Consider the following 144,179-nt stretch of genomic DNA (forward strand, 5'->3'; position numbering starts at 1 on the left):
CTTTCTTTCTAGTATCTAGGTGAGTTTCTACACTGATTACTGTTGCGTATATCGCTTTTGTTTCAATGCATTTGCCATGTGATGGTAAATGTCCGGTCTTGACTACAAAAGCATGTTATGCTACTACTACTAACTACAGTTATCCAGATGTGACTGCAGCAGTGGTAGCAGAAGTAGTAGAAGTAGCAGCTGTTGCTGCTGCTAATTTTTGAGGTACCGGGCGTCAGCCGAATCGTTGATCGAAGAGATTGTACAATTATACGAGAACGGAAGGGAGTACTAAGTAACACTTTTCATGTGGTACGCAACGGAGGCGCAGTAACTCGCGTGCCTTGTTACACATCACTTATGGTTTTTCAGAACATGTGCTCACTTTGCAGCAGAAATCATTGTGACACTGCAACTCAACCCTTTTTTTATTTTCTCAAATCTTCTTTTGCCTCTTTATTAAGACTCGGTAGTCAAAATACATTAGTGTCTGCATACATGTTTATGCGTTCACATAAGCACATACGTACATCTTATTCTCTCTCTCTCTCAGTCGCTCTCTGAACATATAGCGTATGTGTATGTATATATTTCAACAGTGGAGATCCACAATTCTGAAAAAGAATTATTTCACGGTCTTTCAAAAATTTATATCTGTCTATAGGTATGTGTGTGGATATATATATATATATATATATATATATATAATATATATATATATCGTCAGCAGCTCATGCGTCTGAAAAATAAGCACACTCTAAAATATTGGTGCCGTAATATATCTTATAGAAGGTTGATTGTTATGCCCGGTCCTTTATAAGGACCATCGCACCTATAAAGCGCTGGTGGTTATCCACTATTGAGAAAAAGAATTATTATTTTTCTGATGAGTTGTAGTACTCCTGAGCACTGTATACAACAATTTTTATTATTTTCATTATTACTCCTTCACGTTCTCTCGAAAATTTATGCAATTCTTATGACGTCAATACTCTCCGTATATCTTATGTAAAGGAAACACGTGTCGGACAGCGATTTAAAGTGAATGTATAGTACTGTAATAAACAAGTTTCGAGGATGTATAATTCTCCATCCTTACTTTTAATGTCTTGAATATACGCTCTGTGTGTATGTGTGTATATATATATATATATATATATATAAGAAATCAGAAATTACTCATTTTACCACGGTTAATTTTGCTCCACTCCATATATATATATATATGAAGGGGAGCAAAATTAGTAACCGGGGTAAAATGAATAATTTCTGATTTCTTGTTATTTTTCCCCGTCTTTGAAATTATTACATTTTTAGTATTGCATCATCACTTTGTATTGTTGCATCATCTTTAGGGGTAAAAATTGGTCAGCAAAGTTGTTGAAGTTGAGAGAGTTTGGAACATTATCAGGGGACAGGTACTTTTTTTTTTCAAGAAAATTTTCCTCAATTGTGACCCGATTGTAATTGAGGCTGCTAATAAATAAATTATCGAGATAATTGTTGGTGTTTAACAATCAATATTCCTTTCTCCGTTGGATTCCAAGTCAATTTTCCCCACGCTAATGTCTAATTTGATCATCTTCAATTTTCAAATAATGATGTCTGAGATGAGGTAAAATGAGTCATGACTAATTTCAATAATTTCTTCTCTTTTACTGCATGGTGTGTAAATATATCGGGAAGGCCACTCCAGCAGATCCTGAAGAAGCTATAGAGAATATTCTATGTTGAGTTTTTATTTTTTTTGTTCTTCTTAGTCGAATTTCATTAATTTCATATCATATGCCATTTTTCCACAAGCCTCTTTCATTTGACCTACATAATTTAAATTTTTGTTGTCTGTTTTCAAATTTAATTCTGGAGAATTAAAGAAGCAAATTTACCTTATCTTGGCTTACACATTTTACCGTCTTTTATATGCTCTAAGAAACCGGTGATAATTTTCTGAAATAGGGTTCAGATTATGTTATCAAGTTTTTACTGCATTTAGAGAAGGTTATTTGCTTATCTGATATAAATTTTGTCAGGCTGTGAACAATTGTAAAAAATATTTCTTCTCAAAGTCAAATCTATCTGTATCTATGTAGCAGTAAAAACTCCTCGTTGTGACCCACCTTCACCCCTATATATTAGTTAATGCATAGATGACTCCAGCAGAAAAAGCACTGGTGCATTCCTGGATAATGCAACACTACCAGTCCTCCAGGGGTCATGAAATAAATGAATATACCTTCGAATTAATTATGTTGTTACTGAAGAGTATCCCATTTTATGATTCCCACTGTTTCTGATGCTATCTTATTACAATCACATGTGTGCGTTTATGTCAAGCTACTGATGAAACTTAGAAATAAGGGGGGGGGGCAAAAGGAAACTTATCTTTGTGTGTGTGTGTGTGTGTGTGTGTGCGGGCGTGCGTGTGCGCGTATTTCTTGTTGATTCTAAAGTGTATAATCTTATGTGAACCTGCTCAGTGACATTTCATTTTTTTGTCTGCATCGGCCTCAAAACATTTGATATATAAACACTTACATTCGTTTTACACACACACGCGCGCATATATATATATATAATATATATATATATATATATATATGTATGTATATGTATATTAAGGTGATGCAAAATAATTTATCATTTCAAAAACTTGAAGACACCCTCTAATTTTATTTTAGTGCAAACACTCAACATGCAAAATTTCAGGACAATTGAAAACTTTTTAGAGGTTGCTACCATCCACTGAACATTTTGTATATTGTTATTTTTCAGTTTGTATTTATTGTACATTTTCTTCCTCCTTGCAATGTCCCGCTGGCCCTGACATACAACTGTTTAAGAGATTTAAAGCAAAATGGGTGGAAATTGACAAGAACAATTACCAAACAGTAACAGATGACCCCCTAACATTGCAGAGAAAATCTCAGATGCTGAAGAAATCATTCCATTTTCTCAAACTCTGTTTGATGAACAGCAACCTCGCGATGACTACAAGGAATTGCTCGACCTAACGCTCATTTTCTTCGGTAGTACTCCCAAGTCAAGAAACAGCTTCAAAGCATCCGGAGCTTATCACAGAGCACGATGGATGGCCAAGCTAATTTACTGCGTTAAAATTTGGATGTTTAAATCTCAGTTTTAACTAACTGAAAGAGAGGAAAAAGGACTGAGAGATGTTTGCTGCTTTTCAGCTGCGATATACATCAAATTGCGGTACCTGGCATCTGTAGAACGACCGTTCGAAAGGAGATGGTGACGAATGAATGACTCCTTTAAACACCGCACGGTCGCCTTACAATAAAAGCCAAAATATGGATAAATTAGTATGAGTGCTAGAATGAATAAGAAGACGAGGATCTTTTCGGTTTGAACGGCAGTTTTTTCTAGCGGTGTCATATGAAATTGTCACCCATAATTATAACCCTAGTATCAATCTATTTTAGCATTAGGGGTGGGGGGAGGGTATATTTTTTTCTTCAAAAATGTAAATAAACCCAATCTGTTTCTTAAACGAGGGACATTTTCATACGGCACAGAATGTTTTCAACTCAATAGACGTCATTGATTGGTTGAAATTGCAGAAAAAAAACAACAAATATCTTACAAACCATAGAATTTTCTCAATAAAGCCAAGAGAAAAAGATGTTTTATAAACACATTCTACCAGTATACGAAGTTTAAAAGTGTTTAGTTACGTGGAAAATATTTTTAAAAACTGCCGTTCAAACCGAAAAGATCCGAAGACGACACAACCGTAGAATGTTTAGAGAAAGGTTTATTTAGATGTTAGCAGAGTGTATGTCCGTGAGTGCGATATAAGTACATAAGAACAATAATAGACAGGCCGTCAAGAGTACTTAAAGTATATATATGTTATCAGAGTGTATGTCTGTGAGAGCAACATAAGTATATACATAATAATAGACAGGCCGTCATGCATACAATAACGTATATGTGTGCTAGCAGAGTGTGTCTGTGTGTGCGCGTCATAAGTATATATATATAAGAACAATAAGACAGCCGTCAAGCATACAATAATGTGTATGTGTGTACAAACAAGGGTGTATGCGTGGGAGATAAAGTACAGAGCATAGAAAGTCTATAATAGGACACTAGAAGTTCAGACACAATGAAGATAAATACCAGTTCGTAGTAATGAACGCAATAGTAGTAGTTCTGTAACAATGAGGAGGCGCCAGTTGCAGAGCCGGTTGAACACATGTCGTGTAGCGGTTGTGGCTGCTATGCTGTGCCGGATTACTTGGTACAGAAGGTTCTTGCAGGTTGAGCTTACTGTTAACCATGGTGGAGTATTCACAAACAGTGAGAAGTTAAACCTGGGCGATTGTTGATGTCGATAAGATGAAGGCGAAGGAGATGGAGACGACGTTAAGATTGGAGGTGACGGTGGTGGAGGTCCTGAATACTGCTGGTGTTGTCTGTCGCTGGAACTGGCTGTGCTCTGTGGTCAGTGGTGAGAACTAAAGACGAGATAGGGCGAATCGCTGAAGCTTTTATAGCAAATTATAGGCTCCAGCAGAAAATTTAGAAGACTGTGTCACGGGACCTCATCAGAAGGCTGTCATTGGTTGGGTCGCATATTGGCGCGTAATAGAGCAAGAAACAAACTGCACCAATACCAACCAATCAGAGTAGTGGACACAACAGGGGCCAAGTGGCCAAAGGTTAGCTGTTATCTGCTACGTCCGTATTTGTGTTATATATGTCAGAGAGAGAAGATTTCAATAAGGGTACGCTACACATCCATACTCTCTTGCGCCCCCGCCCCTGTTCAGATTTGCGTTTTGCGCAAAGTCTGCAGCTCTACAAGCAAAAGGATGACAAAATTGCAAGTGCTACACTCAGTAAGTTTTTGAGGCATTTGTGGTACCTCTCTGAGGAGCTTGTAGTGCTTGCATTTTTTGATTCAGCTGTTTCGCATAAGACAAAAACAAAATGAAGCACGTTCTGCAGAAACCGGTTGACTGAAAACCGAGCAAACGAGCATCAATAAATCCTGAATCAGCTGGACAGAAACAACTGCAGGATTTCGTTACTGCCAACACAAAAAGATTCTTTGAAATCCTAGAGGTGACTTGCACTTTTCTTGAAAAACAAAATGCTAAAGAATTGAATGATGATGAAAGTTATGCGAATGCAAGAGATATCGCATATGGACTCAAAGTGGTAAACGACATTGTGGAAAGAGGTGTACGAATGATGGAGGAATACAACAAAGTGATAACCAATGATGAAGAGCAGAAACAATACCTATTTCTTTATTACCCACAAGGGGCTAAATACAGAGGGGACAAACAAGGACAGACATAGGTATTAAGTCGATTACATCAACCCCAGTGCGTAACTGGTACTTAATTTATCGACCCCGAAAGGATGAAAGGCAAAGTCGACCTCGGCGGAATTTGAACTCACAACGTAACGGCAGACGAAATACCGCTAAGCATTTAGCCCGCCGTGCCAGCAGAAACAATACCTTCTTAAAATTGTTTAAAGTTACAGGTCATCACTCACATACAAAAACAAGAAAACATTACTCTTGCTTCACAAAAAACAAAAATAACTTACATAAGTGGTTATGATGTGTCTACTGGGAAAACTTCCACATGAAAAAGTTAACTCACAATACGCTATACCTCAATACGTACTATTGTCTAAAATGTGATTTTTTTCTTTAAAAACTAGTTTAACTAGATATATATCAAACCGGTTCCGGTGAAAATATCCACAAAACAATATTTTTGAGCACAAACTGATATACATTTATTTTCAAAGCTTGGTAGCAACTTCTAATTTTCTCTTTTTCAACCCCAAATTTCGTATACAATGCTTTCTTAGGAATATGAATAAATTAGGCTCCTTTTTTTGCATCACCCTAATATATACATTATCTTTTGTTTGTTTAAGTTGTAACGTGAAAGGATCTATCATCGAAGCACTGGCAGGGTGTCGAGATCCTTTCTAGTCACATACAAAAATTCTTGTAGAAAACAAACAGACGAAACTCAGGTTAAGGTGAACAGACAACTTGGTTTATTGATTCATGGTTGTACGTTGTCTGATGGGGGAATAGAGAGCCTCTGAGATACTGCTGGTGTTGGTCGTTGAGGTTGGTTGAAGTTGGTTGAAGCTGGTGTGTGGCTGTCAGAGCCAGGAAAACCGTGACCGATCGCAGTGCTGTCTTGAGCCGAAGAGAGAGATTTGAGGTTCGCGGGCTCGAGAGATGTTTTCCCGCACATGCGCATGGGGAAGACTTCCGGTGGCCACCCGGAAGACTTCCGGTGGCCACCCGGAAGTAGTCCCATTCTGCGCATGCGCGCCGAACCCTACACAGTAGCATCACTACAGGGCTCCCCTCCGAGTGCGAAGTACGGCAACCAGAATTTGTGGTGGTGCTGCAGAAAACAGAAGGCTTGCCGATCCCCCAGAAGACTTGGTACATACTATTATACAATAAGAAACATTTTAAAGAAAGTTAAATGTAAATGGTTTTTGAAAGTTTCTTGGGCCAATGCACTGTTCTGCCCGATTTTGTAACATACGGTGTGCTCGGGGCACCCGTTGACGGCGAGGGTGGTGTTGTAGGAGCCGGTGAAGGTGATTGTGCAGGTGAAGGCGTTTGTGCAGGTGAAAATGTTGTTAAAGGTGCATAGGTGGGTGTGTCAAGGTTGTCATCAAAAGATGAAGACGTCTCAAAATGTGCTTTTTTTAAACGGTCCACGGAAACGGTCTCCGAACGACCATTTATCTCAATCGTGAAAACCTTTGGTGTGCGAGAAAGCACACGAAAAGGTCCTTTATAGGGAGAAACAAGTGGGCCCTTCACAGAATCGTCCCGAACAAAAACATGCGACCAGGTGTTCATATCCGGTGGAAGATGGGACGGTGGAGATTGCTTTCTGGGAAGCATGGGCGGAAGGTTTGAAAAATATTCCCGCAGTCTGGTGACATAGGTCGCCGGATCATGGGGCGGGGAAGTGTCTGGCACCAACATCGTACCGGGCAATGCCAGTGTGGTACCATACAGCAGCTCTGCAGCAGAAAACCCCAGGTCTGCCTTGACAGCAGTCCGACAGCCGAGAAGCACAATGGGCAGAAATTCGATCCAGGACTGTGGGTCCGAAGAGGCACGAAGAGCGGCCTTGAGCTGTCTATGGAACCGCTCAACCAATCCATTAGACGCTGGATGGTAGCTTGTGGTGTGGATATGGTGCATACCCAAAATTCGCGACAATTCGCGAAATAGCGAGGCCTCAAACTGTCGTCCACGATCAGTTGTCAATCGGGACGGGACTCCGAAGCGAGAAATCCAGTTTGAAACGAAAGCTCGCGCAACAGTCTCAGCAGAAATGTCTGCTATCGGAATGGCTTCTGGCCAGCGGGAGAAACGATCGACACAAGTTAATAGATAAGAGAACCCGCGACTCACAGGCCATGGTCCAACCAGATCGATGTGGACATGGCGAAAACGGGCCTCCGTGGGGGGAAATTGTCCAAGCGGGGCACGAACGTGCCGTTGAATCTTGGATCGTTGACACTTGGAGCAGGTGCGTGTCCAACAAGTAATTGTGCGACGCATATTCGGCCAGAAAAACCGAGCAGTGATTAGTTTGAGGGTGGCAGCGATGCCAGGATGTGATAAGGAGTGCAGTGCTTCAAACACTGAGCGTTGATGGGTCTCAGGCACCAGTGGCCTGGGAGATCCAGTTGAAGTGTCACAAAGAATGGTGCCTTCGGCTGACGGAAGCGGAAGGTAGGAAAACTGGCAACAGGAGAACTTGGAGAAGTTAAATCTAACGACGCCAAAGGTGGCTGCTCCTGCGATATGGCAGCTAAGTCGATAGCAGCAGGAGACGAAAGGGCGCAAACTGGAAGGCGAGAGAGAGCGTCAGCAGGAACGTTCTCTTTTCCAGGTATGTGTCGAATGTTGCTAGTAAATTGAGAGATAAAATCCAGGTGCCGAAAAGCACGGGGTGAGAGTTTGTCCGTTTTTGAAAACAGGGCAAACGTAAGGGGCTTGTGATCCGTATAGATCACAAAATCTCGCCCTTCAAGTTGATGCTGGAAATGACGAACCGATAGGTAGATCGCTAGGAGCTCACGATCAAAGGTGCTGTATCGTCGTTCAGCTGGTTGCAGTTGACGGGAAAAGAAGGCTAGAGGTCGAACATGGTCATCCACTGTGTGTTGTAACACAGCGCCAATCGCAGTGTCCGATGCGTCCACAGTCAAAGAGAGAGAAGCACCAGGAACTGGATGTGCAAGCAAAGAAACAGAAGCCAGCTCCTTCTTAATGGACTCAAAGGCTGTCACTGCCTCAACAGAGAGGGTGACTTGACTGTCCTTTCTAGGAGAGTCCTTTAACAGCCTGGTGAGAGGTAGCAGCTTATCTGCACAACCGGGAATGAAGCGTCGGTAGAAATTGACCATCCCTAGATAATGCCTGAGCTGGCGCAAGGAAGTGGGGGGTGCGATGCGTTGAATGGCATCGACTTTTGACGAGAGGGGGCTGATTCCAGTCGAATCAATATGATGCCCTAGAAAATCTAGGGAAGAGCGTCCGAAAACACACTTGTCGAGGTTTATGCGTATGCTATACGCGCGAAGACGCTGGAAGAGTTGAGAAAGGTGCCGGAGATGATTTTCTCGTGTGTCGCTCGCAATGAGTATGTCATCGACATAGGCAAACACAAAATCAAGACCGCGGACAACCTCATCAATGAAACGCTGGAAGGTGCTAGTAGCATTCCGCAAACCGAAACTCATGTACAAAAACTCAAAACACCCAAACGGGGTAGTGATTGCAGTTTTTGGAACGTCGGCTGGGTTGACCGGTATTTGGTGGTAAGCGCGTATCAGATCGACCTTCGAAAAAATGGTACAACCATGGAGATTTGCTGTAAAGTCCCGGAGATTTCTAATCGGATAGCGATCGGCTATTGTGACGGCATTGAGGCGTCGATAGTCTCCAACCGGGCGAAAATCAGACTCGCCCTTTCGCGCCAAATGAAGGGGAGATGCCCATGGGCTGGTGGAGGGGCGTATAATGCCAAGTTGAAGCATGTGCTCAAACTCGGCTCTGGCCGTTTTAAGTCGGTCTGGCGCTAGGCGCCGGGGGCGTGAGAATACAGGTGGCCCATTGGTGGTGATGAAATGGAGGGTCGAGTGGGTAGGATTTTCCGGTTTAAAGGCAATGTCCACTAGCTCCGGAAATGAAACCAAAAGAGAGTGAAAAGGGTCTCCAGAGGTGGCAACAAAGAATGTCGGGCTAAGGACCGCAGTGGTGGAACTCCCAGTCGGTGTAGAGAGCGACGTCGTGCTATCAAGAAGCCTCCGACGCCTGACATCCACCAATAGGTTAAACCTATCCAGGAAATCAGCGCCGAGAATAGGATGCGGGATGTCAGCGATGACGAAAACCCATCGAAAGTCTCGACGAAGGTTGAGGTTGAGGCGCAGCGAAATCTGACCGTAAGTGGTTATGGGAGACGAGTCAATAGCATGCAAGACAATCGAAGAGCGCTTGGGCTTGTCTGCAGCCAGACGAAGGGGCCAGATGCTGCAACAGGAGCCGGTGTCTACCATGAAGAATTTCTCCGACACCAGATCTTTTACAAAAACTGCACGATTTTTGGGAATGGCGATGGAAGAAGGTGACGTGCTCACCTCCTCCGGACTTAGTTTTCCGAGGGCTTGAAAATGCACGGTTGGGTACACCGATCTGCCCTTTTGGTAGAGCGACTACGACTGCGTTGTCGGCGCTCGATCGCACGGGATAGATCGTCGATTCGCCGCGTGAGCGCATCAATCCGCTCGGTTAGTGAAATTTGCGCAGGGCCCCCTATACATGCACAGAGGCCTCGCGATGGAGATGGATTCGGAAATTCCAGTATTCCATCGGCCATCGTGGCAATCTGAATATTGCTCTCCCCCGAACGTGTGTTGCGGCGGAGGATTTCTGCTTTCACAGACGCGTATGTGGCATCCGGGTGGGGACTTATTATTAGATCCCTGATCGATGCGGCGAGTCGGGGATGTAAGCCGGAATATAGCAGGTGCAACTGCTGCTGTGGAGAAATGGCATGTGCATCAAAATACCACTCCACTTGGGCAACCACAGGCCCATATCCCCCGTAAATGAAGGCAAACCTGAAGCCATGCCTTTGTCGGAAGGAATCTGTGAGAAGGGGGCAGAAGGTATGGTCTAGAAGTGGAGAGAGAACACGTGGAACCGAGAAGGCAATTCAAAATTGTGTTTGTGTGTGCACCTCGTGGGTAGCAAAAAAAAGGAATAGGTGTGTACAAGGAAAACAAAATACAGAAAAGGAAAAAAAAATGAATGTGTGTGTGTTTTCTTTTTTCTTTGTTTTTTTTTTTTTTTTTTGTACTGTGTGCGATGAATAAGGTTATTTGACCCACCTCGCCGTGCTGAAAAGGAGAAAATAGGAAAATAAATGTGAATTTCCGCGCTCTTCGGCCCCAAAAAAAAACCTGTTCGCTGTGTCTTTTTCTATCCTGTTCTTTTTCTCAACTAGGGGTCACCAATTGTAACGTGAAAGGATCTATCATCGAAGCACTGGCAGGGTGTCGAGATCCTTTCTAGTCACATACAAAAATTCTTGTAGAAAACAAACAGACGAAACTCAGGTTAAGGTGAACAGACAACTTGGTTTATTGATTCATGGTTGTACGTTGTCTGATGGGGGAATAGAGAGCCTCTGAGATACTGCTGGTGTTGGTCGTTGAGGTTGGTTGAAGTTGGTTGAAGCTGGTGTGTGGCTGTCAGAGCCAGGAAAACCGTGACCGATCGCAGTGCTGTCTTGAGCCGAAGAGAGAGATTTGAGGTTCGCGGGCTCGAGAGATGTTTTCCCGCACATGCGCATGGGGAAGACTTCCGGTGGCCACCCGGAAGTAGTCCCATTCTGCGCATGCGCGCCGAACCCTACACAGTAGCATCACTACAAAGTTATTGAACTGCACCCATACAGAAGCACCACATTGAAGGGTTTAGTCGAATAAAACAACCCCAGAACACTTTTTAAGCCTGGTACTTATTCTATCAGTTTCTTTTGCTGAACCGCTAAGTTACACGGATGTAAACAAGCCAGCACCGGTTGTCAAGCGGTGGTGGAGGACAAACATAAACATACGTATCTATCTTTCTCTCTCTGTATATATATATATATATATATATATATATATAATATATATATTATATATACACATACATACATACATATATACACACACACACACATATATATACTTGTCGGTTAATAAAGCTACCATTGGTTTCATGCCGAGAGAATTCTCAGCAATTATCGAATCTGTCACTTGGTACTCGTCTCGCTTCTTTCAGTTTCTTTCTACCAAATCCACTCACAATGCTTTGGTCGGCTCGGGACTGTAGTTAAGAAGCGACTGTCTTAACGTACTCCCATGCCTGCACGTAAAAGAACAGTTAAGGTTCCATACATATAGACATATATACGCACACACATGTATAGTTGTGCGCGCGCGTGTGTGTGCAGATGTATATATGTGTGTGTGTGTGTGTGTGTGTGAGTAAACAAGTGGTATGCTTATGTGTTCAGTTATGTGTGAGAAAACGCAATGTGACCGTGGTATACTGGGATATAAAATCAATTTGTCGAACTTCTCTGAGAAGCCATCAGCTTTTGTGTTCAACGCACGTACGAGTGGTCTTTGGTTCATATACATAGCGAAAACAGAACGTACAAACATATATATCGAAAATATTTGACAAGCAATCAAGGTATATGGCCAATAATTTCTGCCCGAAAACGCTGTATTTAGATTCTGCAGGTTTCAGTCACCTGAAGAAGAAGGATAACGGTTGTCAAACGCCATTAACGAACTTCTGGTTCACGTTATTTCGACATCATATGCATAATCCAATTAACAAAGAGGACTACTAGGTTTTGGATGAATTAGCATCATAATAGCAGTTAATAAATATTTGAGTTTAGAAAAACAGGCAAACTAGTTTTCACTTCGTGTCATTAACTGATTTTTCTTAGTTCAGTATCAAAGTGTTTCAATGTTTGGTTGAGCCGCTTCTGTACAATAAGGAATGAATTTCAAATAATAATAATAATAATAATAATAATAAAACTTATGCAGTTTCCACAGTGATGTAGATGCCGGGAAATCTACAATAGACTTTACTCTCTCGGAGAGTGGGCGGACTTCATCCTTGTCGGTGATTTGCCCGAGGAGCAATAGAAACTGTAGCAGGAATGTTTAGAAATCAAACCCGGATCACAATATCCGATGCCCCCCCCCCCCACAAAAAAAAGAAAAGAAAAAACAGCAGTAATTTAATCTCTGGCACACTTTTTTCTGAGCAAGACCATTCCTATATATTCAATGCATTTTAGCCACTGCCGACAGACGAGATGCGGCGGATGGCGAAATAGAGAGCGTAGTAACCGAAGTAGCGACTGACCAGAGCGCTGTGACAACACAAAAACAACAAACGGACGGTGACAGCAACACACAATGACCATCTAAGATCTTGACAGCTACAAATATCACACCTAGTCCAAGAACAATATGCTTTTGTAACGTGAAAGGATCTATCATCGAAGCACTGGCAGGGTGTCGAGATCCTTTCTAGTCACATACAAAAATTCTTGTAGAAAACAAACAGACGAAACTCAGGTTAAAGGTGAACAGACAACTTGGTTTATTGATTCATGGTTGTACGTTGTCTGATGGGGGAATAGACAGCCTCTGATATACTGCTGGTGTTGGTCGTTGAGGTTGGTTGAAGTTGGTTGAAGTTGGTGTGTGGCTGTCAGAGCCAGGAAAACCGTGACCGATCGCAGTGCTGTCTTGAGCCGAAGAGAGCGATTTGAGGTTCGCGGGCTCGAGAGATGTTTTCCCGCACATGCGCATGGGGAAGACTTCCGGTGGCCACCCGGAAGTAGTCCCATTCTGCGCATGCGCGCCGAACCCTACACTGTAGCATCACTACAGGGCTCCCCTCCGAGTGCGAAGTACGGCAACCAGAATATTGTGGTGGTGCTGCAGAAAACAGAAGGCTTGCCGATCCCCCAGAAGACTTGGTACATACTATTATACAATAAGAAACATTTTAAAGTTAAATGTAAATTGTTTTTGAAAGTTTCTTGGGCCAATGCACTGTTCTGCTGCCGATTTTTGTAACATACGTGTGTGCTCGGGGCACCCGTTGACGGCGAGGGTGGTGTTGTAGGAGCCGGTGAAGGTGTTTGTGCAGGTGAAGGCGTTTGTGCAGGTGAAGGCGTTTGTGCAGGTGAAAGTGTTGTTAAAGGTGCATAGGTGGGTGTGTCAAGGTTGTCATCAAAAGATGAAGACGTCTCAAAATGTGCCTTTTTTAAACGGTCCACGGAAACGGTCTCCGAACGACCATTTATCTCAATCGTGAAAACCTTTGGTGTGCGAGAAAGCACACGAAAAGGTCCTTTATAGGGAGAAACAAGTGGGCCCTTCACAGAATCGTCCCGAACAAAAACATGCGACCAGGTGTTCATATCCGGTGGAAGATGGGACGGTGGAGATTGCTTTCTGGGAAGCATGGGCGGAAGGTTTGAAAAATATTCCCGCAGTCTGGTGACATAGGTCGCCGGATCATGGGGCGGGGAAGTGTCTGGCACCAACATCGTACCGGGCAATGCCAGTGTGGTACCATACAGCAGCTCTGCAGCAGAAAACCCCAGGTCTGCCTTGACAGCAGTCCGACAGCCGAGAAGCACAATGGGCAGAAATTCGATCCAGGACTGTGGGTCCGAAGAGGCACGAAGCGGCCTTGAGCTGTCTATGGAACCGCTCAACCCATCCATTAGACGCTGGATGGTAGCTTGTGGTGTGGATATGGTGCATACCCAAAATTCGCGACAATTCGCGAAATAGCGAGGCCTCAAACTGTCGTCCACGATCAGTTGTCAATCGGGACGGGACTCCGAAGCGAGAAATCCAGTTTGAAACGAAAGCTCGCGCAACAGTCTCAGCAGAAATGTCTGCTATCGGAATGGCTTCTGGCCAGCGGGAGAAACGATCGACACAAGTTAATAGATAAGAGAACCCGCGACTCACAGGCCATGGTCCAACCAGATCGATGTGGACATGGCGAAAACGGGCCTCCGTGGGGGGAAATTGTCCAAGCGGGGCACGAACGTGCCGTTGAATCTTGGATCGTTGACACTTGGAGCAGGTGCGTGTCCAGAAGTAATTGTGCGACGCATATTCGGCCAGAAAAACCGAGCAGTGATTAGTTTGAGGGTGGCAGCGATGCCAGGATGTGATAAGGAGTGCAGTGCTTCAAACACTGAGCGTTGATGGGTCTCAGGCACCAGTGGCCTGGGAGATCCAGTTGAAGTGTCACAAAGAATGGTGCCTTCGGCTGACGGAAGCGGAAGGTAGGAAAACTGGCAACAGGAGAACTTGGGAGAAGTTAAATCTAACGACGCCAAAGGTGGCTGCTCCTGCGATATGGCAGCTAAGTCGATAGCAGCAGGAGACGAAAGGGCGCAAACTGGAAGGCGAGAGAGAGCGTCAGCAGGAACGTTCTCTTTTCCAGGTATGTGTCGAATGTTGCTAGTAAATTGAGAGATAAAATCCAGGTGCCGAAAAGCACGGGGTGAGAGTTTGTCCGTTTTTGAAAACAGGGCAAACGTAAGGGGCTTGTGATCCGTATAGATCACAAAATCTCGCCCTTCAAGTTGATGCTGGAAATGACGAACCGATAGATAGATCGCTAGGAGCTCACGATCAAAGGTGCTGTATCGTCGTTCAGCTGGTTGCAGTTGACGGGAAAAGAAGGCTAGAGGTCGAACATGGTCATCCACTGTGTGTTGTAACACAGCGCCAATCGCAGTGTCCGATGCGTCCACAGTCAAAGAGAGAGAAGCACCAGGAACTGGATGTGCAAGCAAAGAAACAGAAGCCAGCTCCTTCTTAATGGACTCAAAGGCTGTCACTGCCTCAACAGAGAGGGTGACTTGACTGTCCTTTCTAGGAGAGTCCTTTAACAGCCTGGTGAGAGGTAGCAGCTTATCTGCACAACCGGGAATGAAGCGTCGGTAGAAATTGACCATCCCTAGATAATGCCTGAGCTGGCGCAAGGAAGTGGGGGGTGCGATGCGTTGAATGGCATCGACTTTTGACGAGAGGGGGCTGATTCCAGTCGAATCAATATGATGCCCTAGAAAATCTAGGGAAGAGCGTCCGAAAACACACTTGTCGGGGTTTATGCGTATGCTATACGCGCGAAGACGCTGGAAGAGTTGAGAAAGGTGCCGGAGATGATTTTCTCGTGTGTCGCTCGCAATGAGTATGTCATCGACATAGGCAAACACAAAATCAAGACCGCGGACAACCTCATCAATGAAACGCTGGAAGGTGCTAGTAGCATTCCGCAAACCGAAACTCATGTACAAAAACTCAAAACACCCAAACGGGGTAGTGATTGCAGTTTTTGGAACGTCGGCTGGGTTGACCGGTATTTGGTGGTAAGCGCGTATCAGATCGACCTTCGAAAAAATGGTACAACCATGGAGATTTGCTGTAAAGTCCCGGAGATTTCTAATCGGATAGCGATCGGCTATTGTGACGGCATTGAGGCGTCGATAGTCTCCAACCGGGCGAAAATCAGACTCGCCCTTTCGCGCCAAATGAAGGGGAGATGCCCATGGGCTGGTGGAGGGGCGTATAATGCCAAGTTGAAGCATGTGCTCAAACTCGGCTCTGGCCGTTTTAAGTCGGTCTGGCGCTAGGCGCCGGGGGCGTGAGAATACAGGTGGCCCATTGGTGGTGATGAAATGGAGGGTCGAGTGGGTAGGATTTTCCGGTTTAAAGGCAATGTCCACTAGCTCCGGAAATGAAACCAAAAGAGAGTGAAAAGGGTCTCCAGAGGTGGCAACAAAGAATGTCGGGCTAAGGACCGCAGTGGTGGAACTCCCAGTCGGTGTAGAGAGCGACGTCGTGCTATCAAGAAGCCTCCGACGCCTGACATCCACCAATAGGTTAAACCTATCAGGAAATCAGCGCCGAGAATAGGATGTGGGATGTCAGCGATGACGACGAAACCCATCGAAAGTCTCGGCGAAGGTTGAGGTTGAGGCGCAGCGAAATCTGACCGTAAGTGGTTATGGGAGACGAGTCAATAGCATGCAAGACAATCGAAGAGCGCTTGGGCTTGTCTGCAGCCAGACGAAGGGGCCAGATGCTGCAACAGGAGCCGGTGTCTACCATGAAGAATGTCTTCGACACCAGATCTTTTACATAGAATGCACGATGTTTGGGAAACGAGATGGAAGAAGGTGACGTGCTCACCTCCTCCGGATTTAGTTTTCCGAGGGCTTGAAAGTGCACGGCTGGGTACACCGATCTGCCCTTTTGGTAGAGCGACTACGACTGCGTTGTCGGCGCTCGATCGCACGGGATAGATCGTCGATTCGCCGCGTGAGCGCATCAATCCGCTCGGTTAGTGAAATTGCGCAGGGCCCCCTATACATGCACAGAGGCCTCGCGATGGAGATGGATTCGGAAATTCCAGTATTCCATCGGCCATCGTGGCAATCTGAATATTGCTCTCCCCCGAACGGTGTTGCGGCGGAGGATTTCTGCTTTCACAGACGCGTATGTGGCATCCGGGTGGGGACTTATTATTAGATCCCTGATCGATGCGGCGAGTCGGGGATGTAAGCCGCGGAATATAGCAGGTGCAACTGCTGCTGTGGAGAAATGGCATGTGCAACAAAATACCACTCCACTTGGGCAAACCACAGGCCCATATCCCCCGTAAATGAAGGCAAACCTGAAGCCATGCCTTTGTCGGAAGGAATCTGTGAGAAGGGGGCAGAAGGTATGGTCTAGAAGTGAGAGAGAGAACACGTGGAACCGAGAAGGCAATTCAAAATTGTGTTTGTGTGTGCACCTCGTGGGTAGCAAAAAAAGGAATAGGTGTGTACAAGGAAAACAAAATACAGAAAGGAAAAAAAATGAATGTGTGTGTGTTTTCTTTTTTCTTTGTTTTTTTTTTTTTTTTTTTTTGTACTGTGTGCGATGAATAAGGCTATTTTACCCACCTCGCCGTGCTGAAAAGGAGAAAATAGGAAAATAAATGTGAATTTCCGCGCTCTTCGGCCCCAAAAAAAAAAACCTGTTCGCTGTGTCTTCTTCTATCCTGTTCTTTTTCATCACGTCGGGGTCACCAATTGTAACGTGAAAGGATCTATCATCGAAGCACTGGCAGGGTGTCGAGATCCTTTCTAGTCACATACAAAAATTCTTGTAGAAAACAAACAGACGAAACTCAGGTTAAAGGTGAACAGACAACTTGGTTTATTGATTCATGGTTGTACGTTGTCTGATGGGGGAATAGACAGCCTCTGATATACTGCTGGTGTTGGTCGTTGAGGTTGGTTGAAGTTGGTTGAAGTTGGTGTGTGGCTGTCAGAGCCAGGAAAACGTGACCGATCGCAGTGCTGTCTTGAGCCGAAGAGAGCGATTTGAGGTTCGCGGGCTCGAGAGATGTTTTCCCGCACATGCGCATGGGGAAGACTTCCGGTGGCCACCCGGAAGTAGTCCCATTCTGCGCATGCGCGCCGAACCCTACACTGTAGCATCACTACACTTTGAACAATCTCGGTTTTTGTTGTTTGAAGTAACGACATTTATTTTTGTTTGTTTACGATAAAAATTAATATATTTCTTAACAAAAATTTAAAACAGATTTCAGTGTTCTTTATCGTAACACCGAATATATATTTGGTGGGGTTAATAACCATGCGATATCCCGTTAAAATGTTCGGAAAGCAAATGCTGATACTTTTTGGATTCTTTAGAACAACTTGCTACCAGTAAAACATTAATGTGTCCATAGACAAAAAGGTAAACCAGTGCCACTATTGGTAAAACGTTTGAATGCCTTTACTGTGTTACATAAGCCAAAAAGGATCTGCAGGAATTCGAGCTATTCGAAAGGTGTTGTGATTGCAGTTTTTGGAATATCTACAGGCTCGGTGGGGATTTGGTTATATACCCTTACAAGATCGATGTTCGAAAATATACAAGCTCTATGGAGCAAGTGAGGGATTGGGTATGTATAGGGCACAGTGTGATTGTTGAGTACACGATAGTCCTAGCAAGGGAACCAATTGTCCACTGTTTTCTTCAAGATTAAATATAGTGACGATAATGACCTGTTGTTGCTGGATAGGCGAATAATTCCAAGGGTCAGTATATGTTGAAATTCCTGTTTTGCGGCTTTCAGACGACCCGGAAGAAGTCTTCGCAGTCTAGCAGTAATTAGGGTTTCAATGTGATGAATTGCATTGTATCTGATTACTTTGCCTCAAAACAGTGGACGGGCGATGTATGGATACTTGCAGAGAATAGAGTTTTACTGTGTCATCATTGACTGCAAAGTAAAACGGGTCGCCAGATGACTGACCGTGGGATTACACCTAGAAAGTTACCCTCCCAGGCACAAATCCGGGCAAGGCTGTTTATGGAAGACCAGCAGTCGTCCAGGCATACCAGCCTCCCCTCTCCACGCCACCAGTGTTATCCAAGGGAAAGACAAAGGTCGATACAGCTTGGCACCTGTGACGTCGCAACTCATTTCTACAGCTGAGTGAACTGGAGCAACGTGAAATAAAGTGTCTTGCACAAGAACACAACACGCTGCCCGGTCCGGGATTCGAACTCACAACATTACAATCGTAAGCTCGACGCTCTAACCACTGAGCCATGCGCCTTCACAACAAATGAAGTATAACAATCGGATAATTTCTACATATACTGGAATGAACTGGTGAGAGATAATCTATACTTATTAATGGTTTTATTCAGTTGTTACCTAATTACTCAACTGCAACAAGTTGGAAAAGAACGAAAAACTTTGTATTGGGGATGTTTATTCACATCGAAAATCTCTTGTCCAGTCCTTATAGTATACACTAAGTTTGTGAAAGGAAGATAGTGAAGAGACCGATGCTCGTACAAAAAATGTTGGAGAGAGAGTTTGGGGCAAGGAGGAATACTAGATCACAGCAAAACTGTGTTCTAACTGGCAGAAGCAAACTGTGAAAGTTACAGAAGAAACTGAATGTTTTTATAGGTATCGCAAATATATACCCGTGTTGAAGCTGAACTAAGTCATTAGAATTAGAATTGAATGAGCTTATCAGCATTCATCTCACCAGCAAGTTTAACAGGCTAAAACAAACGGATTTTAAAAGCACAAACCGAAGACAAAGGAAACGAGCGTGAAGATTCAGGTTCGATCCTTGGTCATAAACTTCCTGGCATATCTCGTATACAAGCACACATATTCCTATGTTCTACATAGAGAGTACTCGGTACGTTTAGAGTACATAATTTATTTGAAAAGAAATTCTTTTCCACGCATTTTCATGTCATCTCTTGAATGGAGTAAAAATCGAGCCACAATAAAATCAGTCTGGGAATTGTCATTGGTTTCGCACCTATAATGCTTTTTGCTGTGTAAGTGACTCGACAATCCTACTGGCCGGAGGCTCATAAACTCTCTACTACTGGATATAGCAATACGGTCTTGTTTAGTCAGGGTTATGAAAAAAAAACAAAAAAAACAAACAAAATGCCATTGAGCGAATCCCTACTGGACAATATGGAGTTATCTCCCTTTGATGGATTCCATTTGCACCCGTAAAAGGTCTGTATATGGACAAATTCCGTTCGCAAGTCAGCGACCAGGAATTCTATGTTTGCAACATGAATTTCCTCTGATAAAGGTACCGACTAAACATCTCAGTCTTGGAGTTTAAGAAGGTCCATGGTCAAGCGAGTTCTTCAAGATCCTTTCTCTCTCGGCCAAGCAAAGTTTACATCGTCTGTTCCCGTTCAGAGATGGTCCAGGTTGTTCTAGGAGCTTCCATTTAATACTGTATGGCGTCTTCTTTTCTTTTAAGTGCCATACATCGCTAACTAAGGACGTAACGTTGCGCTTCTCTAGGACCCTGAAAGAGGACTAGCGCTTATTTAGATGCCACTTGAAGGGGCTCTCTGTTGTCCCAACACATCCTCGTGTGTGTCCTTGCGCTATTGGTGGTTGCTGTTGCTATCGTTGCCATAGCTATTGCTACTGCCGGACGCGATGTTGGTGCTGTTGCCGCCGCTATCACTACCGTTGTTGCTGTTACAGTCGGAGGCTTGTAGCAGCTGCTGCTGTTGCCGTTACCGCTGAGCACGTTGTTGGTGTTGCTGCTATCGCTGCTGTTACTATCGGACATCACCTTAGCTATGTAGACCACAGCCTCGGAGTTGCATCGACCTCCCAGTGGGCACTCAGCATTAATCCTACACGAACATCCTACCTCTGTACAGGGTTTAGGGTTGTTCACTGAAATCTTTTAAACAGGTAATCAAGTCTAAAGTAACATCTAAAAAGTTAACTACAATAAGACTGGTCTCAGTTGTAATCTTAAGGCACACAGATTTAAGCGTGCGAATTAGGTTCTTCCTATGCCTATCAAGGGTGTGTACGTTTGCGCCTCTAGAGATTATAGACCAAAAGGGACTGCTGGGACATAACGCCCGCAATAGAAACCGTCACCTTGTTTCTTTCAACAGCAAAACACAAACGTTACTCTTATCCAGAAAACACCAGCATCTTTCTTTCATTTATAATACGCCCTTAACAGTTTCCCCACTTTGATGCTAGATATCTTTTGAAAGCTTTAGTCTACTGTGGTAAATTCATCTTTGATACTATTACCACTCTTACGACTGTTTTTTTTTTTTTTTGGCAGCATTAGTTAGACGGATACGCTTGAACACGGCATCTATCCACTTGCTGTGGTTCATTTTTACCTCCAGTTAGACACAGCACCCTGAGATGAGACTTCACATTTCTACCTTCAACTTCTTCGGAATCTTGTTAAATTTCTTCCAACCCGTTGAAAATTTTCAACTTTTCCTCAAATTATTATTATTTTTTAATGTATTAATTAAAAAAAAGAAGCAATTTTCATCAGCATGCTAAACTACATTTTGAAAAAAAAAAAAAAAAAAAAAAAATCTGGTGAAAATTTGAATAACTTCAAGTGTTTAGAAGAAATTTAACTTGATCCCTTCTTCGGTCTCTCTCTTCCACAGTTTCCCTCCATTTGTTTCGTTTTATCCGACTATCATTCTTCATATGCATTACAAGCACATATCAACGCAGTTTTTCTCTCCAGTTCATTGCAGCTGATTGATACTTCTAATGCTCCAGCTTTTATCCCAGCTCACATGCGATCCGCTGTTCATGACTCCTGAAATCACACATCCAGCAGATTATGCTCGCATAATTTCTTTGCCGCCTTCACATCTCCTCCATATTTTACTCTCAAGCATTTGCATTCGTAGAAAAAACTTTATCAACAGAAGTAATAACTTCCTGCATCTTATCTACCCCACTCTCACTACAATGCTTTTGCAAACACCCACATCTACTAGGGATTAAATTGCCAAATAATTCTAACGAGTTTTCTGAGCAATTAAAACTTCATTTCTTGGGTAGTCTTACTGCTAGCAACCCTTGTGCATATGTCATATGAAGTCCTTCACCGAGTTCCTAATGCACGGTTCGAACTGTTTGTATTTAGTATACCATATATGATCTCTCCTTATTTCCTTTCTCTATGTCGAACAAGTTCACCTCTTTGTTTATCAATGTTTCAAACCTTTCTCTTTCTCGTTTCCAAATCTCAAAAACCAAAATGTTGAAATTGTGGAGAGTTATTTCCCTTACATTCAGAAATTCGGTTCGCAAACATGAAGCCCCCTAGTTTGATCCCATTGGTTTACATCTTAGACAAATGTTTTTTTACTCTGTGGAATGTGGCTTACATGATCATCTGCATAAGGTGTCTGGTTATCATATCTCTGATTTCACACACAACACATACGGTGGAAATTGCCTCAGGCATGAGCATGATCACTGCTTTATCAATGAGTTTCAAAATGCAGACGACTTTTTAGCCCAGCTAATGATTTGTAGCATTTACAGAAAATATATAAATATCTCTTCTTGTGGCTGTGTGGTAAGAAGCTTGTTTCTCATCCACATGGTTTCAGGCTCAGTTCCACTGTATGGTAGCTTGGGCAAGTGTCTTATACTATAACCTCAGGCCAACCAAAGCCTTGTTAGTGGATTTGGTTGTCAGAAACTGAAAGAAGCCTGTTGTGTGTGTGTATATATATATAGTCTGTAAAAAACATAAATCTGAAAGAAGCAGCACACTCTAAGATATAGCTTAACACACACACACACACATATATATATTTATATCTGTGTGCGTGTATTTGGCTGTTTGTTCCTCACAACTGCTTGACAACCGGTGTTGGTGTTTACGTTCCCATAGCTTGGCAGTTCGGCAAAAGAATGCAATATAATAAGTACTAGGCTTAAAAAAAGTCCTGGGGCTGATTTGTTCAACTAAAAACCTTTCAAGGTAGTGCCCCAGCATGACCACAGTCAAATGAATGAAACATGTAAAAGACAAAAGAATTGAACAGACATGTCTCTTCAGATCATCACTCGAAAGACATTTGTTATATGATTAGTAGACATGCTTTTTTTTTTTTTAGGTGATATCTGTCAGTGCTTACTTTACTACATCTAGTCTTGACCATTAAACAAGACCAGCCTTAAACATCTGAAGAGTTTATTAATATCTGGGAGGAGTTCCTTTCCATGTATATTGTTTCAACTTTCTTTTTTGCTTCATGTGATTCTCTTCAAAATATTTCTGTGATGTCCTAAAAATTGCATTCCCCCCATATTACATCAGATTTAAGACTGTTTTTGTCTTAAATTTGGCTTGTGAGGGAATTTTCCTAGTTATCACTGGAATTCTTTTATCATCCATATGAACAGCAAGGCTGGCCCACCCCAGGCTTACCATGTTGCAGGACAACTTCTAAGCTAATAACTTCCTAACACTGGATAATTTTTAAACCTTACCACCACTCTCATAATTTCTCCAAGATAAAAGCAAAATTTGTCAAAGGCACTTTGGCTGTAAGTGTTCCAACTGTTTATCATGTGCTGAAAATAGATATTTTAGGCTGATCCAATGCCTTAGCCGTGGTAATGCTACAAGTCTCTTCACTAGCTTCAATAGGATCCATTGAGCTTTGTGGTGTACTTACGGTTGAATTGATACTAATTTTTTATTTCTGCTCGTGATTGTTTTCTTTGGTTTGGGATTTGTATTTTAATGTGGAATAAAGAACATCTTCAGTCATAAATGACCATGGGATCGCACCTTGAAAGTTTCCCACTGAGGCACAAGTCCAGGCAAAGTTGTTCATGCATACCAGTCTCCTCTCTCCATACAACAATTGATGTTATCCAAGGGAAAGACAAAGACCGATACAACTTGGCACCAGTGATGTCACAACTCATTTCTACAGCTGAGTGTGAACTGGAGCAAGGTGAAATAAAGTGTATTGCTCAAGAATACAACAAGCAGTCTGGTTCAGGATTTGAACTCACTACTTCATGATTGTGAGCCTGATGCTCTCACCACTGAGCCATGCACCTTTATGTAATTATATATACATTGTAACAATTGTGTAAAATAAAATAACTAAATTTAGGTGAAATAACTATTATGAAATATCATTTTGTTTCTTCAATGTATGGATCATTGTAAACATGGTTGTGTGATTAAGATGCTTGCCTCCCAATGACATGGTTCCAGGTTCAACCTCACAGTATGGTACCTTAGCTGTCTTCTACTGTAACCTTAGGGCTGAACAAAGTATTGTGAGTGGATCTGATAGCTGAAAACTGAAAGGTGTCCATCATGTATATGTGTGTGTGTGTGTGTCCTTGTCTTGACATCACGTGATAGTCGTAAACAAGCCTCACTGTCATGCAAATAGCATCGTTTGATTCCAATCTTCCATGAAAACATACCTGGTCAGAGAGAAATCTTTATCTTGCTTGGAAACAGACAAGGATTGAAAGGAAGGTCACGCAGCGCTAAGAAAACCTGCTTCTATGAAGCTTCCTCTGACCCATAATAAGCATGGAAAAGTGGACGTTGAAACAATGATGTTGATATCAATGACTTCTGAATATTATTTGCACTTTTATCATCGAAAAGATTTGTAACCCTGTTCAACATGATGCGCATACATAATCTTGGATAAAGCTACTTATACATTTCTTAGAGGAAAACATAACCAGACCTGAACATTTATTTGTTAGTATATCAAATACATACTTATTATAGCATAGGTGCATGCATGGGTGTGTGGCAAGAAGCTCGCCTCCCAACCACATGATTCTGGGTTCAGTCCCATTGTGTGGTACCTTGGAAAAGTGTCTTCTACTATAGCCTCGGGCCTTGTGAGCGGATTTGGTAGATGGAAACTGAAAAAAGCCCATCGTGTGTATGTGTGTTTGTCCTCCCCATCATCGCTTGACAACTGATGCTAATGTGTTTATGCCCCCATTACATATTCGTTTGGTAAATGAGACTGATAGAATAAATACTAGGCTTATAAAGAATAAGTCATGGGGTTGATTTTCTTCGACTAAAACACTTTAATGCAGTGCTCCAGCATGGCCACCACAGCCAAATGACTGAAACAAATAAAAGAATACTAAGATTGCTTGTATTACTACACCCCTCCCCCTGTGAGACCATAGAATCTCTTTATACCAATAATTACAAATACCTTCACTCTTACAGACATTCATCAGCATATATATATATATATATTCCTTGTATACCAATATTAATACAACCATGTACATGTACACACCCACTCATATTTATATTCTTCAGGACTTATTCTTTGTAAGCCTAGTACTTATTCTATCAGTCTCTTTGGCCGAACTGCTAAGTTACAGGGACATAAACACACCAGCATGGCGACAAACACAGAAGAGGCAATGACGAAAGACTGAGACCTCTGGAGATATGCTTTGACCACTAAGACCCGACAAATAACGTGAGTTCATGGCTGTTTCCTGCACCAGCTTCACATAGCAGCCCCACCCCATCCAAAGTACCTTGGACCGCAGGACGACCTTCTGTGCTTACCTTGGATCATAGGACGACCTGCTGAGCTTGAGGAGACCTACTGAGTCAAGTACATCAATATCAAAATAAAAATCAAATGGAAATTGTAGTTGTGATACTCGTGCTGGTGGCACGTAAAAAGTACCAACCGATCGTGCCCGATGCCAGCACCGCCTTGACTGGCTTCCGTGCCAGTGACACATAAAAAGCACCAACCAATCGTGGCTGTTGCCAGCCTCACCTGGCACCTGTGCCGGTAGCATGCAAAAAGCCTCCACTACACTCACGGAGTAGTTGGCGTTAGGAAGGGCATCCAGCTGTAGGAACACTGCCAGATCAGACTGGAGCCTGGTGCAGCCTCCTGGCTTCCCAGACCCTGGTCAAACTGTCCAACCCATGCTAGCATGGAAAATGGACGTTAAACGATGATGATGATACACAAACACACGTGTGTGTGTGTGTGTGCATGATTATAAATTTCAAATTTTGGTACAAGGTCAGCAGTTTTGAGGGAGGGATTAAGTCGATTACATCAACCTCAGTTGATAACTGGTACTTATTTTACTGACCCCCTAAAAGATGGATGGCAAAGTTAACCTTGGCAGAAATTGAACTCAAAACGTGAGAAGGATGAAATGTTGCTATATTTGCTTATAAGATTATACATTAGGTTTTTAATGTTATAAGCATTAACTATGCCTTTCACTCACTGAATTATTTTGAATATTAACTGGACTTTAAGGCAGTGAGCTGGCAGAAATGCTTATCAGTATTTCGTCAGTCTTTATGGTATGAGTTCAAATTCCACTGAGGTTGACTTTGCCTTTCAGTGTTGATAAATTAAATAGCAGTTGCATACTGAGGTTAATCTAATCAAATGACCCCCTTCTCCAAAATTTCAGGCCTTGTGCCTAGAATAGAAAAAAATATTAACTGGACTTTATCCAAATGGTCAAAACCCACTTCTTTCTATGATATACACAAATTTATCATTATAAGTTTTACGGAGATGTACTTGCATAGCGAGAGACTTGATCTGAGATCGTGTGCTGGAATGAAAACAATTGCATCTATGATATACACAAATTTATCATTATAAGTTTTACGGAGATGTACTTGCATAGCGAGAGACTTGATCTGAGATCGTGTGCTGGAATGAAAACAATTGCAGCGTGGAAGGTGTTTATAAGCCATTTAAGAAACACACAAAAACCGTTAGATTCACTTCAACATTTAAATTTTATTTGTCAAAATATTTTCGTCGCTTTGAGACCGCAACCTGTTCAGTGACAAAACTTCATTTTGTCGTTTTGGAGCATGAAGTCAGTGAACAGGTCGCGGTCTCAAAGCGATGAAAATATTTTGACAAATTAAATTTAAATGTTGAAGTGAATCTAACGGCTTTTGTGTGTTTCTTAAATGGCTTATAAACACCTTCCATACTGCAATTGTTATCATTATAAGGAAAACATACAAAGAGAGCATCTATGATTTTGACTACACAGTAGCTGAAGGAGACATAATATCAAAACTACAATCCTTCAGCTGTTTGCTCTTCAATCTATCACCTTGGAAGTGTTTTACTGCAAGCATAGAAAAGTGGATGTTAAAATTATGATGATGATGATGATGATGAAGATAATGTAAATTACAATTTCCACTCCCTTCTGGAAAATTATAGTGTAGAAAAACTCACAAGTCTCAGAAATTTGCATAGGGGTGGCTGTGTTGTAAGAAGCTTGCTTGTAATAAGAAGTAAGGCGGCAAGCTGGCAGAAATGCTAGCACACCGGGCTAAATGCTTAGCAATATTTCGTCTGCCACTACGTTCTGAGTTCAAATTCCGCCGAGGTTGACTTTGCCTTTCATCCTTTCGGGGTCGATTAAATAAGTGTCAGTTACGCACTGGGGGCGATGTAATCGACTTAATCCGTTTGTCCATTCTATGTTTAGCCCTTTGAGAGTAGTAAAGAAATAGGTATTTTGTCTGCCGCTACGTTCTGAGTTCAAATTCTGTCGAGATCGACTTTGCCTTTCATTCTTTCGGGGTCGATAAATAACTACCATTTACGCACTGGGGTCAATGTAATCGACTTAATCCCTTTGTCTGTCCCCTCTATGTTTGTGAGCAATAAAGAAATATAAGAAGCTTGCTTCCCAACCACATGGTTCCAGGTTCAGTCCCACAGCAAGGCACCTTGGTAAAGTGCCTTCTACTATATCCTCAAGCCAGCCAAAAGCCTTGTGAATGGATTTGGTAGATAGAAACTGAAAGAAGTTAAACATGTGTACCATCACCATCATTATTTGATGTCCGTTTTCCATGCTGCTATGGGTTGGAATTGACAGGAGGTGGCCAGCTGAAAAGCTGCCTAGGTTCCTTATTTGTTTTTGGCATGGTTTCTACACCTGGAAGCCCTTTCTAGTGCCAACTACTTTACAGACTGTATTAGGTGCTTTTAAGCAGCACTGGCACAGGTGTGTTTATGTGGTGCTGGTATGGCTGCATTTTATGTGGCACCAATACCCATGAGCCTGCAAGATTAGGAATGCAGGGCAGAAGCCTGTACGCAAGGACAACGCTTTCACTTAGCTTGGCATGCTTTCTCAAGCACAGCAAACCACCAAGAGTCTAGGTCCCCTGTCATCTCCAAATATATGTGTGAGGATGTTTGAACCCCACCACCACTTGACAACCGGTGTTGGTGTGTTTATGTCCCAATAACTTTAGCAATTCAGCAAAAGAAGCCAATAGAGTAAGTAAGTACAAGGCTTTAAAAACAAAAGTCCTAGAGTTGATTTGTTTGACTAAAACCTTTCAAGATGTTGCCCCAGCATGATAAAAGATAGCGTAAATACTTCTCATTTAGTTAAGTATTTTACTTCCTTTGTGAGGATGAAATGCAGTGAGCTAGCCACTTCCAGTAATCCTTTTGATACCAACCCACTTGAGACTACCTAAGGTTCTATGATATAAATTTACAGTTTTAAAGTGGTCAAAAATTGAAACCTTCTCCTCAAAAATCCATGTCAATCTGTTTCAAACACCAGCTAAATAATACTCTCATCTTACTCTTTTACTCGTTTCAGTCATTTGACTGCGGCCATGCTGGAGCACCGCCTTTAATCGAGCATATCGACCCCAGGACTACTGCTAAATTACGGGGATGTAAACACACCAGAATCGGGTTTCTTCAGTTTCCGTCTACCAAATCCACTCACAAGGCTTTGGTCAGCCCGAGGCTATAGTAGAAGACACTTGCTCAAGGTGCCATGCAGTGGGACTGAACCCGGAACCATTTGGTTGGTAAGCAAGCTACTTACCTCTCAGCCACTCCTGCCACTAAATTACTCATTATTTGAATCAAGCGAATTAAGAAATATGGTTGCAAAAATGCTAAATAATGAACCTATTTTGGACTGTATTGAAGCTGTTTATTTTCCAAACTTAGAGAAATTTAACCCTTTAGCATTCAGATTTATTCTGTCAACCCATGCCAGCATGGAAAACAGAAATTAAATGATAATGATTGTTTTGTATTAACCATACATTATCTTGTATTTTCAAGATTTCAGTGATGTGGATATTTTTACAATGACATTGTAGGGTAGGTGTAAGAGGCCAGATCTGGCTGGTTTAAATGCTAAAGAGTTAAGATTGAAATTTATTATTTTTTTTTATTGCAGCCTTTGCTTCTTCTGCTAACCTTTTTTTGAAAACAAAGTTAGAGATGACAGTTCAGTATAACAGATAAACTTATCACACAGAAAGTTCATAAAGCCATTGTTGCATACAAATAACACTGTTTGTCCAACAAGTAAGAAATGCATAATATAATTCACAAATCTCTTGTTTATATATATATCTCCATGGTTCCGGGTTCAGTCCCACTGCATGGCACCTTGAGCAAGTGTCTTCTACTATAGCCTTGGGCTGACCAAAGCCTTGTGAGTGGATTTGGTAGACGGAAATTGAAGTAACTGGATGCTGGGGTGTTTACGTCCCTGTAATTTAGCAGTTTGGTGAAAAAGACCTATAGAATAAGTACTAGGCTTCCAAAGAATAAGTCCTGGGGTCGATTTGCTCGATTAAAGGCGGATGGCTGCAGTCAAATTTGTTACATCATCATCATCGTTTAACGTCCGCTTTCCATGCTAGCCTGATGGCTGCACCAGGCTCCAATCTTGATCTGGCAGAGTTTCTACAGCTGGATGCCCTTCTTAATGCCAACCACTCTGAGAGTGTAGTGGGTGCTCTTTACGTGCCACCGGCCTCACTCGAATCTTTTTACACATGCCAGTGAAGCGATGTTGGTAATGATCATGCTCGAATGGTGCCCTTTTACGTGCCACGGGTATGGAAGCCAGTTGGCTGCTTTGGCAACGATCACGCTCGGACGGTGCTCTTGGCACTCAACTACACAGGCATAAGTGCCAGTAAGGCAACGCTTGTAACGATCATACTCGAATAGCCTTAAAATAATTTTGGCGTTCTAACTCTCTGTAGGCAACATGTGAGGTTAACATGTTAACTCAAGAGGACTGTGAACTTGATTTAACTCTCAGCTAGCTGGGTCTCATTAGTTTTAGTGCATTATCTAAAACCATGTATTATTTAAAAAAAATAAAAATCAATAAAAATCCAGAATAAACCATATAAACTTCTAAATTTTCTATCTCATAATTTCACCAACATGCTCTCACCATATTCCTCTATCCCAACATTTTCTTTTCCCTTTTCTTCAATGTTAAAAGACTACTTTGATAAAAAGTCCAGCCTGAAACAATATAATCAACTTCCTTGAGCAAAGGAGCATATTTCATTTTGTAAACTTTCTTCAAGTGAAGTTTGCAGGCACAAACCAGTGCCTCTGAATTCTCTTGATATACCCAGGGTTGGCCATAAGTAAATCAAAATTCCATAAATACTATCTGTAATACTGTACTGACTTGAATGTAGCAAAATGTTTTGTTCAAGAAGGACTTCAGTTTGAACAATTTTCATGTTTCATATTTAGATGCTTTTATTAAATTCATTCAGTTGTTAAACAAATAAATCTTGGAATTAAATGGTTTTGATTTACTATCAGGTGACTTTTGGCCAACCACTAACCTATATACATACATATATATATATATATAATTTGAACTTTTGGTACAAGCCTATTAGTATGCCAATTAAAGCACATTCACCATTTGGGCTGCCTGATGTCATCCACAGTTATGGTATAATTTTCACAGGATCTATGTCAGGAATTCCACAGTGCTTATTTGGTTTATAATTGATAAAAGAAATGGAAGATGGATTTGGTATGAATCTTCATTCAACGCAATGATCATTTCAACCCATCCTGCAGATGTTCCTTTCAGGTAAGATATTGAGCATCTAGTTGTACAACACAATATTCCACCTGTGAAGGACAGCAGCAGGATGGGTCGACATGACTGTTGAGTTGAATAAAGATTCATACCAAACCCATCTTCTATCAATTTTATATATCTTCAACGAAAAATAAGTTAATTACCAACCTGGTTTACTTATTGAACATCACCAACAACACTTTCAAAAAGAATAGTTCTCATCTTAAATTGGTAACCATGTCAAACACATACAATTCTCTGCAAGAATTAAAAATACTTTCTCCCATATTTGTGTGAAAACCACTCAAAAGAAAAATACAATAGGAATTAGAGTATTATGACAAAAAAAAAAAATTAAAATAAACCATATTCAAAATACATGTACTTTTTATTTACTTATAAATTTATTTTAATTGCATGTCCTAATTTGAAATATAATTACTCAGCTAAATTAAACATGAAAAGGTTATAGCCATGAAAAAAAAAAAAATGTATCGTAGGAAAAAAAAAGTAAAAAATATAAATTAATTATGAATACCACTCCAATTAATACAAATTAATTTTCAAGTTTTCTTATCATAACCCCCCTCCCCAAACACTGCAATTTAAAATGCATTATTTTGATAGGCAACTGCATCGTGTTCAAGTTGCTAAGTTCAGAGTTCAGGCATTAAGAAGGCTTTAAATGTATTTTCAAGCCAATATCAACACATTAGATCAGCAGTAGAACAGAGCAAATGCTGTAGTGTATACATGTAACAGCATGTATGTAAGCATATGTGTATATATGCATTTTAACACACATTCAGAAATAACTATGAATAAATAAATAAATCTCAAGTAACAATGGTGTGAATCAAGGACTTTTTTTTTTCTTCTTTTTCCCTTTTTAATCTTTTTTTGAAAATTCTGCAGATGTGTTTGCATGAAGCGGAGAATGAACAGGAGTAAATATGAGTTTTATGGCACGAATTTTCAGATCCTATCTACTACAAACATACAAACTTAGCACACATACACACATATATCTACATGCATGCAAATGTACATACACATTATATATATATATATAATATATATATATATATATATATATATATATATATATATATATATATATATATATTTTCTTTATTGCCCACGAGGGGCTAAACACAGAGGGGACAAACAAGGACAGACAAAGGGATTAAGTCGATTACGTCGACCCAGTGCGTAACTGGTACTTTATTTATCGACCCCGAAAGGATGAAAGGCAAAGTCGACCTCGGCGGAATTTGAACTCAGAACGTAATGACAGACGAAATACTGCTAAGCATTTCGCCCTGCGCGCTACACACACACACACACACACACACATATATATATATATATATATATATACATATATACACACATAAGAACATACACATAAACACACACACTATCGTTGTTATTTAAATTCCAGTTTGTTCCTTTGTAAGAAACCATATCCTTCCTTGCAGGAAAAATTCTAATAAGAACAATGAATAGACATGCATATGCACATACATCCATGTACGCAGACACACACAGAGACCTTTTCTGTGATTTCAACTCTTGAATTAGCATGTGAGATGGTTGAGTACTCCACAGATACATGTACCCTTAAGGTTATTCTCAGTTTGAGTCAGTGTAACACAGTGTGATAAGACTTGACCTTCGAATTACAAGTATGATAAATCCAACTGGCTTCTCTGAGCCCAGCTTCACTCAGGGCTTGTGTTAACATGAGATGAAGGTAAAGATACCTGCCCAAGATATCACACAGTGGGATCAAACCAGTAACCTCACTGTTGTGAAACAAACTTCTTAATCACTTATACCTATATGGTTTTTACACACACACACACCAATCTTACTTCAAAACAGGTGAGCACTAGCAACAGGTACAGCATTGGGCCAAAGAAAAATTTACCTCAACAAGTTTTGTTTGGCCCATACAAGCATGGATAAGAGGACATTCAAATGATGGTACACATATACACACACACATGCATACATATATGTACACATACACACACAAACTCAGATTTAATTCCATGTAACTATACACATGGAAGTAAATATTTTGAGCAAATGGTTTTTTTTTTTATGATTACAGAAATTGTGATAGGGGAAAGTATAGTCAAAGCAAGTCATGTTGAGAACTAAATTCCTCGTATCTCTTTTTACAATAGCAGTCTTTAGCCAAACTTGTGGAATCTTCACTTCAAGTGGCAGTTTTTGCATTTGTATAAGGATTATCTATAAGTCAAAAAGCATCTCACCCATTCATCCAAATGCAGAATGAAATCTGAAGATTTACTATAAGGAAAAAAAAAAGAACAACATTTTTAACTGTAAGACTAAAAAGAAAAAAAAACAAATTGAAGCCAAATAAAAAGAAAAGACTATTTTTATTTTATTTTAAACCAGTCCATATTGTCTTGCGTCATCATCGTCAATTCTGTTTGCTTTTAAATGCTTTTTTTTTCATACATTTTTCATATTCTGGGAATTTTAATAGCATGATAAGCAGTTTTGTCTGAATTGTGTAACTTGATTTTTATTCTCAGTATTGCTTATTATAATAATCAATCATAAGAATCTGTTTTGGACAGAGCATGTGTTGTGCACAGGTAAATGTAAAACAAGATCGTTTGTTTTGGTTTGGCTTGGTACTTATTTTATGAAGCATCAATCAATCCCTTTTCTTCAGTTTTATATGACTGTCAAAGAAATTTCATTTTATATGCAACCTAATGAAATAGGAGATGAATTTTGAATGGCAATCTTTAAATAAAAAAAGCAAAACAAAAAGTCTTAAAATGATAGTTTTTATCATGAAGGTTAAAAAAAAAAATGTAAAAAATATTTCAAGGAAAATTATCTGTTATTCATTTTAAAAATAAAATTTAAATAATAAGAAATATTTTAAATACATTAGAAATCTTCCCCAGAGAGATAAAAAAAATCAATTCATCTGAATAATTTTGTGGGATTGTGTAGCCGCCCATAGAATAAACACCAAACCTCTGAAGTCTCGTCTTTCTTAGTCACATAATTCATATTTCATTGGGGTGATTAGAATTGGTTGTGCAGGTAACTTGGTAGTAACCTACTGAGTGGTAGACCACTTGTTTGTTATCTCACTAAAACCTGAGTGAGTGACAAGTAAGTCTTTGTAGATGTCAGGGCCTTGTGTATCAGGACATTGGACAAATTTACTGCTTATGCTGTGCCTGCTAGACAGCAGTAGTTATTGTTGTCTGATGTCTCGGTGTCATCACAGTCAATTTGCATTGTATGTTGTGTTTGAAGTGGTGGAAAGCGGTCCACAGTCATCAGTTAAGAATAGCTGATATTTTACGATGTCATTTTAATTGCTCACTGTTATCTTGGAGGGGAACAGTAGTAGTCAAGTACTAGAGTCAATGTCATCAGTACAGTTATGTCTTTAATAGTCCTATTAAATTGGCAGTAAAGAGAATTTGCAGACCATGACAAGTCTGCCTCTAGCACAATAAAACAGCCCAAATAGAAAATATAGACCGTTATACTTATGAGCACTGCTTAAACTGGCATTTGATACCAGTGTAGAAAACTGGTTCAGAATTGAAATCCATCCATTGGTACATCCTGACCAGCAATAAATTGGAATTGCTGAGCATTTTCATCAGTTGCAGGAACAATACCTTTATCCTCTTCTTCAGTGCCAAAGTAGCGTTCAATTATACCAAAAGCTTTTTGATAAATCTCTCGGTTTTCATGACTTTGCAGAAATTCGATCTTGTCCAGACCTAGAGAAAATGAAAAAGTCAAATTGAAAACAAATTATGAATTATGAAGTTACATCTAACATATTCGGACAAGGTTGTAAACCAATGATACATGTATTTACACATATTGATTCTCAAGGCACATAAATTAACAAATGGCTACAATGTTTGCGCAATTTCTATCCAGATTCGTCATATTATCTTGCTCAGATTGTTTAATAAGTTTATATGCTTTTGAAGAGTATTACTGATGCACTTCAATTTTCTTTAGCATCTTTATAGGTTTTTTTCTCTCACTTTGTTTTTTTTCTTTCATTACAAAAGTTTTCATTCAACAACTCAATAACACTGAATAACACATTTTTTTCCTGTCTTTAGTCAGTGAGTGTTAGTTCCTGTTTGCTTCTATCTAGAAATCAAAGGAAATGATTACTATTCCCTTCAAACTTTGCTTTTGTGACCTGGACATCGATGTTTTCAAACTGACCTAATTTTCCATTACATTTCAGACAGATTCAGTGTTGAGTTGCTGAAGCAGAAATATCATCATAACAAATGTTCTGCTCAATACCACAGATTTACTTGTCAGTTGCTTGACCATAACCACTTGAGTATGTCTCACAGTGGCTAACAATATGTGCATCTCTGATCATGAGCAGTGGAGAAACATGGGGTTTGAATAAATGTAACAAAAGCAAAGTTTAAAGAAAATATTAGTCATTTTTCATACTTTCTAGGGGTAAGCAAATAGGAAACTGTTGCTACCCAAGGAAAAAAATCCTGTTACACAGTGTAATCACACTAAATAAATTTTCTTCTTCATTTCTCATTCTTAATAATTTCCTCTAACTTACTAGCTCTTAATTAATCTCTACATTTAAATTACACTTATGCTAATTCAACATGCTGAGTTTGTTAAGTCTGAATGATTCAAGTTATTTGATAAAGCCATTTGTCTTATATAATTTCATCATCATAATCAATAGAACTAGAGTAAACACAACAGAAAACTAAATAAATTGATGGAAAACAATCTACTAACCATAACATTCTTCAATCATTATAGCGTAAGGATTTGTGTTGCCATGTAATTTAGCATCTTGTTCTCCAAGGCGTAAAATATTCTCTAGACCATTGAGAGCAACATGAACAATTTTGCTATCCATAACAGTCAACAAGTTACATAAAGGAAGAATGCATCCCTGTTCCACAAGAAATCTATGAATAAAAAAAACAAAAGTGAAAAGTTTAAAATTTAAAAAAAGATTTATCACGACATTCAACAGCTGAAAAAAAAATTTAAATGTAAAAATTATTTTTCTATTCTAAACATCATGTAAGAAATGTGTTTTACCTAGAGTAAGAGTTTTGCTCTTATATTAACTGAAGACATTGGAACTTGGTAATCATATCTGAACTATGTGTAGGAAATATAGGCCTTGTACGAAGACTTTTGGATATTATTAAGTCACATAAGAAGGTATAATGATAGAAACTATAGAATGTATAAGGCAGCGAGCTAGCAGAAACGTTAGCACATCGGGCAAAATGCTTAGCGGTATTTCGTCTGCCATTACATTCTGAGTTCAAATTCAGCCGAGGTCGACTTTGCTTTCCATCCTTTCGGAGTCGATAAATTAAGTACTAGTTACGCACTGAAGTTGATGTAATCGACTTAATCCCTTTGTCTGTCTTTGTTTGTCCCCTCTATGTTTAGCCCCTTGTGGGCAATAAAGAAATAAGGAACTATAGAATGCCATGCTACATGTCTTACAGGTTTTCATTTTGTTCTGTGAGCAAAATTACTGAGTTATGTTATATTTATTTTGTTTTAAATTCCACTAAACTCAACTCCTCTTTGTCGTTCCACTTTTTGGGGCGTCAAACAAAGGGCTAAAATCCATATAGGCTGGCTGTGTTTCAGCAAAGAGTAATTAAATAACTTTTTCTCAATGGGAGGACGAACTGTTAAAAGACTTTTGTCAAGTTCACTCAGTGCTCCCTACCTGTCATGCATGCCACAGTTAGCACCTGATGAGCAGTGACTCTGACAAAATGCACAATGGAGACGAAAGACTAAGTTATGGTCTAATAACAATTTATATAATGCAAGATAAGGATTTCTGTATAAGGTCTGGGTTTTTTTGTGTGCTATATTCTTTTGGCTGAAAGTGTATTTTGGCTCACAATTGTAAGGTCATGAATTCGATCCCCAATGGTGCATTGTGTTCTTGAGCAAGACCCTTTATTTCCAGTTGTTCCAGTGCACTCAGTTGGCAAAACTGAGCTGTACCTGTAGTTCAATATGCCAACCATGTCACATTTGGTGTGTCATGTTGAGTCTCCCTGAGTACTACATTAAGGGTATGTGTGTATATGGAGTGCTCAGCTACTCTTGCATATGGATTTCATGAGCAGGCTGTTCTGATGATTGTATCAACTGGGATGCTCATCAGCGTAACTGATAGAGTGCCCAGCCATATTTGTTTGGAATGAACTTTTCTGAGACCACCACATTTAGCTTGTTGATAATCTCTCACCACTGTTGTTTCTTTCGAACTGATTGTGGGTGCTATTATCATCTGGACCTTGATTTTTAAGTGATTCAACCTGAAACCATGCAGTCAAGAGGCAAAACTATCACCCAACCACACCTATGCCTATTTAAGTTTTTTTTATAAACTAAAAAGTGAAATGAAAAAAATGGTATTCTACAAAATATATTTAATTATACCAAGCTGAGTAAAAAGTATGCAACGTTTTGAAACACGAAATTCATCACAATCTATTTTAACAATGCAGAAATTTTATACAAAGTAAGTACCATTGCAATCAACACATTTTTGCCAATGAGTTACAAGTTTATTCCGGTAACATAAAAATGGGAGTTCTGGAGCTGAATGCCCTTTCAGCATCGGCTTTTTTTTGAACTCTTCTTCTCAAAGGAAACCATCAAGGTGCTTGAAAAAGTGGTAGTTAGTAGGAGAAAGGTCTGTGGAATAAGCTGGGTGGAGAAGAAGTTTGTAGCCAAGTGCCCTCAACTTCTGGAGCATCATTAGTGAAATGTGTGATCAAGCAGTCATATGAAGAAGGATTGGCCCTCTTCTGTTGGCCAGTCTGGGATGGAGGAGTAGCAGTTTTTCATTCATTTTGGCAATTTCATGGCAATATATTTCTGCAGTAATGGTTTTTCTGGGTTTTAAGATGCTATAGTGGACGAGTTCTAGCAGGACACCACCAAACTGTCACCATAACCTTCTTTTTGAAGAGCTTGGGTTTAGGGAAGGTTTTCAGTGCTTCATTTTGATCCAACCACTGTGAAGAACGTTTTACATTACTGTACAGAATCCACTTTTCATCGCAAGTTACAATACAGTCGAGAAATGGATCAGTCTAGTTATGGAGAAGAAGCGACAAGCAAATTTCATACCTGTGCATTTTCTGATTGCACTTAAAAGGTTGCAGGTAGTTTTCTGGGTAACTTGAAGTTCTTTTGACAGTTCTCAAGTGGTTTTTACGTGGATCTTTCTCAATGATGGTCTTTAATTGACCGTCATCGATGACAGATGGACGTCCACTACACTCATGATCTTCAAGGCTCAGGTCTCCACTGTGAAATCATTTAAAGCGTTTTCGAGCTGACCACTCACTGGTCATTTCTTCACCAAATGTTTTCATTGATATTGCTGGCAGTTTCAGCTGCTTTACATCCTTTTTTGAAGTTGAATAACAAAATTGCTCAAATATCACGCTGATAGTTCCATTTCCGATGATTGTAACAATGGTGAAAAAATATCAATATTAATTTATCGATGCATTTAGGCAAGTGCATGTCAGTATTATAAGACAATTGCAAAGAAAATGTTTAAAAAAAATTCGAAACCCTGCAAAAATCTGATACAAATTCTTCAATGGTTCAAAATGTTGCTTACTTTTTACTCAACCTGATGCAATGTAATTTAAAACAAATTTTTTTTAGAAAGAATGATAGAAGAAACAGACAATTTAAAGTAATTCAACCATTCTTATTGAAGTGATGTTTGATATTATATAAGATCATACCGAATTTGTTCTGGAGAGCCTCCAGACGTAGCATTTGTTATGGCCCAAGCAGCCTCTTTTCTTGTTTTAAACTCTGCTTTACCAAGAATTTCAATTAAAACTGGAAATATGTTGGCATCAATCACAGCCTAGAAATAAAACAAATGAATTAGCTTTAGATTTTTTTCTATCAAAACTTCAGTTAAATTTTCTCAGAACTTGTAAAATTGTTAACTTATTAAAAGACAACAGTAGAAAATAACACTAAAGATAGTTATTAATTATTATTTCATCCTTTCGGGGTTGATGAAATAAGTACTAGTTGAAAACAGGAGTCGAAGTAATCCCCACCACTAAAATTTCAGGCCTTGTGCCCATAGCAGAAAGATTTATTATTATTATTAAAGTGGCAAATTGGCAGAATTGCCTTAATAATCCTTTCTACTGGAAGCACAAGACCTCAGATTTGGGGGTAAGAGATTAAGTTGATTACATTGACCCTAATGTGTAACTGGTACTTATTCAATCAACCCCAAAAGGATGAAAGGCAAAGTCAACTCCGGTGGAATTTGAACTCAGAACGTAGCGGCAGATGAAATACCGCTAATCATTTCACCAGCACATTAGACAAAATGTTTAGTAGTATTTCTTCAGGTTCATTACATTCTGAGTTGAAATGCCATGGAGATTGATTTTGCTTTCCATCTTTTCAGGGTTGATAAAATAATACCAGTTGAGCACAAGCGTCAATGTAATTGACTTGCCCCTCCCTTTAAAATTGCCAGTCTTATGTAAAAGTTAGAAAGAATTATTATTTAGGCAACGAACTGGCAGAATTGTTAATATTTGGTCAAAATGCTTAATGGCATTTTGTCTGACATGTTTTTGAGTTTAAATTTTGCTAAGGTCAGCTTAAATTTGTATCCTTTCAGGATTGATAAAATAAGTATCAGTTGAATACTGGGATTGATGTATTCAACTAACCCACTTCCCTGAAATTGCTGGCCTTGTGCCAAAATTAGCAAGAATTATTATTACCTGTATCTGCATTCGATTTCCTGCAGTAATATTAGATATTGTCCAACATGCTTCTTTCCGAACAGCTTCTTTAGAACTGCCCAACAGAAGTAACAATGATGGTAATGCAGAGCAGTTCAAAATAACCTGGGAAAAGAATGGATGGTAGATTAGAATTGTAAAATGTTTAATATTTTGAAAGTTTGTATACTGGAGAAAACACTCAACAAGTGATCATCAAAAACTGCTGCTTCACATCACTGGAAAAATAAAATCCACCAGGTATGCCTGTATGGTTAAACAACCGGCATTGAAACCACAGTATATTGTATCTTTTGAGCAATGCTCTTGTAAGTGAATTTGTAAATGGAAACTGTGAAGAAATTTTTTCTCATGTGTGTGTGTGGTGTTTGTCTTTCTCTCTGAAATCTGTCTTTATGTTACTACTACATGCCAAGTGGTGTTGATCTGTTTATGCCTTCATTAATGGTTTTGCAAAAATAAGAATGATAAATATGTACTGGGGCTGACTTGTTTGACCATAAACCTTTCAAAGCAGAGCCCTGGTATGGTCATAGTCCAATGACTGAAACAGTGAGGGGGAAAAAAAAATCAATCACTTTAACAAGGTAAGCAACCTGATCATTAATCACAATTTATTATACAAAATTTAGCAAACTTAGACATCCGATACAAACAGAAACTTTCCAAGACTTAACCATTTCCTTTTAGCTAATAAAAACAGTTCTCCCATAGTTCAATGTTTGACTTTAGGTATCTGATCCAGTCTGAGCACTATATTTAAAGTTTTTTTTTGTCTTGCAAGTACTAGGTGACCCTGTCAGTGTAGTGTCACTTAAAAGCACCCAGTCCACACTGTAAAGTGATTGGTGTTCGGAAGGGTATCCAGCTGTAAAAACCTTGCCAAAACTGACTTCGCCTGTGCTTGTGCCAGGGAAAAAGCACTAAGTCCACTCTGCTGAGTGGTTGGTGTTAGGAAGGGCATCCAGCTGTAAAAGTCCAGCCAAAACAGTCACAGAAGTCTGGTGCAGGCTTCTATCTAGCTGGCTCTTGTGAAACCATCCTACCCATGCTAGCATGGAAAGTGCATATTAAATGAAATGATGATACTATCTTGTCATTATAAGAATTTAGAACCTTTGAAAGATATGAAGCAAATTGTTTTTAACTGTAGATAAATAGTAGGATGTAGAATATTGGGTTAAAAAATAAAAAACCCTTGGACCGAAAAAAAAAAAGTCAAAGGAAATTTAGTCACTTTGTTATAATTTCATATTCAAAGACTTTAGAAGGTGCTGTGATAAAAACAACACACTAAATACAAGTAGCACCCAGTTTCAGATTTTTATGTTAAATAATTTCACTCCTCTAAGGTTAGCTTTCTCTTTTCGTCTTTAAGACCAACAAAATGAGTACAGGAATTGATTCAGTAAAACTAAATATATCTCTTATTACTTAGTGGCCTTATACCCATTTGAGGTCTAATAACAACTATTAATTTTTTATGTTTAAATATTATTAGGAATTGTATTACAGAAATTTTGAAATATTTTGTGTATTATAGAAGCATAAGCAATTTATTGCACATAAACTTTAACAAAATCTTATATAGGCCCCCAAGGGCCTTATGGACTCCAGTTAAGAACCACAACAACATAAGAATTTTATTATTTTGTAACTTGATTAATCTACTAAATATTTGTTGGCCATAGAGTAAATCTAAATCACGATTACTCACTAATTCTTTTATCCTTTAACTGTTTGTCATTTGACTGCAGCCATGCTGGAGCACCATGTTGAAGGGTTTTAGTTGGAGAAATTGATCCGCAAGGACTTTTTATTAAAAGCCTAGTACTTATTCTATTGGTCCCTTTTGTCGAACTGCTAAGTTACAGGGACTAAACACACCATCATTAGTTGTCAAGTAGTGATGGGGTGGGGTGGGAGGAGGAGGACTAACACAGATGCTAACACACACACACACATGTACGATGGGCTTCTTTCAGTTTCTGTCTATCAAATCTATTCATAAAGCTTTGGTTGGCCTGGCATATATTAGAAAACACTTGCCACGCAGTGGGACTGAACCCATGTGATAGAGAAGCAAGCTTCTTACCACACAGCCATGCCTGCACCACTAATTTCACTTTTATTGTTCCATTTCCACTAGTAATTTACCCCGGTTTGCCAACCCCTGCTTTGAGGCTTAAAAAGATGCTCGAAGATACTAAAATATAAGACAGTAAAGAAAATGGAAAGTAAAATTATTTGATTAAATAATCACCTGTGTTTGATAGTCATCACCAGTAACAATGTTACCAACAACACGTAGAGCTGCCGAAACAACACACAAGTTGGAATTTCTAGAAAATTGAAGAAAAACTTGATCAATCAATCAATTCAACTTGGATAATTTTAATTAAACAGATTTAAAGTTTAATAGCTTTGTATTTTATGTTCGATTACTAATTAAATAATTTAAATGAATATTTTAAATTCCATGTCTTGTTTGTTAATATTTTAGAATTTTTATTACCGTAAAAACCCATGTAAAACAAAAATAAACTTTAGGAGGTGCATAAATTATATGAGTAGATCGTTTCCAGAATTTCTTTTTGTTGAAAAAAGATGTACAAATGTAAACATTCGTACCAGAAGCTGATTCATTTAATGTCAGAATAGGTTTTTACAGAAAAAATATAATGAAGTTGACTTTTATTTGTTTGACGGTATAATGCTTACTTTTTCTGTATAAATTTACTAAAACCATTAAATGGTTAACTACATTTTGAAGTTTGACGTTCATGCTGGTAATTATGGTCTGGGCCATATTTTACATTGCTTGGAATCCAGCCATTTCCTTAAATAGATCAGTTATTCTCTGCTTAAGAAGTCTAGCTTGGGTTTACCCCCGGAAGCTTTTGCTCACTTTCTCTGCGTTAGGACAATGAAATTCATCACCACCGACATCACCACTACCAGCTCTTACTGCATCTAAGGCCAATGACAACATCATAGTTCATCCTTGCGCATGTAAACTCACTAAGTGAATATGACTTAGCTTTCCTACAGAAACCTTAATTTACCTTATATAATGCTTAATGTCGTTTCACATTCATGTTGAATTATGCAGCAGTCTTATGTTTTCTTCATATAACCCTTATATGTATTACCAGTTCTTTTGATATAGTAGATTTTTGCTATTCTTGTTTATGTCTCCTCACAAGTCGCTTCTTAAATTTCGCACCTCTCTCGTTCAATAAGTACTAATTAAACTTGCAATGTTGTTTATTTTATCCTTTTGATTTTTAATGTTTATTTTAGCGGGTTACCAAACTATCAGTTTGGTCTCCTGGGTAAAACAGTAATGACAAATTTTAAAGTTTGCTCGACATTTTATAAGTGTGAGCTTTTGATACTCAGTATCAAAGGTTCTAACAAGAATAGGCAGAAAGTCAGAACTTGAGACAAGAAGACACTTTCAACCAATCAGAATTCTGTTTACATAATCAGTTTGATTGGTCAGTTGATGTTTATTGGTAATTAAACTTATTTTGCAACATTTGTGCATATTTATCAGCTTTTTGTTTTGTTGATAAGAATTATCAACAACTTTTCCTGTGATTGTGATTTGAGAAGACATACAGCTTTCAATGTGATACCTGTTAAACAAAAATTATGCTAAATACAACTAAATTAAAAACCTTTTCCTCTGGCCATATCGGCAATTCTGAAAACTTTTAGATGCGAATTTTACATGAGTAGAAGCTTTTTTTAAAAAATAATCTTTATCCTGAAAATCATCTGTGTAAATTACACAGGTGCACAAATTACATGGGTTTTTATAGTATAAGATGCAAAACAGAAGAGACCATTTAAAAATTTACCCACTGCATGATAATAAAGAAACTAAACTGAGCACTTACACTAAAAGTTCAACCAGACGACGGCAAACACCAGCATCTATTACTGCATGTATCTTTTCATTTGGCCCATCAGACAAATAAGATAAGGCCCAACAAGCATCTGCAAGGACATCTTTATCAGCATGGTATAATAAACGAGCCAACACAGGAAGAGCAGGAGAAACCTGAAAGAAATATTAAGAATAAGAAGATATTTTTGAAAGGCAAATTTATAAAAATGAAGCTTAACCCATTAGTATTCAGATCACTCTATTAAACATAATAATTATTTATTCATGTTGTTTTGAATTAATCATGCATTATCTTGTGGCTTCAAGATTTCAGTTATGTAATTGTTTATTTTTGGAATTACTTTGTAGGGTAGATGTGAGGTGTTGGATCTGGCTGGTTTAAATGCTAAAGGTTTAGAATTTAAATGAAATATAGATTGCAATAAAATATTTTTCCTATGCAAATACAAGCTAATGTTATGGATGAATAAATTCAAATTTTAAATGGTGAATCAAAAGTCCCTTTAGCATCATTAAAAGCCAACTTAGGTCAGTTGAGGTTCTTAATTTTAAGCTTGCCTCTTCCATCTCTCTATCCTTCTCTCACATTTCCCACCTAGCCACAAGCTTCACTCGCTCTTCCTTCATCAACTATTATAGAACAGTGACAACTTCTCTGCCATTTACACTGTCAGCAGCTTAGAGCTCTCTGGGTAGTTGAACTAACTATGCCCAAATACACTGCCATCTTTAAGACATTGAATATTCTTTTATATTTTGTTTACATTTTGCTAATGTGTGTGTGCATGTGAATAAATATATATATAGTAGGTGCAGGAGTGACTGTGTGGTAAGAAGTTTGCTTCCCAACCATATGTTTCTGGGTTCAAGTCCACTGTGTGGAACCTTGGACAAGTGTCCTCTACAATAGCTTTGGACTGACCACATATAGATATAAATGGGCTTCTTTGAATTACTGTCTACCAAATCCACTCACAAGGCTTTTATAGGTATGCTCAAATAACTTATTTAAAGCTTACATAGAACTGTTTTAACCTTAATCTAATGAATACTTTCTTTCTATCTTGACAGTTGCATGATTGTTTTAGGAATTGGTCTACTATGGTGTAGGTAATTTCAGACAGGATTATAGAGTAGCATTAAATTATAAAAAAACTTGCTATTCTATTATTTAATTATTATTTTTTTTGCAAAAATACATTTATATCTTTTACTTGTTTCAGTCATTAGACAGCAGCTATGTTGGGGCACTGCCTTGATGAATTTTTGGTTGAATGAAATGACCCCAGTACTCATATTTTTAAGCTTGGTACTAAGACATTTGCCCGAAGTAGTGGGACCAAACCCAGAACCATGTGGTTGGGAAGCAAGTTTCTTTCCACACAGCTATGCCTGCATCTGATACAGCAGGTAATGTTACAGCTTGGTATAAACACGTTATTCATATTAGTTTTATTCTGAATTAAATTCAGTAATTCTCTCAATAAATTACCAAACCAAATGTTGCAAACTGGAGTCCTTGTAAATATCAGGTTGTTGTAATCATCAAAATCAGATGGAGACTATAGCCAGTTCTCTCATTGAAGATGCAAGAGATACAACACAAGAAAAAGTGTAATGTCTAACAGTACAGGAACAAGTGTGTGCGCATGCAAGTTAGCATTATTTACCAACTACAGAAAGTAATAGCTAATGAAATTAAGTTTCCATTTAAAAGTTACAAATAATTGTTTACCTTTGCAAAGTCAGGTGGAGGATTTTTCCCCCTGCACAAATTGGATAAGCACCATACTGCATTTCTAGTCATAGATAAACTTGGAAGTTGGCTAAGCAACCTAAAGGGGGTGAAAAAATAATTAAGGCTATCAGTAAATCAAACAAATGCATGTAAATACAAAGTTTATTTTGATTAAATCAGAACTTCCTAAGTAAAGTATTTAACATTATTTAAATCAATTATCAATACATTAATGATATTAGTATCATAGAGCTTAATGAAACAACTTGAAGCTTTCTTAGTTAACCAATAGTGTTGCTACTTTCTTACTGCAACAGCGTCTCTATTTAGTTGTTCTGTTTGTCTTTTGCATTTGAATTTCATTTTCCTTTCTTAATGTTTAAATAACGTCTTAATATTCATAAATTTTGATGATTTGCCATGCACACAACATTTATATGAGATTTCTTTATCATCATAAAGGTACATTGCTGTCATACTATAGAACAATGACACTTAAGTTTGATTAAGGAATCACGAAGACAAATAAAAATCTTTCTAAGATCTCCTTTTGCAGGAATTCTGTTTATTTTTTGCATTCAGAAGTTCATTCTGTTATATTTATTGTCTCAATATTTTAATGTTCATAAATTCAGATAATTCACCCAGCATTGCAACAGCCATAAGAAATTTCAATGCTATTTTAGTGTGCTGTCTACTGTAGTATCTATATAGTCTACAGTGTGAAATGACCTGATCTGGGTTAGGGTAAGGAACACTTTGAAATTACAGACTGAAAATTCAAAAGGCCAAGGTGTGTTAGTGCCTCCTTATGTCTACAAAGAAATGTTGTTCATAAACTTCTGCTGTGAATCATACCTGTATAGCATTTTGGGAATGATAAATATAGTTTTCTTATTTCCCTGTTATTTTGGCATTTTTAAAATTTACTTCCTATTCTTCTCATTATCAACTTTTATTAGGTAACTTTTTCGACAATAACTCCAACATTACCAACAGCTTGGGTCCTCTAGTACATATACAAAGTGAACTTGTATAAAAAGGGGTCAGCATTATTTTCAGATGAATTTTAGTTAATGTTTAAGAGAAAACTACAAGGTAATCCTGAATTTTGCAGCATTTTAGTTCAATTCGAAATTTTTACCTAATTCCTGCAACATGGTCATGTTATTTGGAAGAAAAAATTGTTATATCATGTTTTATTTTCTACTTTCAGACATTATATTGAAAATAAAATCAATAAGCTCACTGTAAAAGTGGTACCAATATGCCTTCATTCAAAACATAGTTTCGACATTCTGGACTATCTCCTGCAATGTTTCCTAAAGCCCACACAGCCTGAGAATGGAAGTTTAAAATAATATTTTAGAAAGTTAAAATATGAAATTAAAAGAGAAATCAATCAGAATATAAAAAAATTTAAAACTATTTGGATTAATATTTTAAGAAATAAGTTCCAGTCTTTAAAAAGCATTAAACGTTTCAAATGGATTCAGAAGTTCTATTCTTTTGAGTGAATAAATAAATTTCTTTAACCCTTTCATTACTGTATTTATCTTGAGATGCTCTGTGTTTCTTTCAATTATTTTAAATATAACAAAAAATTTAGTAAAATAACTCAATTATCATTAAGCTAGTGTTAGGAACATAAATTGTGAATAAAATTTGGTGGAAGATTTTAATTCAAAACTTATGAAAACAAGATAATTAGTACTCAGAGCCAGAGCCGGTTCCAGCTGGGTTGGTAATGAAAAGGTTAAAGTGACAAATGAAGTAAATTTGGCAAGACTGTGAAAATAACATACATATTAATTACATACAAACATAAACACATATGACATAAACATGACAAAAAAAAAAAAGAGAGAAAAGACAAACAACTCACATGGCATTTATTTTTTTCTATTCAAATTTTAATATATGTACATTATTTTAAAACTTATTTTTTTCTAATGGAGTTGTAGCCCAATATTGCATAATATATTTTTTAATGGGTTTTGTGTTCAACAAAAAAATGCTTTAATTGAATTAATATAATGAAATAATAAATGACCTGTTCCTGCACATCTTCTATTTCAGATTCCAAAAGTTTGATGAATATAGGAACTGCTCCAGCCTCAATTACTACTCTTGTTTGAATAGATGTACCAGAAGCAATATTAGTTAAAGCCCATGCAGCTTCAAACTGAAAGAAAACAACTTATGAAAATCAAGATAATGCAAATAAAAGATTTTAACAAATACTATTATTTATTTACAGAGTCAATGACTATTGAAGAGGTTGCAAAGTGCAACAAACATTTTAGGAAAAATAAATGAGTGGAAATCGAACCGGGGAGTATGTTAAATAATAAGGCACTAAAAGAAGATGACTCTCCCCCAGACACAATAAAATATGCTTCAACACACGAATTCACATAAAGAATCTTGCAAACTGAATACAAAAATGAAATTAATTAACTGCTTTATCAAAAACACACACAAAATACTGGTTGTGCTTCTCTTAGCTCCAGAATACTTTTTATAATTGGCACAAGAGGGTGCTGGCTTAGAATATAAACACACACACACACACACATAATTGACTGGAGTAAGTTCAGAGAACTTTGACCTATTTTGGTAACAAAAGGCCTCTCTCACAGAATGAAAGGCAATTTGCCTGTGTACAAATAGCAATGCAACATGGCTGTGAAACTTGGGCTGTGAATGCATAGAACTTGTGAAGACTTGAATGAATGAAATGAAACAAGTACGCTCTGATGGATGAGCAGTGCTTAAAAAACATTGGAGATAAAAGGCATCAAATGTAGTGCAATGGTGTGGTTATGTGATGTGGATGGATGAGGACAGCTGTATAAAGAAGTGCTAATCACTAAATGTGGAAGGAACATGTGGAAGAGGTAGATGTAAGAAAACATGGGACAAAGTGGTGAAGACATTGAGCCTCTCAAGAGGAGATGACAGAGGACCCAGATGAATGGTGTTATTCTGTACTCGAGAAGACCTATCCATCTCAGCAGAATCAAGGCTCTGTCAAGCCTTCCTCCACAACTCATTTTCTATTTTCTTCACTTTCTACTACACTGAACTGATATTCTCATGTTGTGTCCAAACTCATTCCCTAACTACTTATCTGTCATGGTATTTTCACATAGTGCACTTCCTGTTCAGTCTCATATTCACATTTTACCTGAACCTCACATCAGGTGGGCAAGTCAGGTATTTATCTCTTCAGCAAGACAGTCGATCCTCTCCCTCAATCACAGTCTCTTTCTCCAGTCTATATCATGCTCAGTTGAGAGGTCTTATCTTGTGGGTACTTGGTGACCACACCGATGCTGGTGCCAGGTAAAAAACACTCTTAAGTGGTTGGCATTAGGAAGGGCAACCATGCCAAAACAGACATAGAACCTAGTAGAGCCTTCTGACTTGCTATTCTTGTCAAACCATCCAACCCATGCCAGTATGGAAAAAGATATATTAAAAGATGATGACGATAACACACACATATACTTTCAACTAGACATAGATACAAACACACAAATAATTGCTAAGTGGTGCAAAGTCCCCTCTCGACCTAGAATAACGTGGTGGTGGAACAATATTGTAGACAGGGCTATTAGAGAAAAGAGACAGGCTTGGAAGGTCTGGAAAAATGGGGGTAGCAGGGAATTGTATCAGACTGCCAAAAGAGAAGCTAGGAGACAGGTTTATTTAGCCAGAGGGGAAGCAGATAAGAAAAAATTTGCCAATGTTCTGCGCCGTGAGGACCAAAGACTGGAGGTGTTTCGTGTTGCAAGACAGTGTGTGAGAGAGAATCGTGATGTGGTAGGAGAGAAGTGTGTTCGCATGGAAGATGGTTCACTTGCGCTAAATGAGGATGCAAAGAGAGAGGTTTGGAGATGCCACTATGAAAGGTTGCTGAATGAAGAAAATGAATGGGATAAAGAGAGTCTGCCGAATGTTGACCCAACAGAGGGACCAGCTATCCGAGTTGATAGTTCTGTGGTAGCTAAGGCAATTAGAAGCATGAAGACAGGGAAAGCCCCAGGCCCATCAGGAATCACTGCAGAGATGCTCAAAATGTCTGGTAGTGTCGGCTATAGCCTAGTCACCCATATAGTTAATCAGGTGATACACAAAGGGGTCATACCCAATGACTGGTGTAGCAGTATAATAGTCAACTGCTACAAAGGTAAAGGTGATGCCCTAGATACAAATAACTACAGAGGTATCAAGCTGTTGGACCAGGTGATGAAGGTTACGGAGAGGGTCATAGCCCAACTAATTAGAGAGAGAGTTAGTTTAGATGAGATGCAGTTTGGGTTTGTGCCAGGGAAAAGTACTACTGATGCTATATTCCTGGTAAGGCAGCTGCAGGAGAAATACCTAGCCAAAGATAAGCCCCTGTACCTGGCTTTTGTTGACATGGAGAAAGCCTTCGACAGGGTCCCCCGATCCCTTATCTGGTGGGCAATGAGAAAACTAGGGATAGATGAATGGTTAGTGAGAGCTGTGCGGGCCATGTATAGGGACACCGCTAGTAGGGTGAGGGTTGGAAATGAGTACAGTGAAGAATTCCGGGTAGAGGTAGGGGTCCACCAAGGCTCAGTACTCAGCCCCCTCCTATTTATCTTAGTCCTCCAGGCAATAACGGAGGAATTCAAGACAGGATGCCCTTGGGAGCTCCTCTATGCTGATGACCTTGCTCTAATTGCTGAGTCGCTATCAGAACTGGAGGAGAAGTTTCAGGTGTGGAAACAAGGATTAGAATCGAAGGGCCTCAGAGTCAATCTAGCTAAAACCAAAGTCGTAATCAGTAGGAAGGTAGACAAATCACAAACACCTTCAGGTAGATGGCCCTGCTCGATCTGTAGAAAAGGTGTAGGTAGAAACTCTATAAGATGCACCAAGTGTAAGCTATGGACACATAAGAGATGCAGCAATGTCAAAGGAAGGCTAACTAGGAAGATGGTTTTTGTATGTGGCAGATGCTCAGGAACAATAAACACTGAAAATGCTCTGAGACCAACTTCCGTCACTTTCCAGGGAGAAAAACTAGAAATAGTTGATAGTTTCCGTTACCTAGGTGACCAAGTCAGCAGCGGGGGCGGGTGTGCTGAAAGTGTAACTGCTAGAGTAAGAATAGCTTGGGCAAAGTTCAGAGAGCTCTTACCTCTGCTGGTGACAAAAGGCCTCTCGCACAGAGTGAAAGGCAGACTGTATGATGCGTGTGTACGAACAGCCATGCTACATGGCAGTGAAACATGGGCCGTGACTGCTGAGGATATGCGTAAGCTCGCTAGAAATGAAGCCAGTATGCTCCGATGGATGTGTAATGCCGGTACTCACACTCGGCAGAGTGTAAGTACCTTGAGAGAAAAGCTGGACCTAAGAAGCATCAGTTGTGGTGTGCAAGAGAGACGTTTGCGCTGGTATGGTCATGTGGCGAGAATGGATGAAGATAGTTGTGTGAAAAAGTGCCACACCCTAGCGGTTGAGGGAACCTGTGGAAGAGGCAGACCCAGGAAAACCTGGGACGAGGTGGTGAAGCACGACCTTCGAACTTTAGGTCTCACTGAGGAAATGACTAGAGACCGAGACCTCTGGAAGTGTGCTGTGCGCGAGAAGACCCGGCAGGACAAGTGAGTCCACAACCCGTGGCCTTCTACATGGGATGGAGCCAGCCTACGTATGTATACCTTCCCTTCTTGGGACACAAAACTCTACTTGTGAAGACGTGTTGAGGCAAGTGAGGATCAGAATCGAAATCAATCAATGGAAATTGCGGATGTGCTACCAGTGCCGGTGGCATGTCGAAACTCTGCTTGTGAAGACCCATTGAGGCAAGTGAGGATCAGAATCGAAATCGATCAATGGAAATCGATCAATGGAAATTGCAGATGTGTTACCAGTGCCGGTGGCATGTAAGAGAACTTTCCGTTTCGCGACCGTTGCCAGCACCGCCCCGTTTCGTGTCCGTTGCCAGCCTCGCCTGGCCCTCGTGCCGGTGGCACATAAAAAGCACCATCCGTTCGTGGCCGTTTGCCAGCTCTGTCTGGCACCAGTGCGGGTGGCACGTAAAAAGCACCCACTACACTCACGGAGTGGTTGGCGTTAGGAAGGGCATCCAGCCGTAGAAACACTGCCAGATTTGACTGGGCCTGATGAAGCCTTCTGGCTTCACAGACCCCAGTAGAACCGTCCAACCCATGCTAGCATGGAAACCGGACGCTAAATGATGATGATGATGATGATGATAGCGAAGAATGATGAAGACAAACAAGGGAATTCAGGGAAAGGTGTGTATGAAATTAGACATATGTACTTACATTGCAAGTAAATAAAATTAAGAATGAAATAGTTGATGAAAATTTCTATCAGTTAAAACTTTTCTTGAGGTTACAATCATACAACAAAGGTTCTAAAACTGACAAGGATTTCATTAAATAAAATTATCATAAATCAACATTTCTAATCATCCTGAAAGTTGGTTCCTTTAGTTTGGTACCCAATGTTGTGAAGAGGTAATATAACTTGCACAAAGTATATGGCTGCCTATAAATTGATTTACATGCTTCTTTAATACATTTAAAATTAAATCTTTTGGTTAGTATAGTTTAATATTGCTTTCGGAATATAATTTTGCAGTAGTATATGTATGTTTAGAATAATCTGTGATGTAACTTTTGTATCATTGAAACAGTGACCAAAATTTTCAATAACAACAAAATGTAAAATCCCAAAAGCAAGCAATCTTTACCTGTAACGAACAGTTTCCGTCTCGTTGAAGAAATTCAACAAATTTTGGAACAACTCCAGTTAAAATAACTTCATCAATTGGTGGATTAGGTTCTAAAATTGAATAAAATTAAATAAATGCCGTCATATACAATCCATGTGTGTGTGCTTATGTATATATTGTTGTACATAAACAAATACATTTAGCTAAGTATATTTGCATCCCACCCACCAGACTGACCCTTACTTTTATGATTTTAGGGAACATGCTAACAGTTCTTAAAAGCTTAAATAATCTTATCTTGCTGCTGTTTATTTTATGTCCAGAGATGAAGTTATATTGTATAGTAACCAAAGCCAGCCTGATTTGATTCACTATAGCCTGCTTAAGCAAGGCTACGCTTCAGCAATCATATATTCAAAAGCAGTTCAAAGTTTTAATATTCTGGATATGCTTTACTTGCTTTTGCTCTGAGACTCCAATGCACACTGTCAAGTAGTTATAACCTGTGTAGTATGAGGTGCAGCAGTTAGTTACAACATAGTACTATCATCAAGTTTTCTAATAATTAATCTTCCTAGCCGTGGCTGCAGAGGTGACAGCTCAGGTGGACTGGATAAGTGCACAACAGCATTGACTGTTTAGAAATTACAGACAATGTTTGGCAATGCACTCTGTAATTTGGACTTTAGTTGTGCACAAAGACTTTATTTGTTTGGACAGCATAAGTATTTTTAGAATCAAGTTAAAAGTATCCTGGTGGGAAGTTAAGATGTCTTAAAATGTAGGAAATAACATAAACATATGGGGTTGGCTTTACCAGAGTTCTAGTTGAATAAATACAATATTTTTCCCGCTTGCTACAGAACATCAGAAAACATTAACTAGACACAAGTATTGTACTAGTTGTCAGTTATCTATAGTGAATTAGAGAGAGAGAGAGAGCTGAAAGTAGTATCATGATGTTATCTCTTAAGATCATATACAAAGAGTGAGTAATAATCAGCCTTCTTTCCAGATATCCCATTCAGTTAATTGCTAGCGAGGATACATTTTTGTCACTTGGAGGACTTTCAGGCCAACCAGCATGTCTTTAAATATCTGTGAGCTTACTCGGCATTATCTGAAGATCTGAGAAGAATGCAATAAAGAGAGCAACATCACCAGCATATATGAATATTCTGAACGTAATATAACAGCTTAAAAGAATGCCAGGTAAAAATACATTTACCACATAAAACACTCCAGATTTTTATAAAGATGGGTGTTTAGATATGAAATCATTTGGTTCCATATTTGATAATGATTAATGAACTGTACCAACTACATTTGACTGTAACTTGAATGTTTTAGTGTCATATGATAATGTAAATAGTTAATTTTCTTCCCTTATGCAGATAATATGAAATATACTGAATGATACTGAATAGAACTTAAACAGCAAATACAAACTCAGATGTGTGTGTTTGAACTGTTTTGACATTGTATAGTGTTAAATAAAAGTAATATCAAACAGTAAATAGACAAACTATTTAAATTAAGAACCATTAGACAAAACTGCTCAGTATCATTAAGTAGTGTAAGATTGTAAAGGAAAGTGGAATCACCTTTTGATAAGAGTTTTCGAAATTTCTGTGTTGCAGGTTCTTGTTCTTCTATATTGTCACTGTACAGAGCTTTTACCATTTCACTGGTAACACCACCCTATATCCATTAGAGAGAAAGTAGGAAAATTAACAAAACTGTAAAGTATATAAAAATTCTTTGTATCAAAACAAGTTAATTTTAACATTTTAGCATTTAAAATGGCCCACATATTGTGTTTTATGTTGAAACCTTCCAAATCAGGCCTCTCACACCTTCTCAACAATGTCATTCTAAAAATAAAATAACCACATCACTGAAATCTTGAAGCTATGAGATTAATTCAACATGATTAATTCAAAACAATGTGAATAAATAAGCATTACATATGACAGGGGGATCTGAATCCTAAGGAGTTAAGTAGATAATTCAAATAAGGTATTTTCCATATTCTGAAACAACCTATCAATGCTTTTAGCTTATAACGAACTGATCTTTCAGTTTCTTCATTTTTTTCTTCTTCTCAGAATCAAACTATTTAATAATAGGTAGCAAATAATTTTTCTTCGAAGAAATCATAAAATAACTAATAGCACATGTTTAATATTTAGAACAACATATAAAAAAATCAATGTAGCAACATTTTGCATGTTACATACCAGAGTCCAGGGAAACTGGTGGCAGTCTGCACCAGTAAAAACAGTTAAAAAATTTCAGAAACATGAAGAACTTTGTATGCCATGAGTTCTAACATTTTGAGCAGGGCTCATCTGATCATGGTATTTAAACTCATCTAAATTAATGAATATGTATTGAAATAAGCTGATAAGACAGCGAAAGCCAAATACAAGAACATGTTATTCAATATCAACAAAGATAGAACCTGGTTTCTTGTAGAGGTGTATTTTTTAAAGTTAGGTGATTTTTAACAAGCAAAACAATAGCAGTTGGTTAGCCTAGTTTTACCAAAGTAGGGTAACAATTTCACAGCTTATATTTACTAGACAGTCTTTTGTACACATTAATGAAGAATAATCTAAGCAGATTATCATTGGAAAATTATAGAATATCATATGATTAATAAAACTGGTTTTATTGGCCTCAATGTCTTTCCAATTCCACAATATGTCAACAGAAACCACATTTCTAAACTATTTTCCAACCCCACTTAGCTTTCCTCCAAATCAGCCTCCAAATTTAACATTAATCTGTTAGAAAGTACATCACTCTTTTGATAATGTTTGTATTCATAACCAAATATGCAATCTTTCTTAAACATAGAAAAAAGTCAACATGGCTCTAATTCTTATAGTATTTGGAAACAGTTTGCTGTATTTTTTCTGAATAAATAAATTTCACATGCCCTATACCATATCACACTCTCAAGTTTTCCATAAATCCACTCACCAAAAACCCACCAGAACTTCTTAGGTAAAACTGTTTGAGAACAAGTCTTAAATGAAAGTTGACTATGTTTTAATATGAATCAGTAATAATAATAGTGTCAATTACTGGAGAAGAAATAGCTGAGACTTCAACTCCCAATAATTATTGACAACAGCTCAAGTAAGAATCATAAGGAAATATGTTCTATTTAGGATCATGCTACTGTTGTACAGAGACATCCTAGACTGGATCTAAAATAGGGGCCACCAACTGATTGGCATGTCTATGGGCTCCAATCTCTAGCCCATAGACATGCTATCTCTTCTCTTGTCTTTTCTACTGCAACTGTAATGGCTTCTGCTCTCAAAGACAACTGGGCCCATGCTACTTCCATTCCAGCATTTCCAAACCATCTGTTTCTCCCCACCCTCCTCTTATCCTTGAAATTGGTATAACGCATCAATCACTACGTCTAGTCCTTCTTGGAATGTCATCTAAGTTGCAATGGTTGAAGGGGGATCTTAATGGTATCAGTTTAATCTGTCTTGGGAACCCTCCACAGTCAGTCATCTTTTCCTCCAAATCCTTCAAATTACCCCCCCCCCCAAAAAAAACACTCATGGAATAAGTAGCAGAAATACCAGTTATAACAGTGCAATGAAATATACACAAACAATATAAACTAAAAAAAAAAGTTAGTTTTCTTAAAGTTTTATAACAATTGTAGCATTTTTAGAATAATTGATCATATAAAACGAAATTGTGATTTAACTTACAGTGAAAGAAGATACAAATGGTTCCTGAATGTCAGATATCACATCATCAGATTCGTTTGGTAATGATACATTCCTTCGTTTGAACAACTAATAAATGAAATAAGATTCAGAAAAGTTAATTTTTTTTTTTTTACAATTATTAACAATTTTGTAAAAAAAACACACACACACAGACAGAGAGAGAGGGGCTACAATCTATTCATTGATATTATTCAATTTTTTAAAATATAGTTCAAATTTCAAGTTGCTAATGAAATAACTTATACATTATGTTTAAGTATAATAATCTAAAATTTAAAAAAAAAATCTCTTTTGGTTTTCAAATTGTACAGACTTTGGCAAATGACGAAGAGCTTTATTTACTCTGATCTGAGCTTTAATCTTGTAATGGGCAACTTGCATGATAGGCTTAATCTATCACTTAATCTATCACCACCATCTGACACCTGCAGTGCTTTTAGTGGAGTCCACTTTATTGAAAATAGTATGGCCAGATGTATGGTTTGAGGATACGTTCTTCCCTCCCTCCCGCTAGTCTCAGAGTATCTCAGGCATTGCCTTCTCTCCTGATCACAAAGATAATATATATATATATAAATATCAATCCCAGTGGTCTTTTTTGAGATACACCTTTACCCTAATTTTTTTAAGCATGTTTATATAATTGCATTTATCCAAAATTTCATATGAAGTATCTTTTGTCAATGCTTATCAGTGAAAAAAAAAAACAATGCTGTTTGAATGAACATGTAATCAATGATGCTTTTGTTTATAAATGAGATATAAAATAAAAAAAAAATGAAGACATTTGTCTTGAATAGAATAATAGACTACTAATTTAGTTACACCACTGCACCACAACCTCCCTCTCTCTCTCACACATACTTGCATATATAATCCAATAGGGAAACAGCATAAAAAAAATAAAAGTTTTAAGAGATTGTATTCCAAGTAAATTTTACGTTAACACCAATATATGTATACTTTATGAGAAAATATTTCTTATTTCTTTATTGCCCACTAGGGGCTAAACATAGAGGGGACAAACAAGGACAGACAAACGGATTAATTCGATTACATCAACCCCTGTGCGTAACTGGTACTTAATTTATCGACCCTGAAAGGATGAAAGGCAAAGTTGACCTCAGCGGAATTTGAACTTAGAACATAACGGCAGATGAAATATGGCAAAGCATTTTGCCCGGCATGCTAACGTTTCTGCCAGCTCGCTGCCTTTTTATGAGAAAATATTTCTAACAATTTTAACAGGAAACACTTTAATAATCTCACTGCTTTAAAGCTTGATGCAAAAAAAAAAAAAAAAAATGAAACTTTTCTGCAACACAAACAGCGATAGTGTTTTCCTATATATATGCTTTAAACTTTCTACAACTTAAAATATTTGCATGTATTAATGGAACAAGCAATTTAATATTTTGAAACATTCTTTATATCAGCTATGAGGTTTGCTTTTTCAGTTAAGTATGTGAACACATAAGACAGATGGCGATTATAAGATTTAAATATAGGCAAGTAGAGATCAATAAGCCAGTACTTTTAACTGTGAGAGCTAAAAGTTAATATTTATAACACAATTAGTTTAGCAGTTGAGAAGCACATTTAACATATGTTTAACCTAAATGTTTTTAAAACCAACAGGAAATCATTTTATAAGAAAAATTATTTATACTAATTACATTAAGAAGTCAAGTCAACATAACAGAACATAGATAACAGCTGTTATGTTGTAGAAACATGCTCATAAAAAAAAAAATCTTCTCTAAGGAGAAATTAAAAGAAACTTTCACAATATCTAAAAGCATTCCTTCAAACAATTAAAAATAAATACATGAACTGTGCTCCTATAAAAACACAAGAGCATGGTAAGAAAAACATTGCAAAATAGGTTCGTTATGTGAAATGGATGGCTCACTAGTAACAGACAAGCACAAGGTATATGAGCCAATGAGGGAATATCTGTGGTTGCTCAAGCTATTATAAATACCAACCAAAACTCCCTCTAATCATATACTACCACCTACAAGAAGAAAGGAACATTGGATAGTGATTGCATCGCTTAGACGAGATTCGTTGAGGGAGAATTTCTATGGCTGAAGGCTCTTCTTGTCACCAAAACCTATCTGTTTTCAAGCAAGGTAACATTTTTCTCAGTCCATGTTTTCATGGAAGAATGCAAAACAAATGTTACGGTCAGTATGATGGTGAAGCTTGTTTAAAATTAGCACACGATGTCAAGACAAGACATAAACATACACTTCAAGCTTCTTTTCAGTTGCCATTTACCAAATTCATTATTCATTCACAGAGTCTGGTGCTGTGCAGTGGGACTGAATCTGAAACCATGTGGTTGCAAAGTGAATGTCTTAACCTAACAGCTATGTCTGCAACTGTGTGTGTGTGTGTGTCTATATAGGCAATATTAAATCTCTGGGTGAGATGTAAAGAGTAGCAATACGGAATCGTAACATATAACTGCCAACCAAATGTGGTGTCCTATACAGGACAGTACTACTGATGTTTATAGCCCCAGGAAGACATCTCTACCAGCTGGCTAACGACATACATTTTGTGTCCAATTAGCATTTGTGAGAGGAGGTCAGCACTCCCATCCCTAGCCTTACGTGATATAGATGAACTTGAGTTCATTTGTATCACATACGGCTAGGGATGGGAGTGCTGACATCCTCTCGCAAATGCTAATCAGACACAAAATGTGTGTTGTTAGCCAGCTGGTAGAGGTGTCTTCCTGGGGCTATAAACATCAGTTGCACTATCCCATATAGGACGTCACATTTGGTTGGCAGTTTTATGTATATATATATATACATATATATATGTATGTATGTATACACACACATGCATATATGGGTACAGGATGTCACCAATGGTGCAATATAAAATATGTAATAACATGAAATATGTAAACAATGAAAAAAAAAAAAAAGGGACAAGTTAACACAAAGAAAGGACCTTTCATCAGTTGTGGGCTGTATATCTGTTCCTCATTAATCTTTAGTTACAGTTTTTCATTCAAACTACATAATAGATAGAATTCTCAGATTAAGACAGTAGGGTGTTTTGAGGGAAATTTGGCTGCTATTTCTACCAGGTCTAGCTACCATGTAGAGGTTTCCTTCATTGGCTCATACATACACATATACGTAAAATCGAAAAAAATACTTAAAGCAACAGTCATCAAATACAAAATCCAAGGTCCATGCAGTGTCATGAGCCAACAAAATTTCCAACTTCATGTGTAATGCGAGCCCAGAGCAATCTCTTATCCCTTACACTATTTCAGTATTACGTTTCTATTGTAATGTGAGGTAATACTTTCAGTTTGAGAGAAGTCTGTCTCATATATATATATTATATATATATATATATTCCTTATGATTTCCGAAACCGAGTTACAGATTTTGACGTATGGGGTATCAAAAGGTTCAGTACTATTTCAGCTATAAATTAAACTGAATTACTCTCTTTTTTACTTGTTTCAGTCATTTGACTGTGGCCATGCTGGAGCACCTCATTTTGTTGAGCAAATCAACCCCAGGACTTATTCTTTGTAAGCCTAGTTCTTCTTATATCTGTCTCTTTTGCCGAACTGCTAAGTTACAGGGACATAAACTCACCGCCATCGGTTTTCAAGTGATGTTGGGGTGACAAACACAAACACATATATATATATATATCATCATCATCATCATCATCCTCATTTAACGTCCGCTTTCCATGCTAGCATGGGTTGGACGGTTCAACCCGAAGGCTGCACCAGGCCAGTCAGATCTGGCAGTGTTTCTACAGCTGGATGCCCTTCCTAACGCCAACCACTCCGAGAGTGTAGTGGGTGATTTTATGTGCCACCGACACAGGTGCCAGATGAGGCTGGCGAACGGCCACGCTCGGATGGTGTTTTTTATGTGCCACCGACACAGGTGCCAGACGAGGCTGGCAGACGGCCACGCTCGGATGGTGTTTTTATGTGCCACCGACACAAGTGCCAGATGAGGCTGGCGAATGGCCACGATCGGATGGTGCTTGTTACGTGCCCACAGCACGGAGGCCAGTCGATGCGGTACTGGCTACGGCCACGTTCGGATGGTTTTCTTGTGTGCCACCGGCACTGGTACCACAAAGATACAAATTCCATTGATGTTCATCTATTTTGATTTGGTTTGATTTTCACTTGCCTCAACAGGTCTTCACAACTGTCACACACTTGCCTCAACAGGTCTTCACAAGTGTCACATACTTGCCTCAACAGGTCTTCACAAGTGTCATAAGAAGGAAGGTATGCACAGGTGGACTGACTACGTCCCAGGTAGGGCCCACGGGTTATGGCCTGACTAGTCTTGCCGGGTCTTTGGATGGTGTTATATTATTATTATTAATTATATATATATATATATATATATATTATATACACACATACATACATACACAACAGGCTTCTTTTAGTTTCTGTCTACCAAATCCAATCACAAGGCTTTGGTTGGCCCGAGGCTATAGTAGAAGACACTGCTCAAGGTGCCACGCAGTGGGACCAAACCTGGAACCAGCTACTTACCACACAGCCACTTTGCATTTCAAAAATATAACATAATCTTTTCCATAAATCAACTATTGTAAACATTTTATACGAAGACATCATATTGTCAATGTGTGTGCATACTGTAAAAGACATCAACCATCATGACACACACTTTCACTCACTCACTCTATCTCTCCTTTTTATTCTTTCTCTCTCACACACGTCCATTTCACATAGACGTACATACATCTTTCACTTTCTTTCTCTGTCCTTTTCACTTATTATGTTATTAAGGTTTGTTATCCATCAATTATCCTTATTGAGAAAAAACACTCCAGGTCTATTAAAATGCGTAAAATTTTGAGGTTGATTTTCTCAATATACTTTATGCCCACACATGCTTCTAAATGTTACTGCTTGTTCACAATTACGTTTATTTTTGTGCTGACAATATTGTGTCAAAATTTGTTTTTAAACGTTCTGGGGTTTTGTTGAGATACCATATTGAGAGCTTGCAAAAACCCATTGAGGTAATTTTTTGATTTCATTTGGTTAGGTTTTATTCAATTCCAGATTCCTTGATTGGATGCCTCGAGGAAGAAAGAGTAATCTTGGCAAAAAAACAAGACATACTTTTGCTATGCGTTCACAGCGTGCAAGCAAGACCGCTAAACAAGCTGACTGTTGGCATGCACATGATGCTGCCTCTATGTCGATGGCCAGAACTTCAGAAACACCTGAACAAGCTGACTGTTGGTGTGCATGCAATGCTGCCTCTATGTTGATAGCTAAAGTTTCAGAAACACCTGAACAAGATATCGGATTGCACGCGATGCTGCTTCCACATCAAATAGCCATGCTTTAGAGACTGCTGACCAACGGGCAACAAGGCTTGAAGCTGATTCTCAATGGAAAATACATCATCATGTCTTTCTGAGGATTTCTTTGTGTTGCTGGTCTAACAAGGCTTTTCATTACAGCCTCCAAGAGGACTACGCATCCCACCCACATATCATCATTGGTAGCATGTCAACTATTTGCTTCGATTGTAACACAATGAGGTGGCCAGCAGAAACTGCTGGTATTTGCTGCTCCAATGGGATGGTTAGATTGCCTCATTTGAAAGTCGGTGCCGAATCTTTGACTTCCCTGCTTCTTGGTGACCAACCAGGTTCTAAACACTTTCTACGCAATATAAAAGCCTACAATTCCGTTTTCCAAATGACCAGTTTTGGACATAAACCAATAAGAGAGGGAAATTACATGCCCACATTCAAATTACAAGGCCAAATTTACCATCAAATTGGCTCCCTTACTCCACATGATGGCAATGAACTCAATTTTCTTCAGATTTACTTTATGGGAAATGGCCCTGAGGAAACTGCACGAAGAGCCTCAATTGTTTCTGGAACACTAGCATCACTTCTACAGCCCCTTCAAAATATGCTTCATACCATTAACCCCTACATTACTATTTTCAAAACTGCTTTTCAGTGCAGAGATGCCAATACTAATCATTTCAAGGCTGTCATTCGAGCTGATCATGCGCCACCAGGCCAGCAGCAGGGTTGTTTTAACAGACCCCAAACAGACGAGGTTGCTGTGCTTTTACGGGTCCCCATGAGTGCAACAAAACATGATATTGTTTTGAATGGCAGAATTCGCATCTCCAAAAAACAAACGAACTTAATCCTGCATATAATGCCATCCAATATCCATTTCTTTTCCCTTTTGGTGATGATGGCTACTGCATTGACTTACCAAAGTGTAATCTGGTAACTTTAATGTATCTCCAACCATTGAAAACTATTTCACAAATGGAATTTTATACATTTAGAATTATGGTTCACAAAGACAACATCAATATTCCGCAAAGAGTACAGATGCTCCTCAATCAATACTGTGTAGACATATTTGCTAAGGTAATTTTTGTTTCTTTTATGACTGTTATGGTAATTTCCAAAACCAGTTCTCAGATTATACAGCAAGAGTTTTTTTTCATTTTCCAGGTTGACACCAAATGTCTCCAATGGATTAGACACCATCAAAAGGAACTGTGTGCAGAAGAATACGGCAATCTATGAGATGAAGTCAACCAAAATGATCAGGTAATGGCTTCGGATGTTGGGCTTCCTGTCATTCTCCTATCATACACTGGAGGCCCCTATTACATGCATGAAAAAACACAGGATGCTCTTACCTATGTCCACCACTGTGGCTGTCCTGATCATTTGATCACCTTCACTTGCAATCCTAAATGGAGAGATATCTAGTCTCACCTATTTCCTGGCCCAAATCCATCAGACAGGCATGATATCATATCGAGAATGTTTCACCTTAAGCTTAAGAAAATGATGGATGGTATTAGGCATGGACAACTTTTTGGACCAGTATGGTGTTTCATGTACAGCACTGAATGGCAGAAGAGAGGATTTCCATATGCCCATATTCTCCTTTGGCTTCAAAACATGCTCATGTCAACTGATGTTGATTTCAACTCAACCTCCTTCTTGCTAAAGTTCGCCAACATGGGCAGATAGCCATTGCAATGGCGTCTTCAGGAATAGCAGTCACACTGTTAGACGACAGAACAATCCACTCCACATTTAAGCTTCCTCTTAATATCAGTCATGTTGAAAATCCTTCAACCAACATAAGGAATAATTCTGATGAGGCTGTCGTCTTTCAAAAATGTATTGATAGTCTGGGATAAGGCAACACTGTTTCACAAGAATGTATTTGATGCCATCAATGCAACACGACAAGACTTGCGCTCCAGCTCCCAACTATTTGGTGGCATTGTTTTGCTTCTTGCTGGGGACTTTCATCAAACTCTTCCCATCGTCCTAGGTGATGAAATAGAAACTTGCATCAAACATTCTCATCTTTGGCATTTCGTCCAGACAAGAAAGTTAACCATCAACGTGCACGTGATTCTTTACCAACAAGTGGGTGATGATGACTTTGCTACAAACTTATTGGATGTTGGTAATGGGAACTTACCGACGGACACAAATGGTTTGGCTGACATAAGTACCATTGGTAACTACGTCTCCGGCCACGAGGATCTTTGCAGAACAGTTTACCCCGACCTTTCAACAAACTACATCAGTCACCAATGGATGTGTGAAAGGGCCATTTTAGCTCCAACAAACGCCACTGTCCAAGTTCTTAACACGTGCCTCCTTCATCAACTTCCAACCTAGGAGCAAATCTACGTGTCCATTGATTCAATAATGGATCCAATGCAAGTAATGGTTTACCCAACAGAATTTTTAAACTCCCAAGAACCATCGGGAATGCCACCTCATAAACTCTGCCTCAGACTTGGAGGTTCAATTATTCTGAGAGACTTGGAACCTCCTCGACTTTGCAATGGCACCCAGTTAGTTGTAACCCAATTGTTGGATGATGTTATCGAGGCTAAAATCGAAACAGGTCAAGGGGCTGGTGACACAGTTTTCATTTCCTGAATACCACTAATTCCAACTGACTAAGTATTTCCAATGAAAAGAGTACAGTTCCCCATATGTCTAAGCTTTGTCATGACCATCAACAAAGCCCAGGGGCAGTCACTCAAAGTGGTTGGGCTGGACTTCAGAACTCCATGCTTTTCACATGGGTAGCTGTATGTAGGCTGGAAACTCGGCCAATCTATTTTACTACGCTCCCAGAGGATTGCGAACTGGAAGGGACTTAAAACATTAAAAATAAACATTCTCTTCCTCCTAGCAAATGAAGGAGATATGTAATAATCTACAAAGGAAAATCTTAGGACTCCTACCAAAGTGGGGGCATTAAAAGCCATATAAACCTAAGGATTAATTGCCATTGAAGTTCCCTAAATACTACCATATTGTTCCTAGATACACACTAAGTACTGCCAGAGCTCCTTGATTCTTTATAGAAATAGAGTTTTAACTCTTTAGCATTTATACTGGCCATAATATTGTACTTGTGTTATGTTCAAAACTGGCCAAATAGTCTATTACATCTATGCTACAATGTCATACTAAAAGTAAACAATCCTAAAATCAAAATCTCAAAGCTACAAAACAATGCATGACTAATTCAAAACAATGTGAATAAATAAGCATTACATTTGACTAATCTGAATGCTAAAGGGTTAAAGTTTCACGGAAGACTTGTATTTTCTTTAGTATAACATTTCAGCTGTACCAACGATTATACTTCGAGAAAAGCATAGGACTGTAATTGTAAAATCACCCAGACACAAAATGAATAGCATATAACAGGGTCAACAATGAGAGGGAACCAGCACACAGAACTGAAGTTGTGAGAAAAGGGGGAGGGGGAAATTAAAGAACAAAAAAGGGGGTCACAGACGAAAATGACTAAAAAAAAAAAAATGCTAGCCTCCAAAACTTCAACTAAAAATGTCCTGTACTGCTGAGAAACAAAATTATTTTGATTACTCTTCTTGCAGTTGCAAAAGCCAACATTAAACTATATATACAATATAATTAAGCTAAAATTTTATAATTTTCAATTTCAGTACCAAAGTAGTTGTGCAGTCCAAAATTCTTAACTAAAAAGAATGGGGGCAGGAGAATAAAAAAAAAAAAAAAAAAAAAAAAAAAAAAAAAAAAAACTCAAAACGAGTTTTACCTGCTCATCTCTCTTTTGTTTTCTGATTTGAATACCTTCTTCTTCACGACGTCTGCGTAGTTCTTGAGAATCCAAAGCTTTATTCTTGTATGACTTTATGCGATTACTGGCAGGACTAGAAGTATCAGCCATCTGCAAAATGTAATTAATTTAAAGAAGTTTAACAACAGTTTGGAAGGATAATTGAGTGTAAGTATTATTATTGCAATAAATTCATGTATCTTTACAAAAAAACAAACACAAATGAAACAGTACATATTAAATGTTTTGCAGTAAAACAAAACATTAAGCATGTACTTAAAATATAATTTATATAATTCTATATATAACATAAACACATGAACTGCCTGGGGAGAGAATAGTTAATTCAAATTAACTGCTTTTTAAAGAGGACACTATCACTACTTCTCATCAGGTGTCGATTGTTAGCCATAGTGGAACAGAAAATATGTATAGATTTTAATATGCATAAAAAGAATTTTATTATTAACTCTAAAATCATATACATCATCATCATTGTTTAACGTCCGTTTTCCAAGCTGGCATGGGTTGGACAGTTTGATTGAGGTCTGGAGAGCCAGCAGCTGCACCAGGCTCCAATCTGATCTGGCAATGTTTCTACAGCTGGATGCCCTTCCTGACACCAACCAAGTGTAAGTATTGTATGTTGTGTTTAAACCAGTAGCAGGAAGTTCTCTAGACACGTTACAAATACAAGATTATTTTAGACAAACTAAATATTTGCATGTGAGCATTTGTGTGTATATCAGGCAGAAGGCCTTGTTCAAGGTGGCCAAGTACAGATGTCCTGACAAATTTATTACCCTGGTCATTGAAAGTGAGAAATAAACAAGTTCATGTTCTGGCATGCATACTTTTCATTTTGATGATTTTAAGTAAACAGCAATATCTGGCCCAAATATTCTACCTTTTATTTTCAAACTAACCAGATTCAGCCTATCACACCTACCTTACAACGCCATTCTAAAAATAGGCAGTCAAACCACAGAAATCTTTAAGCTACAAGATAAAGCATGGTTAATTCAAACCAATGTGAACTAATAAGCATTCGACAGAGTAATCTGAATGCTAAAGTTTAAGTGGATGGAACTTGGGAAGCGGGGGACTACAAAGATATGGGATGAAATGGAAAAGACCGAGGGGGTGGGGGCAGGGCATCACAATAATTACTGATCCACACAGTTCTGATAAAGACATGCCCACTCATGCAAACAGCATAATGAACTTAAAAATAATGATAATAAAGGAGGCTGGGAGATGCATATGTATGTTTCAGCTATCACCAAATATATCTTTCATAAATCTCCATCTTGTAGTCACTGCTTCTTCAATACCCTTTCATCTCTCTATAATTAATCAGTCTCTCACCTGTCCCCACTCAACCTTCCCAACATTCCACTGCACCACACTGTTTCCTATCATCCTACTTTCACACTAGCACTTTTTGACAAGGTACTACACTCTCTAGTCTGGTAGTTGCTAAGAAAACTATCAGGTGATTAATGGTTTGTGAGAACAGTGCAAGCCACGTATAGAACTGTAGTCAGCAAAGTCAAAGTTCACAATGAATTCAATGAGGAATTTAGTGTGAAAATGGGTGTACATTAAGTCTTAGTTCTCAGTTCCTTCCCATTTATTGTAGTTCTGCAACCATTAACAGAGGAGCTTAAAACTGGCTGTCAGTAATAAGTCTTCTAAAGTGATGACCTAACAATACATATAGCAGAGATAGAGATTGTGGAAGATTTAGATAAGAAATTCTAAATATGAAAATCAGACAGAATTAAAAGGCTTCAGAGTAAACTAAGTAAAGACTAAAGTTTTTTGTAAGTAGGAAAGAATACAGTACGTTTCTATCAGAGAAATGGCCATGCTTATTATGCAGAAAAGGTGTAGGTAGAAATTTCATATGCTGTACTCTAAGTGATTTATGGAGGCCCAAGTAATGTACAGGAATCAAAGGCAGTGAATTAAGACTGTTGTAGATGCACAAAACTACTTAGCAGTCAAGGAACCAATAAAATTCTTTCAAATGCTTGAAAGGCTGTATAAGAGTAGTTGATAGCTTCTGTTGCCTTGAAAAACCTAATCAACAGTGGTGGAGAGAGTGCTGAAAGCACAGTAGCCAGAATAACAGGATGGAAAAAAGTTCAGGAGTTATTTACTTTTAACAATAAAAGGATTAATTTTTTTTTTGTTTTGAGCAAAAGGCAGATTGTAGGATGATGGCGTGAAGGCTGAAAAGAAAAGAATAAACATGCTTAACTAGATTTGCAGAGTTTTTGTACATGAAAGACATGGAACAGATAAGCTGAGAGAAAAACAATTGTATATCAGGAATCAGATGTAGTGTGAAAGAGAAGACTAAAAAGCACCCACTACACTCTCGGAGTGGTTGGCATTAGGAAGGGCATCCAGCTGTAGAAACTCTGCCAAATCAAGATTAGAGACTGGTGCAGCCATCTGGTTCGCCAGCCCTCAGTCAAAATCATCCAACCCATGCTAGCATGGGAAGCGGACGTTAAACGATGATGATGATGATGCATTGTACAGATATGTAATGCCTAAGGATAACAGTTAGATAAAGAAGTGCTAGAGATCCATACAGAAGGAAACAACAGAAGACCAAGAAAATTATGGGAATAAGTGTTGAAAGTTAATCTCAGGATGCTTAACTTCACAAAAAAGACAAATGTAACAAGTAACAGGGCAACGTGTTGGAGAGGGCCCAGTCAATCTATTCAAGTATGGAAAAGGTGTAGGTAGGTAGGTAGAGAGAGAGAGAGAGTGAGAGAGAGAGAGAGAGAGAGAGAGAAAGAAAGGTAGAGAGAGAGAGAGAGAGTGAGAGATAGAGAGAGAGAGAGAGAGAAAGAAAGAAAGAGAGAGCAAGTGAGTGAGTTATGATATTCAGAGCAAATGTAATTAATGGGGAAATTATGGGGTATTTGATCTGTGTAGCATTGTGCAATAAAGTCTTCCTTTGATGATCCATTGTGGTTCAGCATCCAATTGCACTTGGAACATACAGTGTAGAAGCTTCAAATAACTACAATGGAGAAACATATACAGGAAACAAATGATATAAGTTATGTTTATGAATTTGTTTTGCAAGACTCCTGATGTGAAATTATCTGTTGAAACAGATATTGTATTTCGGGATGGTCATTTTTTTCCCCTCTATATTTTCATTCTTCACTCATTTATAACTGTTCTTAATCTAACTCATGTTCACTGTTCATGAAATAAGTGGAGCAAGAGCACACATGAAGACAGAAAGTGTCAGTGAAGTGGTCACAGGTGTGTGATGAAAGATTTCCTGATAATGGACACTAGTTAGAATAATAATAATAAACGAGTGAAGAATGAATATATAGTGGCAAAAAAGAAAAAAAGACCATCCCAGAATACAACAATAATATAAGCTTGTGTTTGTCGTAATTTTTCATATATATATATATATTTCGGTTTGGGATTTGGTTTGCAAGATTCTTTATGTGAGCTCGTGTGTTGAAGCATATTCTGTTGTGTCTGGGGAGAGTCATTCTCTTTTGATGCCTTATTGGTATACTTTAGTGTTTTTCTCTCACAATTTAACAATGTCCCACATTGCATTTGAAGTACCAGTTCTAGTACAATATTCAAGAAGGGAAATCTACTCCTCTGATATTAAAACGAAGGCTAAAATAAATAAATAAGAAGTCGCTACAGAAACAGTGACATTGGAAACAAAGAAAAGAGCTGAAGATTAGTTCTGACAGCTTTATAATCATATAAGATATTACTCAGCACCTGTTAAAATGGCAGCAGCAAAAGCTTATACAATCACAAGCCAATAGGTCTAGTTTCTCAATAATTGACTGACTCTTCCTTACATTACATGTTAACTCCTTAAAAATGGAAAGCATTGGATACATTAAAAACATACTCACCACTTCTTTTTTTTTTTTTTTCTAAAATTTTCGTTGTGTCTTGCAACCTTTACAATAGTCGACTACTGAAAAGGTTGCAAGATGCAATGGAAATTTTAGAAAAAAAAAGTGGAAATTTTATCAGTGAGTATGTTAAATTATAAGGCACCAACAGTTTATATATATATATATATATAAATTGCAAAGTCAGACCAAACAACACCTGACAAACAATTTTAGCAGCAAGAACAGGTTGTTTCTACAACCTTAGTCACCGAACATAATGCAAAAGGCAATGTTTTCTGACTGACTTTCACAGAAAAGTATTGCATAACAAATGTTGAATCATCTGATACAAAGTCACAGAGCATAATTTTCAATGCAAAACCTATCATGAAAGATGTCTAAAACTCAAACCTTATAAGGCCACTGACCCTATACTAAGTTCAACAAGAGTCCTAAAAGGCTGTTGCATGGAACTAGCCAGTGCCCCACCCCTTTCCATGTATATTTCACATTAGCTTTCCTTGTGATTATTTCCAAACTAGAGTAAGACCACCAAATAAGAGGGATTTGTGATCTGTATCAGTACTTTGCAATATAATTTAACCCTTTTGATACCAACCTGCCTGAAACTGCCTCTGGCTCTGTAGTACAAAAGTCTCATTTTCAAAAGTTTTGAATAAAAATCTTCCATCAAACCTTAGTCACAATTTCTGTTCCCAACACTAGAGTAATAACTAAGTTATTTTACTAAATTCATCATCATTGTTTAACATCCTTTTCCCATGCTAGCATCGGTTGGATGGTTCGACTCGGATCTGGGAAGCCAGGAGGCTGCATCAGGCTCCAGTCTGATCTGGCAGTGTTTCTACAACTGGATACCCTTTCTAACATCAACCACTCCATGAGTGTAGTTGGTGCTTTTTATGTGCCACCAGCACAGGGGCCAGGAGGCTGGCAACGGCCACAATTGGTTGGTGCTTTTTACATGTCACTGGCATGTAAACCAGTCAAGGCAGTGCTGGCATTGGCCACATTCAGATGGAGCTTTTTATGTGCCACCGGCAGAGATCACAACTACAATTTCCATTTGATTTTCATTTTGATGTTGATGTACTTGACTCAAAAGGTCTCCTCAAGCACAGCATGTCACCCTATGATCCAAGGTACTTTGAATGGGCTGGGGCTGGTGATGCGAAACTGGTGTAGGATACAGCCATGAACTCACTTTATTTTCTGGGTGTTCACGGTCACAGCGTATCTCCAGAGGTCTCGGTCTTTCGCCATTGCCTTTGTAATGGCCCAACGTTCGAAGGTCATGCTTCACCACCTCATCCAATGTCTTCCTGGGTCTACCTCTACCCTGGATTCCTTCAACTGTTTGGGAGTGGCACTTTTTTCACACAGCTCTCCTCATCCATCTGGATCATACCAGCACAAACGTCTCTCTTGCATGCCACATCTGATGCTTCTTATGTCCAACATTTCTCTCAGAGCACTTACACTTTGTTGTGTGTGCACACTGACATTATACATCCAGCAGATCATGCTAGCTTCATTTCTTTTGAGCCTACACATGTCCTCAGCAGTCACGGCCCATGTTTCACTGCTGCAAAGTGTGACAGTTCGCACACATGCATCGTACAATCTACCTTTCACTCTGAGCAAGAGGCCCTTTGTCACCAGTAGGGGTAGAAGCTTTCTAAACTTTGCCCAGGCTATTCTTATTCTAGTGGTAACACTCTCTGAGCATCCACCTCCACTACTAACTAGGTCATTTAAGTAGCGGAAGCTATCAATTACTTCTAGCTTCTTCCCCTGGAATGTGATGGAATCTGTTTTCTGAGCATCTGTGGTGTTTATTGCCCCTGTGCATCTGCCACACACGAAAGCTATCTTCCCGGTTAATCTTCCTTTGATACTGCCACACCTCTTATGTGTCCATAGCTTACACTGGGTACATCTTATGGAGTTTAATTGAAAGAAACAGAGTATCTCAACAGAAATATGGTAACAAAAGGGTTAATAGACTTTAAACAAAGATGGAATCTAAAGGAATGCCAGTGAAACTATTAAAATGATTGCAAAGCTGCCTTAAGATCCCATCACGATAATTCTTTCAGGTCAATACTCCGATCAGTTATCAAGCAATGCATGAGTTTCACAAGGATTAATACTCGTGTAAACAAGTTGTATTTTTACAATAAAAATTTCACACCATTCCCATTGGTGTAGAAACAGCAGCAAAAGATCAAACAAGAGGACCTCTACATGGTGGCTCAACACGTAGAAATAACAACCATATCTCTTTTTGATTATATCCAGTTAACTTAAAGAAAAAGTAAAGGACACATGTAGTTCTTGATACACAATGCCAAAGATAAAATAGTCAAAGCTGAAATGTCTTTAATCATATGTCAACTCAAGTAGGACTGACATGAGGCTTAACTCTTTACTGTTCAGATTATTCTGTCAAATGTAATGCTTATTTATTCACATTGTTTTGAATTAATCATATATTATCTTATAGCTCCAGGATTTTGATGACATTGTTTATTTTTAGAATGACATTGTAGTGTAGGTGTGAGAGGCTAGATCTAGCTGATTTGAAACACACATAAAACAGGTAGAATATTTAAGGTTCGATATGACTACTTCCAATGCTAAATGGTTAAACGGCAGCAGTCATCGTTAATAAAGAGCTTGTCAGAATGAACCCAGGCAAAGAAGCAGAAGCTATTGTAGGAGCAACAGGATAGGCAGAGATAGCCAAAGGTAATGCTAAAGTGACAATGTCTGTGATCTGTTCTTGAATCTTATCATCACTAATGAAGTCTGATGGATATGTATGCTTGGGTTCAATATTATCCAATATTAAAAGAAATTAATATAATTTTACTTTGCTGATACTATGATTAACCATGTCTATATTATCATCTAATATAGCCACAAAGCCTAAATTTTCAGACAGGAGTATACTTGTTCATTTCAGTTTATTTCATGAACCAGGCAGGATGGAAAGCAAATTTAACTTTGGTGCAATTTGAACTCAGGACTTAAAAAGAACTAAATACTGTAAAATTTGCTAATCTACTGATTTTGTTAATCCACTGCCTTTGCTATGCCAATAATATAAAGGGAGCTTATATATATATATATATATATATATATATATATATATATATACACACACACACACACACATACATATAAATCAAGTTGATCTAATAATCTGTTCACATAGGAATTCTAGGCAAAGGTTCGTAAACTATAAACTGTGTGAAAGAGCTAGAAAACTGGCAGCTATGTAATCAATGGCCTAATTATCAACCCTGCTCTGGACAATGACAACCACAAATACCAGAAAATAGCTGAGAGAATATCCCATAAAACAAGAAAAATTCAAAATGAATACCTCAAGTATATCCAAACACAAATAATTAGCAATTAGTGTTTTTCTCTCACAATTTAACAATGTCCCACATTGCATTTGAAGTACCAGTTCTAGTACAATATTCAAGAAGGGAAATCTTCTCCTCTGATATAAAAACCAAGGCTAAAATAAATAAGAAGTCACTACAGAAACAGTGACATTGGAAACAAAGAAAAGAGCTGAAGATTAGTTCTGACAGCTTTATAATCATATAAGATATTACTCAGCACCTGTTAAAATGGCAGCAGCAAAAACTTATATAATCACAAGCCAATGGTCTAGTTTCTCAATAATTGACTGACTCTTCCTTACATTACATGTTAACTCCTTAAAAATGGAAAACATTGGATACATTAAAAAAAGTTGACAACATCTTGAATCAGCTGATCTGGACTGACTTACAAATAGAAGGAGCATTTATATATTAAGAATATCTATGAAGTCAAGAGTGGACTCAACGGGGAAGGAAGAGCATTAGCTCAGACTAGCAAGACAGATTCATTTTAAGATTTGGAAGAGAACTGTAAAGTATATCAACAAAAATGGTTTGTACAAGGGAATAATGTCAAGATAAGTAGGGATTGTACCAACACTAGGACTAGTAACTGATAACCCAAGTCACACTTTGAAAACTATGCCTTGGCAATACAAATTTAACAGACCACGATAAATTAGATAAACTCCAAAGTGGAACAAAACTTGACTTATTTTTTTATGGAAAACAGAATACACAATCAGCTGCTGCTCAAGGATGTCATCAAAACATTACTCATATGAAGCCATATGTTATTTCAATACCATCCTGAGGAAGAACTTTCCAGGGTAAGTGTAACCCCCTCCCCCTCTCCATGACATTGATGGAATATTCTAAATGTACAAATAGATGTATTGATACAGTCATAGGACAGAAAATCTGTATTGTCTAGGAAGTCAGATAGTAACTAATGAAAATCATTTAATTCATACAAATTTAAAAAAGAAAAACAATTACAACTGTTTTGAGAAGTTACAACCACTATACCTATGGATGTTTTTGACAATGTTACTATAGATTTAGGTAGTAACCTTGAAAAGTTAGGGTTCTCATACAAAGAAGAAAGACCCATAACGAATATACAACAAATTCAATCTGTAAGTCATTAAAAGAACAAACAAAATTTTTCTAAAGTATAATATGTAATTTTAAGTTATCAAAATATCCATAAGTAAGCATTGTTTCTTTATGATCTGTGGTGTGTTATGTAATATTTCTCTTAAACATGTGTATGATTATTCTGTAGTTTTTATTCATAAAGAACTAATTCCATAGGAATATATATTTAACCTTTCTCAGCAGTAACTGAGTTATAGCAAATATGATGCATATACAAGTCTCTCACTGTGTTGGATATTTTTTGTACACTTCTAAGGAATTGGACAATCTATTCTGGACACCAACTGATATATAATCTTAGAGAACAAGCATGTTTTTTAATGTATCATAGTTAAATGAAATAAAAGAAATCACAATTTTTTTTGACATGAGGTTTACTACAAAAACACATGTAATTTGGTGCAACTGTGTAATTTATGCAGGTGATTTTTAGGATAAAAATTGTTAAAAAAAGCTTCTACTCATGTAAAATTTGCATCTAAAAGTTTTCAGAATTGCTGATATGGCCAGGGGAAAAAAAAGTTTCCAACTTAGTTGTATTTAGCATAATTTCACTTACTTAATAGATTAGATTTTATTAAATTCTCATTAAATAAAAATAATTTCTGTTTAACAGGTATCACATTAAAAGCTATTAAATTATATAGTGTTTGTGTTGTTTATAATACACTTTATTTTACATTGCCCACAAGAGATCATGTCTGATCTTTAGCATACAGCTGTATGTCTTCTCAAATCACGATCACAGGAAAAGTTCTTGATAAGAATTATCAACAAAAACAAAGCTGATAAATACGCACAGGTGTTGCAAATTAAGTTTAATTAACAATAAACATCAGATTGGATGACACTTTTACTCAACTGAGTAAAATATGGCTCGGATTGTGATTACCATCACGAATGTCAGACTTCAAAAAGTAGTTAACTATTTAATGGTTTTAGTAAATTTATACAGAAAAAGTAAGCATTATACCATCCAGCATAAATAAAAGTCAACTTCATTATATTTAAGCTCTTATTTTTTTCTGTAAAAACCTATTCTGACATTAAATGACTCAACTTCTGGTGTGAATGTATGTATTTTTTCAACAAAAAAAATTTCTAAAAAAATTCCAGAAATGATCTACTCATGTAATTTTTACACACCCTTAAAATTTATTTTTGTGAAAAAAAAAAAATAAAAGTGCAAATTACATGTGTTTTTACAGTATACATTTACCTAAGGGTTAAAGATCTCAAAGTCACCTAAAACATTTTATACATAATACACACCATAGAACACCATCAATGAGGAAAAAACTGAAAAAAAAAAACTTGCAAAATCTTAATTTTATGAAGAAAAAAATTAAAATAAGTAAATAAATAAAATGAAATAAATTGCTTCAGAAATTAGAATTTGTCAAATTTAAATTATTATGGTCATATAATATATATATATATATATATAAACCTGTTTCCCCTTTTTATATCTTAGTTTTAGTTTTATTAACTTTTACTTCTGAGAACATTTATGTGCCAAATTTATATATGAAGGTTTAGAGAAATAGTTTTTTATGTAACTGAATTATGCAAGGTATTTTTGGTTTGATGGCTTCCACTAAAGTAAACAAACAATGGCCATCTTCCAAGAAGGCAAAAATTATTTCATCTTCTGAATATGACTTTCCATGCTTGCATGAGTTGGACAGTTATTCGAGGTGAAATATCAGGAGTGTTTGTTGATAAGAGAAACTGACAACATTTCCATGCAAGTGATTGCAGATGTAAACAAATACACAAACATATATATATATATATATGGCTGTGTGGTTAGGAAGCTTGCTTTCTAACTACATGGTTTCAGGTTCAGTCCCACTGCGTGGCACTTTGGGTAGGTGTCTTCCGCTATAGCCCTCAGCCGACCGGAGCTTTGTGATTGAATTCGGTAGCCGGGAGTTACTGCAGTGTATGTATGTGTGCGTATAGCTGCTCAGTGCTTCTCCGAAAGAGACAGAGGAAGATATATATATATCTGTGACTGCCTTCTTCCATTTTCTATCAACCAAATCCATTCACAAGGTCTTGGTTAGCCTAGTATAAAATTCTTGCCCAAAGTGGTGTGCAGTTGGACCAAACCCCCAAACCATGTAGTAGGGAAGGAAACATCTAAATCATAGAGCCATGCTGGCACTTCTATACTCATACACACATACTTTTTCATGTTAGCATGGGATGAACAAAACTGTCTGAGGCAGTATTCTATGGCCAGATGTCCCTCTCGATGCCAACTGTAGTTCTGTTTCACATAAGATAGTTAGTTCTAGATTAAACCACTAAGAGACATCTTGCATACTTTGATTTTGGGAGACATGTCAAGCTGAAGCAGTATCCGTATGATGTTGAGCTTCTACACAGTTTCTGCTTATTGAATTTTCCTCACAAGGCACTGTGTGCCCAAAGAGCCACATGGTGGGATAGAATCTGAAACCATATAGTTACAAAGCAAAGTTCTTAGCTACATATGCACACACACACATTATATATATAGGCATAGGTATCCCAACCTTCCATGTAGACATGTCCAGAATTTGTGCTGTTCATGTTTGAAGAGCTAGAAGAAATAGCACTTTGCTTGGAAACAAGTGAGATTTGCTGCCTCATCAAATTAATCTGACTTGAGCAAGAATAGAATAGCAAATGTTAAAACAATGATGATAATGTATGACTAAAAAACACATTTTCTAGAGATTAATATACAGAGATACAATGGGTGCTCAAGTATCCATTAACTGCTTGGGACACATTGATTTCAATTGATTTCAAAATAGTAAAACTTTTTGCGTAAATGTGGGATCTAGAATCAACCCATCTCTTAAATATTAGCAATAAATTATTCCAGATGCTTTGATTGAAAATGCCAATTATTCAAAGTCATCTTGAGACATTTCTTGCACTTACAGCTCACCAAACCATAAGGTACTTAATTAACTCTCAAACTGCATCAAAGTTCTCAGGGTTTTCAAACACCACTTATACTGTTTTAGTTTGCACAGAAAATACAGAAAAACTTCATTTCTTCATTTCAATAGCTAACCAGATTTTTATGCCATTTTTTTTCTCATGTTAAAATAGGGTCTCTACTTAGATATCATTCTAGCTGCATATATACAGTTTTCCAATTTCTACTCTATAACTACATCTTGCTTTTAATCAAAATATTGTATATTAATCACACAAATTAGTCAAACTGAGATTCTCTGCCAATTCTACACTGGTTATTCATGGTAGCTATTCTGCAACAATGCCAACCTATTGGAGACACCCAAATGAGTAACAGAGCAAATCCTCCACAAATTCATACCAAAACCTATAATTAATCCAAAAATAATCAAATGGTTAACAAGAAGCAGTACTAGAGGTGAACATGAAAAAACATACAGCTTACAACATTAAGAGGAAATTCTTCTACCAACAAGTAGGTAGAGATGAACACTGTTATGAAATGCAGTAATTATTTTGATTATTCATGTTGAACAAGAAAAGAACTTCACAGTAGTCTAGACATTACCATAGAACAATGTATACACAAACTGGTTTTGTCCTCGTCAAATTCTTTACCTTCTCTCTATGGGCAATTATTCAACACTTGGTTAATTACTTAATTACAAACTACATCTTCAATATATATATATAACTAGAAAAAAAGACCATGCCAGTTGCCTTCATATCTAGCAGACCTAATAGTAAAACAAGTGATTATTGCCAATATTATGTTGGGTCCCTTTTCATGTTCAGTGACAATTTCAATTTCCCAGGACCAAATATTTTTTTTTACCATTGAGAACTTTAGCAAAAAGAGCAAATTCTTTGCATCTGATACCAGAATCTAGCTAAGTTGCCTGATTATTGACTATCTCAAAACAATCAGACAGGGTTAGAAACTTTCTGACAAGCTGAAATGACATCAAGGGCAGACAAAGCCTTTTTTAAAACTCTGATGACACTTACAATCACAAAACTATGTGTCTTTTATCTTTTATACTAACAGACACACTTTAATGTCTTTAGACAGAGATCTCTCCAAACTATGTAGTAAAAGGAATTTACAAATTATTTCTAAGCCCCAGCACCATCATTCACACACCCTACATGCCAAAGAAACGAGTTAAAAAGATAAAATTCTCCCCCTACTTCTTGTGAATAATACCCACATTGAAGTACCATACCCTTTTTAACAACTAATCCTAATAATTTCTGAAAACCTTTAACTGATGTTAAATCCATATAGAAGACTGTATTTATACTAGACCAAACCTACTTTAATTTTGTATGGCTGCTAATCTTTTACAGATGTCTAAGAAATTCTGCAGAAAGAGGGTTTCAGGAAACCCTCCACCCCATAGGCATACATGTGGCAAGATGTTTGCTTCCCAATCACATGGTTCTGGGTTGTCCCACTTCATGACACCTCGGTCAAGTGTCTTCTATGATAGTCTTAGGCTGACCAAAGCCTTGTGAGTAGATTTGGTATAAGGAAACTGTAAGAAGCATGTTATGTATGTGTGTGTGTGTGTGTCTATATTTGTTCCCCACCTCTGCTTGACAATAGGTGTTGGAGTGTTTACATTTTGATAACTTAGTGGTTCAGCAAAAGAAAGTGATAGAATAAGTATCAGGTTTAAAAAAAAAAAGTACTGGGGTCATCTTCAAGCTGGTGCTCCAGCATGGCTGCAGTACAATGACTGAAACAAGTAAAAGATAACAGATATACACACTTCAGAACATACACAAAAAAAAAAAAGATAAAGCTTAAAAAGGAAAATAGAATAAAATAGCTTTCATCCAAGACACAGGCAGCAACTTGTATCTTCTGCTATTGTAGCAGTCTCTCTCTGAAATGAGCTATTCATTACCTCATCTACATAAACCAATTCAGTACCTCACTTCTTAATGCTCATAACTCAATAGACTATATTTTGTAGAAGTGTATCTTGCTGAAACTACCTTTAAACATGTATTAACTGCTCTAATCTCAGTTGTTTGGATATCAGGTCTATTTCTGGAAACATTGGCTCTCACTGCATATACTCCTCAGAGAAACAAAAGAATAAGCAGCAATTCTCAAATAGAGAGCCTTTGGCTCTAGGGGTACAATTTCAGTCAAAGGTAGAACTACAAACTGAGCAATGTAAGAATGTACTCTCTCCATATATATATATATATATATACACACACACACATGGAGAGAGAAAAAGAGATTCTTCCTCTGGGAGCCACATGCCTTTCATTAGAGAATGTGATATCATGGGTTATTTCCTAGTTTAGGTGAAGAACTTGGCCAAGGACCAAAATGCATTAAAAAGAGAAACAATGAATTAGAAGGAAAAATGAGATTGTTCAGGGGCATGCTAGTTATAAAATCAGTAGCTACAATACTTTGCTGTAGTTGTTCCACATCTCTGCACTCAAATCCCACTGAAGTTAAGATTGTCTTTCATCTTTTCAGTCAATAAATAAAATACTTGTCTCTTTCTCTCAGAATCAGCTATGTTGCACAGTCAGAAATGCGTTGTTAGACCTACACACAGCTTCCTTTTCTCTAAAAACCTTCCTACTCTCAGTTATACTTTCACCAACACTCTGCAGTAATTATAACAGTTAGGTAACAAATTACTAACTACATCTAGTCAATCATCTGAACAGATCATGTGTCCCCCATGGTTAGTTACTCTTAGTGTACTAGTTATTTTGCACATACTCAGTATTAAGTTAGTTTGTTTCCTGTTACTAACCAGCATTTTGGTTTTTGACATGTTGGTCATTTACACCATTTGTACATCTTTCAGGAATTCTAGATTAAGCGATCAAATTACAAAAAAATTCTCCATGAAAACCAGTTCTTAACTCTTGTGTTATAACCTCACAAACTATAATGAACGGGAAGCTGATGATCATGTACTGATACATCAAAATCCTTCATTGAAATCACTACAAATACACAGTCTTGCACAGTTTTCTTAGTACTGTCAAAATTTTTTTCCCGATATACAAACATAAAGCCTAAAAAAAAAAATCCCATTGCAAATGTCTAACAGAGGTTCCACATTCTACCTTAAATTAAAACTACACTCTTACAAGCTAACTTAATCATATCAACTTTATTAACACTCTCTTAATTACTTTCAAAACTTGGTCCTACAGGTTCACCCATTAGCATTTAAACCAGCCATATCAGGCCCTAATATTCAAGTTTAAACCAGCCAGATACAGCTTTCACAACTATCCTATGATGTCATTCTAAATATAAACAATCATATCACCAACCTCTTGAAGCTTTGAAATAATGTATGATTAATTCAAAACAATGTGAATAAATAAGCATTATATTTCGCAGAGTAATCTAAATGCTAAAGGGGTTAGGGTCTCTGTAAACGCTCCCCTCCACTACATTCTCATTTACCTTTGTAGTATTTAATCATGACACTGTTATAGCAGGCATTGCTGTACAGTAAAGAAGCTTGGGTCCTAACCATATGGTTTTGGGTTCAGTCTCACTGTACAGCGCCATGAGTGTCTTCTACTATAGTCCCAGGCTAACCAAAGCCTTTTGAGTGGATCTGGTAGACAGAAACTGAAAGAAGCCTGTTGTGTGTGTATGTGTGTCTTTCTCGTACTGACATCCCATGATAGTTATAGAGGAACATATCACCATCATAGAAATGTTTATTTCCAACTTTCTGAGAAAAACATGTTTAGCAATGGGGAAATATTAATTTGCTAGTAATTAGGTGAGGGTTGATGGCATCTGGGTATAGAAAATCTGCCTCAATAAATTCCGTCTAGTCCAGGCAAGTATGGATAAGAGGATGTTAAAAAACAACAATGATGATGTCTGTTTGTTAGATCAACTACTGAAGATAACACCTTCCTGCTCTGACTAACAAGCATAACAGCTACGTGGCCTGACACTTTCAATATATCGATAGCAAATATAGAATGTGTTGAACTCTGTTCAGCAATGCTGTTAAAATGCTACTGTTTTGGCCAGAGAGTTTGTTCCTTGTGCATGTACACCCATTAGAGACTTTACATTTCAACAAAGTTTGACATGAACTTGCATGGAGACAGGTTTTATTTTGTGTGCTTGGGATCACCCTGAAAAATGGAGGACCAAAATGAACATTATTGACACCTCATGCACTTTTTATTTAAAAAAAGTGCAAGAAAGTAACAGAAACCTGCAGGAAGATATGCACTGTGTACAGAGAGCATTCTGTTATGGAATATGTCTGCCAGAAGTGGTTTTCAAGATGTTGATCAGGAAAGTTTTCAGTCCTTGCTGGCCAACTGAGATTTACAGCGACAAAATGAAAAAGTTGACACCAACCCCTGTTACATGACCAGGATGATCACAGATATACTCCAAATACCAAAATCAATTTTTGAAAACCATCCTCATCAACTTGGTTATATCAACAGGCTTGATGTTTAGGGCCCACATCAGTTGAATGAGGCTAACCTCAACTAATGGATTTCTATCTGTAAATCATTGCAGAAATGTGAAGAAGACAATTCTTTTTTTAAGAGAATGGTGACGGGGGATGAAAAATGGATCATCTATAACAAAGTGAGGGGCAAATGATCCTGGGGTAAGTGCAGTGAACCACCACAACTGGATGTCCCTCATAATAATTACTCAGAGTAAAGTAAGAGAGCATCATTTTACAAAACTAAAGGCTTTCTTCACTCAGTATTAGTTTTAGTTCATAATGGTTAGAGTTCTTTTTGTATTGCTAAGTACTCGTTAACCTGGCGATTCTTTGGCTATGGTCCATATTTCTTTATTGGAGTAGGTTTGGTGAGGAGTTGGACTTCAGCTCAGACCAGCTTGGTATGTGATATGTTCTACGTAGGATGGAGTATTATAGATGCCAGTGTTTGAATGTTAGGTGTTATCATGCTGGTTTGAAACCTGACTTTCTGTTAGATGTTTGATATTACTGCCTTTCACCGTAGGTCAATTGATATAGATAGTTGATATTTACAATATTCATTAGCATCTGAAATATGGCCAACTAAATGAGGAAAGAAAACAGACCCTAGTTCTGTGTCTTGTTTGAATGGGGGAATTTTCAAACTCAGTGCCATCTAATCTATTACACAAGTAGGCTTTTTTACATTTCATGCTTTTGATGAAAATATTTGAATCACTAAAGTTCAAAAGTTATATAGTATAACAAGCAATAGGGTATCCTTCTATCTTCCAACATGACAACTGAAGTTGTCTCCTACAATTACAATGACTGTTAGCTGACATCAGATCTATCAATTAATCTTAATTATGAGGTATTTGTAGATATGATAATATCTGTCATGTTACCTACCAATAACTTAAGTCAGTTATGATTTCAATCCATTTTTTTTTTTTTTGCTATTTGCCTAGAACATAAATTTATGTACTTTCTCATGGTGTCTAAATATATATTTATATATTTTATTGTTTTGGTATGGCAAGAGAGACTGCACCCATGGTCTTCACTGGCCTCTGCTAAGACTAATGAGATTCATAGGATTATCGAGCAGCTGCAGGGGGCTGATGTTCTGAGTAGGATGAACTCAATGTAGTGGTTAGTACAAGAAATTGGAATCGACAGAAGATAGGTGATGAATAGAGAAGAGGCAAGCAAATTGGGAGTATTTGAGTGAAGGAGGTTGCACGAAACAGAGGCCTCTGTTGTAGTGATACAAAAAGCGGGGGAGGAGTCAACATGTCTGTTACTGTATGTGAGTGACTTCATGCTAATCAACGCAATTCAGTTGAAATAACTAGTTTGCTTTTTGCACAGAGTACATAAAGATACTAACATATAAGCAACTTTAAATAATCCCTACCCTAATACTAGCTAAAAAGAAACTTAAAAATAAAAATAGGGATGGAAACTATTCTTACTAAGTACAACACTAACAACATATTCCTAATATTTGTAGATTCAGGAAATGTGTTTCCAAATGCAATGTGGTTGGAGAGAAGTGTGTTCGCATGGATGAGGGTTCATTTGCAGTTAGTGATTCTGCGGGCTTGGAAGTGTCACTATGAAAGGATGCTAAATGTAGAGAATGCAATGGGAACAAGAGAGTCTGCCTAATGTGGATCCAGCAGAGGGACCAGCTATCTGAATAGACAGTAGCTTGGAAAAAAAAGCAATTAAGGATATGAAGACAGGGAAATCCCCCAGTTCATCAAGAATCACTGCTGAAATACTTAAGATATCTGGCAGAATGGGATAGGCCTAGTCACCTGCATAGTTAATCAGGTTGTTGACACTAGAGTCATTTCCAATGACTGGTGTATCAGCATTATAGTTAACTGCTACAAAAGTAAAGGTGACACATATACAGAAATAACTACAGAAGTATAAAATTGCTGGACCAGGTGATGGACCAAGTTTCAGAGAGGTTCATAGCTTAACTAATTAAGAAGAGAGCTAGTCTAGATGAAATGCACTTTGGTTTCATGCAAGAGAGAAGCACTACTGATGCTATATTCTGGTAAGGCTTGTAGTAAGACACAATAAAACAATTTATTTCACAGACTTTTGGAACAATACTGACTATACCCAATTTTTCACTTGACATTCAAGTTGTATGAGTTTATTATATAAATTTAATTGGCTTGTAGAATTTGGTCGCTTCAGCAGTACTAGTGTCTGTACTATGGAATTTATATCCAGCTTCATCTTAAAGGCAATTGAACACGTGTAAATATGTAGTAAGAGAAACCAAATCTATTCAGGTCTTTCACTATATTCTCGTCAGACTGAGGTCTAAAATTTCATGTTTGAACACATTAAAAGTCTCTGTTGCACACAATTGTTCAGAGTTCTAAAAGTCTGTAAAATAAATTGTTTTATTAGAATATAACAAGAAATTATTGCCTTCTGATTCTTTCTGCTCATAGTTGACTTTCTTGAATAAAACTAACAAGCACTATGACCTGGCAATGCCAGGTCATAGTGCTAGTGCATGCATATACAGCTGTGTGCATGCGCACATACACGCGAGTACTGTCCAAATCTCAGACCAATCACATACAGCTAGCTGGCATTCAATCGGGCATTTTGATTGGGTTTTGGATAGAAAACTCAAAAAAAAGTCACTTCTATTGATTTTTTAATGGCTTTGCGGGGTGACTGGGGAAATGTAAAGATGTGCATGACCACCCTTGGATGGCTTTGAATGACCATAGAAAGTGCAAGCCCTCTAACTGAAAAATAGTGGATTTGTATAAAGGATACAAATTGTCTGTCCTTGTTTGTCCCCTCTGTGTTTAGCCCCTTGTGGGTAGTAAAGAAATATGTATAAAGGATACACACACACAGACAGACATTTTGCCGTTTATATATATAGAGATGTTTGTACCAATTAAATTTATCAGGGTTATTTGAATGTATATTCTGACAACCTTTGCATATTGATTTATAAGGTGTTTAATAACTTTCTGTACCGCGTCATATTTCTGACTATCTTACTTTTTACTAAAGGCTACTCCAGAGAAGTATTTAGCCAAAAATAAACCTCTGTACTTGGCTTTTGTTGATATGGAGAAATACTTTTTGACATGGTCCCCTGCTAATGGTTGGTGAGAGCTGTACAGGGATGCTACCATCATCATTTAACACCTGTTGTCCATGCTGGCACCCTCGAAGGCTGTGCCAGGATCCAGTCTGAGTTGTCAAGGTTTACTATGGTTGGATGCCCTTCCTAATGCCAACCACTCTGAGAGCATAATGTGTGCATTTACGTGCCACTGGCATGAGTGCCATTTGTGTGACACCGGTATCTGCCACGACTGATTTTGCTTGGCTTCATGGGTCTTCTTCAAGCATGACACAATGCCAAAGGTCTTGGTCATTGCCTCCATGAGGCCCAACACTCGAAAGGAGCTCAGCTACTTTGCCTCCATGAGGCCCAATGCTCAAAAGGAACTCAGCCACCTTGCCTCTGTGAGGCCTGCTCGAAAGGAACTCAGCCACCCCACCTCCACGAGGCCCAGCACTCAAAAGGAACTCAGCCATTTTGTCTCCATCAGACCCAACACTCGAAAGGTACTCAGCTGGCAGAAACGTTAGCACGCCGGGCGAAATGCTTAGCGGTATTTCGTCTGCCGTTACATTCTGAGTTCAAATTCCGCCGAGGTCGACTTTGCCTTTCATCCTTTCGGGGTCGATAAATTAAGTACCAGTTACGCACTGGGGTCGATATAATCGACTTAATCCGTTTGTCTGTCCTTGTTTGTCCCCTCTGTGTTTAGCCCCTTGTGGGTAGTAAAGAAATAGGTACTCAGCCACTTTGCCTCCATCAGGCCCAATGTTCAATGGTTCATTTTTTTTTTATGTGCCATCAGCATGGATGTACTTGGCTTGACGGGTCCTCTTAAGCAGAGCACTTCACCAAAGGTCTTGGTGACTAGACATTGCCTCTGCGAGGTTCAAAGTTTGAAGGTCATGCTTCACCACATCATCCTATGTCTTCCTGGGTCTATCTTTACCACAGGTTCCTTCCACAGAGTTTAGCACTTATTTACACAACTGTCCTCATCCATATGCATCACACGACCAACCCAGCACAGTCGTCTCTCTTGCACACATCTAATTCCTCTTATGCCTAACTTTTCTCTCAAGATACTTACACTGTCGAACATGCACATTGTACATCCAGCGAAGTATACTGGCGTCATTTCTCTCAAGCTTACGTATGTACTCGGCTGTAATAGCCCATGTTTCACTGCCATGCAGCATAGCTGTTCGCACACAGTAAAGTGAAAGTCAGCAATGAGTATAGCAATGAATTTAGTGTACAGGTAGGAGTTTACCAAGGTTTGGTTCTCAGCTCTCTTTTGTTCATCATAGTCCTCCAGGACATAACAGAGGAATTTAACTGGCTACCCTTGGGAGTTCCTCCATGTTGATACCTTGTTCTTATAGCTGAATCGCTACTAAAATTGGAGAAGAAATTTCAGGTGTGGAAGCAAGGTCTGGAACCAGAGTTAATTTAGTAAAGACCAAAGTTCTAATAAGTAGGAACACAGACAAATCACAAATCTGTTCAGGGAGATGGCCCTGCTCGATATGTAGAAAAGGTGTAGGTAGAAACTCCATAAGGTATACCCAGTGCAAGTTATGAGCAGTGTCAGAGGAAGTGGTTAGTCTTTGTGTGTGGCAGATGTGCAGGTACAATATGCACTAAAAATAGATTTCCTCAAATGCCTAGTGGGATACTAAGAAGTAGTAGATAGCTTTTGTTACTTAGGTGACCAAGTCAGCAGTGGAGGAGGATGCTCTGACAGTGTAGCTGTTAGAATAAGAACAGGCTGGGCAAAGTTCAGAGAACTTCTACTTTGTTGGTAACAAAGAGCCTCTCTGTCAGAAAGGCAGATTGTATGATGCTTGTTTCAACAGTCATGCTACATGGTAGTGAAACATGGGCTGTGACTACAGAGGACATGCAAAGGCTTGGAAGAAATGAACCCAGCATGCTCTACTGGATGTGTGACAGTGCAAATGTTTTAAAAGAAAAACTGAGTATAAGAGACTTCAGATGTAGTGTGCAAGAGAGAAGAATGCACTAGTATGGCCATGTGATATGTATAGATAAAGACAGCTGTGCAAAGTGCCAATCTCTAATCGTGGAGTGAACGTGGGGAAGGGGTAGATCCAGGAAGATGTGGGACGAAAGGGGAGGAAATATGATTTTCAGTTGTTGAGCCTCATGGAGGCAATGACAAGTGACCGAGAGTTCAGGTGATTTGCTCTGCTTGAGAATATACATCAAGCTAAGGGGATTCTGGTCATTGCTTTAGTAACACAAAAAGGGAACCCGTGCAGGTGATGTGTAAAGGGAAACCGTGCTGGTGATGTGTAAAGGGAAATCGTGCAGGTGATGCATAAAGGGAGACCGTGCCGGTGATGCATAAAGGGAGACCGTGCCGGTGATGCATAAAGGGAGACCGTGCCGGTGATGCATAAAGGGGAACCATGTCGGTGATGCGTAAATGGAACCAGTACCGATGACACATAAAAAACACCCAGTACACCCTCTAAAGTGGTTAGCGTTAGGAAGGGCATCCAGTTGTAGAAACCAAACCCAAACAGATGACTGGAGCAGGTTCAGCTCTCTGGCTTATCAGCTCCAGTCAAACCGTTTAACCCATGCCAGCACGGAAACAGACGTATGATGGCGATAATGATGATGGTCATTTTTAGTATAATACTAGGTTAGTTCCTTTTGTTTGAACATTCTAACTTCGAATGTTTAAGTGTTTGTACGACCAACCCAACTACTATTATCTCTATCATCATATTGTGGCCAAGGCAGCCTCTTCAACAATTCCTATGCTTGTTTAATAAAGAGTAAACTAGTTTTGTATCCTTTTTAATATAAATCTTAATCATGATATGCAATTATCTACATTATTCTAGGGTGATAAAAGAAACAAGGAGAGCAATGTGTTTTAAACAATTTTGATTGTGGCATAAAAGAGAACACAGATAACACGAGTTACTTTGGATACAGGCCAACCAGCTGAGAGAAACTCGTTTCCTATTCTGTCAGAGACACTTAGCATTTGTGAACTTTGCCAAACACGTAGTTCGAAGTTGTTCATCCCAATTAAAACCTCACCGAGCAAACTTATGATCAAAAGCATTCCAATCGTGACCATCCTGTCTTTTTTTAGTATACATAGGACTATATCATCTAATGTATACTATCCATATGCAAAGCAGAAGATTGATATGAGGAATATTTGGCAGTTATTTTTAGCGACCACTTAAAGTATTCTTGGTTAGCTTTATAACCACAGGTAATAATACACCCAGTTTGTAACGGCAAATGTCCTGTGAGAATGAATAATTTGTGTCTGTATGATTCCTTCAGCTGAAGAAACTACTCCTAATATAGACCAGGATCCTATTCAAAAGGAGAGTTGTCTCCATACTATAAAAACTAGATATATGCATCATTTGCCTCTTGGATCCTTGTTATTTAGTAAAAGTATTATCCTTTATCTTTTATGGTCAATGAAAAACAATCGTGGATATTTTTCAGTAGAATTTTAAACGAATTGGCCTGAAGCTTTTGCCAAAAAAAAAAAAAAAATGCGAAGAACAAAGACTTCCAAAATAAGACAGCTACGCCAAAATGTCTTTAAATATTTCATCATTTAGTCATTGCTGTAAGTTTTATCTTGTGACATAATTATAGGAAGTGAAAACCAACAAAATATGGAAATGTCGGAATTTTTTTTTTTACAAAGAAATTCATTAAAATCACACAAAAAAATCATTAAAAAAACGTTTTTATCCACTCGTATCCTTAGAAATTTTTATTTAAAAAAGCAAAAAAAAGCTTAAAATTGTGAACTATTAACAGAAGAGTAAAAATAAGGTAAAGAAAATAATGAAGTGAAGAGTGAATGATACGTTGTATCATACATGCATCGACGCAAACTGTCTGCCGTGTAGCTTTAGAATACGTAGCTTAAATGCATATATACGAAAGAGTGTGTGTGTGGGTATATATATTGATATATATGTGTGTGTGTGGATGGGGAAGCATATGTTACATAAATGTGATACGTATCTAGTATCCGAATATATTCGAACACATGTAATTTATGTTAGAAATGTATATATAGCTCCGAACCTCAGGACAACTCGATGATTTATAAAATGATGGGAAGAAGAGTGGCAGGCAATTTATAAATCAATGAAGTCCTATTAAATCTAATCTACTTAATATCAAACTGATATTGTGAAGTAAGATGAGGTGGGGGGAAAATATCAAATCGGTAAAAAAAAAAAAAAACCAGTTTTAAGGAACGAAACAGATGAGGAAGAAATCTGGTTTAACTAAATTTTCACGCTGAAAAAAAAAAAAAAAAAATTCTACCAAATATATTTCCTTTTATAAATTAAGGAACGTGCTGTGTGTGTGTGTGTGTGTGTATGTATATAGATTGTCAGGGATATATAATACGCATGATTGTTTTATTGGTAGATAAAGAATACAGGAACAAAAAAGAAACAACTGCAGAATTATTCGAAGACAAGACAGAAATAGAGACAAGATAAAAACGACAAATTACCAAGAGATATATATAACCATGCACATTCTTTATAGACCATAGCTTACTTGGAACTAACAATATGGCTACAGCTCTGGTGTGACTACTTAAATGAGGAATTTTAGCGAAGACAAAAGCAATTGCTTCATAATTAAGGATGTATCGATATCACTTCAGTGTTAGTTATTGTTAAAATCTTTCTTTTTGAACAGGAATTAATCGGTATATTCAGTAATTATGGAATTGGGGAAGGTGGGGGGTCTGGTCACTGCTGAAGTAGTGTGATCCTCACTGGAGACAATCAAGAAATGTGTGAGTGTGTAATTAAGAAATTATTTGTTATAAACTAAAATAAATCAATAAAGGAATGATATTCTAAAGATTTACTACTTAAAAAAGTCAGATTGAATTATTAAGATTCTAATGAAACGTTTAAAGCATAGGAGTCGATGAAAGATTAAATCACAAGAGATTAATATACAGAAATAGGATTTTAGTCTAAACTAATTTTTAAAATATGCACATATCTTACTATATTTAAGTATGTTTGTTTGAGAATAAATTAAAAATTATGATTTATTACAATATCAAAGGAAAGCTGCTAAAATTTGGAAATAAGACTAAGACGCATATATAAAAATTATAAGTATCAAGCCTTCGGTTATTTCAAGAATATTGCTCGAGACCGGAGACTTTCAGTGACAATATTCTTTTATAAAATTATAAGTTAATGTCTAATAATTTACTGGTTATTCGCAATTATTTTTTAATCTTACCGTGACGGCCACCTGTCGAAGAAATCTCATAAGACATCCACAAAATAAATAATAAGCTTTGGCAATTCCTGTATCTTCGTCGACTGAACGATATTGAGCATGCGTGTAATTATGTAAATCAGACCAGCTTAAAAACTAATATAGTTCCTCAAATATATTGTGAAAGGGTAAAATAAAGCTATAACTTTTCGTATTAAAAAAAATATTATGAAGTTATAAGAAACTTGCCGCAGATTCTCGTCGAAAGGTTAGTTCAATGACAAATATGGCGACCTCCAGTGATTTGACTATCACGTGCGATGAGTTTCTCTTGTTTCAGGTTTGTTACGATTATCGTCCTCTTGACTCTATTATTCTTTTTTCCTATGTACATAGAGAGTGGAAGTCTGTTATGCAGTTTATTTTATTTTATAATGAAAACTTATATACATTTCCGTCCGGGATAATTTTTTTTCTCCGTATTTTGCTCCCTACATGTTATGTACAAGGTTAAAAGAAGTTATATGTTTAAGCGTTATTTCTTGTTTTTGAAAAGTAACTCAAATCTACTATAAGCTTATGTAATATATGGAATTACATATATGAGGTTCATATTTTAATGATTTGTTTAACTCTGAGTATACAGTATTATAGTACAATAAATTGGAAATTAGGTGCCGACGGCCTGGCCTTAATCACCCGGCCACCGGATTGCCCCCCCCCCCCACCTATTTAGCAAACAAAAATACGTAGGTCTCTGACTTGCCAACGACATGCTGAGGCTTAATCCAACAGTGGCCTGATATCGGCTGAATGGAATTAGTAAACTAATATTGATTATGTATGTGTGTGTGAATGCTGTAGTTGCACCAGCATTACAGAGGTTACCATGTCTTCGACGGACAGGGTTGAAGGATCCTCTCGACCCGTTGTTGTCTGCGTCCTGGGTACGTTTTTGTCATGGCACCAACACTAGTGAAATTGCCTTGTAACCTGCAAGACAAACGAGTCTTCGTCACTATATACTGTCTCTGTTCGATCAGGTGAGGTGCAGTGGCGTAACTAGTGGGTGTTGCCTGCACAGCCCTTGATTTTCCTGCCTCCCTCACCAGGCTCCCCAAGCATATATAGCACACTCAAAAGTGCGGCCCTGCCAAGTGGGTAGAAGAGTCAGTGCAGATGAACTAAGGTAATATGGAGAAAGATGTGTATAGGTGACAAGATGGTAGAAGACAGAAATGGAAGAGCCTGCTAGAAGAAATAATGACCAGATGTAATAAAAGAAACCAATGCTACTACATGAATAGTCATAGAATTAGTAGTAAGAAAGAATGTGATAGAAGTCAGTTTAATGTCCATTTTTCTTGCTGGCATGGATTGGATTGTTTGCTAAAGTCCATTGAGTTGGATGACTGTTATGCTTCAATGTCTGCTTTGGCATTGGCTCTATAAGTTGGATGCCCTTCTCTTAGCATATTTTTGCTGCATTTATGCATATTATATAAGCCATAAAAAGTGTTCTGATTTTTTTTTTTTATCTCTAAGTTTCTTGTCTGCTGAAAATAAGATAGGATAATTGTGGTGAAGGCACCTATTTCTTTACTACCCACAAGGAGCTAAACATAGAGTGGACAGACAACGGATTAAGTCGATTACATCAACCCCAGTGCGTAACTGGTACTTAATTTATTGACCCCGAAAGGATGAAAGGCAAAGTCGACCACGACGGAATTTGAACTCACAACGTAACGGCAGACAAAATACCTCTAAGCATTTCGCCCGGCGTGCTAACGTTTCTGCCAGCTCGCCAGACACCTATTGAGGTGGAAACAAGTCTACATCTGTCCTCTTGTCTTCAGACAATCAAACTGCCTTTTCTTGAATAGCATGACAATTTTGGAGACTTCTTGATTCTTCAGATTATCTCCCCCTCCTCATTTTGAGCTGATATCAATTGCCAACACGCAATTGGTCTGCTTTCTTTGGAAGCGGAGATGATTTCAATAAATCTAGAATTCATCCTGTATGTTATTCATTATACCCTTCTTCATCTATGTATGTATAAACTGTACAAAAGGAAAATCAGATATATTGTGCAAGAGGGAAGACTACATTGGTACAGGCATGTGATGCTTGTGAATGATGCTTATAATAGTTGTATAAAAAAAGTGCATAACCCTCAAAGGGAATGGAACCTGCAGAAGATTATGGAAGATTTGGGACAAAGTGATGGAGACTGATTTGAAGTTTAGAAAGGAGATGACCAAGGACAGTGTTGATTAGTAACATACAGTGACAAATCATCATCATCATCATCGTTTAGCGTCCGTTTTCCATGCTAGCATGGGTTGGACGGTTCTACTGGGGTCTGTGAAGCCAGGAGGCTTCATCAGGCCCAGTCAAATCTGGCAGAGTTTCTACGGCTGGATGCCCTTCCTGATGCCAACCACTCCGTGAGTGTAGTGGGTGCTTTTTACGTGCCACCCGCACAGGTGCCAGACAGAGCTGGCAAACGGCCACGAACGGATGGTGCTTTTTATGTGCCACCGGCACGAGGGCCAGGCGGGGCTGGCAACGGACATGAAATGTACAGTAAAAATGGTGGTAGTGAGGCATATGTATATATTTCTATTATATATATCAAAGACTCTTCCATTTTTCCTGAGCGTCAAACTAATGTAACTTGTTTGTTGTTCCTTCACCTGTCTCAGTCTTTTTCTTTTGTAAAATTTTGAACTATATATATATATATATATATATATATATGTATATATATGGCCATGTGGCGAGAATGGATGAAGATAGTTGTGTGAAAAAGTGCCACACCCTAGCTGTTGAGGGAACCTGTGGAAGAGGCAGACCTAGGAAAACCTGGGATGAGGTGGTGAAGCACGACCTTCGAACTTTAGGTCTCACCAAGGAAATGACTAGAGACCGAGACCTTTGGAAGTATGTTGTGCGTGAGAAGACCCGGCAGGACAAGTGAGACCATAACTCATGGCCTCAGTCCACTTATTTATACCTTTCCTTCTTGGGACACAAAACTCTACTTGTGAAGACCTGTTGAGGCAAGTGAAAATCAAAATCAAAATCGATCAACATGAATGGAAATTGTAGCTGTGATACCAGTGCCGGTGGCACATAAGAGAACCATCCGAACGTGGCCGTTGCCAGTGCCGCCCTGACTGGCTTCCGTGCCGGTGACATGTAAAAAGCACCATCCGATTATTGCCGTTTGCCAGCCTCGCCTGGCCTCCGTGCTGGTGGCACGTAAAAAGCACCATCCGATTGTGGCCGTTTTCCAGCCTGGCCTGGCCTCCATGCCGGTGGCACGTAAAAAGCACCCACTACACTCATGGAGTGGTTGGCGTTAGGAAGGGCATCCAGCCGTAGAAACATTGCCAGATCAGACTGGGCCTGGTGCAGCCTTCTGGCTTCCCAGACCCCAGTTGCACCGTCCAACCCATGCCAGCATGGAAAACGGATGCTAAACGATGATGATGATGATATATATATATCTTTGGCTTTTGTTGACATGAAAAAAGCCTTTGACAGCTCCTCCCCTCTTTATCAGGCAGTCAGTATAGAAGCTAGGGATTGATGAGTGGTGATGAGAGCTGTACAAGTCATGTACAGGGATGCTGTCAGTAAGGCAAAAGTCAGCAATGAGTTTAGTGTGTACAGGTAGGAGTTCACCAAGGATTGGTTCCTCAGCCCCTTCTTGTTCATCATCATCCTCTAGATCATAACAGAAATTTAAGACTGGCTACCCTTGGGAACTCCTCTGTGCTGATCACCTTGTTCTTATAGCTGAATCACTACCAGAACTAGAGACAACATTTCAGGTGTGGAAGCAAGGGGTTTTAGAGTTAATTTAACAAAGACCAAAGTCCTAGTAAGTAGGAACACAGACAAATCACAAATCCCTTCAGGGAGATGGCCCTGCTCAATATGTAGAAAAGGTGTAGGTAGAAACTCTTTAAGGTGTATCTAATGCAAGTTTTGGATACATAAGTGGTGTAGCAGTGTCACAGGAAGGTTAACAGAGAAAGTAGTCTTCTGTGCAGCAAATATGCAGGTACAATAAACACTGAAAATGCAGGCAATATACTTCCTCAAATGCTCAGGGGGATCCTTAAAAGCAGTAGATAGCTTCTGTTACCAAGGTGACCAAGCTAACAACGGTGGAGGAAGTTCTGAAAGCATAGTTGCTAGAATAAGAATGGGCTGGGCAAAGTTTGGAGAGCTCTACATATGTTAGCAACAAAGGGTCTCTCCCTCAGAGTGAAGGGCAGATAGTATTGCCTGTGTGTATGTACAGCTATGTTGCATGACAGTGAAATATAGACTGTGACTACAGAGGACTTGTGAAGGCTTGAAAGAAATGAAACTAGCATGCTCTACTGGATGTGCTGGTGCCATATAAAAAGTGACTGTGCTGGTGCCACGTAAAAAGCACCTGTGCTGGTGCCACATAAAAAAACGTCTGTGTTGGTGCCACGTAAAAAGTGCTTGTGCTGGTGCCACATAAAATGCTTCTGCTGGCGTCATGTAAAATGCACTTTTACTGGTGTCATGTAAAAAGCGCCTTTGCTGGTGTCATGTAAAAAATACCCAGTACACTCTGTAAAGTGGCTGGTGTTAGGAAAGGCATCCACCCATAGAAACCTTGCCAAAACCAAACAACTGGAGCCTGATGTAGCTCTCTGGCTTGCCAGCTCCTGTCAAACTGTCTAACTCATGCCAGCATTGAAAGTGGATGTTAAATAATGAATATAAGTACATCAACATCAAAATAAAAATCAAATGGATATTGTAGTTGTGATACAGTGCCGGTGGCACGGGCCTCACAGAGGCAATGACGAAAGACCAAGACCTCTGAGATATACTGTAACTGCAAAAACCAGACAAATGAAGTGAGTTCATGGCTCGCAGGATGGCCTGCTGTGCTAACATTGGATCGTAGGGTGACCTGCTGTGCTTGAGGGGACCTATTGAGTCAAGTATGTCAACATCAAAATAAAAATCAAATGGAAATTGTAGCTATGATACCAGTGCTGGTGGCACGTAAAAAGCACCATCCGAATGTGGCTGATGCCAGCGCCACCTGACTGGCGTCCGTATCAGTGACACGTAAAAAGCACCAACCAATCACGGCTGTTGCCAGCCTCCTCCGGCTCCTGTGCCAGTGGCATGAAAAAGCCCCCACTACACTTACGGAGTGGTTGGTGTTAAGAAAGGCATCCAGCTGTAGAAACACTGCCAGATCAGACTGGAGCCTGGTGCAGCCTCCTGGCTTCCCAGACCCCGATCGAACCGGCCAACCCATGCTTGCATGGAAAACGGATGTTAAACGATGATGATGATGATAATGATGATGAATGAGCAAAGCAAGAAAAAAAACACAACTAAGAGAAGTTTTAACAAAAGTGTTATTACTTGAAAGACAAAAGGACTTTAACATTTCAGATGCTAGTCTTTCATCAGAAAAATGGGGAAGGCAGGAAGGTGGTGAAAGGAAAAGAAGGTAAAAGAAAAATGCTTAGGGACTAAGTGGGAATATAATACTGTGAAGAGGTTGGATGCTGTGTTCATGTATAGGAAAGTGTAAGGAGATGGCATAGGGGGAGGTTTGTGAGTGGTGTGGCATGTGGATGGATAGGAGAGAGTGGAGTTGAGCAAGACTGGGATAGGTGGTGTTAGGGAGGAAGGTGAATAGGAGGGAATGTGATATAGGTATGGCTGTGATTAGTGAATTCTTCACTTTTCTCTTTGCAGCAATTCCTTAGAACCACATTTTCTGACCTGCTAAAATGTATATGTATATATCTGTTTATATATATATATATGTGTGTGTGTGTGTGTGTATCATCGTCATAATCATTTAATGTCCGTTTTCCATGCTGATATGGGTTAGATGGTTCGACTGAAAACTGGTAAGCTGGAGGGCTGCACCAGGTTCCAGTCTGGTTTGGTTTCTACAGCTGGATGCCCTTGCTGATGCCAACCATTTTACAGAGTGTACCGAGTACTTTTTATGTGTCACCAGCACCCACACCGGTACTTTTTACATAGCGCCTTGGTTTTAGGATTTCAATTCTGTTATTTGTGGTGGATGGGTCTTGTGAAGTACAGCAATGTGCCACATATCTCGGTCTCTTTTTATCTCCTTCGTAAGATTCAATGTTTTGAGATCAACCTTGTTTGAAATATAATGAAGTAATTTACATAATAGAATTCTATGAACTATGTACTCTATTCTTGTAGCTGGGTTGCTTGCTATCATGTTTACTAGTACAATAATAGTGTACATAGTGAAGACTTTCACAAGGTTCATCACAATTTTTGTTTTTAACTAGTTTTTGCAGAAATGGAGGACATTACCCATTATCCTTTTCAGGACCTCCAGGACTGGAAACTTGGCCCTATTGTTTTCAACGTAGTAGACTCATTAATGGCACTTAATATCCAAGTGGTGATGCTAAATCTGACTATAGATTAAGTCAACCATTAAAGAACAAGTAAAGTCTCAGACATACTTCTACATGGTTCTATCTGTCAAATTTTACTCTCAAGGCTTTGGTTGACCTGAAGCTGTGGATCAAATTTGAAATTAGTTAAAAATCAGACTACTTAACCATATTGCCATACCTTATAATGAAGTCATACACCATTGGTACAACATCCCTATAAGTTTCTTTGAGATAAATCTCATTAAAGTCTTGGAAAACTGATCTTTCAGCTTTTCAGTTAATTTCTTTACTTTAGTTAAGCTCTGTGAGCAACCTATTAGCAATGGTATTCCATTTGTAACCATCCAATTCCATTTTTGTCTTCTCAAATGTAGTGTATTTAAGTCTACATTTCCAGTTTGTTTTTGTTTTGGTTTTAAGATGTTGAGTGTAATTTGAGGGAGATTTGGCTGCATAGAAGCTTTCTTATTGATTCAAAATACTTATAAGGCAATATATATATATAAAGGATTGTCATGTTTCCTTCAATATAGCCCAGCCTATAATTATCATTCGTGGAATTTTATTTCCTATTCATTTCCATATTCTTAAATTATCATTTGTGGAGTTTTATTTCCTATTCATTCCCATATTAATAAATTTTCATTCCTGGAATTTTATTTTCTGTTCATTTCCATATAAATAAATTGGTCAGAATGAAAAAATGCGAGAATAAATGTTGAAATTATAAAAAAAAAAAAAATTGTGAGAACAAAGAGTGTGCAAATAACTACTGGTGATTAAATAGTGTAATGATTAATAAAGGTAGTAGACAATCTTAGAACGCTAAAGAAGCGAGACTTTCTGTCAAAGTAGTTAGGTGTCTTTGTAATTTATGTTTTAGCAGAAGGAAACAAATTTTACAGATTCATTGAAAATTTGAATAAGAAGGTATATTAAATACAGTTTAAATGAAACACTTGTAAGTTCACAAACTTTTGGAGTTCTTTTAAAATTTGAATTTTCAACTGTTAGCAAATCCTCATTCACATCTAGTTCCAGTGCTGGACATTCAACATCCATGTTAGTGGGGCGCTAAGAGCACCATCTGAGCACGATCGTTGACAGAGCAGCTAACTGGCTTCCGTGCCGGTGGTACGTAAAAGGTACCACTTGAGCGAGATCGTTACCAGCGTCACCTTACTGGCATGTGAAAAAACATTTGAGCAAGGTCGTTGCCAGTACCGCCTGACTGGCCCTCGTGCCAGTGGCACATAAAAGCACCCGCTACACTCTCGGAGTGGGTGGCATTAGGAAGGACAGCCATCTGGTTCGCCAGTCCTCAGTCAATTCGTCCAACACATGCTATCATGGAAAGCAGATGTTAAACGATGATTATGAGCCCCTGAGATAATGTCAAGAGGGTAAATGAGATTCAGTTTATATCTCTTGAAGTAAGCATACAGAGTTAAGGATTTGAATATTGGCATAGCAGAGGAAAAAATATTGAGCTGGATTACCTACTTGCTTTTTGTTCATCTGTTATAATAAATGTAAAATTCTGTCTGTCTGAGACCCCTACATCTCAGTCTAGATTTGCTCTACATAGACATATTATACCTTTTTTGGAATCAGGATGGTCCCAGGATTGAAAATCTGCTCTTCATTTGGTTGTTGAATGTCCAGCATTGGAACCAGGTGTAGATGAGGATTTATTGTTTGCTAACAGTTGAAAATTCAAATTTTAAAAGAACTCCAAAAGTTTGTGAACTTACAAGTGTTTCATTTAAAGTAATACCATATTGGTAGGGTAATAACATATTAACAGGGTAAGAATAAATGATTTATCATTATTGCTCTCCTTAGTTTTGGATCACAGGTCCAATTAGCCCTCTGTAGGAGCTAGCTTAAAAGTTTGCAAGGAATGCGGCTTTTAAGCTGGTTAACAATAAAACTGAGCAGAAAAATGGTAGAGGAAATCAAGATACTCTCCTAATTGCTATCACCTGTATTGACCAGACTATTGAATGTTGTTATACACTACTGATCACAATGCATCTCTAATTCTTTCTTGGTGCTGGTGGCACGTAAAAAGCACCAACCGATTGTGACCGCTGCCAGCCTCCCCTGGCACCTGTGCCGGTGGCACGTAAAAAGCACCCACTACACTCACGGAGTGGCTGGTGTAGAAACACTGCCAGATCAGACTGGAGCCTGGTGCAGCCTCCTGGCTTCCCAGACCCCGGTTGAACCATCCAACCTGTGCTAGCATGGAAAATGGACGTTAAATGATGATGATGATGATTGCACCCTCCTTTTCAATCTTGGTTCAAATCATTTAACTAAATCACTTCTTTATTCTGTTGGCTTCACCATTGTTTTCTGCATTGAACTCTGTTTTTAGTATTAATCTAACTCTTCTATAGTATTCTTTCTTTATTTTCTTTCTCATTTGTGTGTGTTGTATCATATCTAGTTCATTGATTCCTTAATATTTGTATGTCTGGCTTTGGACTAGTTCTCTTATTTCATTGGCTTTATTTAGTGTAATGTTGCTACTCTTAACTAGTTTTCCCCTTTTCGAGGTTGCTTTGGCACATTTTTCTAAGCCAAATTTCATATCTATTTCTTTGGTAAATCCATGTACTGTTTATAGTAGTGTTTCCATCTGTTTATCATTTTAGTGTATAGCTTTAGGTCATCCATATATAAGAAGTGGCTGATTGTTTTGCTGTAGTATTTGTATCCGCATCCAGTAAAGCGATGCAGATAACGATCACGCTTGAATGGTGTTTTTTACGTGCTGATCACTCTCGTATGGTACTCTTAGCGCTCCACTAGCACAGATAATTTCATTTTTCTCTGAAACAACTTATATTTATTAGGTAGAAATTAAAGAGTGACAAATCTTTTAGAATCTGCTTTGATGTTGGATTAATTGTATTAATCTTACACCTAAGGAAAATATTTTCTCATTTCAGGAATCCCTCAAGAAGCTGCGTCTTATTGATGACAGGATTATCCATGCTTTAAATACTACAGTGCCTACAATTACATTTGAAAAAGATACTAATGCAACAAATCAGTGTAAAGTATTATATGAAAATGTAAGTATGTATTAAAATCTTGTTTTGTTTGTTTTTTTAAAAAGCACCCACTACACTCTCGGAGTGGTTGGCGTTAGGAAGGGCATCCAGCTGTAGAAACTCTGCCAGATCAAGACTGGTGCCTGGTGCAGCCATCTGGTTCGCCAGCCCTCAGTCAAAATCGTCCAACCCATGCTAGCATGGAAAGCAGATGTTAAATGATGATGATGATGATGATGGAATGAAGAAATTCTTGATAAATTTTAAATGTGTCTTTTAATTTTTAAATTAAACAAAAATGAGCTAAGAGGGGTCAGTAGAATTTATATGGTCAATGTAGAAAAATACAGGTACATGAAAAATAATCGTACAACATGAAATCTTGATTTATTAAAACTATGTCCACCTATGGGGGATATATCACAATTACTAAATGGAAATTAAGAACAACTTGATTTACGGAGGGGAGATAACCTCACAAATCAAAAATTCTCCAAAGTTGAAATGCCATTAAAAAAAAAAAGGACAGGATTATTGCCTAGAGATAAGGAGACAGATGTGGACATGTTTTTGCCATAATAGGCATCATGAGCATGACATTTGTTCTAACCTATCTTCAAGTGACATAGGCACATACAAAAAGAGTACAATACATTTGTGGTCTTGGTAATTTCATAAATCAAAGGCTGTTTATTTTCTGCTGACTCCAGCCTACGTTTCTGACTCATTCTTAGTTGGCTCATTGCCATAGGTCAACTTTAAGCACCTATTATAAATGAAATTGATGTCTTATCTTATTGTACGCAGGCAAATTAACTTCATTTTGGAGTACTGGCGAATGAACTCCGGTGAATGTGTTATTTAACATAACTTTTTATATATACTGCAAGTTAAGAATTTGCCTGAAAACGTATCATAGTTCACTGTAAGCTTGCACCAGTTATCAGCAAATAAAACTAGTTTGTTCTATGTTGCTCTGCCATGAATCTTGAAAACAAAAACGAGAAAAAAGGTCTTGGAATGGGTGGTAAAAAAATTGTAAAGACTTCTTATTTTAATGAACACTTTTGGGTAAATGTGCCTTAAAAACTAGAAGCTTTAAAAAATAAGTCAGACAAAGCTAGTGATTTTTCAATATATCTTAGACCAATAAAATGGCAAAAATTGCTTTTGTCTAAGGCATAATTAACAGCTTATTTCCCTCGTTTCTGTTTAACTTTGAACAGTTTATTTTTGTCATGAAATACCAAGATAGACTTTATGAACATCATTCATTCTACCATTTATCTGCTTGGCTTCCGACTCTACAGTTTATACACTTATGAATTCTTTATTTATACATATATTAGCACAGGTATAAGTGTGTGGCAAGAAGATTGCTTCCTGACCTCATGGTTTCAGGTTCAGTTTCACTGAATGACACCTTGGGCAAGTGTTTTCTTCTGTAGTTTGGCTGACGGAAACTGAAAGAAGCCTGTCATATGCCTTGACATTGTGTGATAGTTGTAAATGATTACCACTGTCATGCAAGCAGTGTCCTTTCTTTACAATCTTCCATGAAATCCTGTCTAGTCTGGGGAAATATTACTTGGAAACTGGCTAGGGTTCATGACAAGAGCATTCAGCTGTAGAAAGTCCACCTTGACAAATTCCATCCAACCCATAGAAAAGTGGACATTAAGATGATGATGATGACACCTTTTCATTCCATCAGTCCAGTACAAATGTAGAAAAGGAGTTCCTGTTAAATGAGTAATCTACCATCTGAGTTTATTCCATTTTTTTCTTCTTTTATCCCTGAAAATATTTCTAGAAATTATTCCTTGTGAAATATTTCATTTTATAGAAAACTTTTTAAAGTTTTACTTGATGTGCAATAAGTTCCAGTTTTGTTGTTAGGGTTACTTGTAAAGTGTCTTTGTAAGAATGTAATAATGTAACTCAGCGTTTCTCAACCAGGGATCCCTGGAACCTTAGGGTTCTGTAAACAGTTCCTAGGGGTTTCTTGAGAAAGTGTGATACAAGCTAATGCTAATTTCATGGTCATAATATTACTATATATACACAACATATTATTGGTTATTGTAATATTGTAACATAGACATCATCCTATCTAAACTATTATGTTATCAAAAAAATATAACCAAATCATCATCATCATTGTTTAACATCTGCTTTCCATGCTGGCATGGGTTGGACGGTTTGACTCAGGCCTGGCGAGCCAGATGGCTGCACCAGGCTCCAATCTGATTTGGCAGAGTTTCTACAGTTGGATGCCCTTCCTAACGGCAACCACTCTGAGAGTGTAGTGGGTGCTTTTATGTGCCACTGGCACGGGGGCCAGTCAGGTGGTACTAGCAACAGCCATGCTCAAATGGTGTTTTTATGTGCTACCTGCACAGGAGCCAGTCTAGCAGCACTGGCAATGACCTTGCTCAAATGTTGGTGCCAGTAAGGTGACGCTGGTAATGATCACACTCGAATGGTGCATTTTATGTACTACCGGCATGGGAGCCAGTCAGCGGCCTTGGCAATGGTTATGCTCGGATAGTGCTCTTGGTGCTCCACTGGCACGGATGCTACTCATGTGGTGCTGTCATCGAATTTGATTTCGATTTTACTTGCCTCAACAGCTCTTCGCAAGCAGAGGAAAGGTATGCATAAGTGAGCTGGTTACACCACTGCCATAGGCCACAGGTTATGATCTCATTTGGCTTGCAAGGTCTTCTAAAGCACAGCATATTTCCAAAGGTCTCAGTCACTAGTCATTGCCTTGGTGAGGGCTAATGTTTGAAGATTGTGTTTCACCACCTCATCCCAGGTCTTCCTGGGTCAGCCTCTTCCACTGGTTCCTTCAACCGCTTCACACAACTATCCTCATCCATTGCTGATATTTTCAGCTGAGTGTACTGTGGCAACATGAAATGAAGTACCTTTGCTCAAGGATGTAATGTACTACCTAGCCTGCAAATTGAACTTATGCCCTAATGATTGTGAGCCTAATGTCTGGACCACTAAGCCATGTACATTAACTGATCTACCATCTGAGTTTATTCCTATTTTTTTTCTTTTATCCATGAAAATACTTGTAAAAATTATTCCTTCAGAAATATTTCATTTTGCAGAAAATGTTTTTCAAGTTTTACTTGATGTAGAATGGGCAGTGCCAGTTTTGTTGTTGTTGGGGTGGGGTATTCTTGTTGTTGTTGCAAAATGTCTTGGTAATAATAGTTTGCCTCAAGTCTGCTGTTCCATGAGGTTAGCACTTATCTGAATTTTCAAAGCATTTAGGTCAACACTACAATACTCCTCTAGACAAGACAACAGTGTGTTGCTAAGTTTTTAGCTGAGTGTACTGTAGCAACATGAAATGAAGTACCTTGCTCAAGGATGTAATGTGCTGGCTAGTCTGCGAATTGAACTTATGCCCTAATGATTGTGAACCTGATGTCCTAACTACTAAGCCATGTTCTTTAACTGATGCTTAAAATGCATTTATTTCTTAAACTTTATTCAGTCATGTTAGAAATTCCTTGGTTTTCTTTTATTTATTTTTTACTTGTTTTAATCATTGGATTGTGGCCATACTGGGGCACTAACTTGAAGGGTTTAATCAAACAAATTGACCTCAATACTTATTTATTCTATTGGTCTCATTTGCCAAACTTCTGCTACAAGGATGTAAATGAACTAACACCAATTGTCAAGTATTGATGAAGAACAAACGCACGTATATATACATGATGGGCTTCCACACAGTTTCTATCTACCAAATTTACTCACAAGGCATTGGCCAACCCAAGCTGTAGTAAAAGACATTTACCCAAGGTGTCGTGCAGTGGGACTGAACCCAAAACCACAAGGTTGCAAAATGAGTTTCTTAACCCCACAGCCATATATTTTTCCATGCTTGCATGGGGAGACTGGCTTATTTGTTGGGAGAGTAATTTTAGCTGCTGGAAGTCCTTTTTGCTAACCATTTAACTGTGAAGTAAGAGTTAAATGTCAGCAATATATGGTGTCTTGGAATCAGCAATGTTAGGTGTCTGGTTTCAAATTTTGGCACAAGGCCAGCAATTTTGGGGGTGGGGTCTAGTTGATTATATTGGCTCCCTGTGTTCAACTGATGCTTATTTTATCAACTCTGAAAGGATGAAAGGCAAAGTTAATCTTGGCAGAATTTGAGCTCAGAACATACAAACGGACAAAATCCATTTTTCCCAGTGTGTTTCTGCCAGCTTGCCATCTTGTTCCTAATCTATACATAAAAAGCTGAAGTTGTCTGTGCGTGTGTGGCAGGTTTGGTAGCCTTCAACTAACACTATCTCCTCCGAGACCCTGCAGCACAAGTTGACCAAAATTGAAAGTATGATAGAAAAAGGCTTGCTCTTCATTCCGTAGAAGAAAAAATTCAAATTGGACTGTGTTAAGACCAAAAATTATTTACATCAAAAGGGTGCTTTTTTTTTTTCTATGAAAATCCCTATTTTTTACGATTTTTTTTACTGCTGTGTCACCATTTTTCAGTGTATTTCAACCAGAATAATGTTTACTTAAAGAGAATAACAAGCTACATAATGCAAAATTTTTACTTTTCAAAAATTTCAATTCTAAAGGGTTGGAAAGAATTTTTTTGTGATGTCATTGGTTTTGAGCGAACGACGGATTTTCCTGTACTTTTTCTTAGTGAATAGTGTTGCAGTGTTAACTTCTTAATAGATTTTCAGTGCAGTTTGAAACTTGAGCTTCATTTTGCTTTAAATCTACGGGTAATTTTTTTTCTCCATAATCATCATCATCATCATCATTTAGCGTCCGTTTTCCATGCTAGCATGGGTTGGACGGTTCAACTGGGGTCTGTGAAGCTGGAAGGCTTCATCAGGCCCAGTCAGATCTGGCAGTGTTTCTACAGCTGGATGCCCTTCCTAACACCAACCACTCCGTGAGTGTAGTGGGTGCTTTTTACATGCCACCCGCACAGGTGCCAGACAGAGCTGGCAAACGGCCATGAACGGATGGTGCTTTCTAATGTTAATAGAAGGAATATTAACCAACAATACCAACAATTGAAGTCGGCATTACACATTGCAGCACATTCAGAGAAAACTTGAGCATTGCCACACTATACTTTTATTCATAGATTGAAACCATGTCAAAACTTCGTTAACGTGACATCAAAGTCTGCTGGTTTAAGCGCAACTAAAAAACAAACCTGAGCAACGCCGGGCTATACAGCTAGTATATATCAAAATTCAATAAATTTCCAGTTGAAATTTATAGAAAAATAGTTTCTTTTAGCTGATTGTTTTTTTCAAATTTATTTTCAGTTAATACAAGCTCATGATGACAGGAAATCTTCCATTCACAACTGCATCAAGGTGATCTCGGATAATGTGAATATTTTAAAGGACCAGCGTTCAAATAATCCAGATAATTTAAATATATTAAAAGAACTTAGAAGAGTACAAACAAATGTTAGTATCATGATTTTAATTACATTTATTACATTCCTTTTAATTTGTTTTATCTTCCACACTTAGAATTTAAAAAAAAAGCAGGGTGGTTTCAATATGTTTACTCTTTTACTTGTTTCAGTAATTTGACTGGCCATGCTGGAGCACCGTTTTTAGCTGAGCAAATCAACCCGGGACTTATTCTTTGGAAGCCTAGTACTTATTCTCTCGGTTGCTTTTGCTGAACCACTAAGTTACGGGGATGTAAACACACCACCATCAGTTGTCAAGGATGTTGGGGAGATCAAACACAAACATATACACACACACACATACATATATATATATATATATACATATATACGACGGGCTTCTTTCAGTTTCCGTTTACCAAATCCACTCACAAGGCTTTGCTCGGCCCGAGGCTCTAGTAGAAGACACTTGCCTAAGGTGCCATGCTGTGGGAATGAACCCGGAACCATGTGGTTGGTAAGTAAGCTACTTACCACACAGCCACTCCTGTTTAAGAATTTATTTTTGTTAACTTTTTCAGATATTTGAAAATTATTATTGTGTCTATTTTTATATGATAGTTTTGTTCATACAAGGGCATGGCTGTGTGGTTAAGAAGCTTGTTTTGCAACTATGTGGTTTTAGGTTCAGTCTCACTACATGATATTTTGGTTAACATGTGGCTATAGTGGAAGGCACTTGCCGAAAGTGCCACACATTTGGACTGGCCCCAGAACCATATGGTTGTAAAGTGAACTTCTTAACCATGCAGTCATAGCTTTGTATATTTTATCATCATTATGTTCACATGTTTTTCCATTCTTGCATGGGTTAAATGAGTTTTCTCCAATACAAGTCCTCACTACATCTTGCATTCCTTTGCTCTCTCCTTAGTGAGGTCAGATCTTCCCTAGACTTCCTTTCTAGTACTGTCTCCTTCATTTGAATTTCCTGGAACATTTTTACCCAGCTGTCATCATCCATTACCAGTGCAATCTCTCCCTTGCATACTGTATCTAATTCTCTTATACAGTTTTTCTCTCAACTCACCTGTATTCCGTTATTCATGTTTTTTAACATTAAACATCTGGCAGAGCATGCTTACTTCATTTCTTTGCAGCCTCGCACATTTGCATTTAATGCATGTTTCTCTACAATGCCATACCATACATCATATATAAAACCATCTGTACAATCTACCCTTTGCAAACAAAGGGAAAATCTCTTTGTTGGTAGCTGAGACAATAGCTCTCTGAATTTTATATGCACTTTCCTTTTTCTTCTATGCTTTCAAAGCAACCTCCTCTACTGCTGATGATGAGCTTACTTGGGTAATAGAAACTATCAACTATGTTTGAGGTTTTTTATTTCACAAGTACTCTCTCTTTCACTGTGTGTGGGTGTGTGTGTGTGCGCGCATATGAAAGTGAGTTTGGAGGAATGTTATCCGAGCAGATACCGTATTGGCTCTCAGTTAAGTTGCAGTTAATGGCTAACCACTTCAATCAGTATTTAACTTCTGTGATTACTATTTGTTGCTAGTCACTCCATGAATTCTTCTGATGGGTTATTGGGTTATTTTGTGTATGCTTCACTGGATTGTAAAAATTGTCTGGAGTGTATATATATATATATATATATATATATATATAGGGAGAATTCACAAAAAAAAACAAAAGACGAAGACAGGTGGTGTAGACAACAAACAGATGTATTAGTATAATGCTCGGGAAGTGAAAAAGTCTTTAACGTTTCGAGCCTACGCTCTTCCACAGAAAGGAACACAGAATGAAACAAGGAGAGAAAATAATGTGTAGTGGCTAGAGATCTATCATGGCGAATATATATATATATGTTACTCATGGTTGCAGATGCATCCTTGCATTATTATCAGTGCAGCTTCATCAGAGTCCATCCATTTGGTCATCCTGGAAGTTAGCTGAGTGAAGTAAATTTTTGTTAGTTAATGTTCTGCAGGAGGTGGGAGGGTTTTATTTATAGTCATAAGACTCTGAAGTAGGAAAATTTAATTATGTCATTCTCTTTTGAATAAGTATGAATAATATTGAATGGGAAGAGGTTAGCAATCTGAAGACATTAGCATTGTATAGGGCAGGGGTCGGCAAACAAGGGTAAAAATGAAATTCTTGTGGGTCAAGAAGATTCATTAGACATAAGTAAAATTATATTAAGAAAACGTGTCCCTTGTTACGGCAGAAATGTTTCTTTTGGCATGAGGTGGGAGTCAAAAAGTTGCTGTCTTTTGCAACAACCTACCTTTGCAAACAAGGATTTTCCACTCTAATGAATGTAAAAACAAAGAGTAATTGACTGGACCCTGAAGACTGTATCCAAATTGCTCTGGCATCAAAATGCCCCAATTTTGATGTAATTGTAACAGAGATGGAACATCATTTTTCCAAAACCTGAAGTGAAAAAGTTTCTAGAAAAGTTTTTTTTGTTTCATAATGAGGGTGTTGTGTCTGGGCACTTGAGAGAATCCATGTGCTCTTAGTGCTTCTTGTTCCTGCTCATCTGCCACATACAAAGACGACTTTATCTGTTAATCTACCTGTGATTCCACTGCACCGCTTATGTGTCCATAGTTTACACTGGGTGCAGCGAATGGAATTTCTTCCAACTCCTTTCCTACATATTGAGCAGGGTCATTTACCTGATTGAAAGAGAGTTTTATCTTCATTTTTACTAACAACAACTTTGGTCCAGGTTTTATTTCCATACCTGGAATTTCTTCTCCAATTCTGCTAAAGATTTTGCAATAAAAAAGCAAGGTCATCAGCTTATAGCAGTTCCCACGGGCACTCAGTTTTGAATTTCTCTATTATGGCCTGGAGGACTATAATGATTAAGAGTGGGCTGAGAACTGAGCCCTGGTGAACCCCTACCTGTATGCTAAATTCATCACTGTATTTATGGCTGACTCACCTTACTGACAACACCACTGTACATGACTTGTACAGCTCTAACAAGCTACTCCTAACTTCCTTAGAGACCACCATATAACAGAGTGGGGAACTCTGTTGAAAGCTTTCTCCAGGTCGACAAAGGCTAAGTACAATGAATTACTTTTGGCCAAGTACTTTCCCTGCAGCTATCTCACTAGAAAGATGGCATCTGTGGTACTCTTCTCAGGTACAAAACCAAACTGCATCTCATCTAGTTTAATTCTATTTCTAATCAATTGAGCTATAACTTTCATGATTTGGTCTAGCAATTTAAATACCTCTGTTTCTATCTAGGGCATTACCTTTACCCTTATACCAGCTAACTACAACACTACTACACCAGTCATTGGGGATGGTGCCTTCCTGAATAACCTGATTAACTATACAGGTGATTGTATTCTCCATATAAATAGATTCATTAAACCTTTTTAATTCAAGGAATCTAAGATTTTCTTCCTTTCAAATCAAGGTGGGTAATGTCGGCGTAAATAAATACATTTTGTGGTAATTGGTTAAAAAAAGTTCCCTGATCCCCTGTTGTAGGGTATGCTGAGTGTGCAAATGACTCAGGGTGGCTACTCTTTGTCTATATAATCCTCACTGTTCCTCTGTCTTCTAGCTTAGACATGGTTTTGTATATTGTTGTTGCATGCATGTTTTTAGCCATAGATCTTCTCTTACCCATTAATCCTACTGCATATTCATTTTAGAATCTGTTATGTTTATTTTAAATGGGACACACAAAATATTCATTAGCATACTCCCATTATAATACTTATGTGTGTAGTCTAGCGTGTGTTAGGTGTGGCTCTCTGTAAGTTCTGCCCTTTTTACAACTTTGTAACATTTGATATGTGTATTCATTCCACTTTAGTTTTTGTAAGCCTATTCTTTGTAAGCCTATTCTTTGTAAGCCTAGTACTTATTCTATCGGCCTCTTTTGCTGAACCACTAAGTTACGGGGACGTAAACACACCACCATCGGTTGCATATATGTATGTGTGTGTATATGTTTTTGTGTCTGTGTTTGTCCCCACAACATCGCTTGACAACCGATGGTGGTGTATTTACGTCCCCGTAACTTAGCGGTTCAGCAAAAGAGACCGATAGAATAAGTACTAGGCTTACAAAGAATAAGTCATGGGGTCGATTATATATGCACATATATATATATATATATATATATATATATATATATATACATACATACATACATACATACACATATATGACGGGCTTTTTTCAGTTTCCGTCTACCAAATCCACTCACAAGGCTTTGGTGGGCCCAAGGCTATAGTAGAAGACACTTGCCCAAGGTGCCATGCAGTGGGACTGAACCCGGAACTATGTGGTTCGTAAGCAAGCTACTTACCACACAGCCACTCCTACGCCTATTTAGAATGATAATAAACAGTGTGTTCTATTTGTAGTTTCTGCAAATATCTGGAAGAAATTCTGGTGCAGTCATTCATAGTACTCTATAACTGATTATTTCCCTTGGTGCTTGTAGCAACGACTTTTTCTCTCTTTCTGAGCGAGATTCATTCTATGGACTAATTCAGAAAGTCTCTTAAGCAGTTAAATAATATACATACCGTTTTTACTATGTTTATTTTGTTTTTATACATTTTTTATAGTATCTTTGCTGGAACGTGATTGTTGAATGATAATTCTTGTGTGTACATTTAGACGTATGATTGCTATTGGTGAAGCTGCTGTACTTAGTAGTATTATCAGTTATGATATACAGAGCAAACATAAGGGAAATATGATAAACATGCAATTCATACCATGTGTTCATCAATATATATTGTTTGTTCCTTCTCGAGCCACGCCTGGCTCATAAGGGCTTGTTTCCCGGTTTCCTTGGCATATAGGTTCCCACCTGGACGGGACGCAAGTGAGCTGCAAGATGCAGGAGGATAGAGTGAGAGAAAGTTGTGGCGAAAGAGTCAGCAGAAGTTCGCCATTCCTTTCTGCCAGAGCCGCGTGGAGCTTAGGTGTTTCGCTCATAAACACACACACTGCCCGGTGTGAGATTCGAATCCGCGATCCCTCAACTGCAAGTCCACTGCTCTAACCACTAGGCCATGTGCCTCCACTAGGTCAATATATAAAGTATATTAAATACACGAAGTACAAAAATAACTCAAAATGGTCAGTACCATCAATCAGGACAAATAAAAGAATTAAATACCATATAAGATAGATTACACTTTTACTCTTTTACTTGTTTCAGTCATTTGACTGTGGCCATGCTGGAGCACTGCCTTTAGTCGAGCAAATTGAACCCAGGACTTATTCTTTATAAGCCTAGTACTTATTCTATCTGTCTCTTTTGAGTGTTCCAGGCATTGTAATGGAAAGGTGGGAAGAAATTCTAGTATGTGTTAAGGAAAGGGTTGATAAAAAGTGCATTAGGGATAAACTAATGAAGGAACCCTGTAGGATGGGAGCTGTGTGTAACAGGAATGCCTGCAGGTTACTGCATATACGTGCATTCATACAAGAGCATACATAAGCATACAGGCTCATAGAAATATGACCAAGCATGTACAGGATGGTTAGAGTATGAGGTAAGTAAATAAAGGGTAGAAAGTAAGTTGGGGTGGGGGACAAGATGGTTTGGTTATGAAATCTTTAAGAAATTGGGTTACAAAATTGAAAGTTACGTCCCTTGCATTTACCAAGTTTTGAATTAAACATACAGGCGTGACTGTGTGATAAAAAGTTTGCTTCTTAACCGCATGGTACCTGGTTCAGTCTTACTGCATGACACTTTGGGCAAGTGTCTTCTGCTATAGCCCCTGTCCGATCAAAGCTTTGGGAGTGCATTTGGTAGATAGAAACTGCAAGAAGCCCATTGTGTGTGTTTTGTGTGTTTGTGTAAATATATATATTTTATTCTTTTACTTGTTTCAGTCATTTGACTGCGGCCAGGTTGGAGCACCGCCTTTAGTCAAACCAATTGACCCCAAGACTTATTCTTTGGAAGCCTAGTACTTATTCTATCGGTCTCTTTTGCCGAACTGTTAAATTATGGGGATGTAAACACACCAACATTAGTTGCCAAGCGACGGTAGGGAGGGAACAAACACAGACACACAAATACATACATACATACATATATATATATGCATATATATATATGATGGGCTTCCTTCAGTTTCCATCGGGTGTGCATATATATATGTACAATGGGCTTCTTTCAGTTTCCATCTACCAAATCCACTCACAAGGCTTTGGTCAGCCCAAGGCTATAGTAGAAGACACTTGCCCAAGGTGTCACACAGTGGGACTGAACCTGGAACCATGTGATTGGGAAGCAAGCTTCTTACCACACAGCCATACCTGCACTTCTATACACACACACATACGAGGGGGTGCTGAAAAGTTTCTGGATTTAGGTAAAACAAAATACAGGAGTATCAGTTAATTATGATTTTATTCAACATATTCCCACCTGATTGGCACTTGTGCTAGTGGAACGTTAAAAGCACATCCGAGCGTGAGCGTTGCCAGGGCCATGGATTGGCTCCTGTGCCGGTGGTATGTAAAAAGCACCATTCAAACGTGATTGTTGTCAGTGTTGCCTTACCGGCAATGTGTTGGAGGCAAGTGAAAAACAACATTCGAGCATGGTCGTTGCCAGTGCTGCCAGACTGGCTCCCGTGCAGGTAGCAACGTGAAAAACACCTTTTGAGCGTGGTTGTTGCCAGAACCGTCTGACTGGCCCTCATGCCGGTGGCACGTAAGAGCACCCACTACACTCTTGGAGTGGTTGGCGTTAGGAAAGGCATCCAGCTGTAGAAACTTTGCCAGATCAGATTGGAGCCTGGTGCAGCCTTCTGGCTCACCACTCCTCAGTCAAACTGTCCAACCCATGTCAGCATGGAAAGTGGATGTTAAACGATGACGATGATGGTGATGATGATTCCTCTCACAGATTCACACACTTATGCAGCAGTCATTCAGTTTTTGTAAACCCTATAAAAAAACTAGGATGGATGTGCCTCCAGCCAGGCCTTTTTGATACCCCAAAAAGCCAAGAACTAGAGTTCCTTCTAGTACCATCTGACTATGCTTTACCAACACAGACTAAAGCAAGATTTTTCCAGGTGCAAATCTGTGGTCTCATTAAGAAGATGGACATGTTGCTGCCATAGAAGCATAAAGCATTTGTGATAGAATGGTTAAACCCCACAAAAGCTATTCTGACTGATTCATGACTATAACTGTTCAACCATGAAAAAAAAAAGGCTTTAGAAAAAAGCTGATACTAATCTTGTTCATTTCAAATCTGTAAATTTAATTTACTGTTGTTTTTCAGCATATCTGTCTGTCTGTTTCTGTCTGCCACTCTCTCTCTCTCACACACAGATACACAATGTGCACATTTGTTATTTATTTCTTTATTTCTGTTTAGCTTCGTCTGTTGCAAAGTGAATTGACTGTTGAAGAAGTAGTAAGAGACAGAAGTTTAAAGGTAAGTTTTACACTGGATTCTTTTGCAGCTCACACACAGTTTATTGTAATCATCATCATTGTTTAATGTCCACTTTCCATGCTAGCATGGGTTGGACGATTGGACTGAGGTCTGGCGAACCAAATGGCTGCACCAGACTCCAATCTGATCTGGCAGAGTTTCTACAGCCGGATGCCCTTCCTAACACCAACCACTCCGATAGTGTAGTAGGTGCTTTTATATGCCACTGGCACGAGGGCCAGTTAGGTGGTACTGGCAACAGCTACCCTCAAATGGTACTTTTTATGTGCCACCTGCACAGGAGCCAGTCCAGTGGCACTGGCAATGACCTTGCTCGAATGTTTTTTCACGTGCCACCAGCACAAGTGCTAGTAAGGTGACGCAGGTAACGATCATGCTCGAATGGTGTTTTTAACGTGCCAGTCGGCACGGAGGCCAGCTTGTTGCTCTGGCAACGATCTCACTCGTATGGTACTCTTAGCGCTCCACTAGCAACGGATGTCAATCATCGAATTTGATTTCGATTTCACTTGCCTCAACAGGTCTTCGCAAGCAGAGTTAAGTGTCCATAAATGGACTGGTTATACCCCTGGCATAGGCCACAAGGTTATGGTCTCACTTGCGCTTGCCGAGTCTTAAAGATTAAAAAGAATATTTAATGAAATAGTCGTTATGTTGTTGTTTTAAACTTTCCAACTTTGACCATCCTATCATTTTTCTTATGTGTAAGAAACAGTATCACATCCAATATGTTTTTCTATGATGATAGAATATGGTTTGGTAGAGATATTTGACTGTTACTTTTTGCAAGTCAAGTGGTTATTTACAGAATCCCTTGTTGGCTTGTGGTTTGAAACACTAAATATTGTCATCATTATCATCATTTAGTGTCTGTTTTATATGCTGGCATGGATTGTATGGTGTGACGAACTGGTATGCCAAAGAGCTATACCAAGGTCCAGTCTGATTTCGGCTTGGTTTTTACAGCTGGATGCCCTTTCTAATGTCAACCACTCCAAGAGTGTAGTGGGTGCCTTTTATGTATCACCATCACCGATGCCTTTTACATGTCGCCGTCACGGGTGCCCCTTACGTGTCACTGTCATGGGTGGCCTTTACGTGTCGCCGTTACGGGTGCCCCTTACGTGTCGCCGTCACGGTGCCCTTTACGTGTCGCCGTCACGGGTGCCCTTTACGTGTCGCTGTCACGGGTGCCCTTTACGTGTCACTGTCATGGGTGCCCTTTACGTGTCGCTGTCACGGGTGCCCTTTATATGTCGCCGTCACAGGTGCCCTTTACGTGTCGCCGTCACGGGTGCCCTTTACGTGTCGCTGTCACGGGTGCCCTTTGCGTGTCACCGTCACGGGTGCCCTTTGCGTGTCGCCGTCACGAGTGCCCTTGCGTGTCGCCGTCTCAGGTGCCCTTTACATGTCACCGTCACAGGTGCCATCACAGGTGCCTTTTATGTCTCACCATCACAGGTGCCTTTTATGTGTCACCGGGTGTCTTATAGAAAAAAGTTGTCCTCTTATTCACTATCAGTAATCAAAGTATCTGTTTTACTATACTTTCATATATTGAATGAGTTTGTTGTAAATTGTCTTTTGCCAATCCCTCTGTGTCCTAAATCTGTCAGCTAAATTTGGATTACTGGCATACTCAGTAATCATCTATCATCAACCCCCTTAACATTTTCTACTTTCTGTCTATTTCACTCTCTCTCTTTTCACATCACACATGCATTTATGTAATCATTATATGATAAATGAATGACTCATCATCACACTGCATCCTGTTTTTAAGTCAATGTAATTATCTATCATATTTAGTGTCATGGTAGATGCGACTACATGTGGAAAGCATACTCCTGATTTTAGAAATGTAATTCTAGGAAATAAATTTTTTATACTTATGAAAGCCACATGGGGAGCACATGCTAAATGCTTGTCATCACAAGACTGGTGAGCAAACAAGTGGAGCACATGTGTCCATAGTTGAATGAAATCTTCAGACACTTGCCTTTTATATAGTGGTTTACTACTAGGCTTTATTGTAGTATGCTCTTTGCTTTAACTGTCCTGCAATTAGGCTTTATGCTTTAACTGTTCTATGTTTAATTGTCCTTTACATTTTGCTTTAATTGTGCTGCAATTATTCGTGTAGCATACCATAGTGATTATGCTGCACCCAATATTGTTGATCTCCTACCAGCCGGTTGTTTGCAGTACTATCCATAGCATCAGTGATACCATATATTTCATGAGGACTTCCGTTTTAATATGAGACCACAACTTCAAGCATCCATTCACATACTTCAGCTATTGGTTTCGAATTTTGGGACAAGGCCAGCAATTTCACTGGGAGGGGTCAAGTTAATTACTTTGACCCCTCTGGTACTTATTTTAGTGACCTGAAAAGGATGAAAGGCAAAGTCAACCTCAGTGAAATTTGAACTCAGAACATAAAGACAGATAAAATGCCACTAAGCATTTTGCCCAGCATGCTAACAATTCTGCCAGCTGGCCACTTTAGATAATCAGATTCATGGTATACTTTCCCTCCACCATCCATTTATTTCCTTGCTCCTTCTTGTTATTTTTAAAAGGTTTAACTAGGAAGTTAGACCTCTTGGAATTACTGCCAGATGTGTGTTTAGTCTCTTTGTTAACATTTTGGTGTTTTCAAACCTTTAAGCACCAAACTGATCCCATACAAGCAGTGATTAATTTGTTTTATAAGAGGCCATCAAATCAAGATGCTTGGATCACACTTTTTCTAAGTGTACCATGACACCTTCATTATTCATCCATCAATTAGGTTTGTAGAATGACATGAATTCAATTTAGCAGTTTTTCCTTTAATGTTTTTTCATGAAAATTAACAGAGGTGGAAGTTTGGCCCCATTAACTAAAACTGCTGTGTAGTGAATCTTTTCTTGTCCAGTAGTTTTACTAGTTATTGATTTCATCTTTTAACATTTACATTTTTATAAGACAGCATATGAAAAGCCAAAGGGTTTTTTATCCATATTTCCAATCTGACAACATTATTAGTAAATTTATCGAATTTTGATATTTTCTCTTCGTAATCTGCAGGCATTTTCTGAGCTAACTTTGGTTCTGTTGACAAATTTAATCCATTTCGTTTCATGAAATGAAGCATCATTGAGCAGTTCCTTTGAAATCTTTCACTTCTGTGTTTGCTGCTAACTTTCTTGCTTCCAAAATGATAGTCGCAGCATATTCCAAGTTTTAAGAATGGCCATTTTGCTAGTGCTGTACAAAGATTATGCTTATTTTTTTTTCATTGAATTTTCAATTTTCGTCCTGGCAAATCATCTGCTCAGTTGGTGGAAGTCTGGAGTATCTTTTTGCTTTCTTGTTTCTATATTCTATGGCATATTGCACAACTTTGAGTTTAAATGTGATATATTTATGTCTCCTGCCATATATGAGGGCAATAATTTGTGAAACTGAAAATGGCTAGTGAATGAATGAACAATGTTCTAGACTCTCGAATGTGAAAAATCAAAAATAATTCCTATTTATTGTGATGAGAAGTCTACCTATTTCTCAATAAATGGCATTATCACTCCACTGCCAGTAGTAAGCAAACAGTACACCATCACTGGTAGTGTATCTGTAGCTAAGTTTTAAAAAACTATTTTATATTAGGCATAGCTGTGTGGTAAAAAGCTTGCTTCCCAACCACGCAGTTCCAGGTTCAGTGCTACTGCATGGCACCTTGGGTAAGGCTTCTAATATAGCCTTGAGCTGAGCAAAGCCTTGTTAGTGGATTTGGCAGACGGAAACTGAAAGAAGCCTGTCATATGTGTGTGTTTGTCCTTCACCAGTGCTTCACAACTGGTGTTGGTGTGTTTTCATTCTCCATAACCTAGCGGTTTGGCAAAAGAGTTCGATAGAATAAGTACCATGCATAAAAAAAAGTATCAGGGTTGATCCTTCAAAGCGGCGCCCCTGTGTGACTGCAGTCTAATGACTGAAACAGCCAGAAAAAAAATATATATTTGCTGAATAACTGTATTTATATCAGCAATATTAGTTAAATGAAATATTTCATTATAAACGAAACTTACTGCTGCTAAGTAATGTACCAAGTCTTTGCAAGGGCTAATCTCAGTTAATCCTAAGCAAATGCCGTAACAGCTTCTCAACTATCACTATAGGAGAGACACCATAATTTTGAAGGCTATAATTTTTACGTCTTCCATGCCACAGAACAACGTTAATTTAAACTTCGGAGTTGTCTCCCCTGCCTACATCGTGCTCAATCATTCGCATTGATCTTTTTCCCCTTTATATTTTAAAATAGTCTGTTTTCATTGATGGATTATATATTACACTAAGCACAGAAGAAAGCTTGAATGGAAATAATCTAAATGTGGATTAAGCTGAGGCAATGACTAAGTAATATATAACAAAATGGATGCTAACATACTAAATGTAGTGAATCAAGAAAGTTTAATTAAGTAAAATACATTTTCAGTCCCAATGTTTGATACCTTGGGGAAGTGTCTTCTATTATAGCCCTGAGCCGACCAAGGCCTTGTGAGTGGATTTTGGTAGACAGAAATTAAAAGAAGCCCAGCATATATATCATCATCATCATCATCATCATTTAACTTCTGTTTTCTGTGCTAGCAGGGGTTGTATGGTTTGACAGAAGCTAACCAGCTGAAGGGCTGTTCAGACTCCATGTCTGTTTTGGCATGGTTTCTGTGGCTGGATACCCCTCCTAATGCTAACCATTTCACAGAGTGTACTGGGTGCTTTTACGCAGCATCGGCACAGGTACTTTTTATGTGGCACCGACACCTACGAGCTCACAAAATTAGGGATGCTCAGCTGGAGAGGGTTCCAGAAGAATGAGCCTGTTTTGCAAGGGAAACCATGCTTAGAAAGAGAAAGAGAGAGCGAAGAGAGAGGGGGAGGGGGGTTCAGTCGAACAAATCGACCCCAGTATTTATTTTTTAAGCCTGGTACTTATTCTGTCAGTCTCTTACCGAATTGCTCAATTAGAGGGATGTAAACAAAACAACACTGATTGTCAAGTGGTGGTGGTGGTGGTGGTGGACACAACACAAACACAGATACACACAGTTTACTGATATCATCTTTCATCACTTTTTCCCATGTCTTTCTTGGTTGTCTTCTCTCATTGATTCCTTCCAATTGGATTGCTTGGTCCTTTTTTTTTTTTATCCAACTGTCATCGTCCACACATACAAACCCATTTGTCTGAGCTGATATCTTTTCCCTAGCACACCACATCTAATTTCTCTTATACCCCGTTTTCCATCTTTGCTCAGTAGTTCATGCACACTAATATTTACATACCCAACACAATGTACCCGTGTCATTTCCTTCAAGCCTTTGCACATGTCCCTCACTCAGTACCCATGTTTCATCACAAACATCATACAATTTACCGTTCACTTGTAGAAAGAATTTCTTTGCTGCCAACAGAAATATTAGTATCTTAAACTTTCCCCACCTAATTCTTACTGTGATTGTTATGCCTTCAGAACACCTCCTTTTCCAATTTATTTATTTTAAACTCTGAGATTATCTTTAAAAATTTTACTAGCAGTATTGCCCGACGTTGCTCGGGTTTGTTTCGACCCTTTAGAATTGGAATTTTTGAAAAGTAAAAATTTTGTATTATATAGCTTGTTATTCTCTTTAAGTGAGCATTTTTCTGGTTGAAATACACCGAAAAATGGCGACACAGCAGTAAAAAAATTGTAAAAAATAGGGATTTTCATAGAAAAAAAGCACCTTTTTGATGTAAATAATTTTTGGTCTTAACATGGTCTGATTTAAATTTTATCTTCCACGGAATGAAGAGCAAGCCTTCTTCTATCATACTCTCAATTTTGGTCAACTTGCGCCACAGGGTCTCGAAGGTGATAGTGTTAGTTGAAGGCTATGAAACCTGCCACACACAGACAACTTCAGCTTTATATATATAGATTTCATGTGTAAAGCAAGTTCTTATCAAGTTTCCTTTTATAATTTTTGTTTTTGTTCGGTTTATATGTACTGAATTTAGAAATATGTATAAATTACTGAAATATTATATTAGTTAGTAATATTACAAATTAATATTAATTAATAAATATTTTTAATTAGTAGAACTACTAATTAGTAATATTTTTAATGAGTACCATTATTTATTTTCAGCTTCAGGTATGATATACTGAATAAATTCTTTTCTACTCTAGGCACAAGGCCCAAAATTTTTGGGTAAGTGGGGTAGTATATTAGATCAACCCCAGTACACAACTGGTGCTTAATTTATCGACTCCGAAAAGATGAAAGGCAAAGTCAACCTTGGTGGAATTTGAACTCAGAACATAAAGACAGTCATAATACCGCTAAGCATTTCGCTTGGCATGCTAACATTTGTGCCAGCTTGCCGCCTTCCATACTGAGTAAATTATGTCAAAGATTGGCTTGACTGCATCTGCTTAAGATTAGGTAAATTTAAAGGAACAACTAGAGTGTATAAAAGATATATTTAAGTTTAATCTATCCAAATGAAGTATAACATTTGCATAACAGTCATATTTAGAAGGAAACTTAAAATGATAATAAAATGTTTCTTTAAGTATTTAATTAAACAAATGTTAGGGCTGTTAGATTAACCCTTTAGTGTTTAAATTATTCTGTTAAATGTAATACTTCTTCATTCAAATTCATCATCATCAACTTGAATTAATTATGCATTATCTTATAGCTTTGAGGTTTCAATAATGTCACTATTTATTTTTAGAGTGTCAATGTAGGGTAGGTGTGAAAGGTTAGATATCGCCAGTTTGAATATAAAACATGTAGAATATTTGAGCCGGATATGGCCAGTTTAAACACTAAAGAGTTTAGTTATTACTGGTAAATATTTTGTTTATTCCATGGTACAATATCTCTTAATCAACTTGATATAGCATTCTACTACCACAGACTCTACTAAAACAGGAACTGACTATTTATAGAGAATAACAACTAATATTCATTGGCCATTTTTCTGAATAGACTCTGGACTTGGGAGAATTTTTTCTACTGTGGTAGCTGTGGCAGTAATTAGTTGATTCTGGTGATGGACTACTTGTAGTGCATTCTTCTTCTGAGTGTAAATTTGATGGTAAAAGTGATAGAGAAGGCATTGGATATAGCAGCTGAAGAGCTGCTTGTCATATCATGAGCTGGTGGGGGTGGAGAGAGTGTCAAATACCTTTCTGTTTTACTTTATGTAATCACTTTTATTTTTTATCCTGTTGGAATAAAAATGATTGTGTAATATGGCATAGGTGATTATATATGTCTGGTTTTTGTTCCTTTGATAAACTAGTGAGTTTAAGGTGCCAGGATCAAGGCATTTAAGGCATAAAGTTACTGATTTACTTAATGACTTGATGAGAGGCTGATTGATAAAAGTCTTCAATTTTATTGGAAGTTGGTTTTCCTTGAGAAGTAGACACAAACAAGCAGAGCTGATTTTAAGGTGAGGGCATTAACTCATTCTTAAGGGCTAGATTGTTTCTGTTGGGGGTACAGAACAATGTCTCGTGTATGGAAACTTATCCTTTAGCTATGTTCAACTTCTCTAGTACCGCTCTAACAAAGGAATTGACGAATAGATACATGCTAAGCCCAAAATCTATAACAACAACAAAAAAAAATTCAACCCTTGAAGAGGCTGTAAAGAAAGTAAGCAACTGTAACTGGAATAACCATGTAGAAACCGGTGAAGGTGCATGGCTCAGTGGTTAGAGTGTCGAGCTCACAACCATGAGGTTGTGAGTTCAATTCCTGGGCTGGGCTGCATGTTGTATGCTTGAGCAAGATACTATTTTGTGTTACTCCAGTTCACTCAACTGTAGAAATGAATTGCAACATCACCGGTGCTAAACTGTATTGGTCTTTGCCTTTGCCTTGGACAACATTGGTGGCATGGAGAGGGGAGGCTGGTATGCATGGGTGACTGCTGGTCTTCCATAAGCAACCTTACCCAGACTTGTGTCTTGGAGGGGAACTTTCTAGGTGCAATCCTATGGTCATTACTATATTGAAAGGTGTCTTTACACTAACCATGCACTATATATAACTTTGCAATAAACAACATGAGACTTAGTAAAAATCTCAGAAGGATGATGAATTGCCCTAAAGTATTTGTATTTTAGTAAATAACTAAAGTCTGTTGGCTGCTATAAAGGTTTACTGTAAGCTACAGATTCGTGAAGCTCTATTTTAAACTACAGTAGCAGACAAGAACATGTTTCAGTTAGACCACGTTCACATTACTTTCTAATAATTTAATGTTCATTGAAATGTATTTTCAAAATTAATTATTAACCCTTTAGCATTCAAATCGCTCTGTCAAATATAATGCTTATTCATTCACATTGTTTTGAATTATTCATGCTTTGAGATTTCAATGGTGTGATTGTGTTATTTTACAATGACATTGTAGGATAGGTTTGAGAAGCTGGATATGACCAGTTTGACCATAAAACAAATAGACTATTTGGGCCACATATGGCTGGTTTAAAGGCAAAAGGGTTAATCACATCTCTTTTTTTTTTTTTTTGAAATATTTTACTTATTTGTTTTTTTATATTCTATTTATTTGCTTTTTTTTCTTCATATTTTGCAGGTTTTTTATGAAAGATGTCGAATTGCTTACAAACCACCAAAGCATCTCACATGATAGTTCCTGTTGTTCTTTATATTATACTTAGAATTAGATTCTGTGTATGATTACATTGGTGTGCATTTTGAGAACTTTTTTTCATGGAAGTGTATCCACCTAGTAAAATTCAATATGCTTTCTTTCAATTTTTTTATTTTTGGATTTTGTTCTTATCGTTATTAGATTTTTTAAAAATAAAAGTAGTTATAAAAATATTTTTTCAACAGAAAGGAAAAACAATAAAAATTTAATTTTTTTACAGACATATCTTTGATTTTCATACATATTCTTCATGTGGGTCATCTTGATTCAAACATTATACAAGTATAATTTACCATCATACTAATGTTACACTGGCTTTAATATTGTTCTTCTGTTAACATAATGTCTTTGTTGAAAATGTTTACCTTGTTCTTCACTATGTATATTTGAAACCGTTTTCTGGGAAAAAACCCAAGAGAATGTGAAAGGTGATATTTTATTCTTATTTTACATCTGAGCTACTAAAAGGTGTTTATCCTACTGCTGTTTGTTACCGATTGCTTTTACATTTACAATATTGATATAAGCCTTTAGCATTCAGAGTATTCTGTCAAATGCTTGTATAACCACATTATTATAAATCACTCATGTATTATCTTGTAGCTTTCCGATTTCATTGATGTAACTGTTTATGTTTAGAAAGACAATGCTAGGTAGGTGTGAGAGGCTGGATCTGGCCAGTTTGAACACAAAACGGAAGAATATTTGGGCCAGATATGGCTGGTTAATGTTTACCAAGTTTATAATGGAACTGAGAATAATGTTCTTAAATGTCATCATTCATCAGTTCTCTAATTTGTGGTCCAAAAACAATGTCTGTTTTTAATTTTGCTTAAATTACAGCTGGAAATTAATGACAAAGATATTTGAAAGTTCATCCTAAGAACTTTTACAAAATACCTCCATTTGTAATTTTACGCTTAATTATGTTTGTATAAATTTTCTTGGATTTACTTGAACTGAAATAACACTTAAATTACCTCGATTCTTGGTGGCCAGTATTTTATATACAAAGTAATATGTTCTAGCACTGCTATGCTACATTCATTAAAAACATGGAATTTTGTACAACTAATTTGCACTCCAAATATGTTTCAGTTTGAATGAAAATAAAACCAACTAACTGTGTTCATCTAATTCTCAGCTGGAGTTCTGTACTATTATTTGTTAAAGTCAACTGTACAAGCTTGACCTATAGATGTAAAAGTTATGTAAGGTCCATTCTATAAAACTTTGCTTTTATTGATTCTCAAAAGAATCTATAAAACAGTCTCTTTAATAATCTGTAAAGGATTCCAATTTGCTCAATTTGGCCTTCAGTTTATTTACAGTAAATAAATTCTCTTTGTTATCTCTCTTATTACCATATTTCTACTGAAATACACTGCCATTGCTTCAATTAATTCTTAAGATAATGAAGAATTTAATAACACTGCCATTGCTTCAATTAATTCTTGGAATAATGAAGAATTTAGCAAAATAACTTTGTTTTTAATAAGCTGATGTCTAGAATGTAAATTAAAAAATTTTGATGGAAGGCTTTAATTTAGATCACTTTAAAGCGAGAAGTTTCTGCCATAGAACTAAGGGACAGTCATAGGTTGGTTTCAAAAAGGTTAAAGAATTCTATAAAATCTTTCTCTATATTAACATGTAAATTCTTTTAGGTATTTTGCCTTTTAAACTTTATCCTCTAAATAATAATAATACTTTTATTAGAAATGTTTAAAAACCTAAAATAAGCTATTATGCAAATGACATTCATATAGTAAATAATGGATCTATTATGATAATTTAAAGCCTAAAAATATACAAAATTTGAATTATGAATACAATCTATGAAATCAGTATGCCAAAGAGACATTTTATTCAATATTGAATCAATTTTTTTTTTATATAATTAAAAATCATTCATTAACATAAATTTGATTTTCAGAATAATCTTTTTTATTCTTCACACTTATCTTTTTTCTTATTAATACAATTAAACTTTTATGTTCAACTACCTCTCCATAATGTTATTTTTATTCTTGAAATTAATGTATTCTACATGCTTCAATATTAATTTGGAATTTACTCAGTGTTACCAAAGATTTATATTACTAGTTTCGGTCGTTGGATTGCTACCATAATGGAGTATGAACTTCAAAGGTTTTAGAACTCTCTAGTGCTCATTTCAGCCAGGAATATCAAATTGCTATGTTAGAGGACATGCTAGAGGAAACAACATTAATGACTTAAGTTTGTAGATTGGTACAAACTTGAAACCATGTGTATAAATGTAAACAAACTAACATTTGTTTTTTTTATAAGCGCCAAAATGTGTATATAAATAAGATGATTTATTTTCAAATGCTGAGACGCCATAAGAAAAATCTGTTAGCAACTAGCTATAGGACTTGAACCCATATCCCTTTATATGACTCAGGCAAAGTGCTTTACCATTAAGCTAAACTGTGCAACCACATGTATAAATATAAGCAAGGTAGCGTTTGTTCCTTTATAAGTGATGAAATGTGTATATAAATACAAATAAGATAATTTATTTTTGAATGCTGGGATGCCGTAAGAATGGCAGGAATATTGAGTAAATTACCTGGATCTTTTCGGTTTGAACGGCAGTTTTTTCTAGCGGTGTCATATGAAATTGTCACCCATAATTATGACCCTAGTATCGATCTATTGCATTTCAATCTGTGTTAGAGTTAGGGGTGGGGGGAAGGGTATCTTTTTTTCTTCACAAATGTAAATAAACCCAATCTGTTTCTTAAACGAGGGACATATTCATACGGCACAGAATATTTTCACCTCAATAGACGTCATTGATTGGTTGAAATTGCAGAAATTGAAGAAAAAAAACAAATATCTTACAAACTATAGAATTTTGTCTATAAAGCCAAGAGAAAAAGATGTTTTATAAACACATTCTACCAGTATACGAAGTTTAAAAGTGTTTAGTTATGTGGAAATTATTTTTAAAAACTGCCGGTCAAACCGAAAAGATCCAATTACCCAATTTACCTAATATTCCTGCTATTCTTAGAGCATCTCAGCATTTGAAAATAAATTATCATCTTTGTATTTACAAACTTGAGTTCAGAAAGCTTCTACCTTTGTTGGTAATAATATATCTCTCCCTCAGAGTAAAAGGCAGATTGCATGTTTCCTGTGTGCGAAAAGCCATGCTACATGGCAGTGAAACATAGACTGTGATTGCAGAGGATATGCGAAGGCTTGAAAGAAGTGTAGCTAGCATGCTCTGTTGGATGTGCAATGTCAGTGTGCACATATGATAGAGTGTGAATGTCTTAAGAGAAAAATTGGATATGAGAGGCATCAAATGTGTGAAAGAGCGCAGACTGCTGGTCATCTGATGTGTATGGATAAGTACAACAGCATAAAGAAGTACTGATCTCTAATTGTGGAGGGAGCCAGTGGAAGAGCTTGACCCAAGAAGACCTGGGACGAGGTGGTGAGATATGATCTTCAGTGGTTGAGTCTTACAGAGATGATAAGTAACTGAGACTTCTGGCAATTTGCTGTGCTTGAAAAAACACGTTGAGCTAAATGAAATTGAGGTCGTGGCTAGTGCAGGTGACAGGTAAAAGACCAATATATTTTGTAGAGTAGTTGGTGTTAGGAAGGGCATCTAGTGGTAGAAACCAAGCCAAAACAGACTTGAGCCTGGCACAGCTCTCTGGCTTACCAGCTCTGATCCAACTATCTAACCTATACCAGCATGGAAAATGGATGTTAAATGATGATGATGATGAAATTTGCACATGTAATATGTCTTTGAGTGGCTAGACAATAATATTTGGAAGAAATGAACAGAATACATCTCCATGCATAATAGTGATGTATAACTCACTGAAAGTGCTCAACAAATCATAAATTATTTGGTGCTATGATCAAAGTTCAAATTGGTTCTTTCTGTTATATTTCTTCAATCTCTGATAAAATATATAAAAGATATATGTGAACTACTAGCTTAGTATTTCACAGCTCGCTTCCACAACAAACATTTATTTTTGCGACCATTCACTTCATCAGGCAGTGTCAGAATATACAAACACACACACACACAGAAACACACATATATACTTATATGTCTGTCTGTTTAGTAGAAGACACTTGCCCAAGGTGCCATACAGTGGGACTGAACCCAGAACCATGTGGTTGGGATGCAAACTTATTAACCACACAGCTATGCTTGTGCCCATAACCTTTCATTTTGAGAGAAGGCAAATAATTAAATGAGTTTTAAATAGAAAGAAAAAGATTAAAGGTTTTTTTTACTACTCTCCTCTGAATATTTACAGGTAATCTTGCATTAAAGAATTTGATTTCAGTTGATAATTTGCTTAGCGAGTTAGAAAATCTCTCTAAGAGATGAAAGCAGTAACTATATTGAGAAGTAATGTTTATCATCACTCACATGGCTGTCCCGTAAAAACCGATGTTGCTACCATTTTAACCCCAGGAAGATGCCTCTTCTAGGTGATTATTCGATGCAATCTGCATCCAATAGGTATTACAAGCAGGGGAGCAAACCCCTACCATCTTCCAGCGACGGGACTACCAGATCGTATAGTTTCGTAGACAGGTGAGCAAACAGTATCATCGTCGTCATAATTGTTTTAACATCTACTTTCTCATGCTTGCATTGGTCAGATGTGGTTATAATGGGACAGTTTTTCTACGGCCGGGTGCTCTTCCTAACGCCACCATTCCTGCCTGTTTCAAAGCAGAGTAATAATCTCCTAGTCTGTTGGACAACAAACGGCCCAGACCTGTTAACGTAGAGAACAGAAACGTTACTGTATGAATGGACCTTTTGTTCATTCACCAAGATCTTTCAACTTGTCAAGAAGTTTGGACATGTAGTGGATTGTAAAGAAGCAATACTGTCAGAGAGGCCATTATTTACACCCCCAGCGAATACTGTTGAAGACTAGATAAATATGTATTCACACGTACGCACGCACAAACGCGCACAAAAACACACACACACAAACATGAAGGCGGTGAGCTGGCAGAAACGTTAACACGTCGGGCGAATGCTTAGCGGTATTTCGTCTGCTGCTACGTTCTGAGTTCGAATTCCGCCGAGGTCGACTTTGCCTTTCATCCTTTCGGGGTCGATTAAATAAGTACCAGTTACGCACTGGGGTCGATATAATCGACTTAATCCGTTTGTCTGTCCTTGTTTGTCCCCTCTGTGTTTAGCCCCTTGTGGGTAGTAAAGAAATAGGTATTTCTTCTGTCTCTTTAAAGACAGCGAGCTGGCAGAATCGTTAGCACGTCAGGTGAAATTCTTAGCGGTATTTCGTCTGCTGCTACGTTCTGAGTTCGAATTCCACCAAGGTCGACTTTGCCTTTCATCCTTTCGGGGTCGATTAAATAAGTACCAGTTACGCACTGGGGTCGATGTAATCGACTTAATCCGTTTGTCTGTCCATGTTTGTCCCCTCTGTGGTTAGCCCCTTGTGGGTAGTAAAGAAATAGGCATTTCGTCTGCCGCTACGTTCTGAGTTCAAATTCCGCCGAGGTCGACTTTGCCTTTCATCCTTTCGGGGTCGATTAAATAAGTACCAGTTACGCACTGGGGTCGATGTTATCGACTTAATCCCTTTGTCTGTCCTTGTTTGTCTCCTCTATGTTTAGCCCTTTGTGGGCAATAAAGAAATAGGTATTTCTTCTGTCTCTTTAAAGGCAGCGAGCTGGCAGAATCGTTTGCACGTCAGGTGAAATGCTTAGCGGTATTTCGTCTGCCTTTACGTTCTGAGTTCAAATTCCGCCGAGGTCGACTTTGCCTTTCATCCTTTCGGGATCGATAAATTAAGTACCAATTACGCACTGGGGTCGATGTAATCGACTTAATTCCTTTGTCTGTCCATGTTCGTCCCCTCTATGTTTAGCCCCCTGTGGGCAATAAGAAATAACAAACATGATAGGCCTCTCAGTTTCCACTTACCAAACCCACCTCAGGGCTGTAGAAAACACTCGACGAAAGTGCTGACTAGTGGAATTCAGAAGAAAACCATGTGCCTGGGAAGCAAACTTTTTAACTACGCAGCCATGTCTATGCCTATACACAGTCATGACTACGCATTTAATTTTAGTTCATCTCTGATTGAGAAGACACATGATCGAAAGTGTAGCATTTGATCATTTCTTCATCTCTCATTCGTGTTTAGGCATAGTCCATAGTGTACAATACAACCTTTTTATTTTGCATGAAAGACTGCGATTTGACTATTATCTCTTGCATGTTGAGCAAGTATGGGCAACCTTTGTCGAGATGCGGGCATCAAATGATGTCTAATCATTAGGCGGGCCACACTACTAAATAAAACAACAAACAAAATTGAAGTTAATTAGGTGCTGTTTTGGAGTGTGATCTACAAGGGAGATTACTTTAGGTTACTTTTTAAATTATTTTGTACATACTTAGCATTGTAAAAGTATTTTTTCAAGATTCTTACTATTTTAATTATAAGAAAATCCTATAATAATTAAAATAAGTGTGTAGATTACCCACCAAAGTAAATTTGCTCAGATAGATCACACTGAAAGTAGCACTAACACAAAGTAAACTAAAAAGTAACTTAAAGTAATTTCCCTTTAAACTGTAGATCCCACGCCAAAGTGGCACCTTTCTTTTTCTTAAGAAATGATGTGAATTTAGTGCTGGTTTGTAAAAATGCAACTGCCTTCTGGTTTCTTGTTAAAATGCAAACTGCTTTCGTCTCGTCGATGATCACATTGTAAAAATCTTTAGCCAACGTCTTATGGGATTTTAGAAATTGAAAAGTAAACTAAAACGTTACCTAAATTAATCTCCCTTGTAGATCACACACCAGAGCAGTACCATTAATTGTTCATTAGGACTGCAGTTTGCCCATGACTGATATAAAGAGATGAAAATTTGTGTTAGAGGGATGTTTCGTTGAGCAGGAAATTGAACAGCGTTATACTTGTTTAGTCCCAAAATCAGTTAGATTGAGCAAGCCTATCATTAACTGCATTCCGGCCATGACCATCTCATCTAGTTTTTGTACATGACATATCTCGGACTAGATTATCCAATGTATGCTTCCTCTTTAGAGACAGCATCTTTTATCTTTTACTTGTTTCATTCATTGGACTGTGGCCAAGCTGTGGTACCGCTTTGAAGGATTTAGTCTAGCAAATCAACTCCAGTATACATTTCTGAAAGCTTCATACTTATTGTATTGGGATTTTTTCTGCCAAACAACTAAGTTACTGGGATGTAAATGAACTCTCACCACTTGTCAAGCGGTGATGGTGAGGGACACACACACAAAAAAAATGCACACACACACACATTGGCGCTGGTGTGGCTGTGTAGTAAGAAGCTTGCTTCTCATCCACATGGTTCTGTGTTCAGTCCCATTGCGTGGTGCCTTGGGCAAGTGTTTTCTACTATAGCCTCGGGGCGACCAAAGCTTTGTGAGTGGATTTGGTTGACGGAAACTGAAAGAAGCCCATCGTATATATGTTTACATATACATCTATGTGTTTGTGTCTGTGTTTGTCCTCCACCACCATCGCCTGACAACCAATGTTGGTGTGTTTACGTCCTCGTAACTTAGTGGTTTGGTAAAGGAGCCGATAGAATAAGTACAAGGTCTACAAAGAATAAGTCGTGGGGTCAGTTTCTTCGACTAGAACTCTTTAAGGCAGTGCTCCTGCATGGCTGCAGTCAAATAATGGAAACAAATAAAAGAATATATATATATATATATATATAATATATATATATATATATATATATTCTAGGCTTACTACTCAGCGCTGCCTGGTTAGGTATTCATGGAATTGTTTGCCAGTTTGTGGAATGGGAATTCATGGTACTTATGCATATATATCTAACTTATCAGCAGAAAGAATGAGTCCATTTCTTTCCATTGCTCCCTCTGTCCTTTCTTTCATCACCCTGTTGTTTAAGAGTCGTGCGGGCCTCAAGTCTGCTATTTGCTCTTTGTCTCACATCCTGGAGACCTGCATTCCTATCTTCCTCAGTCTCTCCTTGCCTTCTTCTTTGTTGCGTGACTCTGTTATCATGCAGTCGTTCTACCGTCATCTCAGCTGTTTCCTCTTGTCTCCGTGCCCTCGCTTCTTCCCAACGCCTTTTGGCATCATCTGTTGACCACGATGATCCCCATCTCTTTCCACGTGGCATAATTGATCAATGCTTATTTTTGTATGAAATGTATTAAGAAAATTAAATCACAACAACAAGGAAATTTCAAATGTCAAATGAATGAAGAAGAATAAAATCTGAAAAGATGAAACTATAAGTAATCTCCGTAAAAAAAGATATTTCTCTACGTCAGTGTGAGTGTACGTCAAAAAGTCGACGTTTTTGTCTTTTCTTAGAGAGTTACAAAATGTAAACATTCGTACCAGAAGTTGACTCATTTGATGTCAGAATAGGATTTACAGAAAAATAAGGGCTTAAATCTAACGAAAATGCAATAAAATCTAATCATAAGTAAGTGAAATTACGCTAAATACAACTAAATTGAAAATTTTTCTTCCTGGCCAAATCGGTAATTCTGAAAACTTTTGTGTACGATTTTACATGAGTGGAAGCTTTTTAAAACAATTTTTATCCTGAAAATTACGTTACTTTTGTTTTAAAGTGAAAGAGAGGAGAAAGTGAAAGATGTATGAACATGTATATGAGATGGACGTGTGTGTGTGTGTGTGTGTGAGAGAGAGAGAGTGTGTCACTAATACATGAAAACACACACACATGCACACGTATATACAAAAAAGATGTATGCATATGCATTGATGCATATACGTATACATGACCCTTCACTCACTCTCTCTTTCTCTCTCTCTCTCTCTCTGTTTCACACACACGTCCATTTCATATACATCTTACACTTTATTCTTTCACTTTAAAACAAAAGTAAATAAATTAAAATTTTTACGGATATTAACGGACTCCGGATGATGAAATCACATACAGTTAAAAATATTTCTAAATGATTAAAATATTGTGTACGTCAAAAAATCGACGAAGATTGTGTGTATATGTCACAAATAGCGGACGTGGGTTTGTGTTGATTAACATGCCATGACATTCATTATATGTGTGTATTCTGTATGTGTGTTGACATCACGGAAGCCATGTTTTTTTTTACCAAGAAATAACAAACAAAAATTGTTTAATGGCTTAAATAGAGGTCTAAATGTCACAAAAATTTGTACTGTACTGCCGAAGGTAAGTATGAAAATAAATATGTAAAAAAATTAAGGTAAAATATACTCTTTCTGAGATATTTCAGCTACATACAAACATCCTTAGAGTTTTGGCGTTATTGAGATATAAACGACGAGTTTTCCCAGTTTCTCTTTACCCAAATCACACACAAGGCAGTTAGCTCGGGATTATAGTGGAAGACACTTGCTCAAGGCACCATACAATGCGACTGAACCTGAAACCAGACGGAGATTTAGAAAAGACTGTGTCACGGAACCTTATCAGAAGGCTGCGATTGGTTGGGTTGCACATTGGCGCGTAATAGAGCAAGAGACAAATTGCTCCAATACCAACCAATCAGAGTAGTGAACACAACAGGATCCAAGCGACTGAAGGCTAGCTGTTATCTACTACGTCCGTATTTATGTTATATGTAAGAGAGAGAGAGAGAGAGAGAGAGAGAGAGAGAGAGAGAGAGAGAGAGAGAGAGAATTTCACTAAGCGTACGCTACAATCCTTTCTACTATAGGTACAATGTCTGAAATTTTGGGAGATGGAGTTAGTCTAGTATTCAACAGGTACTTAATTTAGTGACCCCGAAAGGATGAAAGGCAAAGTCGACCCCGGCGGGATTTGAACTCAGAATGTAAAGACGGAAAAAATGCCACTAAGCATTTTACCTGTTTTTTTAACGATTCTGCCAGCTCGCAGCCTTTGGCCTTGTCTCTTAAGTCTAAATGATTACGATAATATAAAACTAGAATTAGTGTATTGACAGAATCATTAGAGAAACTTGCTAAATAATGTCTTGTAGTATTTATTTCAACTTTTCACATTACGCGTTCAAATCCTGGCGAGATTAACTTCTTTTTCCATCGTTCCGAGGTCGATAAAATAAAGTACCAATCAAGTATTTAGGCCAATGTAATCAATTAAGCCCATTTTCTAAAAATTGCTGGCCTTGAGCTTATATTGGGTTCAAATTTTGGCACAAGGCTAGCAAGTTTAGGGGAGGCGGGTAAGCCGATCATATCGACCCCAGTGCTCAATTGGTACTTATTTTATCGACCCCGAAAGAATGTAAAGCAAAGCCAACCTCGGCGGAATTTGAACCCAGAACGTAAAGACGAACGAAATGCCGCTAAGCATGTTTCCCGGCATGCTAACGATTCTGCGAAGCTCGCCGCCTTTGGCCTTGAGCTTATAATAATATAAAATTATGACATTCTTCCCCACTCCCTTCCATCAACAAAACCACGTCATTTAATAGTCGATATAACTGTTGATTGGTTGATTTCTCCAATCCCGCTTTGCATCGTATAGAAAGAGGGGCGGGGGAGAATAAAAGAGAGGTGCAGAAATATCTAAGTCGTGAGGTGCAGGATGAGTGCATATATGAGGAGTGCTGAAAAGTTTCTAGCCTTGGGTAAAAGAAAATTCCGGAAGATCAGTTAATTATGATTTTATGCAACGCATTTCTCTCTCAGATTCACACACTTATTGCGGTGGCCCTTCAGTTTTTCTAAGCCCTGTAAAAGAACTCGGAAGATTGGACCTCCAACCAGGCTTTTCGCGAGACTCTTAAAGCCAGAGACTTTTCAGCACATCCGCGTACTTGTAGGCTTGGTGACAAGCAATAAGTAACTGAACACACACACACGCACGCACGCACGCACGCACGCACGCACGCACGCACGCACGCACGCACGCACGCACGCACGCACGCACGCACACACGCACACACACACACACACACACACACACCACACACACACACACACACACACACACACACACACACACAATCAGAGACAGCGGAAGAAGGTGAATAAACTAATAATTTTTCTTTTGAAATCTAGCATTCATCATTTTGTAAGCACCAAGAAATTTGATAAAAGTGGAATTATAATTATACTATGTTTGCCATATTTCCTGATACTACTTATGGCGGTAAAAAAATACTTCCAAATTCCCCGTCGTATGACCGGGAACACTAGATTGTATTATATTATTTGTTTTTCCACACGTCCCTTAACCCCCTTGGGGGTCGTTGGGGCGCTACAGCCATGCAGCGTATTTAGGGCTAGAAAGCCTGGGAGAGCCCATTCCTCTTCAGGCTAAACTCATTTCTACAGCTGAGTGGACTGGAGCAACGTGAAATGAAGAGTTTTGCTCAAGAACACAACGCGTCGCCCGGTCCAGGAATCGAAACAACAATCTTACGATTGTAAGTCCAACATCTTAACCACAAAGCCACGTGCTTCCACGCTATGTTATTAGAAGTGGGTAAATTTGTACAATATCTCAAAATATTTTTTCCATAACTGTAACCATATCTTTCAGATGGTCTTCTAAATGTGAACCGAATGACACTGCACAAATTCCTAAGAAAGTTCGTTAGTTAGACTGGGTTGCTGTGTGGGTGCTTTATTAGGAATCTGTGTCGTGAATTTTCAGGAATCTCGATACGTTTAGTTGGAGCACTCTCGTCGTGCTTTACCTCATCCTTAGTTCCACCAAAAAATAGCGAACATATGTCCATAATTGTCGCTGTTTCTCTTCAATGATTGTGAAGGAACGAATTCGAGTATATTGAGGATGTGATTCCTTTAGTTCAATTAAGACCAAAAGAGTCTTTCTTATGGCTGCACCTCTTCAAAAACCTTTTTGGGTAATGAAAGTCAAGTTGGCATGGTCATTCCAGTAGCCGTATTTTGGGGAATGGTGAAATGATGTTTATGAAATATTGTGTTTGTGGATGTTCGTAAAATATTACACTGAATGTAAACAGAATAAATCCACATGCAGGAATCGGCAGACTTTCGGCTTGAAGGGTAAATGACAGTGTTTTCTAAATGATACTAGCATAGCTCTCACGCTGCTTATTTCCAGTAAGGCACATGGAATCGAGCGGTTAATTGGGAGTACTTTTTCATGTATGAAAGACTGCAGTTCAGAATTCCTGAAGGTGGTTTCTTGATCTGAGTGGACGTACCTTGGTAAAGCAGATTTAAAAATAGTGTAATCAAGCAAGAAATGGCAACTGTTAAAGGAATACGACATGGAAAATAATAGTATTCACCAACCACCAACTGGTATTTATATGCCGTCAAAGGTTCATTAATTTTTTAAACAACGCTTATTCATTTGATCTGATGCAGTGAAACAAATGCATTGGAACAACGTTTTGTATGAAATTCGTATTATGCTTTTAACATTTGATAAATGTGGTATTCAGAAACAACAAGTTTAGTGTCATCAAGTACACAGGATCTTTAACTCAAAATGCAACAGTTTTGTAATAACAGAATGTTAGAGATGTGTCAGGTTCTTAGATGTTACTCCTTGGAGTAATACCGCTAAAGTCAAGTAATAGGTTCTTAATAAGAAATTGCTGGACGATCTAAGATTCCGTAACCGAACAGCTGAGCTTCTGATCGCCAGTGTGTTATTTTCTTACACAGGCTTAGCGTGAATTCGATCCTAGATAGCCAAATTTAAATTAAGAATTCAACAGAACTTTTCTCACGATAAAACAATAGTTTTTCTGTGACAGCGGTTTACATTTTCCAGATGCCTTAGCTAAGCAAAATGTTGTCTTCGCCACTTGACACTTCTAACCCCTTATAAGCCACCAAAAGCTAGAATTAAGATAACAAGTACCACTAACGAAATCTATTCTTCTTAACGAAATGTCTATCCTGGATAGTTATAAAAACAAGAACCCCCAAGCAAAAGTTAGTGAGAACCGAGAGAGCGACACCAGTTAGTGAACGGACCTCTAGAATCATGGTCACAAGCAGGCAGCCACTAAAAACAAACGGCCAGAGGGAAAAAGAAAGTTACAATCAGCGTCTATGCGAGACAACTTCCCTTGACTCTCTCACTATCACTAGCTCAGCTCACTTTCTTCTTACAACATCACTCCATCTCTATCTGTAAGTCCTACTACACAATGACGAGAACACAAACACAGACTATATAAGGAAAATCTACGACATCTATCTATACTTCACATGCTTTACGATTTTATTACCTGCCCGTCGAGGCAAAGTGTTTTTACGATGTAACGGTAAAATAAATATTTTCTTTACAACTTCAATCACCGTTCTTTCATCTTTACATAATGGCAATCAACGAAGAACCAATCCTTACAAACTGATTACGATCCCGACGTTCCATACTATTGTTTACAAATTAATTCCAACCGTTGCAAAAAAAATTAATCCTCTCCCGTTACAAATTGGTGACCCCGCTAACAACAAACCGTCACACTTTTATCATTTACGTTTTATATCAAACTTAAGCTATGGATTTTTGACAGAAAATGGTGCGACCTTTTGACAGCTTTAACTACTGCATGGGGATCTTTCTCTACTGCGAAATAATTTTTCTTGAAACAAAGTAGGCTTACTGTTTTGGTTAAGTGTAGCTTTAACGGCATAGGCCCAAGACCCAGGCATGCAGAGGGTGCAAGCTCACCTCCTAAAATTTTTTGGGGGTGCAAAATCAAAATTTGCACCCCTACTTATTTTTCTTGGGTTTTGAAAACGGCGTAAAAGGTGATCTGTAAAACATAGCTTAAAGTTAGGTTTCTTCTCAAAGATCAAAGAACAAAAATAAATAGCAAAAACAATAAGACCTTGTTTGTAAAAAAAAGGATCTGTGTTTGCACTCACTAAGCAAATTTCGTTCCCGAACCAGTGACTTGCCCGTAGTCCCAGAGGCATCCGTTTCGGTGGTGAACAGTTATAAGCGTTAAACAGCAATGAGAAGTGAATAAATTCATAATACTAGGATCTTTTCGATTTGAACGGCAGTTTTTAAAAATAATTTCTACGTAACTAAACACTTTTAAACTTCGTATACTGGTAGAATGTGTTTATAAAACATCTTTTTCTCTTGGCTTTATTGAGAAAATTCTGTAGTTTATAAGATATTTGCTGTTGTTTTTTTTCTTCAATTTCTGCAATTTCAACCACTCAATGACGTCTATTGAGGTGAAAAACATTCTGTGCCGTATGAATATGTCCCTCGTTTAAGAAACAGATTGGGTTTATTTACATTTGTGAAGAAAAAAAAATACCCTTCCCTCCACCCCTAACCCTAACCCTAAAAGAGATTGAAATGCAATAGATCGATACTAGGGTCATAATTATGGGTGACAATTTCATATGACACCGCTAGAAAAAACTGCCGTTCAAACCGAAAAGATCCTAATACTATAATACTAAGTGGGCACGGACACTTCTTTTGCTAAAGTTAAACGTGTGAGATTAAAATATAATTCATTTGATAGCTTAGAATGCATGTAGACTCCGTTGAAAATTTAATGCTTACTATTATTCAGTTCAGTGCTTACGATCAACTTTAAATATTTAGATAAATTTTTATGCTCCTTTGGAATTACCATATATGGTGGTGTATCTTCCAACCTATTTTCTTACTGTATATAGTGATTTAATTTAAATAGGCCTGCCTTCCAACCCACTTTATTACCAATATACGCTGATGTAATTTAAATAGGCTTTCTAACCCGTTTTATCAACATAAATGTTGATATAATTTATATATATATATACGTGCCTTCCAACGCGTTTTATTATTATGGTAATATAATAAGGTGGCGAGCTGGCAGGATTGTTAGCAGGCCAGGCGAAGTGGCAGAATTGTTAGCGGCATTTCGTCCGTCTATAAGGCGGCGAGCTGACAGAAACGTTAGCACGCCAGGCGAAATGCGTAGCTGTATTTCGCCTGCCGTTACGTTCTGAGTTCAAATTCCACCGAGGTCGACTTTGCCTTTCATCCTTTCGGGGTCGATAAATTAAGTACCAGTTACGCACTGGGGTCGATATAATCAACTTAATCCGTTTGTCTGTCCTTGTTTGACCTCTCTGTGTTTAGCCCCTTGTGGGTAGTAAAGAAATAGGCAATATAATAAGGCGGCGAGCTGGCAGAATCGTTAGCACAGCGGGCGAAATGCTTAGCGGTATTTCGTCTGCCGTTACGTTCTGAGTTCAAATTCCGCCGAGGTCGACTTTGCCTTTCATCTTTTAGGGGGTCGATTAAATAAGTACCAGTTGCGCACTGGGGTCGATAAAATCGACTTAATTCGTTTGTCTGTCCTTGTTTGTCCTCTCTGTGTTTAGCCCCTTGTGGGTAGTAAAGAAATAGGCAATATAATAAGGCGGCGAGCTGGCAGAATCGTTAGCACAGCGGGCGAAATGCTTAGCGGTATTTCGTCTGCCGTTACGTTCTGAGTTCAAATTCCGCCGAGGTCGACTTTGCCTTTCATCTTTTAGGGGGTCGATTAAATAAGTACCAGTTGCGCACTGGGGTCGATAAAATCGACTTAATTCGTTTGTCTGTCCTTGTTTGTCCTCTCTGTGTTTAGCCTCTTGTGGGTAGTAAAGAAATAGGCATTTCGTCCGTCTATGCGTTCTCAGTTCAAAATCCGCCGAGGTAGACTTTGCCTTTCATATTTTCGAAGTCGACAAAATAAGTACCAGTTGAATACTGGGGTCGATGTAATCACTTAGCCACTTCTCTGAAACTGTTGACCTCTTGTCAAAAGTTGAAACCACTAGTATGGTGATATAATTTGCATATGCCTAAGTACCTTCCAGCCTGTTTTATTACCATAAGTTTTATGTGATTTAAACACGTATTGAGGGTCTTTTCTGTTTGACCTTCACTTTTCAATTCCTTTAATTTTACTCCAATTGATTTCAAATTTGGAGAATTGGTGTATGCTAATTATGGAAATGAAATTTATTTTTGATATAAATTAATAAATAAAAAGTTATATGCTCTGAATAGGGGAAGAAAGAGGCTAAAGCTGTTAAAATATCCAATTTTTGCTTGTCACGTTGTTTTTTTTTTTTGCATTTCTAAGGACTCTAGTTGCATGCGCAACAGGTTAATGAGATTTGCATTAATTTTCATTTCATCCTCGTAGCCAAATAATGTTATAAAGTAACACGAATTATATTGTGCTCAACATATAACTTTACAAACTGTAAGATATTTGTTATCTATCTCTGTCTGATATCTGCACTTGTAGGGTGCCTCACAACATTTCCCTACAATGTTGTAGAAAGGAATAAAACGGCAGAAACACAAATAGCTGAACAAATAACAATAATTGTTTATTGTTTCACAGAAGGAGATACTTCATCGCTGGTCATCGGTAGCCTGAACGCCTGGGTTAGGAAAGCAGCAGAGTCGGATTAAATCACCATGGTTAAAACAGTCTTCACCGCTTGCGGAGTCTGGTTCGTTCCTTCGTTCGGAGCCTTGTCGGGACACATCTTAATTCATCGACCGCCAAGAGCCAAGAGGCTTGGAATAGCGGGAAAGGCTAACTGCTTATATATATATATATATATATATATACACACACAACTTATAAATGAGGACTAAAGAAAATTATTTCAATGCCAATATGCTGATAACAGACTTTTAAATCGTCTATTTCCACATATTATTTACTCGCTACAGAAAAATAAACACGAAGAACTGAAATCAGGGAAGCCGGCCGATAGAATTTTAAAAAAAAGTTTAAGAAATTCTATCGGCCGGCTTTCCCGATTTCAGTTCTTCGTGTTTTTACCATAGCACAATCTTCTCTCTTAGTCGTTTTTCTTGGCCTACCTGTAGACTTTCTTGCTTCACACGAACCACAATCATCGAAGACCTTAAGAATACCGTGAACAACACTTTTTGACTTGTTAACAATCTTTGCAATAGACCCAAAACTTAACGGAGTAAGTGGCATTATATTAACAACGTACACTGCAGATATTCTTACTAATGTAGTAAACGAACCATCACGTAAACAAATTCAAAACATTAGAGTTCGCCGGTTAAATAATACTAAAACACGGAGTAAAAGCAACCGTTCTGATCATTTTGGCCGCCATGGGTCGAAAACAATGCCGTTCTGAACATTTTGGCCGCAACTGTATATATATATATATATATTATATATATATATATATATATATACGCAACTGTATATATATATATATACAGTAAATGTAAATAGACAAAGAGATATAAGTATAAAATTTCAAATATAATATGTAATTAAATCAATCTGACAGCTGTTTCGGCAGCGAGGGCAGTCATACCTCATTTAACCTATAAGCCATAAAGGCAGGTATATGAGACATTAACAGGATGCCCCACGCCTCTTCAGAGAATTAAATTTGTTATAATTGGGAAAAAATTATTTTTCCATATACATATAAATATAAAAATATAAAAATGCAAAATATAAAAACTTATGCATAAACTTCATAATGCTACACTTATATAATATAATACTCATTGGTACAATAATGCAAGGTAAACAAAACAAAATAAAACAAAATATATATCAGTGTATATATTAATATTAATAAGCACAGTACTGTGCTTATTAATATTAATATATACACTGATATATATTTTGTTTTATTTTGTTTTGTTTACCTTGCATTATTGTACCAATGAGTATTATATTATATAAGTGTAGCATTATGAAGTTTATGCATAAGTTTTTATATTTTGCATTTTTATATTTTTATATTTATATGTATATGGAAAAATAATTTTTTTCCCAATTATAACAAATTTAATTCTCTGAAGAGGCCGTGGGGCATCCTTGTTAATGCCTCATTTATACCTGCCTTTATGGCTTATAGGTTAAATGAGGTATGACTGCCCTCGCTGCCGAAACAGCTGTCAGATTGATTTAATTACATATTATATTTGAAATTTTATACTTATATCTCTTTGTCTATTTACATTTACTGTATATTTTGTATAATGCCTTTACTGATATGTAATGGTGTAATAAAGTAATGTTTGGGTATCATCTGATAGTTGATGTTTTATTGATTTAAGTATGTTTCTCCATTTTCTAATTTTGTAGTATTAATTTACGGTAATATTATTACCTTTACCCATATAATACAATAGATGAACTGATTGTTTGGCAATTTTTAACATCTATGTATTAGTCTTGTTGGGTACCTATCTAGCAGTATATTGGATATATGTTATCCCATGGTGGGTTGAATTTTCAACCCCTATCTCATTTTATAATATATATATATATATATATATATATATATATACAGTTGCGGCCAAAATGTTCAGAACGGCATTGTTTTCGACCCATGGCGGCCAAAATGATCAGAACGGTTGCTTTTACTCCGTGTTTTAGTATATTTAACCGGCGAACTCTAATGTTTTGAATTTGTTTACGTGATGGTTCGTTTACTACATTAGTAAGAATATCTGCAGTGTACGTTGTTAATATAATGCCACTTACTCCGTTACCAATTCTTCAGCAGATTATTAAGCTTCGAAAGAAGGATAATTTAAGTTTTTGGGTCTATTGCAAAGATTGTTAACAAGTCAAAAAGTGTTGTTCACGGTATTCTTAAGGTCTTCGATGATTGTGGTTCGTGTGAAGCAAGAAAGTCTACAGGTAGGCCAAGAAAAACGACTAAGAGAGAAGATTGTGCTATGGTAAAGTTGGTTAAAAAGGACAGATTTAAAACTGCTGCTGCTGTTTCTTGGGAAATGAGCATTGTACTGAAGAAAACGTTATCTCGAAAAACTGTCTCATCGTTTAGTTGAACATAACCTACAAGCAAGATCACCTGCAGTGAAGCCACTGATCAGCTCCAAAAATAAAAACTGTCGTCTTACCTTTGCAACCGAACATGTGTTGTGGTCTCAAGAAAAATGGCAAACGGTGCATTTCAGTGATGAATCTAAGTTTATGTTATTTGGCTCAGATGGGAAAAGGTACGTTCGTTGAAAAGTAGGTGAAAAATTGTCGCCTAAATGCCTTAAGACTAGTGTTAAATTCGGTGGAGGAAGTGTCATGGTTTGGGGGATGATATCTGGAGATATTGTGGGCCCTTTGGTGCGATTACATGGAAAGGTAAATGCAGGAGTTTATAAACAACTTGTAAAAGATCATGTCTTGCCTGTGCTGAGAAATTCAACTAAGCGACCACCCATATTCATGCAGGACAATGCCCCATGTCACAAGGCTAAGGTGGTCATGAACTTCCTCAAGACTGAAAAGGTTATTGTTATGGATTGGCCTGCTCAAAGCCCAGACCTCAATCCTATTGAAAATGTGTGGAATATTCTAGGAGAAAGTTTGAAAGCCAGAAATCCTAAAACAACCGAGCAATTATGGAATGCCCTTCAGGAAGAATGGAATAAGATCACCCAGCAAGAAATTGAAAATTTAATTTCCCCATGCAGTCGAAAATGCCAAACTTTGATTGAAGCTAAAGGGCTTCACATTAAATATGAAATAATTCCAACATTCTCTGTCACTTTTTGATTATTTTGTTATTTTTTCAACCGTTCTGATCATTTTGGCCACCATAGGTTTTGCAGTAAATCACTAAATCATCCATAACTTTTGTATTATCCTCTCAAATTACACCAAAATCTCAGACAATAACAATTAATATCGTATATCTACTTTTCTGGCGAAAACAATGCCGTTCTGAACATTTTGGCCGCAACTGTATATATATATATTTATATATATATATATATATATATATATATATATATATATATATGTGTGTGTGTGTGTGTGTTGTGTGTGTGTGTGTGTGTGTGTGTATAATATATATACTATAGCAGACACCCAGAAATATCCTTGGTTGGTGTGAGGACGTGCAGTAAAACCACCGGGAGTGAGAGTTCCCTAGCTATTGTCACGGCATCCTCCTAGGAGAGGGACAATTTGATGGGAAACTTGTGGTTTCACTTAATTGTGTTCATCTCGCTCCGGCGTGTCCCTAGGTGCTAATCATGGAAACTCAGAGAGATGTACTCGTGTTGTACAAGCGTTTATCACTATACTCCAATGACGCGCAGATGCTTCTTTATGGTGAACTTATTCGTCGTTCCATCAACTGAAAATCCCATGGTGGTGCGAGAAAGTGGTGATGTGTTCTGACCTAACCACTTGAAAGCGCACACCAAGTTACAACTTCCGTTTGTCACCTATACTTCAAACCATTTAGATCTACAGCGGGACTGAATAGTCATCTGAGGGGTCATGTACGGTGAGTCAGAAATGTTATTGACAACGAGAAAGTACAAGGAGACGGCAATCATCAGTGAAAATGGTGCAATCTCCATATGTATGTATGTATGTATGTATGTATGTATGTATGTATGTATGTATGTATGTATGTATGTATGTATGTATGTATGTATGTATACCTACACACACACGACTTTGTTGTCCTCTTTAACAATTATATATATATATATATATATTATATATATATATATATATATTATATATATATGTATGTATGTATATGTATGTACCAGAGAAAAAACATTATAAAATGTTTATAAAATAAAACAATAGCATAATTTCAGTAATTTCGCCTAATGCACTGCGGTAAACGACTCATCAGCTTATGTAATATTGTATTATTTGTTTACAAAATAAATATAAGATAAAAATAATATTATATTCATTATATATAGTTGTTTCCGGTTACCAGTCCTTAGCACATTGGATATAAAAAGAAATAATTAAAAAAACAAAACTGCTGGTACGCCGCATCAGATAATTTGAGAAGTACTGATCTACGTGACATTGTAATTATTTTATCATTTGTTTCGGAACAAGTCTGGGAAATACCAATTACTTATAATTTCTTCTGTATTTACCCGTTTGCATCATTAAACCTATACACACACACACACACACACACACACATATATGTATGTATATATATATATATACACACACACACATATGTATATATACGCCGTATGTAAACAAACAAGTTTGTTTTCGAAACGTTGAAATGTATTATAGAACAAGTAGAAAGATAAATTTTATTCAACGCATAGATACTGAATAGTATATATATAAAGGATAAAATCCTATTTTTCTTTTTAAAGCAGAAACATTTGTCGGCAGCCAGCCATGAGGATCGAACTCACATCTAAAGATTTATAGACACCCAGACATACACACAGACACACTCACACATCCACACACACACATACTTACACACACACTCGCAGGCGCGCGCACATACATGCACGTGCGCGTTCGCGCACGCATACATACATGCATGCTCCACGCCCGTGGGTTCCGACTAGATCTCGTGTTCGTATCTGGGGCCAGCGTGTTTCTTGGGTTTCTCTTATCCTGTCACCGCGGGAGCATTTTTCCATCTTTCCGTCAGTTGCAGTGTGTTTCCTTGCATGCTTATATATACACACACATATAATACCCCTACTTTTTGTACACACACGCACACACATACATACACTCACTCCCACGCACTTACACACACACATTTGCATATATATATACAATACACTTACACACACTTCAAATTTACTTGCCATACATACAACTATGCACACGGACACACACACACTACAACTCAACACACACACGGGACGTGCATACGCCCCCACACATTCCTTCCTTCCTCCTTTTACCACTGACCACTGACCTGCGACTGCTACGTCGACCACCTTTCGCCCTACGTACACACACTTACACACAGACGCACGCACTAATATATACACATTTTTTTTATCTCGCACATCGTTACGGCCGCTGCCTGCTACCCGCCTTACACACACATACACACACGCACACATACACACTCACATATACACATTCTTCTTCCATTTCACTTCCTTTTTTCCGCTCTCTTGTCTTTGAAAACCTGTCCCCGTTGTCTAAAACTTCCGGCCTTTCAGCATGTTTACTTCGTGAAAACCAGTCACGTTTTTTTCCCCTCCGTTCGCCCGCCTCGGGATCTTTCTTCCTCTTATGTTTCCGACGAAGAGCTCCGCTCGAAATGTCATACCCTCCTTCTTCCCTTTTTCCTGAGCGCCTAATAATAATAATAATAATAATAATAATAATAATAATTGTGTACAGTGCTCAGGTGCACTACAACTCATCTAAAGTGTATATATAATCAGGTGTAGTTTCGGCGGATTTCGGAAAGCATGAGGGCCTTAAAAGATGCAGTGTCATGGCAGTCAACAACTGACGCAGGCAGTTTATTCCATGCTTCAGCAACTCTGAGCGTGAAAAAATGTTTCCGAAAGTCATGGGAGCTGTATTGTTTTCTGACTTTGTAGGCATGTCCACGTGTGTTAGACACATGGAGATCAAAAAGGTGTTCAGTGTTGTTGTTGGTGAGGTGGTTGATAACTTTGTGGGTGTTACCAAGTCCGTCGCCAAACGCCGGAGCTTCAGTGATCCATGCCCAGGGAAACAAGGCGCTCAGAATATGGTAGGTGTCTGATGGAGGGTATGCGTTTGGTTGCACGTCTCTGGACAGATTCCAGGAGGTTAATGTTCTGTGCAAGATAGGGGTTCCAAACTGATGATGCGAATTCCAAGTGTGGTCGTACCATAACTGTATACAGTTTTAAATAGATGGCTGGAGAGCGGCTAACAAAAGACCTGCTGAGTGATGCCAAGACACCCTCGGCCTTCCTGACAATCTTAGAGATATGCTTTGACCAACGCAAATCACTGCTGACAGTGATGCCTAGGTCACGCTCGCAAGAGGATTTCTTGATATCAGTGTTGTGGAGGGAGTAAGTGAACGCAGGGTTTTTTCTCCCAAAATGCATGGTGGTACACTTGTCCACAGCCAGTTTCAGTTGCCAGTCTGTGATCCATTGCTGCATTGTGTCTAGGTCTGATTGCAGGAAAGAGTTGTAGACATCAGGATCTGTCCTCTTGATTTCAAGGTACAGCTTGATGTCGTCTGCATATTTCAATACTGTGGCATTCTTTAAATTGGCATCTATGTCGTTAATGTATGCCACAAACAAGAGGGGACCAAGGACAGATCCCTGTGGTACACCCGATGACATCTCATATGGTGTAGAGTGCTGTCCTAGAACTGTGACTACCTCCTTTCGGCTGAGGATGAAGGATTTCAACCAGTTAAAAAGGTCATCCCCCACACCCATTGCAGAGAGTTTCACACATAAGCCTTTTGTGTGGCACAGAGTTGAAAGCCTTAGCAAAGTCAAGGTAGACAACATCCACCCATGAGCCACTGTCAGTAATCTGAGTAATGTCCTCAAGGAACTCGACAAGCTGGTCACTGCAGCTGGAGTTAGGGACAAATCCATATTGTGAGGTCGGATGAGACTGTGAGAGCTCCAGAAGTTCCAGAGTGTTTCTCTGACACACGATTCCATCAGTTTTGCAATACAGCTAGTGAGACTGACTGGGCGATAGTTGACAGGTGATGTGCGGTCGCCCTTTTTGAACAGAGGAATGACACTGGCAGTTTTCCACTGCTCCGGAGTAGCACCATTGTTGAGACAGTACTGGAAGAAAATAGAAAGCTGGTGTAAAAGGAAGTGCCTGCCACGTTTTGAGAAGCAGGTATGTAACTCCATCGAGACCAGGGGAGGCATAGTTGCGCTTATTTTGAAGGTGACGTCGCAGCATTGCAGGTGTAAATTCCATAGTTGTTATGGTTTTTGCTGTTAGTGATGGTGAAGATGGTACATTTTGACTTTCAACAGTGAATATGTTTGCATAGCACTCGGCAATGAGTTCTGCGCATTCCTTGGGGTCGTCAGTGATCTGTTTGTGTGAGGGTTGCGAAGAGGGCCCACTGGAGAGTGAGGTCTCTGCTTTGAGTGCACATATTTCCAGAAAACCT

The 144,179-nt window shown here is 38.0% G+C and overlaps 3 protein-coding genes and 1 long non-coding RNA gene across 6 annotated transcripts in view; 2 read left to right on the forward strand and 2 right to left on the reverse strand.

Annotated features, from left to right (window-relative positions):
* Positions 1-435, reverse strand: part of LOC115223205 (acetyl-CoA carboxylase-like) — a 143,477-nt gene extending 143,042 nt beyond the window's left edge. The window contains exon 1 of one of the 2 annotated variants that reach the window (XM_029793673.2): positions 1-435. This exon is cut by the window's left edge and continues 101 nt beyond it. The gene's annotated coding sequence lies outside the window, so the exon portion shown is untranslated. The other variant, XM_029793682.2, reaches the window with a different exon arrangement.
* A 27,058-nt stretch (positions 436-27,493) lies between these two features.
* Positions 27,494-37,082, forward strand: LOC118767854. The gene is made up of 3 exons (XR_005003757.1): positions 27,494-27,503; positions 35,576-35,580; positions 36,954-37,082. It is a non-coding gene; the product is annotated as an uncharacterized LOC118767854 (long non-coding RNA).
* LOC115222961 (importin subunit alpha-6) lies at positions 32,835-89,393 on the reverse strand. Of its 2 annotated transcripts, none has more exons than XM_029793384.2 (14): positions 89,267-89,393; positions 64,642-64,773; positions 55,458-55,544; positions 53,319-53,415; positions 51,733-51,824; positions 47,023-47,154; positions 46,219-46,307; positions 44,967-45,066; positions 43,221-43,384; positions 41,579-41,657; positions 39,295-39,420; positions 38,278-38,405; positions 35,258-35,433; positions 32,835-34,236 (listed from the first exon to the last, which is right to left on the reverse strand). In XM_029793384.2, the coding sequence occupies exons 2-14, from the start codon at positions 64,771-64,773 to the stop codon at positions 34,046-34,048; spliced, it is 1,593 nt and encodes a 530-aa protein (XP_029649244.1). In that variant the 5' UTR covers positions 89,267-89,393; the 3' UTR covers positions 32,835-34,045. The 2 variants fall into 2 exon arrangements, with proteins under 2 accessions (XP_029649244.1, XP_029649233.1); XM_029793373.2 differs by lacking the exon at positions 89,267-89,393 and adding an exon at positions 89,039-89,165.
* Positions 89,220-120,704, forward strand: LOC115222978 (coiled-coil domain-containing protein 58). The gene is made up of 5 exons (XM_029793404.2): positions 89,220-89,357; positions 98,451-98,576; positions 103,883-104,029; positions 111,413-111,472; positions 120,147-120,704. Exons 1-5 carry the CDS (start codon positions 89,295-89,297, stop codon positions 120,198-120,200), a joined length of 450 nt encoding a protein of 149 aa, XP_029649264.1. The 5' UTR covers positions 89,220-89,294; the 3' UTR covers positions 120,201-120,704.
* Positions 120,705-144,179: the final 23,475 nt, after the last annotated feature.

Source organism: Octopus sinensis, linkage group LG2 (genome assembly GCF_006345805.1).
Source record: "Octopus sinensis linkage group LG2, ASM634580v1, whole genome shotgun sequence".
NCBI classification, from domain to species: Eukaryota; Metazoa; Mollusca; class Cephalopoda; order Octopoda; family Octopodidae; genus Octopus; species Octopus sinensis.

What these genes read in the sequence shown, in the direction of transcription:
- LOC115222961 (XM_029793373.2), bottom strand. Translation starts at nt 89,068, where the DNA reads ATGAGATTTCTTCGACAGGTGGCCGTCACG. An exon ending in CATTTGTATCTTCTTTCACT is followed by an intron (nt 53,416 to 55,457) that starts GTAAGTTAAATC and finishes TAATGGATATAG; the next exon opens with GGTGGTGTTACCAGTGAAAT. An exon ending in CGTCTGGTTGAACTTTTAGT is followed by an intron (nt 41,658 to 43,220) that starts GTAAGTGCTCAG and finishes TCAATTTTCTAG; the next exon opens with AAATTCCAACTTGTGTGTTG.
- LOC115222978 (XM_029793404.2), top strand. Translation starts at nt 89,295, where the DNA reads ATGACAAATATGGCGACCTCCAGTGATTTGACTATCACGTGCGATGAG. An exon ending in ATGAGTTTCTCTTGTTTCAG is followed by an intron (nt 89,358 to 98,450) that starts GTTTGTTACGAT and finishes TTCTCATTTCAG; the next exon opens with GAATCCCTCAAGAAGCTGCG. An exon ending in TTAGAAGAGTACAAACAAAT is followed by an intron (nt 104,030 to 111,412) that starts GTTAGTATCATG and finishes ATTTCTGTTTAG; the next exon opens with CTTCGTCTGTTGCAAAGTGA.